General features: G+C 39.2%; 3 protein-coding genes across 8 annotated transcripts; 1 reads left to right on the top strand and 2 right to left on the bottom strand.

The window, feature by feature from the left end:
- Positions 1–13191: 13191 nt before the first annotated feature.
- Positions 13192–110691, top strand: dscaml1 (Down syndrome cell adhesion molecule like 1). Of its 5 annotated transcripts, none has more exons than XM_072690708.1 (33): positions 13200–13385; positions 26715–27035; positions 32014–32160; positions 72429–72575; positions 72717–72995; positions 76945–77220; positions 77446–77742; positions 79900–80172; positions 84126–84407; positions 85074–85193; positions 85301–85477; positions 87760–87965; positions 88379–88475; positions 88733–88861; positions 89076–89243; positions 89348–89418; positions 89523–89763; positions 91897–92043; positions 94818–94973; positions 96646–96785; positions 99000–99153; positions 99978–100095; positions 100348–100511; positions 100626–100724; positions 101380–101568; positions 101748–102035; positions 102271–102426; positions 102583–102613; positions 102771–102889; positions 102999–103151; positions 103262–103456; positions 103618–103929; positions 106232–110691. In XM_072690708.1, the coding sequence occupies exons 1-33, from the start codon at positions 13343–13345 to the stop codon at positions 106771–106773; spliced, it is 6237 nt and encodes a 2078-aa protein (XP_072546809.1). In that variant the 5' UTR covers positions 13200–13342; the 3' UTR covers positions 106774–110691. The 5 variants fall into 5 exon arrangements, with proteins under 5 accessions (XP_072546810.1, XP_072546809.1, XP_072546808.1 ...); XM_072690707.1 differs by having other exon boundaries at positions 102768–102889; XM_072690705.1 differs by having other exon boundaries at positions 91897–92082.
- A 360-nt stretch (positions 110692–111051) lies between these two features.
- On the bottom strand, positions 111052–128314 carry LOC140565417 (uncharacterized). Of its 2 annotated transcripts, XM_072691310.1 has the most exons (4): positions 128248–128271; positions 113707–113820; positions 111818–111860; positions 111052–111710 (listed from the first exon to the last, which is right to left on the bottom strand). In XM_072691310.1, exons 1-4 carry the CDS (start codon positions 128263–128265, stop codon positions 111589–111591), a joined length of 297 nt encoding a protein of 98 aa, XP_072547411.1. In that variant the 5' UTR covers positions 128266–128271; the 3' UTR covers positions 111052–111588. The 2 variants fall into 2 exon arrangements, 1 of the variants encoding a protein (XP_072547411.1); XR_011980591.1 differs by lacking the exons at positions 111052–111710; positions 111818–111860; positions 113707–113820 and adding an exon at positions 124638–124883 and having other exon boundaries at positions 128248–128314.
- gpr184 (G protein-coupled receptor 184) lies at positions 125983–126897 on the bottom strand. Its single transcript, XM_072691478.1, has one exon. It carries the CDS (start codon positions 126895–126897, stop codon positions 125983–125985), a length of 915 nt encoding a protein of 304 aa, XP_072547579.1.
- Positions 128315–131512: the final 3198 nt, after the last annotated feature.

Raw genomic sequence — 131512 nt, 5'->3', positions numbered from 1 at the left:
TATATTGTATAAGTAAAAATATGAATGAATTCTAATGCAAGCAAGGATAAGTATGCATTCTGATTCATTAAAAATGGTAAATAATCACCTAACTCTTTGTCCCAAATACACATACTTGGTCTATAGGTCAATTCCCCTCTATTTACAAAGCTTGTATATTTACTTTGCATTACGCAGTTCAAGGTGACATTGAAGTCCACATATTTAGATCAATAAACTGAGTGCCATCACCCTAAAAAAGAGGCATAGTAGGTCTTCCAATACAATCTCAGGAAACTCACTGAATCTACTATTATTTTGGTCTAAGCCACATACGCAGTCACCCACTTATCAAAAACATAGTAAAGCATCACTCATCTGACCATAGTGCCCCCCCCTCCTTTGACAGTGTATGTGTACACTTGTCTTTGTAATGAGGGGTGTATGCACTGCACCCCTACTGGTATTGCTATCACAGCCATGGACAACCTGACAATATGGTTGTGTTGTTAGTTGCTCTTCTGTTTTGTATGATGTAAATACAGATTTAACTTTAATGGGCCAGTTAGTTCCTATTCAAACAGTGGCTATCTTTTTTCAGCACCTCAGGTGGACTCTGACGCAGATTTTGTGTATGGTGAGGATGAACAGTCTTAAAGATATATTTAATTTATTATTAACCAGATGAGATCTGTATGAGCAAATCATTTTTCTTCATGTTATGTACTGCAGACTATGAAACGCTGCGGATTGCAGGCTTATCCATTGCGGCAATCCTTGTGGTTCTGTCTATTCTCCTTCTGATTGGTGGGTATTATACCTGTTTATGTGTTTGTGCCTGTGTGGGTGTATGCCACTTACTCACAAATCTACTCACAAATGAATAATAACTCTTTCAGGTAACCGCATTCGCCGTTGTGGCAAATCCAGGGTAAGTGTTGTTGATAGGTCTCATTTTGTCAAATTATTGGATGTAAAGATAATCCTTAAAGATGTGTTACTAAGTTTCATGCTTTTCTATTAAAAAATGTCGAATTTTTCACACAGCACAATCTCATGCTCTTCTGCAGCTTCCTACTGTGCTTAAATTGAATCAAATTGGACAACATTTTAAGCTTTCTTATGAAAACAGATTTTTTGAGAAACGTTTGAGGGTAAAAAACAGCAACCATATTCTTAGACGTGTGGAATTGATGACACCTAGTGGTACAAGTATACACTACTTAAGAGAAAAGGGTGTGGGTGGGGGTCGTAATTATTACATTCAGCTGTGTACAGCTACCATATATTGTATCAATATAAAATATGCTACTTGTGTTATATTATGTTCATTTGTGTTTCAGCATAGACCAGTTGATGAAGGACACTAGACTTCCACTAGCTCTCTGGAAAACCTGAGCAAACAAGGAACACCACAATTGCAAATAAATTACATACATTGCAGCACCTATGGGTTTTAGTCCACATCATGTAGTCATTTAAAAGTGAATTATCAAATGAAACAAAAAAAAACACTAATTAGTATTTAACTGATTGTACAATAGTCTCAATAAAGAAATATAAACTGAGATTACACTTTTTCTTTTCCAACACAATACCAATATTGAACCAATGTTGCACTCTGGCTTTTACATATGTTCTACTGTGCAGTGACCTCCACAAATATGAGCTTCATGGAAGTGATCAGCAGGACAGTGGCCTTAAACACACCTCAACATCTACCTCAAAAAAAGCATACATTTATTTCCGGCACATTTCATTTTTGGCTATTATTGATATTGCAGAATATAAAAAATAAAATCTTCTTAATATAAGATCATATTTTACTCACATACATCATTTAAATTGTTTTTGGATAAGTGTCTACATCATTTTAAGTTCCCTCCAGCTTACTGAAGCTGCTTAAATATGTATACAGGCTACAATTTCCAAGCCTTATGCTACCTTAGATACCGTAGATTTAAGGTGAATATGGTGACTGGACCAGTACAATGCATTTATGACCCTGTGAAGATGTTTTGGATACTTTTTCTCAACTTCATTAACTTGAAGCTGTCAGAACACAATGGCCTCATTACTTCTCTAATCAATATTATTCAGTTTAAATTAGCACTCGCTTTCTAGAGTCTGAATGGAACATCACTGTTGATGATAATTACTCATGTCAGAAAAAAAATACCCCGGTAATTGTAACCCTGTGGGACTCAGGCTTAAGTTTACTACTAATAGCCTGAGCCAAGTGTGTGTCGGGTGTAATATACAGATTGTGAAGGTTCCATGGGTTTAAATACTTTTTACAGAAGCCTACAGAAGTGACATTACTCAACTCTCTATGTTCAAGAGATACATCCGCTTGGGCACCCTTGGCCTTTAACAAATGCAGTGCATTTCGCAGTTAAATTACACAAATTTAAAAAATTACTTTAGTGTGGTACTGGGTATGAATGAGAACCTATCTAGATTTACAGGAATATTAGCTTCTACTTTTATCTATATTGGTACCTAAAAGTAAGATCTCTGTTTTAGCAGAATTGAGTAAGAAGTCGTATCATTGAGACAATGGCAGCAAATATTAACATTAATAGTAAATCAGGCCTGAGGCTTGTCACCAACTGTAATTAGGAACTGTCAGCCGAATCAAATGTCCAAGTTTCTTAAATCCTTTGAGTCTTCAATCCTTGTACTAATACTCATCAAAACTTGGCTAAAGATCTAAAAAAGAAAGTTATACACAGGGAGGGAGGAAGGAAACTGCAAAAAAAAAATCCTGAATGACTGCCAAGAACCTGCAAGAAACTTTAATCAAATGGTGGTAAACCGTTCGGCTATGAAGCAGTGTTTGAACAAATATAATCTTTATGGAAGTCATGAGAAGGAAACCTTACCTGTCACCTTTTCACAAAATATTTAGAAAAGTCTTGTGGACTAAGCAGGTCAAAATATAACGGCACTTCATAAAAAACCCATTTCCAACTGTAAAGCATGGGGTTGAATGCATCATGTTTTGGGGTTGTGTTGCTATTAGCTTGGCCAATATTGCATGGGTGAAAGGGACTGATTTCCTTATAAAATATACCTCAAAATCAGCCATCACCATGGAACACACGATGAGACACAAATTGAATTGGAAATATTGGAGTGGTACTCAGATTCATCCGACCTAAATGTAAAGAATAAGGTAAGATAAGATAAGATAATCCTTTATTAGTCCCACAGTGGGGAAATTCTCAGTGTCACAGCAGAAAAGGGATAGCAAGACACTCCGATGCAAAACGTAGATAAACCAATATATACACAATATAAATAATAGAAGTAAAAAGCAATAACAATATTATTTACAGATTATTTACAGGTAATTGCAAATGACTCTTAATTGCATATTGTATTTTTACATTGAGGGATCTCTATTCCCTGAACATGTGTGTGTTGTTTAACATGCAAAGATCCTGGTCAAACGTGCTCAAACTCTTTGTACAGGCCATGTTGTTGCATTTTTTGTGTTATGAAAGGCCAGTGGTGCCCAAACTTTTGTGCAAATGAATTAATTATCTATCCTCCTTTTAGCTCACACAAACCATTTTTTATGCATAACACAAATTTATTCATGCAAGACTTCTGTCTAAGCTAAAAAAAATGACTGGTACTTACAGATGCTCCTCATGCACTTCATCACTGTAGATTTGTACACTTTTAATGTACAAAGTTATATATTTGTTATTTGATTTTTTTTTTTTGATATTTCAAACAAAGTAGAGTAAAATAATATTTCAGATGAACAGAGGTAATATTTTCCATCAATCCAACACTTTAAAATCAACCTTTGGCCTCTTCAAGGACGAACCAAAATAATATTTGCACAGAAGCGTCACATAACATGAAACACAAGGTGGCAGCAAAGCACACAGGTCAATCGTACAGCGGCCCTAGGTCGGTTTACCTAAAGGAGAGACATCCTCATGCAGTTTTAGTGAGCTAAAGTAGGAGTTCAACTCATTTAGACTCACATAATAAAACATAAATAAATTAATAATTATTATTATTATTATTATTATTATTATTAATGAATTAATTGTTCTTACAGATTTTGATATTCTGAATGACAGTACATTTCTACTGCCAGATCAATTGCTCACAATGACATGCTTATACAGTGGCTGGCGAAAGGCAGTGAGTCTAACTAGGCCATTTCCGGCAGTCACTTGTACAATATAAGGACAGAAAAGGAGCAGGCAGAGGAGACGGCAGGTCACAGGAAATGGAGGTACTGTTCTACACGCTGACAAAGCACATTCATCATCGCTCAAGGCCTGAGTTTAATTATGTTTGGATAAATAAGTAATTAAACTCAGAGACATGGCCTGTCAGCGCATGTAAGCAGTAGCCATCATGACACCACCTTTCCCCTTCACCCCGTCCCTCTGAGCCGAACTCTAGTTTCTCACTACAGGCGGTAGAATCGTCTTGATGGGGACGACAGAGTGAAAAAGCCGGCTGTTTGAGTTGACGGCGTATTAGTCGTGTTGTGGTCCATCATTTGGCGCATGCGCAAACACATTTGTTTTGTTTAGTATTGATTAAATCTCACTGACTTAATAGCGGTGTATGTGGGTATGAGCTTAACTAAGCACATTTAAATGTCTGACATAGGCCAAAATGTGCATAAGGGTGTGGAATATGGCGTCCCTGGCATTTTCTGCTGATGCTTTTTAGAAGGCCAGTGGGTTTGGGCGGCTGTGGAGTTTCTGCTACGCCAAAATGGCTCCGTTTTCTGCTGCAGTTAAATAAGCTAGTTAGCTACAGCAGACTGTAAGCAACATTCAGCTAACTGAATAATCATTTTCAGTAGCAAAAGGAATGCTTACTACAGAATTGACCCGACAGTAGGGCTATAACTGGCAGACCACATCAGAACATAGGCTATCGGTTCTGGACAGGCACGACAGGTTTAACCCGTTCAAACATATTGCATGTAGCTGGCTAGTGTTCAGAGTGTAAATATAGACGATGTAGCGTGAGAATAAAGATAACATCTTGGCACACGGGTTGCAAGAGAATGGAAAATTCACTCATGACTGTATCGCGCTGATCTTGTAGGTTCAGGCTCTGTTACCTGAAACCTATTGCTCTCTCTCGGCCCATTGCTCTCTCCACACATTAAATCCGTGAGACTGTTGTCGACCCTTAATCTTCCACTACCAGTAAGTGAAAACTGTCGCCCACTCGGTGTTTCTGTGTTTATGGTCTACATCTGGACTGTAGTTCCCAATAGCCTGTATGTTTTGCGACTGACCTGTCAGGATATCCAGCTCCAGATTACAGCGCCAACGTCACAGTTCTCTCTCTCACTACAGGTTACATTTACTTTCATCATGATCATGTGATCACAAAAACATTTATTCATCACATCTGTGTGGTAATAGCTATTTTCACAAGTTACCTTTTTGTTGTTTTTCACATGTAAAATGGTAAACAAGGTTATTTACAATACCCTTTCTCACTATTAAAAACTGTCTGAAGAGGAAAGGGTTTTAAAGTGGTTCTATTAAACTCTACAGTTTCCCCCTGACCAAACATAAACTAGACTAAAGTCCTAAGGCTTGCAGTTGACCTATAAGGCTAATGTAATAGATCTGTTACAGCACATCAGACTACCTTAGATGGGTCTAAAATACCTGCTGAGTGCAGCAGGAATAGAGACCTACACAGTATTCATACACTGGTTTGAACGTAAATAAATGCATACAAACCAAATTTTGCATCTCAGTTTTATAAATACAAATGACTTGAATTGCCATCAGGACACAATAACAGAACCACAGTATGCATATTCAAACCTTTTCCCTTATGGTTTACCTGCTATATTTTGTAGTCTCATAGAGCCTGTGCAAAACCAAAGCACATAGCAAACATGTCTTGGCTCACTGATTGCATTTGAGGGTGAATTCCATAAATTCAACTTTTTCTGTAGCCTATTTCCTAATATATTAAAAAGGCAACCTATAGGTACAATAAATATCTTACTTCTTAGTTCTAGACACTGACTACTGCAAAAGAGAATGTGTTATAACAGAGAGGTGTATGTGGTGTATCTAGGTTGTAGTTTTAGTACATTCAAAATCTGTGAATTACAGTGTTGTTCTTTTTTTGTGATAATGTTTCTGGGTAGTTCAGCCCTGTTTGTCCACATGATTGTTGTAGAATATCCTAAAATGTCTCCTTATTCCTTTAAATGTTGCAGAACAATCTACATTGGCCAGAGCCATTTTAACCCAGCAGAAGCACCACAGCCGCCCAGAGCCACTGGCCTTCTAAAAGAGCGTCAGCAGAAAACAGCAGGTACACCATGCATATTATTCTACACACTTTTGCACATTTTGGCCGATGTCAGACATTTAAATATGCTTATTTAAGCCTGTACACTGTTATGTAGTCAGTAGGAAGGAAAGAAAATCAATAGGTATGAAATAACCTCACATTGTATGAATACTAGGATAATAATCCTGTCCTGTCCCGGTAGTCTGACATGCCTTGACATTTTTGTGTATAATAAACATAATGTTGCAGATTTCTTGTTTTTTCTTCCACATTTGCTGCTCATAAGCTTTGTATTCATCTATATTTCCCTAATCCAAGTCACCATATTAGCTTGCTTCCTCTTACTTCAGGGTCCTCCCTCCTTCACTTCCTCCTTCCCTGTTTTTGCTGTCTGCAATGGCGAGAGATCCTTGTAAGATAAACACAGGGAAAAAAGAGGAAGATGGGAGATCTGCAAAATGAAACACCCTATCTCTCTCACTCTCTCTCCCTCACTCTCTATCTCTCACTCTTGTACTCCCTCCCTCCCCTAGTTATCCTCCCCTTCTCATTTGAATAAATTAACACCCCCCAATGTCTCGCTTCACCACCTTCTCTTCTTTCCTCTGATTTCTCCCCCCTCAATGGACAAGCTGGTGTGAGGAAGAGAGATCCAGAAATATCGTCGTGTTTCTTCACACACACACACACGTTCATCCTCACTTAATCATTCACTCACTCACTCACTCACACACTTATTCACTTTCACTCATGCATACATCTCAAGCACCCTTGACAACAAACAGAAAAAAAACACCCAACCCTGCCTGTGTTTCTTCTTCTACCTCGTTTCCACACACAAAAATACTCACTCACTATTTTTTCTTTCCTGGTGGAGATTGGCACTTACCAACACGCATGCGCATTAGCTCTCGACCCTCCCTCTGCTGCATGATGCTGTTCAGTGACTCATTTGACTAATGCCGGAGAGCTTAACATGGCGTACTGTACCGCATCGGACTGCCTAATTACTGGCGGAGCCGCCGTGGTGGCTAACCCAGCGCCAAGTGAAAGTGGGTGAGGCGGGCACCGCTGCTGCACAGCCAGGCTTCGCTCATAGCAGACCCACCATCTGGGCCCTGTCGATCGGAAGCCATTTTGGATCTGCTTGTCTGTAGTTTGTATAAGCACTTCTAATAGGCAGGCATACTGCAGGGGGAGCTGGGAGACAGGATGCCAGTCAGCCTCCATTACAGGCATCCCATATAGGTTCAGGCTGAAACTGCACTGTGCCCCTTTCTCCCCTTTCACCTGTGAGCTCCTAGAGCGGACGAGTGGAGGCGCATCACTTGCCCTTGCTTTTGCTTTCACTTACACCCTACTCTCACCTCAGTGACTTTGCAGGGGTTGGAGGGTGGGCAGGGGACTGGGCCTCTCTGCATTAATACCAGATACATTAGCGTTAATATGATCCTACTATGTAGCCATGGCCTGAGGGGGTCTCTGATTGTCTGAGTATTAGCATTATTATTCTCATTAGCCCACCCCTTTCAGCCTGCTGTACTCTCTCTCTCTCTCTTTCTCTCTCTCTCTCTCTCTTGCAGTCCTTTCTCTTTCTCGTTTGTGTCTTTCTCCAGGCAAAAAAGAGAGCACAATGATGCAGATGAATTGTACTGTAATGCTGCCTTTCTAGTCTTACTGCCTGCTTGTTTGTAGTATATTTAGATGTCTTGCTGGTCACATCCCTTCCAATACACATCAAGCTTGCAGCACATGTACTGATGCTTAGGGGGTTATATATTTAACAATATATGAGCAGTCATAATTAATGTAATAATACCAATTAATATAAGAGTAATTTGTGCTCATACTAGATTAATTAGTTCTGATGAGGTTATTTTATATACTACCCAATTTTATGGAATTACTGGGAATGTGCAAGGCACATATTGTTACAGACCGAAGACCGAAGTGCTGGTAAAAAGATAATGAGTACATGTATTTTGTATTTGTGTGTGTGTGTATATATATATATATATATATATATATATATATATATATATATAGTGTATATTTTTTGTGCCATGCAAATTTTTGGGCACTGCTGGTAACATATTTTACCAGCAGTGCCCAAACATTTGCATGGCACAAAAAATATACACTATATGTTACTGTGATTAGCTGAGGTTTGCCTCCATTTGAGAGTCCATTTTTTTATTTTAAGCTTCAGGATCATTATTCTATCCTGCTGTAGCAGCCATACTCTTTTTGTCTGTTTTTACAGACAGTATGATGATTGCATCCAGAATTTGCTAGTATTTACTTAAATTGTTACCAGTGATAATATACCTGTATATACCCACTACCTGCAACACAAACCCAAAGCATGACCCATCCACCCCATGCTTAACAGTTAGAGGGGTGTTCTTTTCACAAAATGCTGCACCCTGTTTTTTCTTTTTTTTATTTAAATTCATCAGTACACAGTCCACTTGGTTCACCGTGACTGAGCTGTTCTCTCAAACTTCCAGACCTCAACTTGACCTCCATCATTCTTGTTTCTGTTGACATTTCTTAATTACATTATGAACTGAGAAAATGGTTACATAAAAGCCATTTGATATCTCCTTATAGCCTGTTCCTGCTTTGTCATTGTACAGAATTGTACAAAACAAAAATAATGTCTTAAAGCTTAAAATGTTGAAAAGAATGCCTGATTTTTAACTTTATTCCATTTGGAGATCAGTTTATCCCGTACTCATGTTACTACTCATACCAAATTTAAGTAAATGTACATTTTGAAAGGTTTGTCCAAATTACATATTTTGTCCTTTTTATTCAATTGCGAAGTAGTAAACACAGCTTCTTCTCATTGTAATACTTGTTAACAGTTTGTTTGTTTGTTTGTTTGTTACATGTCATACTTGTGTTGCCCACACCCCAAGTTGCCCAAGTAAACTTCCTTGTATGTGTAACATACTTGGGAAATAAAGAGATTCTGATTCTGATTCTAGAGCTAAACAAATGTAACGTTTTTTCCCCAGTAATCCTAATGTTTCCCAGAACATCAACCTCGAAAGTGACAGTTTTCCAATTTCAAGCCAATCATACACAGTTTCACAATGTTGAAATTACAACACACTATTTTACACAGTCCCCCTTATTTTAGGACCCCATCATGTTTGGGGCATTTGACTTTAGTTCAGATGTGTTCCATAGTTTCATTAGTTCAAGGATGCCTAGACTTGCTTTTAAGCTTTCAAAGACCTTTGGAGTCAAGAGTAAAGTGTAAAGAGCAAAAAAGGAACTGCCCATTATCCAAAGCATACCACTTCATCTGTAAAGCTGTTGGTGGGGGTGTCATGGCTTGGGCATGTATGGCTGCCACATGTCCTGGTGCACTTGTCTTAATTGATGATGTAATTACTGTAAGGCACAATGAAATCTTAGTTGTATAGGACTTTTTTACATTCTGTCTGCTCAGTTTTAAGAAAATGCTTCCAAACTCATTGGGCAGAACTCAATCCTACAGCAAGACAATGATCCCAGAAATACTGCAACACGTGTTTTAAAATAAGATAACATAAAATAAGTTAAGTTAAGATAAGATAAGATAAGATGCGGTAAATTAACAAGTAAAAATGGAACGTTCTGGCTTGACCAAGCCAGTGACCTGATATAAGTTGAGCATGCATTCCATATGCTGAAGAGTATCCCCCCTCAATATCAGGCCTGTGGTGGCTGGGCTTGGTGAGCTGGAAAAGACATCAAAACTCAACTTTTAACCAATTGGCGTAGACAAAATGGCTTTTGTTACCTGTTTGAAACAAATGCTACAAAGAGTATTTGTGTAAGAAAATTAAAAAAGTAGAGTGCTTTGGAAGCTACTTCCAAAGAGTGCTTCGGAAGAAGGCCCCGAAACACCAATATAGATATAAACAGATACCCAGAACATGTTGATGTACCTGCCATTGCCCAAACATTATGATGCCCTAACATGCCTGTGTGGGACTGTAAAATGTTAAATGACCATATTTCAAGCCATTTTGATCAGTATATAGCTCATGAAAATCAGAAATTCAGTATCTCAAATTATTAGAATATGTTGTACGAGCAAACAGAAAATGAGGTATGATTTAGAAATGTCCAACTTCTGACAAGTATGTTCATTTCTACTCTAATGCTTGGTTGGGGCTCCTTCACCACAAATTACTGCATCAGTGGGATGTAGCATGGAGGCAATATGCTTGTGGCACTTCTGGGGGTTGGTTGACCAATTGAGCCATGGACTCCACAAGACCTCTGAAGACGACATGTAGTATCTGGCACCGAGACATTAGCAGGTGATCTTTTTGGTAGGTACTGACCACTAGATACCAGAAATCCCCTAAAATCCCAGAAATTACCTGCCTGATGTTTTGCACATTTTTTCCTGTTTTTAACATACCAACTGATTGTTCACTTGCTGCCTAATATACCAACCCCCTTGACAGATGCCACTGTAGGTAAAGGTAATCAGTCTTCACTATGTGTTATGGCTATGTATTGTTATGAGGTCACTTCTTATGTGCAGTGTAGTAACAGTGGTAGTACTGAAAAAAGGGTTCTTTGACTTGCAACACCTGTGGACAATATCCATTATAGAGGGGAACCACTTAATCATGCAAAGGACCAACTTAGATGTTTTTTTCAGTGGACAGTTGGAAAAAAAAGAATACTTTTAGTGTATTTTTTTCTTCAGATGGTAAGATGTTTTAATTTAATGGCATTACCATACACTCTGGAAAACCATCATGTTAGTGTAGTCATATACAAATACTGACCTGCAGAATGTTAAATACCTCAAATGAAAATGGTCAAACATATTTCAGCTGCTCACCTCAACATGTGTCATGTGTTGCATATGTCCTATGCAGCTTCAAAACTTTTCACAATTCAAACATCCTTCTTTACAGTGTTCCTGTTAAGAAATATATATAGTTCTATCTCGGAGATCTCAAAAAGCTTTAGTTGAACATAACTGAGGCAAAGGTGTAAGTGGTCATTGTCACAAACAAGGACATGAACACTCATGTGTCTTTAGACTGGGGAAAGACTGGGGAGTAAATTTTTACTTCTTCAGTATTTAAATTTGAAGTTACTAGCACATGATTTAAAATGCTGAAATTATTTTATACACTATATGTCCAAATGTTTTTGGACACCTTTTCTAATAAATGCATTCAACCACTTTATGTTACAACCTTTGCTGGCACACACGCACAGCTTGTCTAGCCCCTGTAGAGAGGTATTATCAATGGAATATAGGACTCTCTGACACATTCACCATGCCTAATGCCATGCGTGGACTAGAGGGGTATAAAGCCTCCCAGCACTGAGCTGTGGAGCAGTGAAACTTTGTTTTCTGGAATGATGGTGCTGCATCCAATACTTGTGGGATGAGTTGAAGACGAGGTGGAATGGTTACTCGGGATTTCAACATTATACATACTTTAGATAATTGTGCCGCCTCTCTGGTGTCCTGTAATGGCAGTTTGTGCATTTAGGGAAGAAGACTGAATTGTTAGCTAAATTTGTGTAAGCCTGTGCAAATGTGTAGGTGTAGGTAAGGCCACTGTTCTTTCTACTCGTGTATCTTTCTACTAGTTACATAACTGAGCAGAGAGGCATCTGCTGGCTTCTGTAGGAGTCTTGCAGCTCCTCTGCTCTGTGCTGGAACTTTTCCCCTCTGCAGGATTTCACAGCCAGTACTGTGCTTCACTCCCTCCTTATCACAACTTCCCAGCAAAACATACTTTTATTGGTCATATTACACTATGATGATTAAATGCTATATTTATTGTCAATGATGTCAATCTGACTACACATTTACATTTGTACAGTTGTTGAAGAGGTTTGAAGTATAAAGTCTTTTTTTTTCCAGCATCATCTCTCAGATTATCCAAGTATATTCAAGTCCAATGTAGCCACAGTGTCTGAATGGGTTAAGCTGTAAATTGTTGCAAATCAGAAGTTTTAAATGAATTAAGGTTTAATTGAACTAATATTGTCATTGTTTCCAGTTTGTCATATGTTCCGTATTGCTGTATTGATGTTTAAGATGCAATTACTTCCAGCTCCTGGATAATGGACAACCCAGACTTTATAGTGAATTTTTGCTGCAATTTCTGTCTTTGCCGTTTTTACTTAAAAACGTAATTTGTTCCATTAACATTTTTCTTTATAATTTAACTTAAAACATTACGTTAATGTTACCTTAATATTTTAAAACAGGTACCTCAAACTTGTCAATGCAAGTTAACTAACTTTCATCATATAAGTCATCTGTTTGTTTGGTGTTTTTTTTTTGTTTAGTTTTTTGTTGTTGTTTTTTTGCAGTGTTGCACAGCGCGTGTGTGCTTGTTTGTGGGAAGGGTTGTGAATCAACGCGCGCGCAGCCATCATTACCAGTGCATGGCGAGCACTGCACACCCACACACAAAATGCACACGCGCACGCGGCGACTTCCATACAGACGGACTTCTGCGGATCAGCTCCCAGTAGATGACATGAAAGCAAGTCCCTTCCAACAAAACGCGTCTGTTGTTGTCGGCTGCTCATGTGGCTGTAGCTCCATAAAGGCGTTTATCCGTTGCGCGTAAAACGAAGCCCGAAGTCCACAGGTGATCCAGGCAATCCATTCACTATGACTGAACCCTCGCCCCAGTAAAGTCCGGCTATGGCCAGGCACGTGAGCCGTCCGTTCCTCTCAACAACAGCACACATGTGAAGTGCGTTCAGGCTGCTCCCCACCCCCAACAGCAAAAGTCAAAGCTCCGTGCGCTTTCTCTCTCTCTCTCTCTCTCTCTCTCTCTCTCAGCATCATTAGCCGTGCTGAAGGAGGGGCCGCTCGCGTGACGGTCCCGCGCAGGGAGGAGGGACCAAAGCGCTGGCCGCGTCTCGGCGCTGGCGAGTCTGGGACTAGGGCTGGAGAGATCGCCGGGGAGCATCACCGCCACTCCTGCACGGAGCCTCACCACACCGCCGGGATTGCAACCAATTCCTCAGAAACAAAACTGCTCTTTATGGCATGTGGCTGGTAACATTACTCCTGCTGTATTCCTTTAAAGAAGGTACGTACCTGGTTGCAACCTTTTATTCTCTCTCCCTGGCACCTTCACATTCACACTTATAATTAAGAAGTTTACACTTCTACAAAAAAAACGAATGCCTTGTGCGTTACTGGCTGTGCATATAACCTGTTTGAATCTCTGAAAAACGTATTGAATGGCGACTACGTCTTCTTTAAGGGTGTTGTGAAGTTTCATTCAGTCTAACGCCTAAAAAACTTTGCCCAAATGGGTAGTTTGGCGAATAAAAGTTGAAACGGTCGTTTATTTACCGAATGATGAGAAACAGATGAAGATTTGGGAAGGTGAGGCTGGTTTGCGTGAGCGCGGCGCTGGAGATGGAGGAGATAGCGCGATCTGTATGCGAGATATGGAGATGCAGTTATGAATATGCCCGATGAGGCAGAGAGTAAGAAGGTTTGACGCGTGTGTGTCTTTGACTTTTTTGTGTAGTTAATGTTGCCTTTCCAGGAGGTGTTTGTGGAGAAATTGGACTTGGTTAGAGGGGTGAAAGTGCCAGTGGCCCGAACATTCACTTAAAAAAGCCCTCACAGCGCTGCTGCGCTCCAGCAACGCGCGCACATTTTCTCCCTGTTTTGTCGCATTGGATTTGTTAAGTTGTTCTGCCCTTGTAAAAATATCAGTGGTACGCTTTCTCAAAGCTTCCCAGGGGTTTAATAATGTGTGCCTCTTTCTAAAAGTGCGCATCTTTGTAATGGAGTGCGAATTCATCTGCATATTTTTCCCTATGAAAAACAGCAGCCTCATTTCCAATTAGCGCTGGTGCAATTAGTGGTCCTCCATTTTCTGTGCCAACAGATTCCTGATCTGATAGTGCTGATAATGACTTTGAAAGGGGTTCAGTGTGTGTTTTCGTACTTTTAACACGACCCAAGACTGGGCTGCTGTAAGATAGTTGTTATTTATATGGCCTATATTGAATGTCATAATCAGATTTCCCAACAAATTTTGGTTTTTGACATCGCCCCTCCCCCCACCATCTTCCTCTCCAAAAATGTATGCTTGGGTTGTTTTTTTTCCTGCATTCTTTTAATAAGATGTGGAAATATATGCATTTGAATTGTGCTGCATGTTAATTGCACCTGTTTAATTGCCGTTGGAATGGTAGAGGAGAGGTTTTATTCCGTGCTCTAGATACGTTGTCAAGTGCTGAGATTATTTGCCTAACAACAGCTCAAACTGAACCACTATTCCTGGATCTTGAGTGTGTGGCTTACACAAGTTAGGCTCATGTTTTGAGGAAGGATGTGTGTGTTTATGGTGTTTTAAATATCATTTAAATGTGTTTTTAATATAAGTTGCAATTCTATCGGAATTGATTCTCTCTCTCTTTCTCTCTCTCTCTCTCTCTCTCTCTCTCTCTCCCTCTCCCTCTCCCTCTCCTGAGAAGGGGGTGTATTTGGGCGTAAAGTGTGTGGAAGGGGATTTGGATGCAGAGAATGCAAACAAACTTGTTTTTTCAGTCTTTATTGTTAGAATTATTTATACTTTACCTTTCTAGTGTACTTTATCTGTAAATACTATTTTATCACATCTATCAAATAGCCTTGCATTCGACGGGGTTAAAATGCACATTTCCAATTATCATACATGCATATGCATTAGGACTGCGTATTTTTTGACAGGGCCGCACCTCCATTTTTCCCCTCACTTTCAAGGAACATTACAGTCTCCCCGTTTTAGACTTTTTTACGAGCGAAACTGCGTCTTTTAAGTAAAATTCTTTTTCGATTGTCCTTCATTTTAACACAATCAATCAGATAAACCTGGTCGCTGTGTACTTTGGAGAAAAGATGCACACCTGAAGCCCAGTAGCTCTTTAATGGAAATGAAATGAAATGAAATGAAAAACGCACCTAGGGGTGCTGCGGTATTGCATATGGAAATTTCCATTGTTATTTTTATTTGGGGTGGAAATTGCAGTTCAATAATAATAATAACGAAATTGTTACAATAATAATAATAACATTGTCTAATTGCTGGTACAACATCTTACATTCTAACATCTGTGCAGTAGAGCATATCCCATGTTGTGGATAATTTTAGCACGAAGGCTCCTTGTTGCCAAGCTGTGGTGTGTTCGGCTCAATGCGACAGGCCTCAAGTCTGTCAACACACCCATATACACCCTAAATTATTATATATTTAAATCTGTTCTCTTCTGTATTTTAAATGAAATAAAAAGACTAATTTGACGTCACAGATAAGGTTTTTCTGTGTGCAGTTTTACTTTTCATTTATTTTCTCAACAAACACTGGTTCTTTGAACACATTTTTTATTTCATGGGCTGGAGAGAGAGAGTTCAATATTTATTTTAAGCATCAGCTGTCGTCAGGTCGTCAAATTTGTGTGGCGGCTGGGATATTATCCAGTCTGATCCGATTTTCTGAACATTTGCCTAAATTAAAATGTGATTGAAAGGAGATTTTCACGTCCAACACATCTTCTCATACTATTAAGTTATGATAATATTAATATTATTATTATTATTAATAATAATAGTAATAATGATCATCATCATCATCGTCATAAAAGCGATTATTATTGCAAATATGCAGACCTTGTCTATCAACCCGAGGTCTATTATTATTATTATTTTTTTTTTATAAAAGAAGGAAAAAACAACAGACCAAAATCAAATCAAAATTAGGACCAAATTTATTAAATATTTTTTAACATAACATTTGGCGGCAATCACCTGGCGGCAATGTCACCCCTGCCCAACGAACACCCCTGTTCGCAAACACACGCACGCGCGCTCACACGCACACTCACACACACTCTCACCCACCCGCTCACCCCCTCATCGAAATATGCAAAATTTGTTCTCTTTCTCTTTTTTCCTCTCCAAATCCCCTGCTCTTCCCAGCTGCGCAATTAGTACAGAGCTCTGCAGCATCCCCCACTCCAAAACTAAATCAGGTCATTGGCCATAAGGACTCCATTTATTTCTCTGAAAAAACGCCCCCCCCCCCAACTATCTATCTATCTATCTATCTATATATATATATATATATATATATATATATATATATATATATATAGTTTATATAGTTTGTGCAATTGCGCACAAACACATTATCTGCAATGTCAGGGTCAAAAGTTTTTTTTTTTCCATTAACAACGGAAATCAAGCCGCTCTCTCGTTTTCCTTCTATCTTTGCAGTTTTCTCTCGTACTCCAGCAGCTCTCTGGACTTCTTTCTGCAGTCGTAGGAAAACAGGTCGTGTTCAATTCTGACTAACAATTAATCACATATGGAGCTGACACGGGCGCAGAACTGTTAAAGAGCGTTTATAGATCTGACGTTTTTAAGAGCATACTAGATACATCTAATTGAAGAAGGTTCTGAAATGAGTCTACAGGCTGTGCCCGATTTTTGTGTGGAAAAAAACTTTTACCCTGATCATAAATGGCCTTAAAAAAACTCGACGGGACATTTCCCTGGTATGAGGAGCTAACACTCCACCTGCCTCTGTGGTCAGAGTGAACCTTTATGTGTCCCTCTCACGCTGCGCGGAGTGTGCGTGTTAACAGCAAGCGAATATCCCTCCGGCAGACATACACACCCTTATGGAGCAGCAGCGCACCTGCGCCACGCCTCGATGCCACCTGACTGCCCGAGTGGATATCATACGCGAAGCATCTGATTTTATTGTTAGCCGCTGCAGAAAGTCCGTTTTGACGAATGTCTTGCTGGAAATGTGTCGACTTTGCCAAGATGTGCATTTGGTTTGGAGTTGGTGATGGATAAAATGAACTATTTCAGGACAGTGACACCCCCCCCCCCCCCCCCCCCCCCCAGAGACACACGGTCTATCTGAATAAATACCATTCAATTTGGAAAGTTATTCTAGGAACTCTTGCAGACTGCAGCCTGCTGAACTGAATTGGAATTTATCCGGAATGTAGATATGAACACACCTCCTTTACAAGCAGCAAAAACTAGTGCAAAATATGTGGATGATCTTTGAAAAACACATTCTAAATAGGACAAACCCGACTCTCTTGTCAACTGTGAACATTTTTCCTTTGAAGTATAAGCTAGTGAGGATTGCAAATGCTGAAAATGCTTGCCTTTTCCCTGACACTGCAATATTGGGGGGTGGAGGGTGTTCTTTCTGGGTTAGATGAAAGGTAGAAGAATTACTAGCTTAGCCCCTTAAAGAATATGATGCAGAAAGTAACAGCAAAATGGCTTTTTCCTCATGCACTTGAATCTTTAAAGTGTTTTTACCAGTCAGCTCAGTAGGCTGTATATATGCAATGTACATTCAGAAACATTGATCCCGGAGAATGGATCAATTCATTGCTATGTTTTGCTTACATCATACACTGGGTAGGCGTGAACACTGTCTGAGTGCTGTGATTAACCTCTTAAAGGATATGTATTAGCCTGGACATGGTTTCTACTTCCTCTCTTTTCTTTAGTGAGCTGTTAGTAGAATTTTTTATTTATAGTCCTTTAAGTCAAGATTAAATAGGCAACAGGGACAATCCTAAACTTAAAACATAGACAGAATGGGCCTGTCTCTCTGAATTAGTGAATTTGAAAAATGAAAAATGTTGTATTGCGACCATTGTGTATTCAACACTTACATAAATGTATTCAGATTTTTTTTCAGTATAAGGTGGAGCAAGAGAGGCATAATTTCTTTCCTTGTGTATAGATGTCTTTGGGGGCAGGGTGTGTGTGTCTGTAAGCAAATGTAGATGAGAGACTGAGAGAGCTGCATTATGCATAGTGGTTCACCATAGGCAATATCCTTGCATCTTTGCCATACATATTCATACAGAATTTTCATACTGGCTGCAATATATATATATATATATATATATATATATATATATATATATATATACTCGCACAATAGCATTTCTAAAGCTCAAATGCAGAGGTTGAGGTATTGTGCACCCATTTTGAGTTAGTACTGCTTGTTACAAGTATGTATGAGGGAGTATGAGGGAGAGGGAGAACGGAAAACAGACATCATTAACGGAGGGGTTCAGCATCTCTCCTCATTTGGCGCTTGTGCATATGGCAGGCAAAATGGCGGGAAGCTGCAAGGCTTCGTTAGCCTTTGGACGAAAGTGATCTGAAACAAAAGCAGTGCAGGGAGTCTGGGTTATTCTATTTACCCTTTCTTTCACTCATCTTTAAGAAAAGGAGTGAGGCCCAACCCACCACATTTTCTTTATGTCTATATAAAAGAAGCATACTCAGTTAAAGGAAGATGGTCTAAGTATTTTTGGGGTTCTTCAACATGACCTGTATTCAGGCTTTGTTTGGTCTTAACTTTCATAGAGCCCCAGGCAGTTCAGGAAAGAACCTAATGCATACGAGTTCTGTTACAGTTACATTCTTAAGAATAAAGATTCCTAAATGGTTCTATACTTGGGCACACAGCAGTGTTAAAATTTTAATGAATACGTCTTTTTATGCTTGTTTGTTTTCTGTTTTGTATTGAAAATGATTCCCAAAGAAAAAAGAGATGGCTCATGTATTCTGGTCGTAACTTTGGGTCAGTAATCAAGAGTGACACAGTTCAAGGCCAGACATGTTTGAAGTTGTATTCCTAATATTTCTTTGCTGCACCACCAAAGCAGCTTAGCAACTTTGGCTTGATGATGCTTAGGCAATTTACTACTGACCACTGTCATAGCTTCTATAAACCTTTAAACCATAACTGACCATGAAGTTTAGAACTGGTTTGGAGTTTATTAACAGACAAAACAGTAAATTAAGTCTCTAATGCAGTTCATATGATCTAGTTCAAGAACATGTGTGTGTTGTACTATGTGTATAAAGCTACATTAATGTAGTCATTTTAGTGCAAACCTTCAGTCACAATAAAAAAACCTAGAATAATTCATTTAACAAATAAAGCTTAATCAGATAGAAATACAATGCCTTCTCTCTCTTGAGTGCCAATAGAATGTGGGGAAGTGGAACTGTCCTTCAGTTCAGTGAACTACTTATAGTCAGACAGTGGAAGGATAACATAGTCCCTCTCCTGTGCATGTTTAGACCCTTACCCAGTCCCCCACTGTGAGATTATAGATATTGCAATCTTTATTATGGGGGTTAATGCCATGGGCTATAATCTGTGAAGGCAAAAAGGGTGGGGGTGGTCAGGGGTGAACCAACTGACCTGGTTTCTCACCCAACTCCAGTAGTACAGTCACAATGCCCATATTTCCTTGCATCTGTTTGTTTTGTTAAATCTACTTTGAACTGATGTTTCCGTGGAGACTCTGTTCATTTTTAATGATGTTCTGATTAGTTACATGCTAAACATGCCATTAATAGCAGTCCAGTGTTTACATTTATTATGTGTGTTTTGTGGAGCTGGTTTTGGTGCTGAAGAATGTAAGATGCCCCTCTGTTGCTGTCCATGGTACTGAAAGGTCTCTCTGATTTGAACTTGTGGTGGTAATTGCATTTGATGCAGATCATAAACATCATTAGCCTACAGTTGATTTGAATTTGATAGTAAGGGCTGCTCCACGTGTGTGGCAGCTAACCACTGATGTGGTTTATCTGTAATATTGACTAACTGAGAGCAAATCAGGTGTTACCTTCATGTAGGCCTTAGCTCATGTAGGGCTACACGGATTTATTTTAAACCTACCAAAAAGCATGTGACCCTTTGACCTTATACTTTAACCCAGAACAGTTTTATGAATTGCTTTAAAGATCTACATTGTTTTTTAATTTGCTCACATGTTCAGATAGTTGTTGAGTAACTTCTGGAGTTACTCCTGGTCCTGACCCAATCTGAGCTGTACTATTGCCCCCTAGACCTCAGGGCTTGTGCCCACCTCTGTAATCTTTGTGGCACAGAGAGATGGAGAAAAGGAGAGAGGCCCTCCACCATGCTGCGATTATCAGCCTGGGGAAGCTCTGTGTGTGTTAAATGTGAAAGGAGATTATATGGATTTAACTCTCTGCGTCTGGCATACAAATTCCAATCACATAACATATCCCTTCATGTTCTATGGGAATATAAAAAGAGAGAGAGAGAGAGAGAGAGAGACAGAATTCAGCCCCTCCCTTAAGTGAGTTAGGGCTTTAGCTCTAATCTCAGCCTTTCAATTCTGTCATCCCTTTTTCCATGTTTTCTTTCTATTCTATTTAGGTTTTGCAAAAGGGCATTTTTAAATATTATTAACAGCCTTGGTTTCTTAGTTTTAAGAGTGTGAAATTTATTTTGTCTAATAGTCACTCATAGTTTCATTTTTAAATTAAATGTATTATTAATTAATTATTTTCATTGTCTCTATGAAGATGTTCTTTTAGTCAGTGACAGCTAGCTAAGGGTTTAGTTATCTGTGAAAGCCTGTTGTCTTTTATGTCGTAGTAACATGTCACCACCATTCTTCTGAACACAATGAGCATCACAAGAATGGGGATAATCCAGGCATTGTTGACATAAACCTGGTGGGGGGGCATTAATTAAGTGTAATTGCCTTAGAAGAAAATTCACTTGCCGCAGGCTTGTATCTTCCTTGGCTCACAGCCAGAGCTGAGCTAAGCAATTTTCTGAATACAAAAAGACATGGAGGCATCCCAACAGAGCTTATGGCAAATGAAAGTGCTAAGAGAGTCTGTAGGTAACACAGAGGCTGAAGTGTTATAGTCTTTGTGAGGTATATATTGTAGCTATTCTGACTTGGACAGCGTCATTGTTATGAAATAGCTGTGCCATTTTTTGGATCGATAGCAGTTGGATGGTGTATCATCACATTAGCTGTTAGATAGGTTGCTAAATACATACAGTAGTGGGGGTGCCATGACCTATTTATTCTCCTATCAGATGAGAGCACTCAGAACAGATCTACTACACATGTATTAGATGACTGTTTTCTAAATGCCTGTCCTGTTACTAGGATATTACTGCTACACTTTGGGCTAGAGTTTGACAGCTTTTCCTGTTGTGAGGTCCTACTGTTGTTGGCTTTTGTTTAAAGGTCTTTGTTATCTACTACATTGACTTGTGTTTTACATGGTTTTAAACACTACACCACATAAAAAGGTGCAACAGTAAAAGTGAAGTGTGTTTAATCGTCCCAGACTCTTCTTTAGGTAAAAAATAAACATACATAAGCATTAGCACAAAAACTGTGCCTTTAACTTAATTCACCTCAAATTACTCATTTAGTTTATATAATTTGTTTGATCTAAACAGAATAGCACCGTAGCATCTTGGAAGAACTATCTGCCAACCTATAGTGAACCTATAGTATTCCAATTTCTCAGAACATCAAGTGTAGACCAGTTAAATATGTGAAAACATGCTTTTAGCAACCAGCAGTGTTCAAATGCCAAATTCTTTATTTCATTCTGTGAATCCTAAGCTACTTTCGTATGTCCTCTTGGGCAGTCAATGAAGCGCTGTGCTTTGTTGAGTGATTTGATCAGAACATTGTAGTTCTAGCCGTACCATGTATTTCATTTCACTGTGGTGACATTATGTCACTAAATCAAAACCAGATATCTCCAACATTTCCAAAAACAAAGAAGAAATACAGAAATTAAGACAGATACCTATTATGTACCCATAACTATATTATGTCCATATTGTGCAATTCTAAAAATGTGTATGTTAACTGTAGTATTTTTGTCTAGTCAGCTTTTAGAGCGAACTGAAATCAGTTGCCCGTTAAATTGGAAACTCTTTGCAATTTTGTTTGAATTTTGAGAGGTGTGTAGATCTTTGCTGGTTAATTCACTATATACAGCAATAGACAGAGCACAGCTGCAGCCCAGTTGATAAAGCCGAACAATGACATAGCAAGGGTACTGCTGTTTGAAAAAACAGAAATAAATAATGAACATTAATGATGGAGTAGTAGCAATTGATTTCTAAATTTGGATTGTGTTGGGTTGACCCAAAAGGTTCTCTTGGGGATAATTAAGTCAAGGGAATGGAGGGTCATGCACTTACCAGACACATGTGCCCCCTGCATAAAAACACACACACACACACACACACACACGAGGGGTTTGCTGATGGGACAGAATTGTTAATGGGGTTTCCATGTAATAATTTTACATTTTTAATTGAATTTATAAAATAAAACTTATTATCAAACAAGAAAAATTAAAAAATGTTTTAACATAATGATAAATGAATAACGGTAATTTCACATTTAGTTTAATATAAAAAAACTATAAAAATATATATATATCCTCTGCCTGGCCTGGTTTGCATCCCCCTTCTATGTACATAAAAAGGTTAAGTCCACCCTCAAATAAAGACAGAAGAGAAAAAGTTTTTCACAAAGAATGGTGAGTCTAGTCTGTGAGTAGACTACAGTAGCAAATGAACCTAGCTAAGACCAGCATTAGTTATTTATTATCTTAATATCTTAAGATTAAGATTTACATCTAAATAAGATTTACATTTTTCTCCTCTTTTAGCTGACATTTAATCAATGAAGGCAAAGTTTTTTTAGCAGCTATTAGTGAATGAGCCTGTTTAAAGCCAGGTGTAAATACTCCCAAGACGCATTTTCATTGGATTATGATCAAATCATTCAAACCAACTTCCAAACCAAGTGGTCAAAGACGGATCATGTCCATGTTTAATAAAGGTGTAAATGGGTTGTGTTTTCTATGATTCAGTTCCATCAGGCAATGAAAAGCAAATATGTCTGCCGAAAAAAAACATTAATACAAGTAATTATTCATGTGAATCTGGCTTTTCTCGCCCTCTTGCTGTCTTTATCTCCCTGACGCTGTGTGTTTGTGTTTGTTTGTGTGTGAATGTGTGCACCCATGCTTATTTACAGGTAGTATTACAAGGTAAAATGGATAACAAATCATTGTTTAGCAATGTACGCGTTGCTGTGCATTTTATGATATTTTACACATTACACCCCTAGGCTTCCAGTACAGGTTATCCAGCATAACAGCATCCAAAACATAACATATACTGGTTTTGCTGGTGACCAGCCATGTAGGTCTATGCTGACCAATATAATAGCTTTTCACTGGGCCCAAAATTCCAGGCAGCCCTTGGTTGTAGCCACAACAGTTTAAAGACACAGGTCAAAGTCTGCAGTTGCTGATTTCAAACAGATAATGCAAGAATTAGTTCATGCTCCTGGGCTCCCCTACAGATTGAAAGTGTACATGAGCTTTGAGCTACCCCTCACACCAGACAGAGAGATACAGAAGCGTCACTGAAAGTGAAACACATGGAGTCTTGTGGTAGGATTTTAAACAAATATGACTTGGGCTATGCAGTTCTCATAAGTTTGGTAATACTAATATTGCTACATGTAAGCTAATGCTACTGAGCGTCAGTAATATGTGAGTAAGATGTCAGTAAGCTACACCAAAGTAAGGTGGGTTTAGCAGTCTTATCTCTGTGATTTTGTTATCCTTCTTCAAGGATAACCACAAAAGTATTAAAACAGATGAAAAACAATTTCAGTCATTCAATTTTAGCCATCCATGACTGTATAAAACATGGACCTTCCCTTCCTTTCTATAGCAATGAAAACAAAATTGTCTGCCATGTTGTCAAATTTGCTACCAGAGTTAATAGAGACAAGAGGCGAAGCCAGAAGCGCCTACTCATTTGATAGACCCCTTCTCACAGACCAAGCAACTCAGAACATCTTCCCTGAGTTTATAGTGCAAGCCAGTGTGGCGAATAGCAGAGTACTATGGTCACCTTATTGACTTGTGCTTAGTAATGTCTAAGCTTAGAGGTATCTTTGAACTATTAGTCTATTCTAACTAGCTAAGGTTTTTTCTTGGGTAAATAGCAAAGCACTTTTGTAAGTCACTCTAAATGCCATTTTGCGTCTGCTAAATGCCGTAAATGTAAATGCAGTGTTAAGGGATCAGAAACAAATCAGATTTTTCCGCTTGTCCAGTAAGAATAATGTTTTAACGGTAAAAGTGCAGTTCATGTATGTAGGATTAACTAGCTAATTCACAGTTCATAGCTACTCCACGTGATGAACGGTCTTTTTCATCCAGGGTTGTTAGTCACTTTATTAATTACTTTCTTATGTGTAACCTTGCCTTCTTACAATATGGCAGAAAAAAGTTTTAAACACTGATTTCTAAAATATGTCCCAATATTAGCACAGAGAAAACTGTTGAAATTAGACCCTGGAGATGGAAAGGCAATTTAGAAAAATGGATGGAAAATGGGCTGTTTTGTCAATTTAAACATATTGAGATGTGCAGAACTACACAACCAGCCAGTATAGGTGCTAGACCTAGTGCCTTCACTTTTTGAGAGACGTTGCACTGTCCATGCTTTTCTCAGTCATTGCTAGTCATGTTGAACAGTGTCTGAGCCTGTGTGCCGGTCAACTTATAGTGCTTGTCAAAGCAAGCTAAGGAAAAGCTCTGTTGTGTTTCAGTGAGTATTAGATGACAGATAACTACTCTTTAATGTACATTACTTTCCTGCTGAAAAGTCCATCTCAAAAACAGCTTTTACTGGTAACTGATTTCAGAGTGGTCAACAACTGCTACTCAAATTCAGCTTGCTATTACCACTTAACTACTACACTAGAGAAGAGTGCTGGTTTGTGCAGCTGTTTAAGCTGCTGCAGTCTAGCAGCATCAATCTTCAGATTTTGCATCTAAACAACCCCGTAATTCAGAGGATCCAGTGATGTTCAAGAGAAAAATGTGCACAGAACAAATTAAATAGAACATATTTATTTACCATAGAGCGATCTGTTTTTTTACCATAGAGCGTTTTTTCCTTTTTTTTATATTCCCATTCATTTTAATGCCATTGAAAATCGAGCTTAAACTAGAAGTGCCAATATGGGCATAATGCAGAGTACATAATGATGCATGACTTTAGTGGTCTATTACTGTATTTACCGTAATAGCACATACCATGTATTTTCCATGTGACTGTATGTACTGAAGTGACCCCTGTACTGTGACAGTTCAGTACAAATACACCCCTAGTACAGACTGTTTAAAAAGGGCTGAAGTTGTTGACTGCATCCAAGACCTCATACTAATACACTACTGTGTGGAGTATAGAACTGTGTGGTTTGATACTCGCTGTGACAGTTATTGGTGCAAACAGTTCTGGCAGGACATACAGTTGAATATAAAACTTCGTGCACCCATGTCCAGATGACACATTTTGTCATTTGTTTTATTGAGAAGTAGTAAACACAGCTGACAAATCTTAAATTACAGTTACTCTTACTTTCTGTCTTTTATAATATGAAAATCTAAACAGATTCAAACCAATGTGGCCTGTGCAAATGTATTGGGACACTAGTTCACTAGTACTCTTCAATCCATGTGCCACAAGGCAGGGGAAGACTGTAAGACAATTTTCAGCTCAGTTTTCCATTTTGGTTTCTATAGCATGGAATGTTATTAAGAAATAGTAGTTAAAGGAGGTTTGAAGGTAAAAAAAATATATATATAACTGGTCATGTGAAGAAAGATTTAGCTAGAGTCAACAGTGGTGGTACACCATTCCACTGTGCAGTGTTGCGTCTTTTTAACAAGATTAAGATTTACAACTTACCTCAAAACCAAGATGGACTACTTGAAAAGAGACAAACTGATGCTTGCTTCTTACAGAACCCTGACCTAAACACCATAAAACATTTGGGGATAAGATAAGATAAAATAATCCTTTGTTAGTCCCACAGTGGGGAAATTCTCAAATCCATGAGCAAGCATGCTGGATGATCAAACAATAGTTAGGATGCAAAGAATTTGCAAATAAGAGTCATAAAAAGCATTTGAGAGCCAGTGTGTTTTATGAAGAGTCTCTGAGGTGCCCAAACTTTTGCACAATACACATTGATGATTTAGATTTGAAATTTCCGTATGTTATAAAACATAAAAAATATCTTTGCATTAAGCTTTTCTGAAAATATTGTTTTACGTATTCATTTATGTATGATTAGCTACAGATTTGCCACTTCTTAATTAAAAACCCCACAAAATGGGCCCAAATATTCATAGACAACTGTATTACCAAACACATGACGCATGTGTTTTTTAAACTGATAATGCAGTATGCCGATAGCTTTTCAATGGTTGGTAGCAGCTTAAAAAGATGATTGGATTCAAATGGAATGATGGAAATGTGATAGACCTTATTGTCATAGGTTGGTAGCAATGTCTGAGGTATGGGAAACCTACAGCAGGGTGGGAGCTGACTTACATAGGCAAAAAAATGGATATGAATACCAAAAACAAATCTGTGTATTTCTCGTTCACATGTCTTGGGATAAATGCCAAAGGATGTAAAAGAGTGTAAGTGACTTTTTCTCTTCTTTTGGCCTTCCACCAGTGAACAGCGAGGATGTGGTCTCGACGCGGCTGTACTTTGTGAACGCCTCCCTGCAGAGAGTGACCTTCTCCAGCTCAGTGGGGGTGTCCCTGCCCTGCCCCGCGGGTGGCGCCCCCCATGCAGTCCTCCGTTGGTACCTGGCTACCGGCGACGACATCTACGATGTGCCCCACATTCGCCATGTGCATGCCAACGGCACACTGCAGCTCTACCCCTTCTCCCCCTCTGCCTTCAACAGCTTCATCCATGACAATGACTACTTCTGCACCGCAGAGAACCAGGCCGGCAAGATCCGCAGCCCAAGCATTCGCGTCAAAGCGGGTGAGCATTTGTTCACTTGTCTTTGTATTTCTTCATTTCTCTGTCTTCATTTGTCAGTCTATCAGATCATCTATCTCATCTGAGTTTTTTAAGTAACTGAGCTATTCATACAATCTTTGAATGGTATATCCTAAATAACATAATGATAATAGCATAATAATCACTACACAATATTAAGCTTTCATTTTAAAACCTAGCAAGGTCTGTATAAAGCTTTTTAAAACCTACATAGGTTGAAAAATTATGAATTTGCCACAATAATTAGACGGTTAGACATTAGACAAGTTCAATGTAGTATCTACTTAGGTTAGATGAGATTACATGAGATTCAACATTTAACATTCAGGAAAAACTTGTCTAGTTGAGAACAGTTGAGAATATGGGCAAAGCATGAGTAGCTCAATAATTGGACTGTCCTATTTTATCCATTTAACATTAGTGCTTTGTATTATATTCCACTGCCATTACAAAGCTGTTCAGCTCCCATTTGCATCCTTGGTTCAAGGGCAGAATTTTTTACATTACGGACCATATTGTAACGAGGGAGAAGCAGAGGTAAGACTTAACATTTGTGGCAGAGGAGGAACATGCAACAGTATTCATAGAGCATGAGTTTTGAGTTGAACATCTGCAGTAACAGCAAAACTAGCAGCAGCCATATTGCTAACCTAAATAAGAATGTAAGTGCCACATGGGCGTCCCAGCAGCCGGCCTGTTGACCTGGCTCCTTTAAAAAGCAGCAAGCAGACTGCGCCACAGACAGTTGGCTCAGTGACCCTCCCATTTAGTGCCAAGGTCACTTCTTGTGAGCGGGAGCTGACCGCCCAGCGTCAGCGAGGGATGTCCACACGCGCGCGCACACACAGACACATACACGTATACCAGCCTGTGCACAGAGCCTGTGCCAGTGTCCCTCCTGTCTCCCAGCCTCCATCTGCTAGAGTTCACATCTTACACACACATTCTAAGCTAGACAGTGTGCACATTGTCTACCTTTTGCAGATTTCCCCAAAATAATAAGAGACATGAAAAACTCTGAAACATTTCCTTCTTTTAATATACCAAGGTTGTTTGTTCTTTCTCTTTTTCTGATTTAGCACTGTGTCTCAGAGGACAGAATAATTACCTACTAACCAATGACAAGATGAGGGTGACTTTGGCCTCAAATAATTACACTAATTAATCAATTAAGTGCTGAGACGCAGCAGAAAAGCTGGTGGACCTGGCAGTGCTGGTGAAAACCAGCACTGGGATATAGCAACCGACCAATCAGCTCAGTCATTTATAGGTTGCCATGGGTACGGGAGTGGGGAGGGGCAGGGTGTGGTGCCCAGTGTCTCAGGTGGCAGTGGAGAATGATGAGAGTTGACAGCTCATGGTGTGTCACTACCCCCTTATCCTTGGTTTTCTCTCCATCTCCAGATCGTGCTTTCTTTCTTCCTTCCTCCTTCGTTTCCATCCTTCTTTTTTTTCTCACCCACTCCCTCTGCATGCTGATCCTGTGCCAATAATAGCACAGGCACCTGTGTGGATAACTTAACGTTTATGAAAATCTCAGCATGTGGGATCTGTCTCTCTCTCTCTCTCTCTCTCTCTCTCTTTCAATTTCCCTTTCTCTCACCCTCTCGTATGCTTTCTCTCATTATCTTACCTTAAAAACGTCATTATTTAACCTAAAATAGCATTTAGTGTCAAGATGACTCTCCCTTTTTCCCCCACCAATAAATTAATAAATCATGTAATCTATCAATCAGTCGATCCATAAACTATAGGCTGTAACGGTTAATCAAAAAATGTAGGTGTGCTACATAGGTCAATGAATTGGGTAGCTTTTCCCTTTATCCCTAATGCAAAATATATCCATATGCCATTTGAATATTTTGTCATTTTAGAACTTTGAACTACATGACCACCTGGCCGTGAGCAAATGCCGCAATTCCTTGTTGAGAAATGCTTTCTAAATTGATGAATAGAGGCTGAACTGCACTTGGGTGAGCTGTCACGAATGGCGAACTTCAGGCCACACTGTAAACACAGACTATGGCAGGTGCATTGCGCACGCCTACGCCCTGCTCTCACCCTGCCTTTGTTTCTGTCTTTTCGTTCTGTGCCTCGACTACTCGATAGGTATGTTTACTTTTTTCTCTCCATTCATGTGCCCTGATTTGTTCAGATCCGCCCCTTTCCTCCTGCTTTTTGTGCTCTGCGCTTAATGAATAAGTAAACATGGTATTTGGTTTCACTCACGTTAATTATTTAAATGACAGTGATACGGAATGTGTTCCTACTGGAGCACAGGAAAGGAAAGCTACGTTTTAGACCCGTTTCTAAGCAACGGATGAATACAGTCAGGCATCAGTAACATTCTAATGATATTGGCCACTCAGGCCTGCATATGAATAGCGTTATAATGCTGTTGTTTGCTTCACTGAAGTAGGCTGCGTGACATGGCCTATACATTTCTTAAGTATGAACAGACTTTATGCTTTACCAGGCTTTATGCTGTGCAACTTGTACACTATTTAGTAGAACACATTCTATGGGAGTGGACAAGGTTTTGGTGGAAAACAAATGTAAACATGGGATCATGTCAGTCAGTTCATCTTTGGAAAATCCCAAGGCACACAGTCAATCAACGAGTTAATAAATAATATGTAGGCGGTAGAGGCCAGCACACAAGGGAATTTTATTGATTTGTTGTATTGATTCAAATCCCATTTGCGTCAATGAAAAGGTGGTTACCAATGGGCATAGATCTGTGGAACCTTTTATTATATGGGGCTGTGTTTTGTGCATGGCAATAGCAAGTGTGAGGACTTGGCGATGAGACAAGGACACTGGTCTTGGTCTCTGCGGGTCACACTGTCGCCTCACAGAAACCATTATTAATGGCCGAGGAAATTCGCCCGTAGGCCTGGTGTTAATTATATCAGGGATGGAATTGGGGGTTGCTCAAATTCTTAGGATTTCTGCTGAATTTCTTACTGAAAAGAAAAGGAGTTAGGAATTGAGCATTGACTTTTACAAGAACAATATAAGAACTGTAAGCAGGGAGTTTCCTGAATGCAGACGCCCTTGCACTGCCTCCTGCAAAGAGACAAGGGAGACATTACAGTCTGTAAGTAAATGAATGTTGATGAGGAAGAGGAAACAAATTAAATGTCTGAAATGAAAACGAAATTCAGTGCCATCTCTAATCCACTTCTGGTCCCCTGTCGATCTTTAGCTGGAGGCTGATTTCCTCGCTTGGAAGTTGCAGTGCTTTCAAGTCTTTTTCTTCTGCCCACGTTCATTTCGCATGTCTAGTTTAGCTGTGGTGGCTCCAGAGGGTGTGTGCACCCTGCCTTCCCCATAAATGTGGTGTGTAGGGTTCTTAAAGGGCATTCCCTTTTAAGATGGCACTTCTCTTCTCCACACTGACTCGAGTACCTTCACAGATGTGTAATAGTAAAGGGACAGTAATAGCAAAGGTAATGTAATAGCATCCAAGCAATTCTTTATGAACATAGACCACATAATGGAGTAAGTTGTAAAACTGTAAAAAATATGTTAATTATGTATCTTCTGAATATGGTATATTTTAAATGTTAGCTCACGTTGTCTTTAAGCAATATTTTTCCATTTCTGCTGTAAAGTACAATTGCAGTTGTCAACTTTCTAGTTCTTGAAATCAGCTAGCGTAATGTTCCGAAGTCAGTTGTAAAGCAGAGTAAAGCAGGGTTGTCGACTGTCATGCGTTGGCTGTGGTCTGATCTTATGCTTTCATGCCACACTTGCCATTTCTCACACATTTTTATTGATCCCTCCAAAACAACCTCCAGATGAACAGCAAACCAATGAGCTCCTATGGCAGTCTGAACAGTGCACTTAAGCACACAATGTGTCTGAAAGAGAACTGAGGAAAAGTAAAAGGCTAATAAATAGACTTGATCAGTAAACTAAAAACCTGTACATTTTTTTACAAAGGTATAGTAAAATCAAGACTAAATCATGACTAAGATATATATATACATATAGTTTGTTTGTTTGTTTGTTTTGTTTTTTTAGTACAACATTTTTTTATTTAGTTTAACCTTGCAAAGTAATACATTTCTGTGTTTAACATTGCTGTGTGCTTGAATATATCCAGTAACGACCTGCTGGTGGGTCAAACCTGTGAATTAAAGATACAGCAACTTGGCTATGAATCTGCATGAAACCAATAGAATGACATTTGATAAAAGATCCATTATAATGCTTCTATGGATAGGGGTTGGGTTACCTTTTTGTTTAAGCACTGTTCCTGTACACTATGGGTTGGTATCCCAGACAGGGACTAAGCCTAGTCATAAACCATTTTTCCCTTTTAATGTAAAATCACCTTTCAAAAATAATGATGTAATCCAGGACTAGGCTTAATCAATGCCGGAGAAACTGGACATATTTGTCCAAATGTTTGTGGTCACCCCTGAAACTGAATTCATTCAGCTATTTCAACTTGCACCCATTGCTGACACAGCTGTGCAAATGCACGCACAGCTTGTGTAGTCCCTGTAATCCCTGTAGTCACTGGAGCAGATAAACATGAACCTATTGGCACTGTGCCTATTGCTAGGCGTGGGCTAGATGGGTATAGAGCCCCCCAGCTTTGAGCTGTGAGCAGTGAAGCTCTAGAATGATTGTGCTCCAGCCAATTCTTTTGGGATCTGTTGGGTATGAAGTACAGTGGTGATCATCCAACATCCTGACCTCACTAACCTTCTTGTCACTGAATGCAATCTTATCCTCACAGCAATGCTCCACAATCTAGTGGAAGTCCTTCCCTGTTACTTTAACAAAAGCAGGAACTCTTTTTCAATACTCTTCATTTTAGGAGAATTAATGAATGAGCAGGTGCACCAATACTTTTGTCCATATAGAAATTGCAATATTGTGTCATAAAAGGCTTGTGTAAACTTCATTTATGACTTTTTCCTCACTTTTCCTCACCTTCATACAGTGTTCAGGGAGCCGTACACGGTTCGTGTGGCTGACCAGAGGTCCATGCGGGGCAACGTGGCCGTCTTTAAGTGCCTCATTCCCTCTGCTGTGCAGGAGTATGTCAGTGTCGTCTCTTGGGAAAAGGACACTGTCTCCATCGTTCCAGGTAGGACTTCAACCCCAGGCTGTTTCACTTCATACTAAAGCTTGCCCTTTCTTACTGAAAGTTGACGTGCTTTAGCATGTGGGCTTTTATATAGGCTTTGTGAGAGGGTCAGGATTTGCAACCAAGAGTATTTCTTGGTTATTAATAACAGTTAGTTTCTTTTAAATCTATTTGTAGAGTATTATTGATTATTATTAAAGTCTGCATTTGTGAGGATGGATGAATGTGCATTAATACATTGACAAAGCACTGTACTGATATTTGACACTGAAATTAGTAAAGCAACCAGAGTTTTTATATTTTAAACATTTTAGAGTAGCTATGATAACCTGCAAACCTCTTTAGGGTTTTGGGAGCAATGTCTCCCATTTTTTGTTGGGAGAAGGTGGTAGTCCAATTAAACAAAAAGAAGCCATATGAACCATACAAATGCCTTGTACTGGCAAAACTAGGGATATTACACATACAGATTACACATTCTCTTAGGAGTGTATGTGCCAGTGTGTATGCATGTAGAATGAAAAGATAAAAAGTGTAGTATGTTGGCATTTAGTGTATACTATATTATGTTAAGTGCTGACTGACATATTTTTTTTTCTTACCTCAGGTTAAATATGTTTACCTTCATTTAAATTGACACTTATATGTTTCGTTGTGTTAATGTGTCCTTGTGTACTTGTATTTCTAAACAAATGTAGCTTAGATATCCCACATGCAGCCTCCTGTAAGTATCATCTGAAGGAGGCCTTACAAAGACAATAAAAAGTGTAAAACTTCAATAAATAAGGAGATTTTGTTAGTCACAACACATCATTGTTGTGTCTTATGATATTGAAATATTAAAGTTAGATTTAGGGCTTTGAATTGCCATATTGGCAAGTAGAGTAATACTCTGTGTGTGTGTGTATGTGCGTGTGTGTAAGACAGAAAGAGAGTGTGAAAGATGTCTTTTGGTTGATTGAAAAATCAATAGGTACTGCTGACACAGGCCAGGTCAGATGGTAGGTCTGAGCCTGCTGTGCCTCACTTCACACACACACCCATCCTCTCTCCTCTCACTTCATCTTTCTCAATGGAGGTGCATTTCTTCATGTCCATCATGTGAGAGAGCCCAGAGTGTGTATGTGTGCATGCATGTGTGTGTGATTGTTAGATTAAACTGATAGATTGAGGAGCAACACTTTTTCTATCATTTGGGTGCTTCTGTGGTCAGACTGTTTGTGTACACCCATTTTACAATGGATGTGGATTAGGAGTTAGTGTGGAAGTTGTTTAGTGTGTCTTAAGGGTTCTTGAATGTACCTGAAAGAATTATCGATTTTGCTGCTCTTTATCTCCATTCCTGCTTCAGTTTTGCTGTGGTTTGCTGTTTAATTATTTGGCTGCTTAATAGATGAACTAATGTTCACCCTTGCAACTCTATGACATTCTTTTTTGACATTCTTTCATTGATATTCATTACTGTGGCCAGAGAATGACAATAGGCATGTCTCTGACCTGGTGGGTGATCACAAAGTCTTTTTTCTCACTTTAACAGATACCATAAGTCCTAAGTGAGGACTAGACAATAAGGGGAAAGGACAATCTTCCCATTCACATACTCATTGCCCATTTCTCACAGTATCTGTAGCAGTGAAATGCTTGAAAAAACATGCACTAAACATAAGGACTTCAGAACATTCAGATAAAGTACAATGAATGTTCAAAAATATCACACCTATATGAGAACTTTTGATATCCCATTCCAAAACCATGGGCATTAATATTTTGGTTGGCAGGAAAGGACATTCCACAAATTGCTGCCACAAAGTTGTAAGCGCATAATTTGTGGCTTTCTGACATTATTTCTGACACTGTAATCATTATTCCAATTGACAGTACCCTTCAGTAGAACTAACTTGTGCTTTACCGAACTATAGCTGATCTTTGACATTGCACATTAAAAAGGAGTCAACTTATTATTATTTGTTTTTAATTGGAAGTACATTATTTGTCAAGAAATTAACTGCATTACTGTAAACAGCATTTTTCTAAGAGAGGTGTTTTTGTACAATGTGTCTTAAATTCCAAAAAGTAACTTAAAGGCAACTAACCGGTTTCAACCAAAGCACTAACTAGAAATGTTTTTTTATGTGCAATCGGCACTGGCATTCTCTTCCATGTGTTTGCCTACCGTTGATGACTAACTGGTGTGAACAATGCTAGGAGCAGCCATAGGATTCGCTCTAAATATTCTAACGGACATTTTCCACATTTCATGTGCATTTGTTCTTGTATATTGGATGAGTATTCAGGTTTTAAGATTTCAAAATTATTTTAGGGCAGTGTGTGACCAGTCGGCCATGGAAACCCATGAAGATCCTGAATGTCCAGCTCTGTGAGATTGTGTGGTCTACCATTTTGTGGCAGAACTGTGAATACTCCAAGATGCTTCCATTTCCCAGTAATAGTACTCACAACTTGCAGGTCAGAAACGTGACATCCTATGATGGTGCCACATTCAATGTCACTGAGCTCTTCAGGATGATCCATTTTACTGGCATTGTTTGTCTATAGAAATGCCATGGCTATGTGCTTGATTTAATACACCTGTTTGCAATAAGTGGGGCTAAAACACTTGACGTCAGTAATTAGGAGTGTCCACGTATGTTTGGTCGTATAGCACACATTGCTTTTAATCCAAAATTGAAAAAAACTCCTAGTAACCTTAGTTTTAAAGGGGTTTATTGACACCAGCCTAAGAAAATACAGTTGTGGTGTAGTATATTATTCTTACAAACCCCAAGACATCAAATCTCATCAGACAACGGGAGATTTAATGGACAACCCACAAAAACCTATCGCCATCAACAAAATGATAAAATGCATCCCTCAAAAATAGTGTCGAGATCATGTAGAATCCCACAATAAATGATTTAGCTGTAATGAATAGCCTATGGCTTTTCCTCCATATGTATTGTTTTTTATTGTTGACATTGATATTTTAATGTAATTGTTTTGTCATTAGTCTTTTCTCATCTATTCACTATGTATTTTGTCATCTAGCCACATCACTAATGCTCATTCTATAGCACGTGCATAGAATGCAGTTTGTTACAAATTAGACAGGTCTTACCATAATTCTATACCAGTAAAGTCCAATATTGTACTACTACAACATTCTAGATCATTCCTACGAACTGGAACTGTGAATTGGATTCAATAAGCATGCACGAGCACAAACACTAACACTTTTTCTTATATGACCTTGTGTGTTATCCTATTTTGACCTGTTCTCTCTAAGATGTGTCTAAGCTAGGTATGACAACTTGTCATAAAAAACAAGTAAACAGAAGCATTAAACATGGAAATGACTAATATAGAACTTAAGAGAGTTGACTCTTGTGCCTTGAGAAATTGAGAAATTCTACAGAGTCATTCATGGGTTGGTGGGAAATGCGATTCTAAACTGAGCTTTTTTTGAGAAGGGTGCTGTGGTGCTTTTTACTTGACGTATTTTGACCAAAACATACATTTCATAAATACCTCAGGAAACTCCCATGCTAGTATGAATTATTGAAATTGGATATTGGATCTCAGTTTGCTTGCTAACCCGGGGTTACATTAGGTGTAGACTCTCTGAATATTCTTAGTGTATGGGTCAGTGCCTGGTTTTCTTAAGTATACTACCACAGTGTGTGTGTGTCTGTGTGTGTGTAAATATGACAGTTTGTTAGCATTATTCTCCTCCTCCTGAGCTAAAATCAGTGTGAGTTTTCTCTCATTTCCATGGCAACAAATACAAATGCTCAGTAAGAATGAGAAAGGTGTGAGAATGTCTTGCTGTGCAATTTTGATTAGTGTATCGCTGTGATTCTGTGCATGCACACATTCACACACACACACATCATATTTAAACAGTATTCTCAACATTGTATATTTACCACAGATAGCCTTCATACCTCTACACTGTCCCCTAACCTAAAGATATGTGCAATATGCAGTTTGTAAACTTGCACAAAAGGTGTACTATACATTTATATTTAAGGCATATAGCAGACACTCTTATCCAGAGCGACAAAAGTATTTCGCTATTTACAGAGAAAATATCCTTGTATCCTAGTTTCTCAACATACACCTGAAAATGTAATGTAATGTAATGTGAGCCTAAATAAGTGCAAGACAAGTGCTGATTTAAGTACACTAGAAAAGTGCCAAGGACAGAAAAAATGTCTGGATGGCTTTAGTGCATCTTAAAGAATGTTGTGTCAAGCCGAGTTGTACTTTATCTCAAAGGGCTCTTGGTAAAGTTCAGTTTTTGACCATTGCCTTCATGTACTGAGGGGGTCAATTCTTGGCTTTGTAGGCCAGAGTCAGGGTGTTAAATCTGATGTGGAAGATCAGCCAGACAGGAGTTGCAGTAGTCAAGTCTTAAAATGACAGGAGACTGAACAAGCACTGAACAAGCACCTGGGTGGCCTCTCTAGAGAGGAAAGGTTGAATTCTCTGTATGATGTAAAGGAGAAATCTGCATAAACGAGTCAACATGAGTCGATAACAATAACTGGTGATCCATAACTGCGCCAAGGCTTTGTGCTTTTGCAGATGGTGTCATTAGCAAGTTCTCGAAGGAGTTGGCAAGATCATAGTGAAGTAGTTCCAGGGATGTACAACAGCTTGGTCTTGCTGGGGTTAAGTTTCAGGTAATCAGCTGCCATCCAAGACGAGAAGGCAGCAAGACATGCTAATATGCAAGTTGAAGCCTGGGTGTCAGAAGATGGGAAAGAAAGGATGAGTTGAAGGTCATCAACATAACAGTGGTAAGAGAACTCATGAGAGGATACTACTTCACCAGGAGTGTGAGAAAAAAATAGAACCAAGCATACATTTATACAAGCATATACATTTGTTTATGTTAATATTTTCTCTTCAAGGAATGCAGCTAAATGCACATGCACAGTGTTTACTATTCATACCCTACATGAAGTCTTGCTCTGGAAATTATTGTTTACTAAACCAGTTTTAAATATTGTGAGTGTGGCTTGTGGCTGTGTGTTTGTGGAGGGTTGAATCTCAAAAGTAAAAAACAATTATATGATATATGTGTTAAAGGTATTGTGAAAGGCACAGTGGTTGGTTTTTATTCCAATGTGTCCCAAATATCATGTAACATAGAGGGACATACACATGCTGTCAGACAATTTTACATGTAAATCAAATGTTATATATAAATGTTATATAGTACATCAGCCATTTTCAGTAACTATTTGAGTTTCAATGTAGTCTATTCAAACCACATTGTCAATCAAATTGTTTATTTGTTTAATATATATATTATTTATTTATGGTCTGTATGTGTTTGAAGGCTTGTTTTATGAAAAGTAAAGACCCGGAAAAGCACCCTAAGGCACATACATGCTCTGGTGCATCTCAGCTGATCAAGCCCAGGCATCCCCATCTCTGCGCTGCAGCCATTTTCTCTAAATTTGCATGTTAAGCCACAGCATTCATAGAATAGAGAAGGAGGGAGGGAGGGAGAGAGGGAGAGGAAGGGAGGGAGGAGGGAGGAGGGAGGGAGAGAGAGAGAAAGAGAGAGAAGGAGAGGGAGAGGGAGAAAGAGAGGTGAGGATGGAGGGTGCTCTGTGAGCGTTAGTAATCAGCGCTCTCTTTAGTGGAGCGTGCTGCCACTCCAGCTGCTGCTTCAGCTCCCGTCACCATTTTGTCACATCTCTCCTTTTTTTCTCAAAAAGGGTCACAGAGAGAGAAAGTCACAATACTCAGCATCATACAAACAGCAACACAAAAAAAAAAACATAGGGAGGCAAAAAAAAAATGGAGATGGCAAGAAAGTGTTCTGGCTGTTGAATTATGCAGAGAAGGAAAAAGGGGGATGAAAGCAGGAGGTGTGGACAGACAGATGGACAGAGCGAGTGAGTGAGTGAGAGGGAGAGAGCACACTAGAGAATCTAAAGCCCTGATGTGACCAGACCTCTGGGGAAAGAAGAGATGATGGCTGCGTGTCCTATTAAAGATGCATGCCCTGCCCATCGCCCCGCCCTTATTTATTTATGTTTTTTAATTTATTTATTTTGACCTCTGCTTTCCCATTAATGGCTGAGGCGTGAAAGGGAACGATTTAACTGAACGCCTGTATGTTTGTGTGTGTAGAGTGTGTGTGTCCGTGATTGTACTTTATTTTCGAGTGAACATGTTTTGTTTTATACTCTAGTGTGTGTACTGTGTGTGTTTGTTTGTAAGTGAGAGAGAGAGGAGGGAAACCGAGGCATTTACTTATTGATGTGTGTTTATGGGCTGTGGTGATGGTGGCAGTGGTGGCAGCGGCGGGATACAGGATTGAGCTTGTTTATTCACGGCCGTGTTTGGATGTTTTACAGAGAGAGCAGGTGCAAGGCATCACTGCCTGTTTGAGAAAAGCCACTGCCGTCTGCCCAGAACGAGAGTGAGAGAGTCAGCTGCACATTAAAACATGCATATCAGGCTTTATTCTGGCTCTGTGACATAGATAGATAGATAGATAGATAGATAGATAGATAGATAGATAGATAGATAGATAGATAGATAGATAGATAGATAGATAGATAGATAGATAGATAGATAGATAGATAGATAGATAGATAGATAGATAGATAGATAGATAGATAGATAGATAGATAGATAGATGCTTATATTAAAATGTGATATTGCTGAGGCAAAGATGATGAGAGAAAGATGGATAGAAAGATGGGGGGAGCAAGATAGGAAGCAAGGGAGGAGGGCTGTGCGAGAGGAGAATTTCAATGGCACTCCAATCATCCAGCCAGGCTCGTTAGCCTAGGGAACATTTGCATAGAGGCTCAGCGCATTCGTTTTCTGCTACCCAGAGAAGATGGCTTCCGCTCAGTGCTTCTAGTTAGTTATGCATTAATCCTACAGACTGTGTTACTTGCGTACTGTTTGTAAATTTTCTGTAATATGTATGTACTGTATCACTGTAGTTTTTTATTTGCTTTGAGAAACTGAAATGTGTCTGTCCAACCTTATTATGCTCATTTTTGCATAGTAATATGTCAGCACACATGCAGCTAAAGAAGGGTGTAAACTTTTAACCAAATCTTAAAAGTATGCAAGTGATGTTGTCATAGATAATGAGCAATACAGCAAGCATTATTTCACTTAAACCATAACAGAAAATAATGCTGTTTGACAGCAGGCTTTTGTGTGTGTGTGTGTGTGTGGGTGTGAAGGTATCGTGTTTTGAGCATCTGCATGATGCGAAGAACTGACAGTGACAGGGTGTGACAGACTTGCCTGGAGTGAGAGAATGATTCCATGAAAGTGTGGGTGTGCATTCAGTGGTTTAAAAACTGTAAGATTGAAATGGAACTCAATAAAGTGGCAATCGCCTGTATTGTGTTTTGACACAAACATTGCAAAAAATGTAATGTGCTGCATTATGTTGCAGTCTGTAATATTTTATATTAGGTACTTGTTTTCTGAAATTTTGTTTTCATTTCTCGTGAGGGTGTTTCTGAATACACAAACACACAGATACAGAGATTCACTCAGTTTAACATGTGTATGTGATTATTAATAACTACATGAGCCTTAGGACTCCATCCTTAGGACTCTCTCGCTCTCTCTTGCTCTCTCTCTCTCTCTCTCTCTCTCTCTCTCTCTCTCTCTCTCTGTCTCAGTCTCTCTGTCTTTCGAGAGAGAGGTTGGAGGTTTTGAAGGTATGATTGGCTTCTCAATGCATCATTAATGACTAATCAATGACCTTGGTGTAATATAGTGAGTGAGTGGGTGTCCAGGGGCTCTGAGAAGCCTTTTATCTGGGCATAAACACTGTCCCCTATTACACACACACACACAGGCATCCGATCAATGAAGCCAAGGTAAGTGGAGTGTCGCTTATGTGTTTCTTGCTCTTAAACAGTATAGCATGTTGCTATAGATCTAAAATTAGTCAAGGGCCTTTATTTAGCTAATTATGAATATAGAGACAAATTTGTTCATTTGTCCTGCTTAGTATTTTACTTCGTTTGGTTTGTTGTATGTAGATTTTTGGATTTTTACAAATTATTACTATGAAGTGTGTAAAGTAATGTAACACAAGACATGGAAAGGGAATAGCCATATATCCATTAACATCCTGAGGAGTTTGTCTGTGTATGAAGTAAAAAAATTAAAACATGCCCTTCACTTTAAGTATATCTGATGCTGTTGCTGCTGCAGTATGACTGCAGAATGCAAATGTAGCAGCAGAATGATGCCAATCCATAGGAAACACAAGAAAAACTCCAGTAGTTTAACTTGTGCTGGTGTGTGCAGTAAATTGTACACAGGGGCACAACATGATTCTAGGGAAGAACACTGTTCACTAAAATAACAAAATAGATGAATTAATAAACACTCAAAACATTTCTGAATCGATTTTAGGTTTCATGACTGTTATTTTGTCCATGTTCTCTGCATTGTAGAAATGATAGAGCCTTACATGGGTACAGAAGTTTAAGGGCATGGTGATTTTGTTTCTTCTGTTCTTACTTTAGCTGTGGTTATGTTTTTGTGCTGGTGTGTTTGGTCCTCCCTTCCACTACCCCAGGCTCTTTTTTCCTTCGCTCAATATTTATCCCTCCATAAGGCTTTTTCTAGCTTACCTGACCCCCCCACCTCCCAAACACCTTTGGATCATTATTTTCCTTGACTTTTATAGTATACACTAACTAGGCCCCTGTACCCATGCCCTTTCCCTTTTCCCCTGTGTGCTTTTCACTCTACTCTCTTTTCCTGTTGTCCTGCTGGACTGTTTGCCATCTCAGTCTTGTGTTGGACTGTTTTGGTCCAACATCCACATTCTGCACTGCTCTAGGCCTTTAAGGAGACTTTTTGCATTTCCTAAATTTTGTACAGTCAGTTTTGGAAATCCATATTTGACTCCACAACACTTTGGGACCTAATTTTCTCTTGTTATCAAAAGCACTCTGGCTTTTCTGTGCAAAAGCACTCTGTGCATTCTAAGCATATATACTAGACAAAGCTTGGAATGCAGGATGGTTAAAATGCATCTTTTTAGATTTGTGGAAATGGAAAACTAGGTTATATTTTTAATACTATGTGGCAATACAGTATTTACTGTAGTATATACCAATATCCAGAATATGCAAAATCTTCATTTATACAAGATATGCATGATGCTGCTAGGCTAAAAATGATGATGTTAATTATTTATATTTATTTGTTATCTGTTGCTTTTGATCTTCCTTACAAAACACCTATTACTCTTCATAGTGACACTTTTATGTGCCTTTTCTCAGCACTTTTCTCAACAATAAAAGCACTTTTAAGAGCACTCAATATGCCCAACAAAGTCAAAAGCCCTTCTCTCTAGGTGATATTCTCTCAGCATACATCTTCTGCTCAGCTAGGTTTATTTTTGCTTTTATCTTTTATCTTTGCATTCTTATCTCTTCTGTCAATCCTTTCCCCTCTCTCTCTTCTCCACTTGTGTTGACTGCTTGTGTTCCCTTTGCTGTGTCTATTTATGCTGAAAAACCTCAAGGTCAAACACTGAGACCATATCTAGCGCTTGTGTGAATATATGTACAGATTACTGTATTTAGGTATTACCATATTATTATAATTTACTGTGTTCTACTTGGAGTAGGTGTCTTTTTTCTGTGTTTGTGTAACTGTGCTGTTTTGTTGGGAAAGTGAGTGTGTGCAATGCACACGTGTACAACCTATAGAACTTGCACTCTTATACAAAGGTTTAGGCAGATGACACGTTACCATAATTTTTTTAATACAGGGTCAACATGCATACATACAGCACAGCTGCTCTTGGTTAAATGTCCCTTAGCTATTTGCATCTCTACAAGAGGCCTTTGGTAGCCATCAACAAGCTCCAGGCAGAATTCTGGTTGGATATTTGACCACTCTTCTTGTCAGAATTGGTCCAATTAAATTTGTTGGCCTCACCTTTACTCTTCAAAACATATCTCTGGTCTCAAGTTTAAAAAAAAAAAAGATATTTTAGGTTCAGAAGGCTTTTTCTTTGTCTGTATTGTTAGCTGCAAACTGAAGGTGCAGATTTAGAAATGGGGGTCTTCTTTCTCTTGTACATCGCAATATAAAGCTGACTTGGCACTTGACAGTAAACCTGTTGTTCCGACAGCTTCCAGTTCATGGTAGGCTTGTGCCTTGGTGGCAGAGGTGGAAGTGAGGCACGCAATACTCTATGCTCTAACTACAATTTCAATGTTTGTCAGCTAAACGACAATGGTCATGGAGAGCCGAATTTTATTTTCAACATTAACAAATACTGTTGCATTTCCTCTTGACCTTTTAATGCATCTGTTGAATGTGAGTCTCATATGACACACATATTTTCATTGTTTTATTTCAGTACATAAAAAAGAGTCAAATGTGAAAAAAATAGGACACCCCATGAAAACCTTTGTTTTTTAACATATTTAAACATATGGACATTTGATCTTCATTCGAACAATATTAATGGACAGAGATAATATTATAATACATGCACCTCATCAGCTGGAGATGATTAGAACATGTTTGGAGCCATGGTTTGATTTGTTTTCTAGAGAAACATTGTAGGTCACATCAATTGAATGTGGACCAAAGTGCATTGTAAGTCAGTAACAGACAACGATAGTGAAACTTCACACTCTCCTCTCTGGTAAAACAACAGCTCTGTACAGTTAAAAAATTATAATACCATAATGCATATCTTGCTGCTCGGAAATGCTACCTATAGGTCATTCTTGCACTTTTCAACTTTACAGTGTGTTCTTATGTCTTGCTCAAACATGAATGCTGGTGTGTTAACAAGGCTAGTGAACACTCACACATGCTTAGGTTAGTTTTTCTTGCTATGGTTATCAAGCCAATAAGTTTGCTTTAAACACACAGTATGTTGTGGTGATGGATGTTGGATATGGTTGGATGTGGCTGTGTCACTGATTTTTTATCTGCAGACCTAGTATATTCCTCTTCTATTTTTACTACTATCATCTTCATCATAATTCTTGAATCAAGTTTTGTGAGTCTAGTCCCTCACCTCTGCCGGGTAGTTCTAGGGTTGAACCTGACCATATAATCCTGTTTCCTAGCCGCTGAAGGTCAAAGTTTGGGTCTTCCGCCAGCCCTTGGTAAAGTGCCTACAGTTGTTTGACCTGTTAATCTGCAGTTGTTTAGAAATCACTCCTAGAGACATTCCTGATTTGTTTAAATTTATGGTCATCCTTCTTAGATCTGCACAGAGCTTCTTAGACTTTCCCATCGTACTGTGTGTTGGTTAATCCAATGAGTGCATGTTCACTATGAGTGCATTTAAACGTCCAACCACAACTGTAAATCTTGACACTGTAAATTGCACAGAATACACTGATTTTGATTTAGCATTTTTTTTAGAGTTTTTTAGAGTGCATTATGATGTGCTATAACACCGAAATGTTGAAAACATTTTGTGTTTTATGTTTAAATAACAGAAGCTGTTTACTACTTCTCAAAAAATGTCATTTTGCCAGGGATGGCCAACATTTGGAATAAAAAGCTATATCAAATTGTTGATTTATCAGGATCAGTAAAAACGTCACAAATTAAGATTGTTGGCTTGTTGTTTGTTGTGAGCGACACACAACAAATATAAGGTAATATCACTCAATTCTATAGTCTACAGTGTTACAGATAATCGACAGTGCATCAGTTGGTGAAACACAGTTTACCTATTGTAACAGATAAGATTCGCTGCTGTTATTGGCTTTGCTAAATTGTACTGCCTCAGATTGATATTTGTTACAAAACTTTGCAGTTGAGTCATGTGCATGCATGTATATGTGTGTATGTGTGTGTGTGTGTGTGTGTGTGTGTGTGTATAAAAACCTGCCAGTGCATGTGTGAGGTGTCCTGCAGCGGAGCTACATGTGTATATTTATCCAGCAGAGTAGGTGCAATGCTCTGTTCTGTTTTATTTCCTGACCTGACTCATGTCTGCTCACTGATGTGGATCAGTTCTCTCCCCTAACACCACCCCCACCCCCACCCCCCATCGATCTCTTCGTCTCCAGTGTGCAGTGCTTGGCTCAGATTGGGAAAGAGCTTTATTGATGTAAAAGAAGTTCTGTTTCCTATTTGGAGCTCATTTGTCTTTACCTCCTTCTGTTTCAGCGTTTTGCATTCCCTTGTCTGTCTGTCTGTCTCTATCTCTCTCTTTCACTAATGCTCTTTCTTTCTCTCATCCTCTCAGCCCCTCTGGCCAGGGGGCCAGGGGAGCAGTGAGAGGAATGGTGTGTGTGGTCTGTGTCAGCTGCAGCTAAATTATAATTCATCACCATTAACCTAATTTGGGATCTTTGTGAAGGAGTATGCTCTGATTATATGTACAGATGCATATTTTGATCTTGATCCTGTTCTAAATTCTGTGTTATTATTATTTTTTTTTTGCTTATAACATAATCTATTGTTATGTGTTGTATTTCTAAGCAAAGTGAAATTAGGTGAATATTTATGGGTGGGGGTGGGGAGTGATAGAGAGAGAGAGACAGACAGAGAGAGAGGCAGTGGGGCAAGAACAGCCCCAGGTTCTGGCAGATGGCGACCAATATTTTTCTCTTCCCTCTTCTTTTCTGGAGATGGGTCAGAAGGATTCAGGGGGCATATATGCATGTCCACATGTATAATGGGTCTGTGTTTTTAAGATATAACTTCTGAATCAACCATAATTATTTGGCAGCATGTAATTCTCTCTTACAGAAGAAAGAGAGGTTTAAGTTTTTCAATGTCCTAGAACCTGGTACTGATATACAGATATACTGACATATGTTTGCGGTTTTTACAGCCCTTCTCGATCTACCCAGATGAAATTAGTGACAGCCTAAGTTCAGTGTTTGTTAGTAACTTTAGCCTGTTATCCCTCATTGTAAACTAAAGAAGATACCAAACCTGTCTTGGATAAACAACTGCATCTGCAGTACTTGATACTAGAGTAGAATAAAATAGAAGTCCTTTATTGATCCCAGAGGAAATTGAAGCATTACAGAAGCGATAAATGTTACTGCACATAAACAGACATAGAAAATTCATGATGGTTGGATTATTCACCAAACTGTTCTTTTTAAATAGATACAATTGAGTTGGACAAGTTTCCCACATCACTTAATTTTGTGATTTGGTTTAACTGTACGTGTGTGAGGGGCTGTGCTCCACCTTTCTCACTTTGAGAGGACTAAATGTCGCCATAAAAACAATAAAGTGTCAGTGTATATGCATGTGTGCATCCATTGGCGTGTTTGCATGTGTGCTTGTGTGTATGTCTCTGTATGCATTTACAGCTATGCTGAACAGTACATGATGGCAACAAGCTTTGTCAACATCTGCATATGATAGCCGTGGCACCTCCTAACTCCTAAATGCTAAATCTTTCATAGTCAGAATTGTTGAAAATGGTGCTGACAAGTGATAGTTTAAATTCTAAATACTCTCTTTATTACACAAACTGATTATGAATATGTGATGCTGCTGTTTTAATAGTTTTGAGAAGGTTTTGTCCTAAAACATTTTTTAGAACATGTTCATGGTGGAGCAGTAGATTAGGTATTGTGAGGTTAGAAATGCATTTAAATAGATACAGTTGAGTTAGATGAGTTTCTATATGCATGTGCCTGTTTACATGTGTGTTTGTGTGAATGTCTCTGTACACATTTACAGCTATGCTAAACAGTACAGGGTTGCAACAGGCCTTGTCACTAGCTCAGAGCTATAATCTGCATATGATATGTCATCTTCCTGATACCAGCACATCTGCCATTAAAATCAATAATCCTCTGCTGGCAGCCGTGTGTTACAGCCCAAGCATTAATGCACAGAGCAGCACACAGGATACGTATGTATGCAAACACACAAGAACAAAATATGTATAAAACATTGACTGAAATACTCAGAATCAGAGCTGCTGTATGCTTAATGTGGGCTGCTGAATCCTGGCTTTCTCTCTTTCTGTCTCTCATTCTCAGTCACACATTCTCTCTTCGTGTTCTCTTACTGTCTGTCTCTGTCTGTCTGTCTGTCTTTCTGTCTCTCTCTCTCTCTCTCTCTCTCTCTCTCCCTCTCTCTCTCTCTCTCTCTCTCTCTCTCTCTCTCTCTAAATCCTCCTCGTGCCCTTATTTTTGCATTACATAAAGGATCTAACCCATTAAACCTGCATTAAACCTGACATAACCCAAAACCCAGACAGCAAGAACACTGTTGTCTTTTTGTGAATGTGCCTATGTATGATGTCTGTAGTGTGTCTTTGCCTAGCCCTACCACTGCCTAATGAAGAATGAAGACCCGCCATTGGTATTCAGATCATTGAAATGAACACATATCAAAATGTTTATGTGTGTTCATTGATTTGATTGTGCAAAAATATTTCTATTGTTTCTTTACATGAAAACTATACAAGCCTTGGGTGTAAAATATCTGAGCCATGGCACTTCCTAACATACTCAAAGGCTAAATCTTACATAATCATAATTGTTGATAGTGGTGCTGACAAGTGATTTCTCTGAAACTCTTTAAAAAAAACCTTATTGCACAAAATTATTATGTATATTTGATGCCATAATGCTAATAGTGTTATCCTGTTGTTTCAATAGATTTACCCATTGCTTTTATTTAGCTATTGAACAAGATATCACAGCAAAACTAAGAAAAACTAATACTCTTATATTACAGCTGCTGACCCATATTGTGTGTATGCAGATCAAAAGACTAGGAGAAATGTGCCAAAAGTACTTGATGTTAGATCTCCAACATGAAAAATAGAATAGACACAAATCTATGTTGAGATACAAACAAATCTTATTATCCTAATTCAGATCATTCAAAGTTTGTGAGATAAGTTAAAATAAAGTAAGTAGGGTAAGTAGGCCATATAGCTAAACAGTCTAGATATACAACTAAAAATAGAAACAGAAAACACACTTCCAAACTTCAATGAAACATTTTGTAAAAGCAGAAATTTAGAGAATGTGTCAAGGTTGAAAAGAAAGAAGTGTCATTATACAGAACAATCACAGAGAACAGCATTAACAAAAGCATGGTGTAATTTGATACTAATAATTTCTCACAGCTCTCTGAAATCAGGGTGCTGCTAACAGGGTGGATTCTACACTTCTAAACTACAAACAATGTCATGTTTGTGTTTGTAAAAAAGAGGAGATATGTTGTCAGGTTTCATCATTTTCTTACACCAAAACAAATGGACAATAAGTTAAACATGTAGACTCAAATTTGTCAATACAGAATTAATTAGTGTTAGTAAGTGTTAAACGTGCAGAATATGGTTTGTAAAAGGTGAAAAAAGAACTGTAAATATGATAGATGGCCACATGTACTGTATGCCCAAGGCATATTTACATTTATGTTCAGTGGCACACAGATATGAAGAGAGGCCAAGGTAATTTCACACACACTCACAAATACTTAGTGCTTGCTGGGGGTGGGGTTTGTAATTTAAGCATCAGTGTGTAACGCCAGGGAGATGTGGTCTTTTTTCCCCTCCTCTTGATAAGTCAACAGTGCATAACACTCATCCTCTAATAGGAAGAGTGTCTTCACTTACATGAACCATGTTGCTAAGCAGATATTGCTTCTGTATGTTCACCCATGCCTACATAATTATCTACTATGGATGCACAATTTTACCAGAGTTATGTCATTATTGGCTTAAAAAAGGATCATAGATTTAGTTTAGATTTGACTACTATATGATGACGTATTCTTGTGTGAGAAAATGTCTGCATTTAGTTATTTTACTAAATTTGTAACCCTCTAGTGAATTTCTGTAATGCCAATCCATGTGTATGTGATCATACATGATTTTTTTATTTTTCTTTAAACATTACATATGGGGATCGTTATCAGTATCAACAGCTATATCTGTGAAAAATATTGGCTATTAGCATTGGCTCAGATTTCCCCTTAGCAGTGCCACCCCCCACTCCCCCCCCCCCCCGGTTTTGTACTTTTATATTGTTAGTACTGGAATTCAGTTATTGTCATGTCTACAATGTGCCAACAAGGAGTTCAGTAGCATATCAGAATAGATGAAAAGGGAAGCGGAGAAAGGACATGGTAAACAGTAGTAAAGGGGACAGAAAGGGGGCTTGGGACCAGCGAAAGCATGTTTAAATTTTGAGCAGGCACTTAAGTGGAACAGAAGAAAAATGCATATTTGTAGGGAAAAATAGCAGCTTTAAGTGAACGTGTGGCCAGTGCACCAGATTCAAATGGCGGTGTGCAAGGTGTGCAGAAGAGAGGAAGAGAGGATGGAACCCTTAATGGAGGCATTTTTGCTTCACTAATTTTAGGGCCTTTTAACAATGTGTGCCCCCCTTCCTCCTCCCTTCCTCTCTCCCTCCCTTCTCTGCAGCTCCAGTTAATTTAATGAAGGGTTGCCCGATTGCTTTTAGCATTAATATTCCAATACAGAGTGATGTAAATAATAAATGCACCTCTCTCTCTTTCTCTCTCTCTCTCTACCTCTTCTCTTCTCTCTCTCTCTCCTCCCCTCCCATGAACGATGTTGAGCCCCATCTGTTGTGTCTTTGGTGCCACTGACAGAGCACTCCCTCTGGATACAGAGACAGAGAGGGAAAAATAAAAATGCATGTGTGTAAGCCGGCCTATGGGCACATACTGGATGTTTACAATTTACCATACTAAAGAAAACAGAATATGGATTTAACTGTAACCAAGTCAGTGAAACACAATGAAACACAACTGAAAACACATGCAATTGTATTCAAATATGGAATATATGTGGTATGTGGTAAGGAAGAGATGGAGGGAGCAAAGAAAAGAAGAGAAGGAAAGAGTGAGAGTTCTGGGGTTGCATCTGCACTGCACTGTTTCATTAAGGCTGGGGGCCTCTTGCAAAATTGTAATGAGTTCAGCTAATTAATTTAGACCATGTCAACAGATGGCTAAAGCCACATGGCTATAGCAACTAAAGGTTGCTCTCTGTCTCTCTCTCTTCTCTCTCTCTCTCTCTCTCTCTCTCTCTCTCTCTCTTTCTCTTTTTTCTCGTAAGAGGATCATCCACCATTTTGTCATCAATATGCTGATCCTGATGTACTTTAGAGAGTGATAGTAGCTGTGACTGTGTGTGTGTGTGTGTGTTTGTGAGGGTGTCAGTTATGGGTGGTGTAGCTGATCGATTTTCTCTGCTCTCGGCCTTCAAGAGTGAGCCCCAGGGGTACATCTGTGTGTTCTCAGCCTATTAAACAATTAAACACACACACAGGGTACTCACCTCCGCTCTCTTTCTCGCTCTCTCTCTCTCTCTGTCATGCACTCTCTCTTTCTTTCTCTCTCTCTCTCTGTCTCACTGACTCATGCACACACACATGCACTTTCTTCTGTCCCATCAATACCAATAATGCATTGACTAAACAGTGTTTTAGAGGGATAGTGTTGTTTGCTTTGTGGAAACAGGCCATGCGTGTGAATGTTCACATACGGTTTATGTATGTTTGGAAACACTGCAGGTTGACACCATATATTGATTATATTGTAATAGTGATTCATTTACATAATGCAACCTTTTATAATATCAGAATTGCAGGGGGCATTGCAATATATGGTGCATCTCTGGTTGCATGTTAGGCAATAGCACACGCAGGCTGTGCCTTTGAGGGAAATTAAGAAATTAACAATACAGGGATACACCTTGAGAGTGACTTCAGATTTTTTTCTGTTATGTGTATGTGCGTGTGTGTGTGTGTGTCTGTCTGTCTGCCTAGAGTGAGGAGGCAGCAAGTGGGAGAGAGAAAGAGAGAGCGAGACTGAAACCCAACATTAATGGCCACATTTGTCTGTGGTCACTTGTGGTCATGTAAACACAGGCTCAGACACCATTCTTCCACTTAACCCCACCCCACCGTCTCCTCCCCTCCTGACACACACACACACACACACACACACACACACACACACACATACATACATACAGCTAGTTTCTGTGCATGGTCCAGCCACTTCTGCTACCGAAGCTTTTTCACTGTGACTAGCACTAGCTTGAGCGACTTCTGCCATCAAAGCTATTTCACTGCAGCTTGAGTACCTGAGCAGGACCAACACATAAAAGTTTAACAGGGAGGGAAGACGTCCCAGCCTGGACTGCCACTTACAGCTGCCCCCATCATCTTTAAAGAGGTCTCTGAAAGGGGTGGTTGTGGGTGCTGTTTCTGAAAGCAATTCATCACTGGGCAAAAAAAAACAAAAACATTTTGAACAGTCAGCAGTCTTACTGTCAGAAAAACACTCACTTCTCTGGGTTATCTGGGTTAATGCTGTGAAAAAGGGTATGAGGGCACAAGGTCTTGGTGGACTTTATCAAACTGACCTCTGGAGTAGAGCTGGGCAATATGATCTTATTTTATCGCATTGTAAAAATTTTGTTATCGTGATACACAAAATGCTTTAATGAGTGTATTGTGGATATCGTCAGTGCACTAATTAACTGCATGTTTCATTACAAATAGTGAAATCAGTCTTATTTAATTAAATGGAGTGAAGCATATTTTGAGTAAAAATCACAGTACTCAGTCAGAGTATTTGGAAAGCAGTTTTTTTAATTACACTGTTGGTGTGTTTTGTCTACTTGACAGAGATTTCGATAAACATTGTATATCGTAAAACATGTATTTAAATATTGTGATATAAATATTTTCCATATGGCCCAGCTCTACTCTGGATGCTAAAGGCTTAAAACAGATGTGTGCACATGGTTGTTTAGAATCTGATAGGATAGTGATGGCACATCTATTTTTTTAACTCCTTAAACACCATACTTAGGTTTCAGACACTTCAGTACCACATTTCAGTTCTTCACCCTCATAACTACATTACTCTTGTAATTTGGCACACAAAAAACACAGCGTTCAAAAGGTTAAAGGTCAAATAGGCCAACATTGTATTTTCTGTGAAGTTTTTGTGTTTCAACAACCATTTTCCAAGCTCTCTGTATCCCTTAGAATTAAACAGGCTATTTCTGTTACTGCACAGATTTAAGATAAATCAGCGGAAACACACCTGGGAAAATAGGCAGAAAATAGGGAGATTCTCTTCATATCTACACGTTTCTACATATTGACTGGGAGAGTAAACAGTATATTTTATACATTGCTTTAAATGTCTTTATTTTAATAAAGTGAGAGAATTCCTCATGTCCATAAAAGAAGGGGGCCTTTTTTGTGACCAATATAAAGTATATAAAGGAAGTAGCTAAATGTTCTGATAACAGATGACATTAAAATGATCAGAACTAAAATGCTATCAATTTTAGTTGTCCCATTTCTTAAACTTAAATAAATAACATACAAAGTCTTCAGAGATGACGCTGTGTTGGTTTATGTTTTAGTTTATATAACATCATTCTAATATTTGGAATTTTACATGCAGTTAGCGACCATGCAGTTAGCAAAATGCATAAACATTGGTTCAGGACTGTTTAACTAATAAATGAGAATTCAGTTGATTTGTTTTTTTTTGTATTGCGTGTCTGCATAATTCAGCTGAATTCAGAGAATTCAAAGATCCATTAAATTCATTTTTTTAAATGTCTACATAATTAAGATGTAAACAATGTCATTCATAGTGGTTTCTATTGTAAAAAAAATAAACTGGCAATTCATTTAGTATTTGTTACCATTTTATGCAGTAATATTAAGTGAGGTAGATTTTAGAGGTATATAACATTTTGGGCATCTGTTTCCACTGCTGCATTTTTTTACACCAGAGCTCCCTTGAATAACTTTGTGTATATCTGAATGAGTTGATTTTGCAGAAACGTTAATATATCAGTTTAAAATATCAGTTTAATTTCTTTTTTAAATTGTCTACCTGACAATTTTCTTACATCAAAGGTGTCTGTTCATTACAGTAGCTACTAAATAATAGTGGTTTATTAGTGTGGGGTTTGTCAATACTGATAAACCATTGTGAACACAATATTGGCCAATATTATTGCCCCACTTATAACCTGATTGGGAGAAGGGTAGAAATACATACACAAAACATAACCCAGAATGTTCCCTTCGTCTTTGTCAGCATAGCTTAGGTTGTAGGTTTTGGGGGTTGGGAGTAGTCTGGGTTTGGGTGGAGTCCAAATGGGGAGCTGGCAGTCCTGCTTCAGATACATTGAGACTTTTGAGTTAAATAATGAAAAATACAATTACCGTTAACAGGCAATTTCTGTTTAAAGAGGATGTTTGGTTTGATATTTAGTTTGATATTTTTATCTATTTAATGTATGTGTGTGTGTGTGTGTGTGTGTGTGTGTGTGTGTGTGTGTATGCTTTGGAGCTGCCAGCTTGTCTGGTAATGCCCGTTGCTTGAGTCTGGGTCTTTGTCAAGGCCTCAAGTGTTATATCTGTGTGTGTGTGTGTGTCAGAGCACGTGTGCCTTTGTGGGCCTGTCAGTGTGTGTGTGTGTCAGGCACAATAGTGGTAATTATGTTAGTTCTGGGGGGGTGAATGTGTGCGCGTGTGTTTGTGTGAGTGTGTGTGAGTGGGAGGGGCAGCAGTCAAACAATAATAGAATCACAGGCCTTTGTGTGTGTAAAGTAGGGGGCAGGACAGTGTCAGCTGTTATTGAGTACTTATCCCTCTAACAGAACATTCAACACACACAGGCACAAGCACACACAAAGTAACATACACATGGTTTATATCAATGAGACTGTGCTGTGCTGAGGTTAGCCTGGGCAGAAACATTTTACTTGCACACAGTCTCATCATCCACGCTCACAGACATTTTGTCACTCCGTTTTTGGCCCTTGTTCTTGGACAACAGTTTTATCATAGCTTGCTTAGGACTAATTGTATTGCATCAAATTTAAAAAGCAGGTTAATAGTTATTTGTCATTACCTTAGTTAATGTCAAAGTGTCTACATTGAGGGTCACATATTTCTTTAGAAGTGAAGAGATGGCAGTCCAGTGGCAATCGTCAGTATGACCTAATGGCCTTAGTTTCAACACCTATTCCCCCTTTTAAGGTGTCACATTATCCGAAGGATTGGGTGATGATGTGGAGTGCCTTTAGTTTGGAATATTTGGTTAGCTTTTAGCTTTGTTTCTCTCTGGGCTATATCCTGGATAATAAATAAATGTTTCACTTTGTCGTGTCATCAATAATGCAGCTTACCTTTAAGTGCTGCTGGGGGCTTCCATTCTCTTTTCTCAGTTTATTCTCTTCACTCTTTCCCCCTTGTCCTCCCTCTCTCCCAGATTGAGGGTAAACGGCAGGAGGGAGAGAAACAGAGGAAATCACTTAAAGCTCATTGTTGCGGGTAAAGGCATCACCTGTGGATGGTGATGTGTGGGTGTGTGTTCTTTTTTTCCCCAGAGAGAATTCAACAGGAGATCACAATCATAATCATATCAACTGTTGCTGCGGGGTAGTTTGAACGCAACATTTCGAAATCTGCTCTGATTGTGATGTCATTAATTACTAATATACTATTGGGATGTTCTATGTATAGCAGAAAGTAGCATTCTAATAATATACATATCTAGGAAACACTAGAAGCTCTGGTTGAGGTAATGGCTCTAAAGGAGAAGTCCTTAAGGAAGTAAAAACTACAGCCTGACAGAATCAGATATAAGGCAAATTCCAAATTTTGGTGGTCCAGGTCACTAGTGTAAGAACTGCAAGACAGGCCAGATGGACAGAGCGGTGGTAGAGAGATGAGGTGGGCAAAGAGGACCTAAGAGATATAGAGAGATCAAGAGAGTTATAAGATATGGAGCAGAGAGGAAGGGAGGGAGGTGACCTAATTATGGAAGGGCAGGGCATGGTGACTGACAGTAATCAGCTTAGTGTCACACTGTCTTTCTCAATCTGGGGCAGTACCTTTGTGTGTGCGTTTGTGTTTGTTGATCTTCGTACATTTGATCTGTATGAGATTTGTAAACAAGGTGCCATGCAAAATGCACCAGCAAAACAGTAATTTCACATTTTAAAAAGGCTTTGAAAAACTATGATTGCAGTAAGTTCTAAAATAATTTTGTGAGCATTGTGGTGCCTGCTTCACCAGAGTTACATAGTCCAGCAGATGGTGTGCCTAGCCTGAAGTAGCAATAGAGATGCTAATCTGCTTTTTATGTCAGTACAGCATAAAAATAATTCAAGCTGTTATTTTAGGGTAAAATGCTACATAATGTTGCTTTAAAACTGGAGAAGGTGATTTCCTAGAAATCAGTGTGGAAAAAAAACAAACTGACAAAAATCCCCACCTCTACTTTCAGCCCTCCTTTAGAAGCACCTTCCCCAGAACACTCGAATGTGCACTGCCTGGCATGTGAGCATGCCAGCCCAGCAGAGGACAGTACCTCAAAACCACAGCAGTATCACACACAAACCCCAGTTCAAAGCCCAATCTATATAAAAAAAAAACATAATATAAAAAAAATACTTTGGATTCCTGATTTAGGAAAATAATAAGCACTTAGCACTTTTGTGGAAGCTTTTACTGCGCTTGCACAATAGACCTCTGGTTAGCATCAACTGAACCATGCCCATTTGTGGTTGCTGTCAAGCAGAGGACCATTGAGCCAATGATGTCAAAGCTTCCACCCAATTTGGAAAGGGCAAAGCAAATTACAAACTCTTTTGCAACTTTATTGATAAGGATTTGCTTCTGTTTTCAGTCGAGGCATATAATGTATTTTTTTGTTGGTTGTGTTCCCATAATATTTGGTTTTAAATGTGAAGGGCGTCTCTGGATTTCTCTCTGTTATGTGTGCACTACTTCCAAGTTCCATCTTTTGCGATCTGCCAACATTACGTTAGAATCATCAACATTATCTGAGAATCAATTTTCCCAACCCCTAACAGATAATGATTTTTGAAAATAATTTCCAAAGTTTCTTAGAATACTTAGAATACTCATGAAGAGTATGTCATTTTATAATGCTTGGATGTTTTCTTTTCCCCAACAGTGCGTTTGTGTCCACGTGTCCCTGTGAAGCATATGCTTTGTGTCAGTGTAAAGTGCAGTGATAGTGGAGGGCTGTAGGCAGCATGAGACACACTCCTCTGTATCACTGTCACTCACAGACACACACATGGACACTGACGTACATCAGCCTGACACATATCTGGCCCTCTGTCCTCTTCTCTTAGCCTTACCCTGTGTGTATGTGTGTCTGTGCCTGGCCTGTGTGTGTACTGTCCTCTCTCACATCAAATCAAAGGATGACACATAAAATTTAGCCTCCAGCCTGGCCTGGCCTGGCCCCACCCTTCTCTCTCTGTCTCTCTCTCTCTCTCTCTTTCTCTGGGTTGATGTGTGCCTGGTAGTGGCTGCTGCCATGCTGCCTAATTGGGTCTGTCAGTGGTTGTTACATCCAGGGTCGAGCGAGGGAGAGAAATGGGGGTCGTGGTGTGTCTCTCTCTCCTGCCCACTTCAGAAACAGCAAGCTGTACTTTGGTCAAGTTAAGGGGCAAATAGAAAATGGAGCATGTCAACTAGGGCTGTGACCTTTGGGTTGGTGCATTGTCCATGCCGGTGTTTATGCATCTTGGTTTGGAATGGACACACACAGACACAACACTCTGCCACACTCAAACAAATGTAGAAACTTAAAAAAAAAAACTAAAGCTAAATACAATACACACAGCTCAAAACATACATGTGTACCAAGAGGTCCCACTCATCAGCCAATCAGCATTGTATTTAAACCATGCATCTTTGCTAAACCCACACACACACTTACTCAGACACACACACACACACAGCAGCCTGTGAGTTCTGCCAGTTCTCTGTGTAATCCTTCAGACAAATTACAAGCTCTTCTCCTCCTGCTTCTCCTCCCTCCTTTCGCTCACTTGCTCTCTCCTTCCAGCAGCAATTGGATTTGGATAAAGATGGCTTTCCCCTTTCTCCTCTATTCTTTTTTCGTTTGGCTAAAGACGGATTTGCCCAGGGAGATTACAGTCAGCAGTGGAGAGAAATCGCATTTGAGGAAAAACGTCTTCACTAACCCATAGACAACAATCCCCCCTCTTCCTCTCTCTCTCTCTCTCTCTCTCTCTCACACACACACATACACACACACAGGCACACACTCTTTAAGAATGAAGAGAATGATAATGAGTATAAAATCCTCTCATGATGATTAAGTATATAGCCAAAGCAAGGCAAAGGGCGAGAATCATAGGTCTCTTTTTCCCTTCGTACACCCCTCACCCCTTCCACCTTTAACCCATCCGTGCAGTGAACACACATACACACATTAATCTGATCCTCAATATTTGTGCATAGTAGCACAAAAATGATTTGGTGTTAATGATTTGGAATATGATCTAGCAGGTCTTTATTGAACACACTCATTCAACATTCAAAGTGGTAGTGGAAAAAGTAGGTGAACTCTTGGAATAGACAGCAATAACTTCAACTAGGTGCTTCCTGTAGCTGTGGATCAGACCTGCACATCTTCCTGTGGCAGAACAGCTTTTAATCTGTCATGTTTCTTGGACACCTCATTGGTATGGCTCTCTTCAAGTCAATACATTGCAGATCTGAGCTCTGGCTTAGCCACTTCAAAAGGCGAATTTTGTTTTTCACAAGCCATTCTGTTGTGGACTTGCTCCGGTGTTTTGGTCATTGTCCTGTTGCTTCAGGACTTCTACAGAGTTTTAGCTGACGTACAGACGCTCACATTACACAATGATTGTAAGCTGGCCAGGCCCTGATGCAGCAAAGCAGGCCCAAATCATGATGTTCCCTCCCCCATACTTTATGGTTGGGAGGATATTTTCATTGCAATTTGCAGTGCCTTTTTTATGCCAGATGTGCAGCAATGTTCTTTTTAGTAAGCAGCAGCTTCCTTTGTGGTGTCCTGCCATAGAAACCCAGCTTGTTCAAGGTTTTACGGACTGTAGACTCACGACCACAGATGATAGCCTGTACTAATGACGCCTTAAAATCTTTGGCTGTCACTCGAGGTTGTTTCTTTACCTCATTGATGAATCTCTGTTGTGCTCTTGGGGTCATTTTGACTGGGCACACACTTCTTGGCAGAGTAGACAAGAATGTTTGAGTAGCAAAATGAATTTTTGATCGTAGATCCTCTGAATGCTACTTTTGGCGAGGCATGGCTCAGATATGTTTATCCTTCTTGTGCGGAGTGAGTTTGAGTGTTTTTTTTATCAGTCAAAGTATCTCTAGTCCACACCTAATATTCTTAAGAAGACTCCAGGTAGGCTTACACCTTACCCCAATTAACTTTTTTGAGATCATTAACTTAAGGATTCACATATTTTATCCACTAGCACTTTGATTTTTATGGTTGTTCTTGACGAAGACATGAATGATCAGAATTTTTGTGAGTTATTATTTTAGGCACATTATATTTGTCAATGCACTTGACTCAGACAAGGATCAGGTCACATTTTATGACAAATTAATGCCAAAAACTATAAAATTCCTGGAAAAGTATAAAATGCCCGAAGCGGTGGGCAGCCATCGCTGCTGCGCTTGGGGAGCATAGAGGGTGAAGGCCCTGGCTCAAGCCTCTTTAGGGCAGCTTTAGCATAATGTATTTGTATTTAACTTGGTGTTTAGATGTACGCACTGTTGTTTTTTTTGTCATTTTCTGTGTGTACAACATATGTATTTATTTGAAAAAAAAACACAACAAGAATTATGTGCAAGTTGAATTTTTGGGAGTTTTGTGAAAATCAACAGGGCCAAAATTATACCTCCAGGGTCAAAATACCCACTTAGTTATTACTTCTCTGGTGCTGAAAGTTCTGAAATGTCTTTCAATTTGCCAAATCACATCTTGATCATGATTGACTGACTGGGGCTCTTGAAGCCATTTTAAATCAACTTCAGATCCCAAGAGTACAGTAGTTGTTGGGAAGTGTAGCAACGATGTCAAAGTTTGTAAGACCCAAACTGTCGACCTTAGCTAAATGGAAATTGGTTTGTATGGTTCAGAACCAACGCAGGAACCACCAAAGAATCAGAAACTGGAAGCTCCTGAAAGACAAGTTTTACTGTCTACAATCTAGTTAGTTTTACACTGCAATGTATAGAGAGCCTATCTTCGAATAAAGAAGACCTTCGATACCTTCAGACTCTGACCACATGGACAAAGAAAAAGTCTTTTGGAGGAATGTTTTATTATCAGATTAGACAAATAATAAGTTGTTTGGCCACAATAAGGTAATTTTAGAGGTAAGCATTCAACCTCAAACACACATCTGGGGCTGTTGTGCTGCTGGTGGAACTGGTACATGATAAAGTAATGAAGAAGATAAAGAATAAAGAAGGATTCTTGGAATTCTTCAGCATAACCTCAAACCATCATCTAGATAGTTAAAACTTGGACACACTGAGGTGTTCCCATTGGACAGTGTTGGTTGAATGGGTAAACCATACTAACATCAAGCTTTTGAAACATTCCAGGAAACATTCCAGGAAACATTCCAGGAGTGGTCAAATATCCAACCAGAATTCTGCCTGAAGCTTGCTGATGGTTACAAAACACACCTGGTCAATGTGCAACCTTATGTATGAGGGACACATCAGGACACCTATCATCTCTTTGTTTCAGAAAAAAAACATATTTAAAATGTATACACCAACAGTAACTTATTTTCTATTAAAGATGCATGTTCTGCACTCAGGAACAGGAAAGGAACAGTTTTTCATTTTTAATAATTTTTTGAAAGCACAATATTGCCATGATATTTATGTCCATGATATGTTTATTATGTTTATTTATTATGTGTATGCCACAACAGTAGGTGACTTTGGTCAGAGTGAAAACACCCCAATATACAAATACCCAGATTTACAACCCTATGATTTGGCCATAGAATGAACAGGTGTGAGGCTGTTTTGCCTTTTTTAGGTGTGCAAATGAATAATTTGATGACCTCTGCTCTGATTGGCCGGGTTTAGTCAAGCGCCATGATAGTATATATCACAGAAAAAAAGCATTACATTGGTGTGTACAAATGTAATGGCACATAAAATAAATACATGCATATACATTTATATGATTTCTATGATAAATTTGGAAAATAAAAGGGAATTGTTATAATTGTCAGGAATGTAAAACGTTTTACATTTATATTTATATTTGGTCTTTTATTTTCACTTAGTAAATCAACAAAATGTTTCATATGACCTAGAGTAGGGCTGGGCAGTTGAAAACAGAAAAAAATTAAAACAGAAATTTAGAACTTCTGATCAACATAATCTTGCGCATGACGATTATAATATATATATATTTTTTTATTTTGTAAGCACTTTCCTTACTGTGTTTGTGTACTGTCCCCTTAAAAACTTAAAAACCACTATGTGTGTAGTCACATAACTTTGCATTGTCCAGTCCAATTATTGGTATTTCTTTGATCAATGGGTGACTTTTTAATGCTGAAGAATCTCAGAAATTAAACCTTCTTTTTGGTTGAACATTAATAACAAGTCTTGTTATCTTGTTATCTTTGGAATTTGCATATCTGATCTCTGTCTCTTTTCTCTCTCTCTCTCTCTCTCTCTCTCTCTCTCTCTCTCTTTCTCTCTCTCTCTCTCTCTCTCTCTCTCTTTCTCTCTGTCTCTCTGTCTCTCTCTCTCTCGTGGTTGTGTCTGTGTCTGTGGGAGTAGGTGGTTGTTGGCCAGGGTGAATAATTGAAGGGAGTGGGCAGCAGAGGGTCTTTAACCCTGAACCCCAGACAAGACACCAATCAATAATGCAGCAGCAGGCCATGATACTAATCACACACATAGACACACATATGCACCCACACACACTGATAAAATTTTACTTATCTTTTACTTATCTAACAAACAAACAAACTGTGATGTAGAACTGCATTCTGCATTTGAGTATCTCAGAATGCTGTTTTAATTGAGTGTAAAACTCTTTAGCTTCACATATATATATATATATATATATATATATATATATATATATATATATATATATTGCAAGAAATGGAATGTGCCTGTGTATGTAACCCTCATAAGTGTCAGGCTCAGTTGTCAAGTAAAGACAGGCTGCTGTGTGCTTGTGCTGAGTTTCTGTGGTGTGTGTGTGGTTGTCAGTGTGCTATGTGCAGTGTATGCCACCAGGCTGGGTAATGGGGAGGGACCTGTCAGCTCACTTAATGCAGCTAATGTGTGCTAGAGCCGGGGGACATGAATCCAACCCATCAGCGTGCGTGTGCTCACTCACACACACACACACACACACACACACACACACAGAAACGGTGCTTCCCTCTCCTCCACTCTGTCACTGTACTGTCATATTTTTCCTCTCTCCCTACCTCCCTCTCTGCCTACTCATTTCTCTCTTCCTCCCTATCCTTTCTCTTTCTGTCTTATCCTATTATTTTGCTCCCACACCATTAAATGCTTGTACTGGATGAATATGAGTTTTGGGCAAATTCTATGGAGATGTCCATGCTCCGATGATCACTGTAAGTTCAAATATATGATGAGGGCCTGATGCGTGAGCCAAAAAAGAGAGCAGGAAGGAGAAGGGGTGAGATGGAGGAGGGAGCATAGACTAGGGAAGGGGAGAGAGGGAGGGAGAGATGGAGGGAGGGAGTGGCATATGGAGATGAAGAAATACCCCCTGCCTCAATCTATTTCTCCTCCCTCCCTTAGCCCTGCCTTTTCACACTGATGAATATTCTGATACCCTGAACATTTTCTTTCTCTCATCCCTTTTATTATATATTCCTTCTTAATGTCATTTCCTTGTTCTTTATTATCTCTTTTTTTTGTCTGTGTATATTAGTGTGTGCCTGGTAGTTGTCAGTGTAACGTGGTCAGGTGGTCGTACACCACAAACAATACTCAGCGTCCTTTTCAGTTTTGTGATTTGGGGCAGGGGGGCAGGTCTGATTATTTTGATTTATGGCAATGTTAATGTCTGTCATTTTAGAGGAATCAGCTTAACTGCCTTGCTCACCCACCCCCTCTTACACACACCCATTAACACACCAGATTTGACCTCGTGTGATTGTGCATGCATCTTGAATGTCATAGGTGCTTATATCGTTGTTGAACACAAAGAGCATGTGAGTCGGCCTCATTTGCGTAGTGAGTGTGTGTGTTTGTGTGGTTTTGTGTATCTCAGGAGAGGGATGGGAAACACACATTAGCCGTGCCACAGCAGATGTCACCAGGCACATGGTGCATGGTTCATAAATTATGAAGCCGAACTCTCCCTCCCCCTTCCTCTTTTTCCTTTCCTCTTTTCATCACCTTTTTCCATCTCTGTCTTTTCTCCAGTCTCGTCCCCCTTTTATCCCCTCACTCTGTCCTCACTTCCATAGTTGAAGCGACATGATATGGCACATTCAACTATATTATTTATAATGGGCATTCTACTGGATCATGTATTGAACATTATAGCAACACAGGTCAAGCAGGTCAATACCTGTCTGATGCCATCTGAGACAGTGGCACTACTCCTATAATCCTAACAGTCAATTTGTGTTTGTACTCCCACTCCCTCTCTCGCTCTTTCCCTCTCTCACACACGCACTCACATGTCTGAAAGATCTATGGTATGGAAGAGTGACCTAGTGCAAACACTCCTCCTTGAGATTCCAGGTTTAACACAAACTGATTGGCTTTCACAGCTCACAGTGGAAATTCAGAAATAAATCTTATTGATTGTCCTGTGTTTATATTCTGTGTTTTAAGGAGAAATATACAAATGATTTTCCAGACATGAATGAATTATATAAGGAACACAAGAAAGCAGGTCATATGCATGTAATATTGTAACATCTTAGATAATTTTAGTTATTACTTCTTTTTGCACTTGTATTCCTAATAAACCATATGATCAGTATTCATAATTTTTCTTTTCTTTCCTCTCTTTGCCACTCCTCTCTCCCACTCTCTCTTTCTCCCCTCCCCCTGTTTTCCCTCGGCTGTTTACTGATTATAGTGACATTGGGTAAATTGGGGCAGAGCATAGGGCACTGATGCAGAAGAGACAGTGATGCAGAGAGGATCTCTCTCTCTCATGCGCGCTCTCGCTCGGTCTCGTTCTCACTTATTCTCTCTCTTGGCCCCTGGGTCCTGGATGAGGGGACCCCGAGTGCCACATGGCAACATCTGTCTTTATAGTTCCTATCACATTTTTCCCCTCATGTATTATCTTACATATTATGTTCCATCATTTAAATGCTACTACACTGTACAGAAAAATGCAGAAATAGCAAAGTTTGTTTAAAAAACTAAAAACACTTTCTGTTTCTTTTAAAACTGAAATGTTATATGACATTCTAGGTGTTAAAACATCCTGCACATTGCAGATTCAGGTCTTAAATATAAAGATGGCAAGAAGTATCTTAACTGCTCTGGTGGTGTGTTCAAGGTACTTGTAGTCCTCTATGAGTAACGTTTTGGCGCTCTTTCTAAAGTGTGGGAGTAGACCATGCCAGACTCTCCTTGGCGAGACTCAGCATTGATTAGTGTGGGAATGACCTCTGTGTGTGTGTGTGTGTGTCCGTGCGCATGTGCAAGTGTGTGTGTATGTGTGTGCGTGCATACACATGTACGCACATGAATGCACTCTACACACGTAGCCTGCAGACGCCTGTCAAATTCACCAGCCAAGCCTACATCAATCACTGCCTGCCAAATCCCACACAACCTAGCACACACACACACACAGACAAACAAATCTACTGCTCCATCACTTTTCAGTTAAATCATTGATAATAAATCAATTAATGGATTAATCTGAAATCAGAGAAAAAAATTTATTGTTCTTCCTAGCTGCGGATAATAAGCTCACACTGGCTTATGTTGTTTTTGCTCACTGCGGAGACTTGTTAGATAGTATTTCCATATTTCTGCTTCTTAAGGGTCATGTCTACATCAATTATCTATGAGCTTTTATTATTTAACAGAGGAAGAGTCACAAAAGGGCTGCAAATGCTTTTGGATGTTGACAACCTCTTTTGTGTGTGTTTGTGAGAAGTGATAACAGAATTGAACTACAGTGCTTTTCATAGGGTCATAGTCTATGAATGTAGCCTCATGGTCGTTCTGACACCAGACAACAACACAGTTACATGAGTCTGGTTTAGCAGTAGTTAAGGAGTCAGTCTGACAGTAGTGCACTTTTATTATAATGAAAATGACATAACACTAAGCTACAGCTATATATCTAATAAAGTTAAATATTTGGTGGAATTTGCAGAACTGTATAAATAAATTATTCATAGTAAGCCCTGAGTCATTGTAGACCACATCCTTCATAAAGATTTTATTGTAGAACTGTTTTGACAGTTGCCTACTATAGATGTTGAGCTACAGTGAGTGATGAAACCCGCTGGACTCTTTTCTGATATTGAAACTGTTCTGTCCAGTAAGCCATCTCAATATCAGCCTTAAGACCGTGTGCATTCCAAATAAGCTACCTCTCTAATATGCTAACAAACCTCAGTTCTGTTTTTCTTGTATAAGGCTGATTTTAAATAGTAAATAGAAAAAAAAACTATTACATAGAATCTGAAGCATCTTTACAAAAAGAGTCCACAACAAAAAGGTTGTTTTAATGTTTTGGCATTGTATGCCAGTTAGTATAGTAGTATCAGTAAATTTAGTTACATTACGATTCAGAGGGCTGCAATGCGATTTTAGAACGATTATCAGTATAGGATTAGTTTTTTTTCACTGTGATTACTCTGAACTTTTAAAGAAAAAATATTGTAATGATCCATAATAAATTTACTTCCAATACCTTTTATTCTAAACAAAATGGAAATGGTATTGCAAAGTCAACTGGACGGTAACCTTGGGCAACCTGAGCGCGAGCTTGCTAAGAGGCCAAAATTATCAGATAAATATGGTCACGCACTCAACATTACATCAACATTTACATCAACTTTATTAGTTCTGTCTGGAGATATTTCATTCATGCTTCAGATTACTTGGTGAAGTACTTACTACTGAAGATTTACTTTGCTAGATTTAACAAAATAAATATCAGTGCCTAGTCTACTTGTTGAAATATAACAAAAACAGAACACAACTGTTAACCAAGTTAGCTGAAACATCACAAAATGACAGGATTGCCAGCATTTGTGCAACGGGTTGACTTGTACAAAAAGACGAACATTGTTAAACGTTCAGCAGAAAAAAACACACACGTAAAGGGAGCAAGAGTAATGGTTATTTCTTACTGTGGGTTCACAAACATTTTTCTAACAAAATGATTTACGTTTTCATCAAATTACAGTCCTGAAGCTACTACAGCTTGAGTGTCTGTTACACAACATGACTGTCAATGTCTAAAATGTAGCAGAAATTAACAGTTAACTTTAACTTACTTGCCTAACAGCTCAACTAGAACTCATGTTCTGCAGGCGGTCTCTTCTAGCCAAGGCTGTCAATCACTTAATTCCTAAGTATAACCTGTCTTCTTACAATATAGCAATAATAACATTTTTAAAAATGGGGAATTTCTGGGGGAAAATAAAAAAACAAATGTTAGACTTCAACACTGGAGATGGAAAGACAGTTTAGAGGAGAAAAATGAGATTGAAAATGGGCTGTTTTGGCATTGAAACATATGGTGATGGGCGGAGCTACACATCATATTTCAACCAGCCAGCAGAGGCATTAGACCTGTGGTGGCTACACTTTTTCGTTGTCCATGTTTTTCTACAGTCGTGGATGCAGACCAGTCGTCGTCTGGCTTGGTTCATTGCACAGTTCGTTTTTTTGCCCGACGTGCATCCCATGTAGAAAAGACGTTAACCTCGCAGCTAGGCAGTGAAAGCCAGTAGACAGAATACAAGCCTCCTGGCTAAATAACGATTGCTAGTGGATAGGATGTTAGCCTCCCAAATAAGCAGTGAAAGCAGTAGAGAAGGCACAAGCCTCTCGGCAAAGTAGCAAGAGCCAGTAAAGAGGACATTAGCCCCCCGGCTAAGAAATGAAAACCAGTAGATAGCCTCTCGGCCATGGAGCAGGAGCCACCACAGAGACTCACTCTAGAGACTCAGGTATAGAAAAGTAGTGTTTTGGGTTTGATTTGTGCACTTGTGTGCACTTACAATAAACACATTGACCCTACTCTCAAGATCTTCATCAATCTATGACATGCTGCCCTTGGACAGACAAGCATAGAGCCTATTATTTGGTGGTGGATTATTCAGTACTGCAAAGACACTGACATGGTGGTGGTGTGTTAGTTTGTGTTGGGCTGGTATAAGTGAATCAGAAACAGTGGTCCTGCTGGAGTGTTTAAACACTGTGTCCACTCACTATCTATTATATTAGACAAGTGTATCTCAGTTTACCTTCAAAATGTCGACTCTACCTGAGAAGGATTGTAAGTTATTGGAAAACAATTTATTCCACATTCCACATTTACATTAGTATTTCATTCAGAAGCATTTACACAGTGTACAGGGTTTAAACAATGGAGAAAACTAAAAACGGACAAAAATGGAGATATATGTTGTCATTGGACACCAGCGATATACATATTTAAAACCCAAACACCAACTACTGGTTTGCTGGGGTGTCCCATTCCAGATGATGAGAAAAATTCAGAAAAAACAAGATATTGTGATGTGTATCTTTCGTTGTGACAATGTCTTGTTGCATACAATTTTGGATGAACCACAGTTTCTGAATACCTCGTTTATTTCTCTTTAGTCCAACTCTTTCTATTTACGTTCCCTTCATCTTTCCCTCCAATCTTTTGCTTCCTGTACTTGTGTTTTCTTTTTTTCAGCCCTTGTTCTCCCTTCCTCTTTGCACTCCCACCGTCCACATTGCTTTCCCTTGAATATTTATGGCCGGTCTAATTAGGGTAGCTGGAAGTGGGAGAAGCCTTTAACCATCACTGGGCTGGAGTACGAAAAGGCAGGATAGAAACCGAGGCACAGCGAATTTCTCCTTTGCCTCCTGGCTATTTTCACCCGCACACTTCCATTTTTATACACTCTGGTGTGTTTCCTGTTTTTTGTTGTTTTTGGTGGTTCTCAAAAGAGAAGGGAGAATATTAGGGTGGTACCTTCACATTGTAGGGGATGAGGAAAAGGAGTGAGAGAGAGAGAAGGAGAGAGAGAGAGAGAAGGAGAGAGACAGGGTAAGAGAGAAAAGAGCGGCAGCTGGCATTTGACGGTGAAGCATGCTTTTTTAATGAGCACATTAGTCCTCCGCAAACCCACTCTCCTCCAACCAGTGCTTTGCACGAATGAGAGAGAGAGAGAGAAAGAGAGAGAGTGTAGAGGAAGGGGATACATTGGTTGAGGGAGTGCTGGATGGGTAATGAGGATAAAGGGAGGGGAAGCAAGGGGTCAAAGGGGAGAGGAATAAGAGAAAAAAAATTGAGAAGAAGACAAGATGAGAAAAAGAGGGAGACCGCTTTAAACAGAGAAAATAGATTAAGTGGCTTGAAGCACCAAATACCTCAAATGTTTGGTGTACTAGGCTCTGATTTGATCATTCTGTTGTCACACTATTGAAGGCAAAAGGTATCTTTTATTTGCGGTATTAGGTCTCTCGCTCTCTCTTAGTCACACTTATGGTAAGCAAAGGGTAGCAGAAATACTTTTCTTTGGTGTTTGTAATTGTGTTGTGTACTAAATGTAGCACACAATAAAGCAGTGGTAACAGCCTTTTTAAATTATCTAAATGTTCCAAATGTTGTTTTGTTTACAGAATCCTTATCCAGTGCCATTTGGGAAGGCTACTGCTATAGTTTTTATGTAACACCATCAGCTACAAGGAAATTTATAAGGAATATAGTCCCAAACTATAAAATAGTCCTGATTACATAGAAGTGTCAATTCCTTGTATTCTAAAGAAATGTAGTTCCTTTTTATACTCTTAATCCATATACTTACTCAGTATTTAGGTCACTGTTGTTAGATTATGTTACTGCACAGTGAAATGTCACAGTAAAATGTAAAATATTACTTTTGCATATTAATTCTGCCCATGTCCACACTTGTTTGTTGGTGTGACATGGACAGGTTTGCATGTCTGCGTGTCAGAGATCTTAGCTTCCATTAACACCAACTTTGTTAAATCTTGGATCTGTGAGACTTTTTCAAGTAGGAACAATTCAACCATGTAAACAGTGGAACACCAAAAACTGTGGTTTAGTTTACTGCTTGTGGTAGCACATTTTTACAGTGGTCTATGCCAAATAAGGAAAAATGAGGACTGCTTTTCGCAGTGTACCTTTGACTCAATTCAGATACTCACACTGATGCTAATAACATCAGATGCAATGAAAAGAAATTAGTGAGCAACCTGATTAGGTTTTGAACTGAACAATCAAATCAATTTATAATAAAGAATTATAGCACTTTTATAGCACTTTATAGCACTTTTTATAGCACATCAGATTTTACTGATCATGAATCGTAGTATAGGCATTTGGGAGGTATGTCATTATTTGTGGGGCACCAAAATGCAATTATGTGGGCTGACACCTTTTACCTAGATCCACATGCAAGTATGGTTGAATCATCTGCCAGCCATGATTGATATTCATACATATTTTACTCTCTTACTTTCCCTCTTTCTCTGTCTTTCTTGCCATCTGTAGTGTATAGAGGAAGTGTGATTATTTATGTATGTCAGTAGAATTAGAAGCAGATTAATAAGGGCACTAATTGACTGGGCACTAAAATTCTGATGCTATGCCACACATTTGTCTTTGTCCATGTTAGCACTTGTTTGCATTGTTTTCCTCTTGCCCCCTATGCCCTGTCATTAGTCCAGTCTGGGTGCAGAGCTGGAAGGTGAATACTAACATGTTTGCATGTACACTGTTGTAGAAGTACATATGTACAGTGGGTGTGTAGACTCTTCACTATAGAAAGGTGGTTAAGAGACAGAGACAAATTCAATTCAAGAGAAGGTGAGAGAGAAAGAGAGTAAGTGCGAGTAAGAAAGAGAGAGAAAGCATTTTCTTTAACTGAATGAGTGAAAATAGCATTTCCCGAGTGGGTAAATGGTGTCCTAATGAGAGGTAGTATTAATAGCATACTTTACACTGAGGTCACCTAGCACACAGACCTTCACATTAGCATCCGCCTTTGTTCCATAGTTAAACAGCCTTCCCTATTAAGCCAAGAGAATTAGTGCTGAGTAAAACTACATTGAACGCTGCTTATGTAAAGCTAGTCTAGGTCTTTCTGTGTTGCTTCAGTGGTAGAGGCCGTTTTCTGTCTTTCACTTCTATGTCTTGCTGGAAGCATGTTTTTATTTAATATTATCCATCTGTCTCTTGCTCTCTCTCTCTCTCTCTCTCTCTCTCTCTCTCTCTCTCTCTCTCTCTTTCTTTCTCTCTCTCTCTCTCTCTCTCTCTCTCTCTCTCTCTCTCTCTCTCTCTCTCTCTCTCTCTCTCTCTACATCTCCGTCCTTTGACTGGCACAGCTCTGTTGTTTTTGTCACCTCTCCTTCGTTACTATACTATATTTCACCCTGAAATGGCGCACACTCCTATGCTCAACCAATCAGAGTCATTGCCCAGACGCCTCTGTGTGCCAGCCTCTTTACGCTCACCCTGTGAGCTTGATTGTGCGTTAATGAACAAATGAGTATTAAGAAGTCGCTCTGTTTAATGTGCAAGCTTTTCAGCCACCCCTCTATTGCGCTCTATTTCGCTCTCTCTCTCTTTCTCTCTCTCTCTCTCTCTCTCTCTCTTTCTCTCTCTCTCTCTCTCTCTCTCTCTCTCTCTCTCTCTCTTTCCATCTGTGTGCATGCCACTGCAGCGCCCCCTAACCCACGTCACGTGAGTGCAGGGGCCCTAGCAACAGCGAGTGAGCGAGAGAAAAGTGGAGCGAGACTGGAAAGGAAGCAGGGGGAGGAGAGACGCAGAACATTAATAAGTAATGGGCCGAACAGTTTGAAATGCCACCCTCGTTAACATTGCGGCGGCGGCGTCATTTGCATGGGAGCTCCAAGAACAAATCCGAGCTCCAGCAGCCCTGAAATGCCAGCCCACACCCACACCCATCTTTTTCCACTACCCACAACCTTCCCCGCGCTCTCTCGCTCTCTACATCTCGAACACCCTCTACCACTCTTTCCACGCTTTCCCCTTCTTTATCTTTTAGTTCTTTCTCATCTTGTCTGTTCCCTCTCTCTCTGTCTTTCTGCTTTTTATCCCAGTCTGTCAGATATTTGTAATTTTTGTGCCTCCGTGTCTCTCTCTCTCTCTCTCTTTCTCTCTCTATCTCTATCTCTCTCTCCCTCCTTCTCCTCCAAGCCACCCTAACACCCCCTCAAACCCTAGCATGTTGGCATTTTTGCATCAACCCCTCCCATTCTTGTATTATTCCCTTATTTTGTTTTTCCTGCATATTCATTTGTTGTTGTTTTTTGTCTTGACTGATACTACTAAAATGGCAGTGTGTGTTTGTGTGTGTGTGTGTGTGTGTGTGTGAGAGAGAGAGAGAAAGAGATAGAGGGAGAAAAAAAAGAGAAAAAGATTGGCCTTCTGTCATTCTAGCACACCCAAACCACACTCATATACACTTCCCACTCTTTTCTATACTTTTTATAGTGTTCTTGTTGTGTGTGTGTGTGTCTGTGTGTGAGGTTCTCTGACCATCCGATGTATTTGCCGAGTGAGATGTGACTAGAAGGCTGCAATGCTGAACACATAAGTCCCAATTGCAGCTTTTCTTCCTTTTTTGTCTGACATGGTGCCCCAGGCTGCCCACTTCACAGATTGTTGGACTAACATAGCTCTGTTTGTGTGTGTGTGTGTGTGTGTGTGTGTGTGTGTGTGTGTGTGTGTGTGTGTGTGTGTGTGTTTTGTGTGTTTAAAAGGGCAGACCTCACATGCCCCCCTCCTAATCCTTACACGCACACATACACAAATACCCTCACACACCTCAAGGCAAAGGCAGACCAGACAAGAATTGATCTGCAATCCCAAATGGAGCTTTCTGCAAGGAGATGTGGGAATTGTCTGGGCATGGTCTCTTGCTCTCTTATGCTTGCTCTCTCTCTCCCCCTTTCACTCTCTCCCACTCTACCTCTCTGCTGCCCCTTCCACTCTACTTGCCCTTAACATTCGGCTCAAAATCAACATCTCCATAGTGTTACAGCCAAATAAAGGATAAGACACTTTAAAACAAGCTTCAGTAGCGTAGTACATGGGCCGGTGTTGTCACAATATTGCCTTTTGCAGTGTCAACCACAGTTCCAGGTGAATATTGTCTGTGACTGATGTACTGTATGAATTAAGAGCCAATTTGTTTAATCCTGCAAAGCTAAATGATCTGTAAGTATTTTTCAATGCCTTCCACTGCATTTTTAATGTTATGTGCTGATGTAATTGTGGTACTAGTATTTTGTGCAGCCATACCACAAACTACAAAGTTCAATTTAGAGCACAAAGTACAAAAAATTGTCTTCACCACTTTTACATTATAGTGAAATCATTGTCAACATACACACGTTCACGCACACACGCACACAGTGTGAAAGTTTATGCATCTGATTCCTGATACAAGTTTATAAAAACCATCCTAGAGGAAATGGTAGAAGTCATTGAAGAAGGAAAGGGCAAGATTTGTCAACTCATTAATTTCACCTCTAAGTGTTTTCTTTGTCCTTGAAGCTGCTGTCTGTCTTCAAGAAAATCAGATCTCAATTTGTATACCACATGTCCACCTCTTTGTAGCAGCATCTTTTAATTTGTCCCTTCCATTCTCTCCCTCCGTTCCTCGACTCCTCCTTTCCCTCCATTGCTTGCTTTCCTAACCCCCCTGCCCCCCCTTCCCCTGTCTCTATCGCTGAGTGAAGTATTGTGACAGCTTTGCGCTGATGTTGTCGAGGGTTAACGTCGCCAAGTGCACATTATCCTGTAAGACTTAATACGCAGGTTGGAGCGAGGGCCGACTCTCAAATTACAGTTTGCCAGGCCTAACACTCAGCATGACAACAATACCCATGCTTAGGCAGCACACACACACACAGTACACAGTTATGCTTACTCATTTATGCATACACCTCCCACCCATTTTTTATACATATATATATATATATATATATATATATATATACTATTTTTTGAGACACTTGTGTGCATAGCCAACAACTATACATCTTGCGTGTAGGAGTTTGTGTGAGCCGCTTGTTATAGTGATGGAGTGTCTGTGTGTGTGTTGGGGAGCAAAGCCTGTCCTCTCTGCTTTAATAAATCTGCTTTGGATGGAGCAGTAGAGCCATAAAGCGTATCGATTGCAATCCTTCACATACCAGCACAGTGAGAGAACACACACACACACACACACCACCTTACTTGTCCCACAGCTTACAGGTTCTTTCTTCTCATGGATTAAAGATTGTAATATCTATTTAGTTTACTTCTGTGTTTCAGCATTAAAAGACCACTGGATTCCCTGGCAGCACAGAATTACATACATATTCTCCTATGTGTCAGGGAGCTTTATTTGTGTGTGTGTGTGTGTGTGTGTGTGTGTGTGTGTGTATGCTTAGTGGTGACGTTACACACATGTTACACACACCTGAGATACTTCCATCCAGGGTTTATCCTGATAACTGCAAAGCAAGACCAGTTCACATGTCCAGCCAGAAGAAACTGGGACACACTGACACATAGTATGCCTTACTACTCTCACACACTGACATACTTTGCTGTTGTTGTTATTGTCCTCTGTGGTGCATACTCTCTTTCCTCTGTAACACTCATTTACAAACTTCACTTTTTAAGTGCCATCTCTCTCCTTATTGACAGTGATAGACTTTGCATTATTAAATAGAAAAACCTTATCAATTTGTTTAAGCATCTAAAAATCTTACATTTAGATGCAAATAAGCCAACATGCATGTACCCTTGTATTCACATAAGGACTTTTTCCACTCTTCTAAAGCAACTAAAGCAAAATAAATGTACACCTCTGTTTTTTTGCTGTTGTGAATTACAGCTTTTATTGACATACATATAAATCACAGTAGAGCTAGCACTCACAGATGTAAAATGCACCTGACAGTAATATGCTGGTACAATAGCATGCACATTAAATATTGACTCTCTTTGTCTTTTCTGACACATAGAGTTCAATATGCGGTTAATTCTAGTTCTCAAAGACCCATATGCTACTATCTGGCAATGCTCTTTGAGAATGTGTGTCTCCAAGTATGTGAATCTGTGTGTGGTTCCTGTTCGAATGCCTGCTTGCACGTACTGGTGTGACTCTTGACCTCTTTCTGCTTTGTGCACAGGTAACAGGTTTTTCCTGACATTGTACGGGGCCCTCTACATATCAGATGTGCAAAAAGAGGATGCCCTTTCTACCTACCGCTGCATCACTAAGCACAAATACAGTGGAGAGACCAGACAGAGTAATGGAGCTCGCCTGTCTGTGCTAGGTGTGTATTATGTTAAGACACTTTTTTTTTTTTTTAGAATAATGCGTATGTGTAGGTGAACCCCCACCCCCCACCCCCACAATCTAAACAAACAGTATGTCTCACTCTTTTTCTCACTTTCTCCTTTTCTTTTATCTCCAGACCCTACAGAGTCCCCACCTTCAGTAATGGACAGCTTTCAGTCAGGTGAGGTGCAGGTGGGCCGCAGCATTGAGCTCCCCTGCATTGCTTCTGGCTACCCCAATCCCACCATACGCTGGCTAAAGGATGGAAGGCCGCTGCCAGCAGATTCCCGCTGGACCAGGCGTCTCACAGGACTCACCATCAGTGACCTGCGCCTTGAGGACTCCGGCAACTACGTCTGCGAGGTCACCAACAGCTTTGGCTCTAAAGAGGTCACAGGCCACCTCAATGTGATCGGTGAGGAGAGGAGACTTGTTGACCTGTTATTGATATTGTCATGAAATAACGACTTAAGTCACCAAAACCAAATGTGAGAACTCAAACACTTTAGTAAATGAGCTGCAGCTAAAATGCTGAAATACGTTCTAGTCTAGATTTCTAGTCTGTTTCCCATCCAATTCAATTAGTTTACTTCTATCTGTAGGTTAGAACCTCTCCATCATATGACGTCCCCAGACTAGGAGATTGAGCATTGAGCCTTCACAGTCAGGCCAGCACTTCTCATACACCAGAGAAGTTCTTTCAGTGCTGTCACATATACATACCACGAAGCAATATGCACTAATGTCAGGTCTCAGGAATGTCTACAGTGTTCAGCCCTGTGATATGCTTTCTCACCACACCTGTAACATATACTTACATAATGTTAATTTATTTGAAAGGCATTATGATTCACATACTCTACAAGTATGTATCATGTAAGCAGGATGTACTGGGTGGTCAGTGTCCCATGCTTTTCTGTGAAAATATTCTGATCAGCTCACTAGGTTCAGCTCACTGTCATGCACATCAGTGTCCTGTGGTTTGCCTATGCTAGCTCTTAAAGAGATCTTAAACATCTACAGCTTCAGAACATGCAAGTTGGTAAAAAAAAGAAATGAAGACTGAACAAAATCAAAAAGAAAACAGTACATATTGTACATCTGGGGAAAAAACATTGTGTAGTGTACACAGAGAGATAGAGAGAGAGAGAGAGAGAGAGAGAGAGAGAAATGTAGCATAGTGTCTAACTAGTGCTGGCAGACTGGTCAGCCAGTGTCACCTCCCTGCTGCCCATGAAAGAAAGGGATTTAAGGGGACAGAAAAGCTGTGCTGTAGCCCTCTGCTCAGCCCCCACCACCCCACTTCTAACCATGTCTGTGTGTTGAGTTCGAGGGGTGCAGTTTCCAGGAGATCCCATGAAAAAAAAACAAAAAAAACAAAAACAAAGGGAAGGCAGTGGAGAGGGGGAGGTGGGGTGGACATTTGGACGTTTAGCCAATGGGCACATCATGCCAGTTTGCCCACACACACTCTGACAGGGCAAGTAGGAAGGGTGGCACACACATACACATACGCACACACATACACATAAATACATACACACAGTGAGCCCCCAGTACATAACACCAGCTGCCTTATTGCTCACTGACATTTTCTCTCTCCTTTTCTTTCATTCTTCTGTCTGTCTCTTTCTAAATCAGATACAGATACTCTTGATTTTTCCTTTTGATGTGTACTACATAGACAGGGCTAGTGTAACATAACTAGGCAATGTCCAACTCACTTACAGTGGGGAAAAAAAGTATTTAGTCAGTCACCAATAGTGCAAGTTCTCCCACTTAAAAAGATGAGAGAGGCCTGTAATTGACATCATAGGTGGACCTCAACTATGAGAGACAAAATGAGAAAAAAAAAAATCACATTGTCTGATTTTTAAAGAATGTATTTGCAAATAATGGTGGAAAATAAGTATTTGGTCAATAACAAAAGTTCATCTCAATACTTCGTTATATATCCTTTTTTGACAATGACAGAGGTCAAACGTTTTCTGTAAGTCTTCACAAGGTTGGCACACACCGTTGCTGGTATGTTGGCCCATTCCTCCATGCAGATCTCCTCTAGAGCAGTGATGTTTTGGGGCTGTCGGCGGGCAACATGGACTTTCAACTCCCTCCAAAGGTTTTCAATGGGGTGGAGATCTGGAGACTGGCTAGGCCACTCCAGGACCTTGAAATGCTTCTTACAAAGCCTTTGTTGCCCTGGCAGTGTGCTTGGGATCATTGTCATGCTGAAAGACCCAGCCACGTTTCATCTTCAATGCCCTTGCTGATGGAAGGAGGTTTGCACTCAAAATCTCACAATACATGGCCCCATTCATTCTTTCATGTACACGGACCAGTTGTCCTAATCCCTTTGCAGAGAATCAGCCCCAAAGCATGATGTTGCCACCCCCATGTTTCACAGTTGGTATGGTGTTGTTTGGATGCAACTCAGCATACACTTTCCTCCAAACACAACGAGTTGTGTTTGTACCAAACCGTTCTACTTTGGTTTCATCTGACCATAAGACATTCTCCCAATACTCTTCTGGAACATCCAAATGCTCTCTAGCAAACTTCAGACGCGCCCGGATATGTACTGGCTTAAGCAGGGGAACACGTCTGGCACTGCAAGATCTGAGTCCCTGGCGGCGTAGTGTGTTACTGACGGTAGCCTTTGTAACGTTGGTCCCAGCTTTCTGCAGGTCATTCACTAGGTCCCCCCTGTGTGGTTCTGGGATTTTTGCTCACCGTTCTTGTGATCATTTTGACCCCACGGGCTGAGATCTTGCGTGGAGCCCCTAAACGAGGGAGATTAGCAGTGGTCTTGTAGGTCTCCCATTTTCTGATTATTGCTCCCACAGTAGATTTCTTCACACCAAGCTGCTTGCCTATTGCAGATTCAGTCTTCCCAGCCTGGTGCAGGTCTACAATTTTGTTTCTGGTGTCCTTCGACAGCTCTTTGGTCTTCACCATAGTGGAGTTTGGAGTGTGACTGTTTGAGGTTGTGGGCAGGTGTCTTTTATACTGTTAACGAGTTCAAACAGGTGCCATTAATACAGGTAATGAGTGGAGGACAGATAAGCCTCTTAAAGAAGAAGTTACAGGTCTGTGACAGCCAGAAATCTTGCTTGTTTGTAGGTGAACAAATACTTATTTTCCACCATTATTTGCAAATAAATTCTTTAAAAATCAGCCAATGTGATTTTCAGAATTTCTTTTACTCATTTTGTCTCTCATAGCTGAGGCTATGATGTCAATTACAGGCCTCTCTCATTTTTTTAAGTGGGAGAACTTTTGACAATTGGTGACTGACTGAATACTTTTTTCCCCACTGTAACTTATTTCTTTGATTGTTTGATTAATTGAATATTTGTTTTGATTGAAAAGTGGGAATACATGTATTATTTAAGTCACAAAACAATATTTATAGTTGATAATTCCCTGGTTAAAAAACTGCATAGCCAGATCAGGCAAGCTCCTCATTGACTGGCATTCCGCATTAGCTAGTTTCTTTTGGAAACTTGTTAAACAGTACTGGCAAGTAAGATAAGGGCGGCCAGTAGTATTTGTCTTTATTTTTTTACTTTCTATACTGTAACTTCTTCGTACCACACCCTCTCTGTTTAGTTACTTTGATTCCATTTTCTTCACTTCCCATTAACTTCTTTTTCCTTTTGTTGTTTCCTTTTATTGCCAAATGATCACATCATTCTCTTCTTATCTCTTTTCTTCTTCTCTTCATTCTCTTCTTATCTATTCTCTTCCCTTCTGCTTCTCCAGATCCATTGTCATAGCTTTTGTTAGTACAGTAAAAAAAAACTGGTTGTTCCATATTTGACATGAGAGTTAATTTAGAGCTGCATCTGCATTTTACAGAAAATTACAAAACTTTGAACATCAACATGGTGTATATATATATATATATATATATATATATATACATCAAATATAAACATACAGCACACCTAATATTTTGTTAAATGTACCTTAGCAAGTTGCGCCCTGACTAGCATGTTGCACATTGTCCTGTTGGAACAACTGAAAAATCCAAGGAACAGTCTTGCTGAAGAATTCTAGATAGTCATCCTTCACCATTCTTTCATGCATTTTATGCAGTGTACCAGTTCCACTGTCAGCAAGACTACCACCACCATGCTTAACAGAATCAATATGATGTTCCTGGGGTTGAATGCTCTTATACTGTGTTGGCCAAACTAATTAGTGCCTATCAAACAAGTTTTTATCTGGGCACAGAGGAGCTATGCATTGTGTTTTACTGACTCATGCTGTAATTGTGAGAAAAAATTATAAAATATTGGAATAAATTTTAGGATTTATAAATCACTGACTTGTCCACTTTCTTTCTCTCACTGTCTCTTTAGAGCCTCTGAGGGTTACACTCTCCCCTAAGAACTTGAAGACGGGTATCAGCAGCACAGTGATCCTGTCCTGTGCTGTGCAGGGTTCTCCTCACTTCATAGTGTCCTGGTTCCGCAACACAGAGCCTGTGCTTCCTGACCAGCACTTTTCCATCCAGGGCGCCCACAACGAGACACTGTTTATTACTGCGGCCCAAAAGAGGCACTCAGGAGCTTACCAGTGCTTTGCCACCCGCAAAGGCCAAACCGCACAGGACTTCTCTATTATACTATTGGAAGGTGAGTCCCCAGGGATTATAAAAAGGGATGGATGTGGGTATTGCAACACAGATATATTGCTGTTTTTATATATACAGATATATTGCTGTTTTTGTCAGATGTTAGTATAAAAAAATACTTATCTCTATTATGGAACAATTTTTTTAACATAGATTTTAGTATAAAGTACACCTCTGTTTAAATGCTCACTCTTCTTCACTTGCCTTTTTTTGTGTCACCTCCCAGATGGCACACCACGGATTGTCTCTTCCTTCAGCGAGCGTGTGGTGGCCCCAGGCGAGCCCTTCTCCCTCATGTGTGCAGCCAAAGGCGCCCCTCCCCCTACCATCACCTGGACCTTGGACGATGAGCCAATCGCTCGGGACTCGGCGCACCGGGCCAGTCAGTACACGCTCTCAGACGGCTCTACCGTCTCTCATGTTAATGTCAGCAACCCGCAGATCCGCGACGGGGGCGTGTACCGCTGCGCTGCACGCAACTCGGCCGGTAGCGCCGAGTACCAAGCGCGCATAAACGTAAGAGGTGCCTGTCTACTTTTCAATCTCAGCCGTTATAGGGTGACTTAAAACCCACCCACCCCCCCCCACCCCCAATCCCTGGCCACATCCACTCATCGTTTTTAAAAAGGGATGTAAGAGAGTGTGGGGTGGGGGTTGATGTGCGTGGAAGGAGTGTGTCTTGTTTGTTTCACATTATACAATCAGTCATCTTTTTTGTTGTCTCTTATGAGTCTGTTATCTTTTGTCTAAACACTTATTCGTTCTCTAACTCTTTCTCTTCTTTACTCATACAGAGGTACTCTTTTCAAGGTCGTTTGCCTCTTCATTCTGACCTCTTCAGGTCTTCACATAAACAGAGTGTATCTGTCTCATTCGCTGGATGGTGGACAAACATGAGGTGTTATAGCTTTTCTTTGAGAGGGTAGAGCTAGCAGAGAGAGAGGCTTTTTCTCCAGCTAGACATTCAAGGACAGGAGGGAAGCCACATCAGAGTGGAGAGGACTCACCTTTCGAGAGCAATGATACTGAGCCATGTTGACAGACTTACTGATATCTCTGTGCTTTCATATTCTCTGTCTCTTTATTTATGTGCAGTTATGACATATCTGTCTGATTTAAGGAGACATGCCAGAACAATTACTGTAATGAGAATGAGATCTGGTACCAGAGTCACAGTCATTTACATACACATGTACACAGTCAGTGATGCACAATGCTTCACTGATTCAACCACACCATTACATGCTCATACAAACTGACATTCTTTACTTACTCTCGCCCGCATGCATACACAAGTGACACACACTATGAGGGCATGAAACAGTCTTTTTACCTCTGAATAACACACACACACAAGTCTGCTTTTCCCAAAAACAGCATAGTTACTGCATAGACCCTTTTGTTTTTGGCTTCCTAAGTTCATACATTCTTATTGTGTAAGAGAAACAAAGGCAGTAGGGGAGAGCAAAGAGAGAGAGAGAGAGAGAGAGAGAGAGAGAGAGAGAGAGGATACTGTGCGACAGTCTTGTTGAATAATACATCAGGGGTTCACTTGTCAGAGTGGAGACTTCAATGCTCAACACACTGAGCAAAGAAGAAGAGAAAAGATGGCTAGAGAAGACAAAAAAATCTGTGTACACAAACTCTCCATATGCTACAACACAACTCTCAAAATTAAACATTCAGTCCTCCATTTTGTTTTTCGTTTTTTTTTTTTTTAGTTGTCTCACCATTTTCTGTTTACTCGATCATCTTTAACCCCCCCTCCCCCACTCTGTATGTGTTTTCTGAGAACAGAGTCTTTTAGAGGGTCAACCTTCAGCCACAAAAAGAACAATAGAGGACCCTTTATTAACCTTTTAAAGCAAACCCTGACACAGCCAGTCTTCTTGTGGAGCTAATGACACCTGCAGGCCAACTGCCGTTGGGGTAATCAGGCTAGTGACCTTCACATTACCTCTGGCCTCCAAAATCAAATCCTGAAACCAGCTAACACAAGTCTAAACTATGTGGAAGTGGCAGGTTAGGAGTGAATACATAGGTGAACCCTCAAATCCTCTGTTCTCTTCCAATCCTAAATCTTATAAATGTGTGTTTGGGGTTGATGTATTGAAATGTGATGTTGTATTGACATGTAAAGGAAATTTGGACTCACAGTGTATTTTAATTAATTTATTATGGCTGATACAATTTATGGTAAGTAACATAGCACAAGAAGTTGCTTGCCAGTTTGTATATGCAAAATGTTTTCTATTGTTATTTCATTTTAAGTACTGTTTAATTATAGTATCCTACACAGTTATAAACTTAATTGGCACAGACCCAGAGAGAGCACACGCACACACATATAATGTTCTGAAAGTAAAAGAGCATTCTAACCCCTTCTCCCTTTCCATTATTCCATTATCCGCTCATCCATCCTCTGCTCATCTTTCTTGCCCTCTCTGTTTTCTCTCTTTTGTGTCATCTTCTACCTCCTTTATCATTCTTTCCATTTGACAACTTGTCACCTTTCCAATTTCTCAATCCAACCTTTCTCTACATGTCTCAATGCCCCTTTTTCTGCACCTTCACACTCCTCCTTCTCTCAATTTCTCTGCCTCTTTTACTTTGCCCTCCTCCCTTTTGCCACACCTTTTCCCTCTCTTCCTCTCTCCGTCTTCTTCTCTCTCCCTCTTAGGCCCACCAAGTATACGGGCCATGCGCAACATCACGGCTGTGGCAGGCCGCAATACCTTCATCAATTGCCGCGTGATCGGCTATCCTTACTATTCCATCAAGTGGTACAAGGATAGCATGCTGCTGCCGGACAACCATCGGCAGGTGGTGTACGAGAATGGCACGCTGAAGCTGAGTGATGTGCAGAAGGGAATGGATGAGGGGGCGTACTTGTGCAGTGTGCTCATCCAACCACAGCTGTCCATCAGCCAGACCGTCTATGTCACTGTGAAAGGTTAGCATGTATTCCAGCAAACAGTGTATCACAAAAGTGAGTACACCCCTCACATTTCTGCAGATATTTAAGTATATCTTTTCATGGGACAACACTGGCAAAATGACACTTTGACACAATGAAAAGTAGTCTGTGTGCAGCTTATATAACAGTGTAAATTTATTCTTCCCTCAAAATAACTCAATATACAGCCATTCATGTCTAAACCACCAGCAACGAAAGTGAGTACACCCCTAAATGTCCAAATTGAGCACTGCTTGTCATTTTCCCTCCAAAATGTCATGTAACTCGTTAGTGTTACTAGGTCTCAGATGTGTATAGGGAGCAGGTGTGTTCAATTTTGTAGTACAGCTTTCACACTGGTCACTGAAAGTTCCAACATGGCACCTCATGGCAAAGAATCTCTGAGGATCTTAAAAGACGAATTGTTGCGCTACATGATTGCCAACACCCTGAAACTGAGCTGCAGCACAGTGGCCAAGATCATCCAGCATTTAGAAAGAGCAGGGTCCACTCAGAACAGATCTCGCGTTGGTCGTCCAAAGAATCTGAGTGCACATGCTCAACATCACATCCAAATGCTGTTTTTGAAAGATAGGTGCAGAAGTGCTGTCAGCATTGCTGCAGAGATTGAAGAGGTGGGGGGGTCAGCCTGTCAGTGCTCAGACCATATGCCGCACACTACATCAAATTGGTCTGCATGGCTGTCACCCCAGAAGTGACAGAAGCCTCTTCTGAAGTCTGTACACAAGAAAGCCCACAAACAGTTTGCTGAAGACATGTCAACAAAGGACATGGATTACTGGAACCATGTCCTATGGTTGAGACCAAGATCAATTTGTTTGGTTCAGATGGTCTCAAGCATGTGTGGCGGCAATTAGGTGAGGAGTACAAAGATAAGTGTGTCATGCCTACAGTCAAGCATGGTGGTGGGAATGCCATGGACTGGGGCTGCATGAGTGCAGCAGGTGTTGGGGAGTTACATTTCATTGAGGGACACATGAACTCCAATATGTACTGTGAAATACTGAAGCAGAGCATGATCCCCTCCCTCCGGAAACTGGGTCGCAGAACAGTGTTCCAGCATGATAATGACCCCAAACACACCTCTAAGATGACCACTGCTTTATTGAAGGGGCTGAGGGTAAAGGTGATGGACTGGCCAAGCATGTCAAGCTCCGTGATGTCGTCATGGAAGAGTGGAAAAGCATTCCAGTGGCAACCTGTGAAGCTCTGGTAAACTTCAGGTACTTTCACTAAGGGGTGTACTCACTTTCGTTGCCAGTGGTTTAGACATTAATGGCTGTATATTGAGTTATTTTGAGGGAAGAATAAATTTACACTGTTATATAAGCTGCACACAGACTACTTTTCATTGTGTCAAAGTGTCATTTTGTCAGTGTTGTCCCATGAAAAGATATACTTAAATATCTGCAGAAATGTCAGGGGTGTACTCACTTTTGTGATACACTGTAATTCCTAAACAGACCCTTAATCACATAAGAGTCCTGTGCCATCTTTGTATGCCACTGTGGAAGCATGTGATAGTGATTATAGATTTAAATTGTGTAATTTAATTGTGAAAAATGTATAGGATTTTCCAGCCAAGACTTGTTTGGTGACTGAAATTTGGTACAGGGACCAAAGTCTTTCACCCAGAATACATTTTGGAAATGCATGAGCACATACTAATTCAGTATTAAATTGTTCCACTGTCATATACCTCACTGTGAGACCTGGATTTCATATTGAACACAAAGAGAATCTTAATGCAACATAGTGATTTCACACCCACACAGTATATTCCAGTAGTCTCAACTTCTCTTACAATTGTGACACCACTTGGGTTTGAGTGGTTAATGATTATTCCACAGATGAATAAGAATACAAAACATTGCATACTGTGTAGCTCAAACAGAAGCTTAATAGATTTTTAGTTGTGAAAAAAAGTCAGAAGTCAGTCAGTTACTGCACAGAAATTGAATCATTGTCAATATAATTTGACTTTTTTATTTCTTTATGTAAATTATATAAAAGTATATAATGTAAAATAAGCGCATAAATATTCACCCCCTTCAAAGTGGCTGACCTAATTTAACAGATGTCCAGGCAATTGGTGCTAGTAGTCTTACAATTAGTGAACTGGAGATCACCTGAGTGCAGTGAATGTGTCTTAAGTCATTGTAGTAGAAAGCTTTCACTGGTGAAGAACCCGGGCAACAGTCATATGTAAAGTTTTTCCCATCTCCTTCTTGCATAGTCACTCAGTTTGTCAGGCATATTTACATAAGCCATATTCCTTCCATTTCTTAACGATTGATTTAACTCAATTCCAGTTCAGTTCTTTATCCATACCCTGACTTATACATTTTAATAACCTTTTATAAAAAGCAATAACTTTAGCATAAGTGTTTTTTCTATTCCACTTAGTTCTGTTAACAGTATACCACCTTTACCTCAGAAAAATGTCTTCTTGTGTTTGCGCATTGCTGCTTCTTTACTTGTGGTTTTAAAAGACTGGCATAATGCTTCTTCCCCAGAAAAAAATATTGCTGCGCTTTTTTGTAACTACACTAATATAACTACAGATGCCAAGTGTAAGGTTTTCCTGCCTTTATTAATATTTGTCTGCAAGACTGTAAACAGAATCCCTAATTATTGCTCGACTACGATGACCATCAGTAGAACTCCCTTTACCCATTTTAAGCAGGATGCTTTCTCAAGTCATTGACTTGCTGGCAAGCCAGATTAAGGTGTGATCTGTAACATAATTGGAAGAATATGTTTGACGCTTCATAAAAAATTATCATAGCTAAATATTATTTAGAAGCACATAGATTCACTACATTATTTTTATCATCTGAATATTTTGGAACTATAGTGTATTCACAGCAAAACAAGAAATAACATCACACTACAAAAAGGCCTATCCTGGTTACTTTGTGGTCACACAATAGTCACCACAAAAGTACATTTCAGATTTGTGGAATATTTTTGCAGTTTCTATTAGAACTTTGCATACTAGAAGATTGCATACTGTATCTTAAAAAAGTCCTTTAAAGCAAGTACATGAGGATTCAGCTATGCCTCTATGGAGAAGCTTTTGGGTGACATAGACCTCTGTTGTTTAGGATCCACATTGCCGTGCTAAACTAAAGACCTTAAATTTGAGGCACCAAACACGTCAAGCTAAGTAAATGCATCTGGGTTTAGATTGAAATTGTGTAAATTTGATTTGTCATGTATATTTAGATTTGTGTTTTGTAATTCAGTTTTAAAACTAGATGGAAAAGCTAAAATATTCTGGAGAATATGTGATGATGTTTAGAGTGCAGAGAAATTTTAGCCTTAGTGTATGTGCTAAAGACTAATCATGGTCTCATAATTGCCACATATCAGGAAGACCAAGAACATTCTTAATAGGCTTTGATTAATTAAAATTAGTGGTCTTTATAATCACTCAATGGGTGTGTGTACAAAAATGCTTTTTAGCCATTTCAGTTTCTGATGCAAAGACAGTAGGCTTTATATTGTCTGTCAGTCTGTCTGTCTGTCTGTCTGTCTGTGTGTGCGTGCGTGCATGTGCATGGGAGTACAAGAGAACACTGACTCCAGTGTGAAGGCAGTATAGTGTGCTACTTGTCTTGTCATGTCTCTGATTTAATTAGCTGAATTTTAACGAGCCCCAGATTAAATCCCCCAGATGTCTCCAATGTAGCCCCCCACCTCCGTTTCCATGGCAGCACCATTATTCCCCATGCCAATTGGGCTCTAATTAGAGCAGCTATTATGGTCTGGAGGGACAGAGAGGTGGTGCGCGTGTGGGACAGAGGGAGGAGGAGATTACACTGCAGATCATAGCGAGGTGTATATATGAACCTTCAGCATTGAAAACTAAATATCTCTCTATCTCTCTCTTCCTCGCCCCCTCTCTATTACTATCCCTCTCTCAGTCCCTCCTCTCATCCAGCCCTTTGACTTCCCCCCTACCTCCATTGGTAAGCTGATGTACATAGCATGTGTAGTGTCATCTGGAGACATGCCCATTCGGATCACCTGGCGCAAAGATGGCCAGGAGATTGTGTCAGGCACCTCTGGCGTCACCATTGAGACTAAAGAGTTCATGAGCTCACTGCAGATCTCCAAAGTGTCCCTCAAGCACAACGGCAACTATACCTGCATTGCCAGCAACGATGCCGCAACTGTCAGCTCCGAGAGACAGCTCATAGTCACTGGTAAGAGATTTACAGACTAATGCATGTGATGATATGCCAAGCATACTGGCATATAGCAAGCATTTTAGTTTATTGTTATCTGCAAAAATCTTGCTGATTAAGCACTAGCATTTATTTACATATTGTATATTGTAATGAACAGATTCTCTGTAGACTGCTAAACTGGCAGTCATCACCTGCTCCACCTCCCCCTCAACACTCTTGCCATACTATTCCAAGCATTTGCAGTACTGTAAGTCATGATAAGTTATTTTGAGCATTGGACATACCTTTATTCAAATTAACTTATATTCAGTGATTCAGTGAGTCGATTGTTTAAGTTTATAACTGATCATGAGTTCAGACGCAAAGAAAAGCATCTCTTTTGGTCACATCAGAGAATTGTGCTGTTACACCAGTTAAAAAGACTGCTGAGCTGGCAAGAACTTCAGTTGACTTCAGTATAGAGACTAAAACCCAATGGTTGGAATGTTGTCAATGTAAAATAATAATTGAAAAAATAATAATAAATAAAACATAAACATAAAAAAATAAACATACTTAGTTAAAGGTGAAGGGAGTTTTATAAAACTGAAAACCTTTTAAATGTATACTACAAACAATACCCACATTGTGTGTAAAAGAATGTGAAAGAATTTTCATCAAAATCAAACTGTGTTTTCCTAGTTCCCCCTCGCTTCCGGGTACAGCCTAACAACCAGGATGGGATTTATGGCAAGTCCGGGGTTCTAAACTGCTCAGTGGATGGTTATCCTCCTCCCAAAGTTATGTGGAAACATGCCAAAGGTGCAAAGTGACCCAGTGGGAATAACTTCATATGTCTCGATATTTTGAAATTCATCTCAAAATGTATGATTTTGTTTCACTGTTTTTACATTTTTACATTTTTCCAGGTATCGGAAACCCACAGCAGTACCACCCAGTTCCTCTTACTGGCCGTATCCAGATCATGCCCAATGGATCTCTCCTCATCAGGCATGTTTTGGAGGAGGACCGTGGCTACTACCTATGCCAGGCCAGCAATGGAGTGGGATCTGACATCAGCAAAAGCATGTTGCTTACTGTCAAAAGTGAGTCAAATTGCACAAACATTATACAGTGGGGACAATAAGTATTTGAATAGTGACATGTTTTTTGTAACCATGCCTTTGTACACCACAACAATGAATATGAAATAAAGCAAGCTATCACTCAATGGCATGGATATTGCTTTAACCATTTAGGAAATACAGTCATTTATTTTACATAGGTAACATGTAAAAGGTAACATGGTACTATTTTACATAGGTAACATATGTGGAATTAGGTCACTTATGTTTATGGATTATGCGGCTGCTGATAGAAGCAGCAGGATTAATTCTGGTATACTGTTTTCCCAGATTCACATGCTGATTGGACAGCATTTTACACTACAGATAGATAATGACCCAGTACATACTGAGAAAGCAACATGCTTTTTGAGGCAAAGAAAGCTTCTTGAGGCAAAGAAATAGAATTTTCCTAAATGGCCATGATTTAAAACTGAAAATCTACATGTTTCAATCTTCAGACATCTTGTTTGTTTCATTTTAAATCCATTGAGGTGGTGTATAGAGTAAAAAATTGTGTCATTGTTAAAAATACTTGTTGACAAAACTACCTTAGACTGGACAATGTATAATAACAATATCATATTATTATGTTATGTGCAGATCATGTTTACAACTTATAATTGTGGGAAGAGTTATACCGTTTGTAAATTTTGTTGTAAAAATAGCAGAATCCTCAGTCTGAGGCTTAGAAAACATTGACAATAAAATAAACATACTCCAATCTATGTGCTGATATAATTAGAATACTTAGGAATAGTTCTTAATCTATATATGTGTATAAGGAAATGTAATTCAGTCGGGTTTAAGAATTTATGTATGCATTTTGTGTATGTTGTAGTGGATGTAATACCACCTTTGTCTAAGCTTTCTTTAAAGCTTACAAAGGCTCTCACCTCTGTAGGTGAGCCTGGGGGAAACTTTGAGATGGTCCAGCACTCACACAGAACCACACATCATGTGACTGTATGTCACTCAAACCAGTGACCCTGTTCATGATATTTTCTACACTCTGAGTATAGGTACATTGGTAGAGGGAAAATACTTTCTAAAAGAGGATTTAATTATTGAAAAGGAGAGAGACAGAAAGTGAGAGTAAGAAAGTTAATCTTCACTCTATGCACTGCTGGTTGAAAAAACAAAATGCATATGTGTCAGGCAGCATTATTTCTACAGAAACATGCTTTCTTTTATCAGTACTGAAACATATAAACTGTTCCTGGCCTCTTGTAGATTTAAAGGGTACGTTTGAGCATGAGTGTGGATTTAATTTCTGACTGCAAGGCCACAGCCACAGACAAAACGGATTTTAACTTTGCATTTACTTTGCTCAGTTGTTTTTGTACTCCAACAGTGCATACAGTGAAGTAGACTTACTTTCTCTCATTCTCTCTTGCTCTCTCTTTCTCTGAAGCCATGTTGGTATTATTGATTGAATCGTTCCTCTCCTCTGCCTTCCTCAGTTCTGTCTGTTTCACTCAGTGGAGGGAGGGAAGAATGAATAAGTGATGAAAACAAAACAGTGGAACCCTCTTCAAATCAATAATGTGTGTGCATGTGTGTGTAAGTGAGAGTTTGGGTCAGAAGAATGAGCGAGTATGGTGAAAAGCAGTCTTAAGCAAAATTTAGATTGTGGTTGTACAAACTTTGTGAATCAGGTACAAGGCGTTCTTATATCCTTAGTTCAGTTTGCTTTGACAATTTTACATTTGTATTGTCATATGTTGCAATCATACAGTGTATATATATAATTATTAAATATGCCTATGTGATTTAAAACAAACACATAAATAGATATATAGAAGAGTGTTATTTATTAAATATACCAAATTTATGGAAAAGCAAAAACAGTCTAGTATCTATAAAGTATACATTATGAAGAGAAAAAAAAATTGTAATTATGAAGTGCATGTTTGTGTGTGGTTTGGTGTTCACTCACTGGCACATATCTGGCTGCAGTGGATTTCTGCTGTGTTTAATCATTTGGTTTACTCTGAATGGTGTTCGGACCAGTTGACACAGGGGACTCTTTTCAGGGGTCAGCTCTTGGGATTGAAGTGCCTGAAATTGCAGTCTTGTTTTAGGATTTGATTCCAAATGCATCCAGAATTATTAATTATTATTGATATTATTATTAAGCTCTTTTTTAATGTTGATCACTGAGAATCAGCCTAGCCTCTCTCTCTCTCTCTCTCTCTCTCTCTCTCTCTCTCTCTCTCTCTCTCTCTCTCTCTCTCTCTCTCTCTCTCTCTCGCTCTCTCTAGTCCCAGCCATGATCACCTCCCATCCCAACACCACCATGGCTATAAAGGGCCAGAATAAGGAGCTGAACTGCACTGCCCGGGGCGAGTACCCTATCATCATCCGGTGGGAGCGGGGTGACACAGTCATTGACCCTGACCGAAACCCTCGCTACTCCATCACCACTAGCCCCAATGAGAAGAGCGATGAGGTGATCTCCACACTGAAAGTAAGGCACTTAATCCCACCTAAATCCACATCTTGAAATCAAAAATACTGAATAAAGACCCATAGGAATTGATCAGTGAAGTTAATAGTGCCATTGTAAATCAGTTGAAACTTGTGGAGTAGAATTTGGAGAAGAATTGGACTATATGCTGCTCTACCACATGGGAATGACTTATCAATTACAGTACAAAGGATAGAGTGAATGATTAAGTGAACAACGTAAACTTAACACTCACAGACAAAGAGAAAAGAATACTGCTTTGCATACAAAACTAAATAAATAATATGATGAATAACAGCTAGCTGTTCATTCTCTGTCTATAAATCTTGAGTTTTCTTAGTTTTCTTGTCATTTAATTTTTTACTTGCCTCTGCCTCTTTCTCATTCTTTACTTACTTTCTGTCTCTCTGTAGCTTAAGCCAGCTGAGCGTGGGGATTCCGTATTCTTTTCCTGTCATGCCATCAACTCGTTCGGCGAAGGCCGTGGCCTCATTCAGCTGACTGTGCAAGGCAAGACAATCAGCCATGAAGACCGCACTTATGTCTGACATGATACACCTTATCTAGAGACACAAAATCAATAATTTATCCCTTTACTCTCCGCTCCTTCTCTCTTCTCTCATTATCCTCATCACTCTCTTATTTGGTTTCTCTCTCTCTATCTATCTCTCTCTCTCTCTCTCTCTCTCTCTCTGTTTCTCCCTCTCTCTCTCAAATTGCAGTCATCACAAATGGCAGTTTTTTTAATTAAATTCTTTGTCCTGCAGAGCCTCCTGATCCCCCAGAGTTGGAAGTCCGCGAGGTAAAGGATCGCAGCATGAACTTAAGATGGACCCAGAGGTTTGACGGCAACAGCATAATAACTAGTTACGACATCGAATACAAAAACAAATCTGGTGCGTAAATCTTGGGCAGATCTTTGAGATTAGTCTACATTACTTTTTGAGGCACAGAAAGATAGCTTTCTCAATTTAGAATGCCTCTGTGTGTTTCTGAAATTAACTAATTGATTTTTATCACTTTCATAGTTTTACTTCACTTCACTTATTATGCAAAAACATAATTTGCTGCAGTGTTATTATTATTGAAGTTCTGATCACCTCTCCGTAGATCCATGGGAACTTAAGCATGCCACACGCAAAATCTCGCCCACCAATAACCAGGCCAACATAGTAGAGCTGCATCCTGCATCTGTCTACAGCATCCGCATGTACTCATACAACAAGATCGGACGTAGTCAGGCCAGCAAAGAACTGACCATCAGCACTGAGGAAGCACGTAGGTCTATGCACAGCACACGTACACACTAAGAAACAAAAAGATCATCTTTACAAATCTCGTTTCATAGCTCGTCTTGAAATTTCTTTTTCTGCTCTTCACAGCTCCAGATGGGCCACCCATGGACGTTATTTTGCAGCCTATGACATCACAGAGCATTCGTGTCACTTGGAAGGTATACAACCTGGGACCAAATATATTTGCAGGATCACTTCAGTGGTAGTAAGCCTAAGGGACTGAACTATTATTCTGACCAATCTATCTCTCTCTTCTTCCCAGGCTCCTAAAAAGGAGCTCCAGAATGGAGTGATACGTGGCTATCAGATTGGTTACAGGGAGAATGGGCCAGGCAGTAATGGCCAGTACAGTATAGTGGAAATGAAAGCAACAGGAGACAGTGAGGTGTACACGCTGGACAATTTAAAGAAATTTGCCCAGTATGGTGTGGTGGTGCAGGCCTTCAACCGAGCTGGAACAGGACCATCCAGCTCGGAGATCAATGCAACCACTTTGGAAGATGGTAAATGTTGTTCCGTTCTTTATGTTCATTCAACCCATACACAAACACACTCACACGCGTATGTTCTTTGAAAGAAAAAAAAAGTTTTTGTGTCTGCCTGTGGGATGTGTGTATACAGACAGCGCCTCTAGTTTAGGCACTTCAAACACTAGCATATCACTATCGCTGTGACAGTGATTTTGATGGTGTTATAGATAATAGTAATAACATACAAAAAATAATTATAATTAGCTTGTCTGCAGGCCTCTCTCATCTTTTCACTGCTTTTCCTCCCAGTGTAATTATGTGCAGCTGAGTGCATTGTCTCTCTTCTCCCTTTTACATCCTTCACTCTGACTTTTAACTCCCTCAGTCTTCCCTCACTGTCTTACACATAAAATATTGTTCTTTGTCTAGTACAACTTGTCTCCAAAAAAGCTGTGTAGATACATATTAACAATATGTGCAGTAGTTGATCACACTAGGACAGTGTAAGTGCACATGTAATTGAGAGTTGTAATAGTGTATTCTCTCTCCTTTAATTACACATGTTTAATACTAGTAGTCTCATTACATTTGAATAAACTGCTGTTGTTTTCTGCACTGGTTTAAAGCCATTTTGTTTCTTTTAGGTTACTACATACATAACACAATCACTTTTTACAGTGATTTTAGAATACTGGCTGCCCTGTGCAAATGCAGTGTAATTAGTCAAAATGTTGGTAATTACTGTAAAAAAAAAAATATGTAAGAGACACTCTGGAATTACACAAGTCAAAATTAAAGTTGATAAACGTGCATTTATACAAGCTGTTCTGCTGTACTCCATCTGTAACAGAGGTTACATCACCACTAATTACATTGTTGTTGAAAAAAATGTTAATGTGTAACTACACAGTAATTGGAAACCTTTAATTTAAGTTTGATTTATTTAGCTTATTTCTATTTATTGTATACTTCATTCTTTTATCAATATCCTCAAAGCTGCCAGGTTGTGAGAGCCGTTTGTAAGAGAAAAAGAAAAAGGCAGTGAACATGAGGACAAGTTAGAGCTGAACTTGTAAATAGACTTAAAATGCAGTCCTCTAAATGTTGAAGGGGCTAAGCCCAGTCAGGCAACAAGACCTCTTCAAACAAACACAGCGATTTCTCTTCACCCTTCTCCACCCCTTTTTTCGCTCTCTTTCCCTTCTCTTGCACCCTCTCTTCCTGTGCCAGCTGCAGCTGCTCCTGCATAGAGGCAGGCCAGCTTTATCTCTCCTCTGTCTCACCCCCTCCTTTCATCCTGCCCTTCATGCACACGCGTTCTCACCCAGCAAAAAGCACAGAGACACGCTCTGTCTTACCTCAATAGTGGCCTTCTTAATTCAGGAGCACTGTTTGGCTCCTCACCATGGTCACATTCACCACGTATCCGGGAAGAAGAGAACGTGTTGGTGAATGCTACAACAAATCAACATTTCATTGCCCTATGCACTGATAACTAATGCACCTTTTACTTTTTAGGGATAGGGACAACACTTTTATAGGTGGAAAGTCTATATTTTACACTAAGCAGCGGTGAGAACCACCACAGGGTTTCTATGAAAAGAGGCAAAAACTGTTGAAACATATCAGTCTAAATGGTTTAGAACATTAAAACATTTAGAAACATAAATACATTTCCAAAAAAGTAATTTAATTTGACTTCTCTCTAATCTGTTGTGAGAATGTGTAAATAGACTGTCTGTTGATGTGTCCACAAGATAAAGCTGAAACACAATTGGTTTATGAGGCAAGACAATGATCCAAAAAAGAAAAGCAACTTTTGATTAAAAATGCATTGTATATTTTGACATGCATTGAATGTTTTGATCAAATTCTTTTTTTGTGTCATATTATATTTTGTTTGCAGATCTAACAACATATAACTTACATATAACATATTTGCATATTTGCTGTTACATATAACAGCAAATATGCTGTCTGAAACTTTTCATGGCACTGTAAATATCATAGATAAATTTGTTTACTGTGAAGATACCTACTATTAGCATTATTATAATAGGACTTATTTTCTACTTGTTTTCTGTCTCATAAATCTATATTCCCCCTTATAATAACATTACAGTCCCACAGTCTTATGCATGTTTTTTTTTTTTTTTTCCCTCCTAGTGCCCAGCCAACCACCTCAGAATGTTCGGGCCATTACAGTGACATCAGATGAAGCAGTTATAACGTGGTCTGAACCTCCACGGATGACCCTGAATGGGGTCCTTAAAGGCTACCGTGTGGTCTTCTGGTCCCTCTTCCCCGATGGAGGTGGGTGCTGTGGGAGCCAGGCACTGGGGCTGAACCAGAGTAATTATATACTACTACTGCTACTTCCACTCTTTCTCTTTTCCCTTAACCTTTCTCACTACAGTGTTTGTGTGTGTGAGTGTCTGTCTTGTGATTAGGGCTTTGTATTGTAGGACAGTGGGTTTGTCTTATTTGTTTTTTGGAACCAAAAATAACTATGACAAACAGCAATGAAAAAATACTAAATGTTTTGTATGCTGTCAGAAAGCTCAGTGGGGTAAAATATAAACAAAAGAAAGGTCTATCCTTTCAGAAGGTTTTTGATATCAGAATTCAAGTTTGCCCTTTGTAATTTTAACAGCCACATGACATTACAGATCAGCTACCATACAACCACTGCACCTCCATGACATCAGCATCGCAAAAGCTTTGCATGAAGATGCCATTTAATTGCAGTTTTGGAGATGTGGAGACCCTGGAAAGTAACCAAATCAAATGTAAAATGTAACAAACATAGTCAAAATTGTCAAATGTCAAAAACTTGACTGATGTACCTACCAGTCTGACCAGCAGGTCCCGTCCCCACCACCACCCATGCCAGACCAGCGCCACACCCACCTACCACTGCCGCCTGTCTAATGGCCATGTTAAAACCCAAATGGACTCTTAAGGATCTGCCAATCTACACAGGATATTACCCCTATTAACTATCATTGCTCTGACCATCACTGCCATGACTATATTAAGTTCTACTACACAATGATTAGTATATTATGATTATGATCAGAGCAGTTCAACAGTCTAGATGGTTTGGTAACTTTTCCTTGCCACTGTCGCCGTTGGCTTGCTCACTGGGGGTCTTGGATCCTTCATGTCTTTTTATGTTATTTCTTTTTTTGTCTTTTACTAATTACTAATTATGTAAAGCTGCTTTGTGACAACAACAGTTTTAAAAAGCGCTATACAAATAAATTTGACTTGACTTGACTTGACTGTACTCAAGCCTTAAAGCTTCATGTATTAAAGCTTCTCTGTATCACATCAACTATGTATCAAAGATGTAGCGGCAGCTTAACATTTAGTAGATTCTACTGAATATTTTCTAGTTGAAATATTTAACTTATTTCTAGGTTAGAAATTGTAGCTTGGGTTTTACAATCACTTTCTTTTCTACTCACACATTACATTAGTGCAATTCGCTGCACAGGACTTGTGAATTTGAGTCTTTTGTAAACATAGAAATATTACATTGCTCCCTGTTCTGCTTCTGCCAGCATATTCCAGAGCTGTAGTTTGTAACATTTTCTCACAGTGCACAGACAAATACGCCATTGCTTGACTAAACACTGCTGCACAATGCTTCCAAAGACTTCCTATAATGAGTCAGATTTTGTGGTATTGTTAATGTAATAGGTTTAATTAAAAATCATTCTCAATGTATTAGCACCAGTTGGAGAATACTGGTTTGTTACACCATGAGCTTTTATAAAACTATGAGGAAGTATTTATATGTAATGTTAAGTGCCCTCTTGTGGATGAAGGAAACTTAACAGTGAGAAATCTGGGGCCATATTTGTTAAGATATGTGTAGAATCTAATGAACCACCAGTGCAACATACAAATTTTAAGTACATTACTGCAATATGTCACTTTACGTCTGATGTCAATGTCAGGGACCTCTATTTATTTATACAAGCACTGAAACTCTTACATTCCTACAAACTTTAAATAATTGATGTTTATTGTTGCACCAATGCAATTTCAATTCTGTGTATGTCCTGTACATAACACAGTTTTGACCTTAAAGCTGACTTTGACTTTGACATTTATCAAATTTAATTCAATTCATTTAATGAATGATGATGAATCTACCTGATTCTGTAATGCTGAAGTCAGTTATTTCTTGCTTTATTGTTAAAATCAATAAATCGTAACCACTAAACCTTTAATGGGTATATTACACACTACCCACTTTAACAAGTAAACGTGCCATTCAGTAATTACATTTGAACAGGATTAGGTTTTGGTTAACCAAAAAATGCTGGTCAGGGTTAGGATTAGGGCCAGGATGAGTGTATGGATTAATTTCAAAACACTGAAACATAAGAAAACACTGCAATAAAAACTCAAATCAAGCAGCCGAGGCCCCGGAATGGGATGGGAAGATGATGCTCTCTCCCCACATTGCTTTGCTGCAGCGCTGGCCGTTGCTGGCATCTGCTAGATGGTGCATCTAAACCGGGTATGCAGGGCTTTCCTCCAGGCTCATTGGTGGCCCAATGACGTTTCATCTGCAGCAGTTTGGAAAAGGAACAGCTTAACTGTGCATGGTCCGCCCTCAATAGTGTCGGGGGGGGAGAGAGTACGGGTTGGGTAATTGGCCATCCATATTGGGGAGAAAATAGATAAAGTTCTTGTTCCCAACTGATAGCCCAGTTACCCACATCGTCTTTAATGGGACAGCTATAGTTGTTTGAAGCTACAGTAATATTAATTGTGCTTATATTGGACATGCATATTGGGTTTTACAATCACTTTCTTATATATATAAGATGTTATAATCATTTCTTAATTTATGAAAGTCAGCAACCTTTTGTGTCATTTCATTTGTGTATTGTCTGACTCTTTCCCTGTTGATAAATTAATAGACATGACCTGTGTGTATGTGTGTGTATTACTTAAGAGAATAATGTTGTTTTTTTATTTTATTCATTTGTTTCCATCAAGAAGCTATATGGCTGTGGTTGAGTTGTTAAAACTTACTTGTTAACCCACCCCCTATTGCTACTTCTCAGAATGGGGTGAGATGCAGAACATCACTACTACACGAGAGCAAGTAGAGCTGAAGGGCTTGGAGAAATTCACCAACTACAGTGTCCAAGTGCTGGCTTATACACAGGCAGGGGACGGGGTTCGCAGCAATGTCCTGTACATACAGACCCGAGAGGACCGTGAGTAAAAACTTGAAGAACCATCTTCCAGACCTTGACTTTCACTCTTGTTATGAGATGATCAGTGATATTTGCTTGCTCCATTATGTTTAACTTGTCTGTGTACATTCTCTTTAACAGACACAATTGTTTAGGCACACTCAAACACTTTTTCACAGTGTCCCCTTTACTGTGTCTTCATGTTTAAGAATGTATGTTTAAAGGAGAGATGGGAAGGGATTGGAAGCATGGAAATGGGAGTGGAGTAAGCTAGATGCTGGATTCTGGATCCCATCACCCTGGCAATTACAACACATTTAAGCTCTGATTACCACTGCTAATGAGAATTAAAACGGCAAAGGGCAAGAGGCTTGAAGTGTGAGTGCATGTGTCTGTGTCAAAGCCCAGCCCAACCTATCACCCAACACAAGGAGAGGGATTAATTCTTTGTGGATTAGTAGGCATTAGGTTTTGTGCTTACATTGGTGGGCATAGGATTAGACCCTATCTGTCTCTTCCCTTTTCTTGGGGAGGGGGCTTTCAGGGGAGTCTGAAAAAGTGATATCTAGTTAACAAGGGAGAGACAGGGGAGAAGTGGAAAAGTATAAGCACCCAAGCCTCTTCCTTTCCAGTGTGTGTGAGGGAGAAAGAGAGAGGGGGAGAGAATGAAAGATAAAGAGAGAAGTATTGGGTTTGTATGCATAGTTTGTGTCATTCATTTTCCCAAAGAAATTTATATTTCTGTTACATTATTTTCTCTGTATAAAAAGTAATTAACCATTTACTCATTCAATTTAAACATGCATTCTACACCTGACCGAAGAATTAGGTGTGCAAGTACAGGGAGAACGTAAAGCAGTAGAGCAGTAAGGCCTTATAAAAGGCCTTATAAAATGATTGCACTTTAAATCAGTTGAATGTTCATGCTGCTCTTGGGTTATAGCCCTGCCCCCCAGCTTTAACATGCTGAGGTGCATAACGACTCTGAGCAACTGCCCTTTATGCTACACCTGAAGTCCATCAGAGTTTAAAGGATAACATTTTCATTGCAAAAAAAAATTTATATATGTTGCTATTTTTTTGTGGTGCGTATAAGTTTAACACACCACAGAATGCTAAAACTCTAATTTTTATTAGCCTATATATAGGAACATGGATTGCCTGATATGGTTGTGGAAAAAAGTATTCAAGGCTTAAATGTTTACTGTATACAGTTACAGTACATAGGGTTGCTGTTTGCCTGTGCTTAAATGTGCATAGACCCACCCACATAAAACATGAGACAGACAGTAAGGGACAGTTAGTCTCTGGAAAAAAAACAGATCTGCACACTATGTGTCAAGATGAACATATGTTACCATGCCAACATCTGTCCCTCCAGCTCTCTCTCTCTTTCTCTCTCTTCTTTTTTTCTTTTTCTTTTGCTCTTTTTTCCGGGTACTTACTTGGCAGAGCTTCTTAAAATTAAAGGCTAAGTCTAGCAAAGCCACAAACAGTCCAGCCCACTTGGACTACACACACCCACAAATGCTATACAAACAGGCCCTCGCATACACACCTTCCTGTGTACACACATTAACAATGCAGAGCATGCAGTGTACTTATATATACCAGAAATGTATGTAAAGCTTTCTCAGTGATGTGATAAATCACTTAATGTATTTCATTTTTTTTTTTCCTCTTGCCATGTTAGACCCGGGCCCTCCAGCAGGCATCAAAGCGGTCCCCTCATCTGCCACCAGTGTGGTGGTATCCTGGCTTCCCCCTAATAAGCCTAATGGCATCATCCGTAAATACACCATTTACTGCTCTAGCCCTGGTTCTGGCCAACCGGTAAGACACAAAATGGGGCGCATATATGACATCTGTGTTTTCTGTGCTTTGTTTTGTGTGTGTATTATGTAAGTTCTGTAGCTCTGTATCTTTTTCCTGTCCGCATTATCTGCAATTTTAATTTGCCTGTGATGAGTGTTTCTGATTGTACAGGCCAGTGCTGCAGTATCAGCAGGATGTGTGTGTGTGAAAGAGAGAGAGAGAGTGAAAATGAGAGCCTCATGCTGCAGTGTGTGCGTGCAAGCTCACTCTCCCCCTCTCATTTGCATATCTGTGTCTCATCACGTTGCCTAGACAACCTCATCTGTTCATCAGCGAGGGCAGAAAACAAGCTGACAATACACACACACACATATACACACACACACACCCCTCAGAGGCTCTATCACATTTATAACCTACTCCTTTGCAAACACACTCATACCCACAGACATACACATGCACATGCACAATTTGTGTACTTTCACACTGAATTAATGTACCTGTCCAGACATACACACACACACACACTCTTCCTACTCGTTTTTCCTCATTCACAAATCTCTTACTCTCTCTCTCTTTCTCTCTCTCTCTCTTTCTCACTCTTCCTCCCTCTCTGGCCTCTTGCAGAGCATGTGGTGATTACTATGTAAATGAGTGTGAGAGGAGAAAGAGAGGGAGGGAGAGAGGGAGGGGGGGTCAGACACACCATGCAGGGAGTACTTTTGTTCCTCTTTTCATTATCTCCCTCTATCGCTCCCTGGATCACTGCTATCTCCATGCCGGAGGAATATTTCAATATCCGTTACACCACTCCACCTCCCTCTCTCTATACCTCCCTGCTTGCATTGCATGAGATAGAAGGAACGGAAAGGAGAAAATAGAAGAAGAGAGAGAAAGATAGAAGGATGTGAGAATGAGTCAGGGGTAGATGTACTCTATGCTGAAATGCGTGGTTCACTCCAGAGAGTTGATGAATAGGCTAAAGAAATGTGTTTACAAAATAGATTAGCCCACACAAAGGTGCAAAATACCTGCAAAGGAATGGAACACATCATTGAGCGTGGGATGAAGGCGTATTACTGGGTGTATTTTTGACCAGAGGTAGTGTTAAGAGTTAGTGTCAATGTCATGGCTCCTGGTTGTGTGAGGGAGGATGGAGGGGTGAGCTTATGAGCATGTGTTTGTGTGTTTCTTCGGGCTGTAGACAGAAACAGTGATGAACACAGATCTGGACAGCGGACGCATGGCTCTCTTAAACATGCAGCAATTACCAAAGGAGCTTGCAGCAAAGCCTCATAACCCTGTTTTTTTCTGTGTGTGTGTGTGTGTTAATGTGTGCAATTGTGTCCTGTGATATTTATATACTTGTGTATACACAAGCATATGTGTACGGTTGTGTGTGCGGTGTGTTTAATTACCTTATTGTATTTATGTGCCTGTGTGTGTGTGTGTAAAATATATATATATATATATATATTACACGCGTGTGCGTTTGTGTTTCAGCCCCTCCCTCTCCCATGCTGATGTGAACAGCAGATATGTACCTCTCATTAGACTAGCTCTATTGTCGGAGATGTGGGAGTCTGAGCAATTGCTGTGTCTGGGGGCATTGTCTTTCCCCTCTCATCTTAGAGTGTGAGCCCCCCTGGGTCTTCTCTGTTGCTCCCCTGGGGTGCACCACACACACACACACACTTATACGAACATACACACACACAGCTCCACATTTCCTTTTTTCAGAGATGAAAGAAACAATATGTATTGCTTGGTGGGTTATTGGAAGGATGGCATTCACTGTGAAAGACAGGGTGATACAATTTTGGTGATACAAGTAAAGATACTAGTAAGATAAGTCTTACTATCAGCATACATGGTTTTCATCAAGCGTAATAACAAGTTGCATTAAATTGTCACGATCACTTTGATTGGACTGCTTTTAGCATTCAAGCAGAGGTTGCAGAAGACTGCAATGTTTTTTCTCTTTGTTGTGGAAAAAACAATATATCCTCAGTCTGTATAATTTGCTAAGCAGTGGAAAAGTACTGGTTTTCCAGTAATGAAATTACTATATATAGTGACACCTGATTATATTATCTTACACACAACTCCACAGTTTGAATTAGCAGTTTGAATAGAAGGTTATCATCCCTGTGATCTATACAAATCCATATAAAGTGAGGCATCTAGAATTGGTCAATTATTTATAGTTTTATATTTTTTTCTGTCTGTCAGGCTCCCAGTGAATATGAGGCGAACCCAGAAGTGCTTTTCTACCGCATCACCCACCTGACCCGCGGCCAGCAGTACCTGATCTGGGCGGCGGCCGTCACCACAGCTGGTCGGGGCAACATCAGTGAAAAGGTCACGGTGGAGCCAGCTGGCAAAGGTGAGTCCCACAGGTGGCAAGCAATAGAAAAACAGATCTAAACCTAAAGATCAGCATACACTTATTTTTTTGTATGTAACACATTACTGGTTCACTTTTATTCATTCTGCATTAAAGGAAGTGAATGCTGAGAAAAAGGCAATGATGGGAAGGACCTTAAGATCATTCTAGGTCATTCCATGTCAGTGTGATATTCTTTTCCCTTCTATCTGTCATGCTCCTTCTTTATCTGTCTATTCTTCCTTGACTGATGAAGGAATACTGTGTTGGTAATTATGTGATGAGGAGCAAAGGGCACTAAACGAAGGAGGACAAGATGGATGGAGAAATGGCAGCTCATGACCTGGCCAGTATAGTGGACAATAGGGAGAATAGAGAGGAAGAAAATTAAGGCAGCAGTTTAATCAATACTTCCTGGATTAGTGTGTAAAAGAGAGGGAATGCATGCCTTTGTATTCTTGTGTGTGAATGTGTGTATACGGTGTGTTGAGTTCTTCCATTGTCTTTGGTCTGGATACTAACAGTGTAGTGTCTGCAAGGCTGCTGCTCTCAAACTGTATTAAACCACCCAAAGAGAACAAACCTTAAGATGCATGTGCAAAAGGTAGTGAGGTAAATAAGTAAAGCAATGTATTGCATGTGTAGCATATGTGTTACTGTGAGGGCATGTTGTTTTTCTGTTGTTTTGTTTCTTTTTTATAGCAGGCTGTATTATAGGTGTGACTGATATTCCTTTTTTCTTAATTTTGGAACATTACTGTTCATTTTGCAATAGCAATTTTCTTTCTAGTGGTTACATCCTTTTCCCTCTTTCTCTCTTTCAGCTCCTGCAAAGATACTGTCTTTTGGGGGTACAGTTACAACTCCCTGGATGAAGGAGGTGCGGCTTCCATGCAGTTCAGTGGGAGAGCCAACTCCTACCATTAAATGGACCAAAGACAGGTCTGGGTCACGTTCATTTAACATCTCAATTCAATGTCTCAGTCAGACAGATTATATGTTCACAGGTTAGTCTGTGTTATAACTGTTATATAACCATTTTTCAAACTAAACATTAACACTAATCTTAGCATATCTCACTTCTTATTTTTTCTTACTCTGGGAACCCCTGGCTTTACTTTCAAATACTTAACAGATGTTAATTGCTCAACAGTGCATCATGATGGTATGTGTGTTTAATATTAAATCCTGCAGCGAGGACTCTGCTATACCAGTCACTCAGGATGGCCACCGAAACATTCTGGCAAATGGGACACTGGTGCTGCGCTCAGTGAAAGCAGAAGACTCTGGGTACTACACCTGCACAGCCACAAACACGTTGGGGTTCGATACTATTATCATTAACCTGGTAGTGCAAGGTAAGTTCTCAACACTCTTTAACAGCCTTGAATTTTTATATTGAAATAGAACTGTGTGGCAATTTGTGAAACTAAATATGTAACTTTCTATGTATGTGTGTATGTGTATCTCAGTTCCCCCAGACCAGCCACGTTTGACAGTCTCCACTACCTCAACCTCTTCTATTACTCTGGCCTGGATTCCAGGAGATAATGGAGGAAGTTCTATTAGAGGTAGACCTCCAGTTTCTTTTTTTTCTTTTACTCCCTGTCCTTATTTGTCTCTCTCCTGATGCTGTCTCCTTTGGTCTCTCTCTCTACTTTTGTTAGCTCTTTCTTTTAATTATAATAATTTAATGTGCATATACTGTATACATATTCACATCTGATGTTTGTCTGCTTATTAATTAGTTCCTCAGTTATTTGTGATCCCTTGATAAGTATTTATAAGGTCTATAAACCTTGTATTCCCTTGTTCGAAAAGTGAGGAAAACATGAACATCATTTTAATGTGGTGCATTTGTTTTGCCATCTGCCACAGTTTAAGAAATATACCAAATCCTGCCCACTGATAATGGCCGTGAATCAATTCCATATTGTGCTGCCATTTGCATACCTGCTCATTCAGCATCTTTCAGTCTCTCTGTGTATATCTATATTTTAGTGAGGGTCATCTGTAGTATCTCTGCACCCTCTAGTGGTCAAAAGGCAATACTACTATGCCACAGATTTTATCCATTTTACCTTAAGAACGACATAGTCCATTTTACAACAAATTATATTTTTTACTGATATTTCATAATAAATTCTCAGAAATAGCCTTGCTCGTCCTGAACCCATGTAGACATTATGTTTGTATGTGTGTTCGCGTCTGTGTATTGGTTTGTAGGCTTTGTACTGCAGTATTCTGTGGATAACACAGAGGAGTGGAGAGATGTGTTTATTAGCTCCAGTGAGCGCTCCTTTAAGTTGGATAACCTCCGCTGTGGCACCTGGTATAAAGTCAAGCTAGCAGCCAAGAATAGCGTGGGCGCTGGACGGATAAGTGAGATCATTGAAGCAAAGACTCATGGCAGAGGTATGGAAGCCAACTTTATTATGTTTTTTATACTTTTAATATCTGTAAGAGGCTCATGTAAGTCCTTTAATATGTAGGTTCTCTACACAGGACCTATATCAATTAAGTATGACTAAGTCTTAAAGGCCAATCCAAAATACTCGTTTATATTCAGTTTATATACTTTCCCCCCTTTACAGAGCCACAATTCAACAAGGACCAGCCCCTTTTCACCCACATCAACTCCACCCATGCCCGGCTCAATCTGCAGGGGTGGACGAGTGGTGGATGCCCCATCAACGCTGTACTTCTGGATTTCCGACCTAAAGGGACCTGGGCATGGCAGAGTGTACGCACTAACGCCACAGCAGACATATTTCTGGCTGAACTACGGGAGGCCACCTGGTATGAGCTGAAGATGAAGGCCTGCAACAGTGCAGGCTGTGGCAACCAGACGTCCCAGTTCGCAACGCTAGACTATGATGGCAGTGAGTCGGTCAATCAGAATAAAATTGTTGTGTTATTGCATAGTCATAGTATATATTTTAGTCTATTAGAAATGATGCATGCAGCAGTATGTTACTGATTTGTATGGATCATGGATCTTTTACCATAGCTAAAAAGACACTTTGTTTAATTTAGATAGGAGAGAAGGTAGTGTATCAAAACACAAACATGTATATGTTCTCTTATCACTGATTCTTCTGTTTGCCAATTCTATAGGCACAATTCCACCGATCAAATCTGCACGGGGGGAGGGCGATGATGTGAAGAAGCTATTTTCCATAGGCTCTCCTGTCATTCTGGTTACACTGGGCATGGCGCTCCTGTTCATCATTCGAAAGAAGCGCAAAGAAAAGAGGCTGAAGAGACTAAGAGGTGAGAGAGAGAGATTGCTAAAGAGATGAATTGTGATATGAAAGGAGAAAAAATGGCAGATGAAGAGAAAGACAGAAAACACATTGAAAATGCCACTTAATATCCAAAATAAATATCCTAAATAAGTAATTCTCTGTTTCTGATGCTCTTGTTCAGATGCTAAAAGTTTGGCAGAGATGCTAATCAGGTAAGAATACACTGAACCTGCACAATTTTGTATAATTAGTGTTCAAGTGGGACTGAGTATGTAGTTTTTTTTGTGTGAGAACAGTAGCAATACTTTTTTTTTCTTGCTTGTGTTTGTGTGTGTGTCTGTCTGTCTGTCTGTTTTGCATCTGGAGCAGTAAGAACAATCGCAGCTTTGACACCCCAGTAAAGGGCCCACCGCAAGGGCCACGGCTTCACATAGATATCCCACGCGTACAGCTTCTCATTGAGGACAAGGAGGGAATCAAACAAATTGGTCAGTTATGTCAGCTGTGTGTTTGTGTGTGATTTATAATATCTCTTTCTCTGTTTGCATGACTTGGCAAAATTATCTTATTTGATTTTCCTCTTTGGTATCTCTTTAGGTGAAGACAAAGCCACAATTCCTGTGACAGATACAGAGTTCAGTCAATCTGTGAACCCTCAGAGCTTCTGCACAGGCGTGTCCGTGCATCACCCTGCCCTCATTCAGAACACTGGCCCCTTGATTGACATGTCCGACATTAGACCTGGAACCAGTAAGTTATTAGTCAGATTTTATTACTCAAAAAAGAACAGTGTTTTTTAAAAGTAAATGCAAGTGCAATCTTCTTTTCTCTGTGGTAATATATCCCTGGTCATTTTTCAGACCCAGTGTCAAGGAAAAGTGTCAAGTCAGCTCACAGTACAAGAAACCGCTACTCAAGCCAGTGGACACTGACAAAATGCCAGGCATCCACGCCTGCCCGTACCCTGACATCCGATTGGCGTACCGTAGGCTCCCAGCATGGCATCACTGTCACAGAAAGTGACAGTTACAGTGCCAGCCTGTCCCAAGACACGGGTACATACACCTTTGTCCAATAAGACATTTGTCATTTAGACTTTAAAGTTCACTTGACAAACTGTATGAAATTTAAGTGCTCATTTTGTAAACTAATAGAACATTTTCCTAATCATCTGTTGTATTCACCTCACTCCCTGGGACTCTGATTTATGTTTCAGACAAAGGCCGTAACAGCATGGTATCCACAGAGAGCGCTTCTTCCACATACGAGGAACTGGCCCGTGCATACGAGCATGCAAAGCTGGAGGAGCATCTACAGCATGCTAAATTTGAGATCACAGAGTGCTTTATTTCAGACAGTTCTTCCGACCAGATGACCACAGGCACAAATGACAATGCCGACAGCATGACATCCATGAGCACACCATCTGAGCCAGGCATCTGCCGCTTTACGGCATCACCACCAAAACCACAGGATTACGACCGTGGCAAAAACGTAGCGGTGCCCATCCCACACCGTGCCAACAAGAGTGAGTTTTAACCATAATGTCTTCTTAAGGTGTTTGCTCTCAAACGTTGACATTACTAACAACAAACGACAAAATCCTGTTCATTGTTAGTAATTGTTAGTAGAACAGTTCTGATAAACTTTGTAATCAGTCAATTTGAGCTGTGTTATGCCAATTCAACAATATTCGTAATGTTACTCCGTACTTAGTAACCAACCAACCTCCAAAGATTGTAAATCAGCCCAATAGAAAAACAAAACAAAGTGTTCTGAGCAGACTTTCTGCAGCCACAAATTCACTGATGTAACTTTTTTTGAATGGTCCTTTTTATATGAAATAAACTCATTTTGTAACGAAACAACAATATATTATATATACTGTTGTGGACAGATAGAAGAAAACTAAAATATGGTGCAGACATTTTATTTCTTTTTTTCTAGTATCAGCACTGTTAAAATGATACATTATTAGTGAAGCAGTAGGGACACATCTGAATACTTTCAGTTGATGTTGTTGTTGATGGCATTCTTTTACTGGATTTTAATTGGATTAGGTTTTGGTTAGACCAGGGTTAGAAAGTATTAAAATGCATTCATCTTACTAATGAAAGTAACTTTGATAGCAACACAATACGATAACAACACAATAGCCATGTCAGTGCTGAGAATGACCTACCACCCAAATAATGCTCTGTGGTGGCCCTGTGGGGTCCTGAGGGGGTATGCAGATAAACAGATGGCCTACAGTTTGTAATAAATTCCTACAGTTTGTAACTACAAAGTGTTTCTATAAGGTAAGTGAAGCTGATAAAATGAGTATAGAAACTCAGCTCAGCCTGCTTCTTCCGCAAGTAGGCTGAGCTACATGACCCTTGCCCTGTGGTGCCACCACGCGAGGCCTTACTGATGTTCATGTTGCTATCAAATAATGTATATAATAAGCTCATATACAGGAATAATGCACTTTACTCCTGAATGACTACTTAAAAATAAAGTTTAATGTAGTACTTTCTTGAATCTAATACAATTGGACAAGTGTTGTTCTCACATATGTCCGTGGTCAGTCATGGCAGTCTTAGTGTTATTTATAGTGATCATCCTACTACTGAATGGCAAAGTATGCAGCACTGGAAGTGCTTAATGGTGTTAAATCAGGTGAGCTGGGGGCATCTAGTAGAAATCAAGGAGCCAAGCTTTGTTCTTCAATCTAGCTCACAAGATCTCACCTACTTTCTTCAAAATGAGAAATTCTTGTTACTAATAGAGTGTTTAGGTTTGCTTGCCTCTGTTCTAATGTGATATTGTGTTTTCACTAGCAAGCAGGAACACTCATATTGTGAAGATGTTTTTAACAAATGTTCTTACCAACCAGCTACTTCATTCAAACAACCTTTTTGTTTCTATACTCATTGCCCATTTTATCAGCTTCACTTACCTTATAGAAACACTTTGTAGTTACAAACTGTATGGATTTACAAAATGTAGGCCATCTGTTTATCTGCATACTTTGTTAGCCTCCCTTCAGTGGTCAGGACCCCACAGGACCACCACCACAGAGCTGGCATTATTTGGGTGGTAGGTCATTCTCTGACATGGCAGTGGTGTGTTAATGTTGCACTGGTACGGGTGAATACAGTGGTGCTGCTGGAGCACTGGACAATCACTGTGTCCACTCACTGTCGTAATGTAATGATATAAGTAATACCTGGTCTGCGGTGGGCCTCTGGGGTCCTGATAATTGAAAAGAGGGTGACAAAGTATGCAGAGAGACAGTAGAAATATAGACAGAAAGTGGAGCTGATAAAATGAATAGTGAATATAGAAACATTTTTAAATGGAGCATTTTTGCATTTTCCTACTGAAATTAGGCAGATTTTTTTTTTACTGTATTTATGTTTAAGCTGTTGGACAAAGGGGCAAAAGTTTAAGTAAAATGATATGCACAGATTATGTGCTGGTGCTTCACTTACCTTATCGAAACACTGGAGCATCGATGTGGTCAGAAGTATATTTTTCTGGGCAAAGAGTTTTGCATCCTGTAGGTTAATTACACTTAAAGCTTATGATGTTTTGACTGTTTGTAGTCTGTTACTGTTGGTTTGTTAGTTTAGTCAAGTGAAATTCATGTGTATGGTGCTATTTAACAACAGGTATTATTTATTGTTACACAGCAGCTTTACAGTGATGCAAGCTCTCAGGGAACAAGTCAATATAATTAGTTTGTGATAGTAGTAATAGCTTCAGTAAAGGACACTGCAGGTTAATGTTATGTCCATGTCAGTAGTTCTTTCCTTTGAAATTGATTATTTTTCTCTCTGCCCCAGGCGAGTACTGTAACCTACCCCTATACATGAAGACAGATCCTTTCTTCCGCAAGCAGGCTGAGCTACATGACCCTTGCCCTGTGGTGCCACCACGTGAGGCCTCCATTCGAGGATTGGCAGCACGAGCCTACCACACACAGGGCCGCCACATGACATTAGACCCGTCCAAACAGCCATCCTTGACGCTGGGCCATGGTGGCCTGAGTAGCCTGACCAGTTCAGGGGCTTCAGGGGCTTCAGGCCCAGCCTCAAGCACCACCACAGGTGGATCAAGCATTAGCTCGGGCACTGCCACATTGCCCCAGAGGACTCTCACCATGCCTAGCTCTTCATCCACCTCCTCGGCTGGTCAAAGCACCAGTGCAGCCGCTGCTGCAGCAAGTGCTGTTGCCGGCACAGGCTCCACAGTGGGAAGTGGTGTGGCTGGCAGCTCCAAGGTTGGGGGCTCGAGGGACTCTCTGCTGGAGAGCAGCTCATCTGGCTTGGGAAGACTGCAGAAGCAGAGTGCCGGGGCATATTCAAAGTCCTACACGCTGGTGTAGTTTCTTTCTTTCCCTTCACACAAAAGTTACATATATAAACACACCATCACATACATCTGGAGCTTGCCTAGCACAGGGTGGGACTGCACTGGCTGGGCTTGTCCACCACAGGGGTCTTTCTTTGTCTGTCTGTGTGTCTGTCTCTCTCTCTTACACTCTCATCTCTCTCGTTCTCTATCTCTCTGTCTCTAACTCTCTCTTTCTATCTCCATCTCTTTGCCTTTTGCATTCTTTTAAACCTTTCCCTACTGACCTATTTTCTTTTTTTATTTCTTTTCTTATTTTTCTTCCATTACTTGTCCCTTCTTTTAGCCTTTTATTCTTCGTTTTAAACTTTGAAATCTCTGCTTACTAATTAATCATTTCTCTCTCTCTCTCTCTCTCTCTTGCCCTCTTTCTTCCTCAGTTTCACCTTTTCTTTGTCTGTCAAAGACACCTTGGACCTTATGCACGAAATACTTTCCATGTGCACTTGCTAATTTGACTTTTTGACAGTAGGAAAGCTCAAACTTTTGAGAGATATATTGTTTCACATTAAACAGTCTAGATGTTTTTAGGCTGTTGGACGTGTTTCTTTTTACATCTTTTGAAAGAGCAAAACCACGCTGCGACACATTGCCTCGGAAAGTGCTTATGCATAAAAGAATCAACCCTGGTGTCAACATATTTGCCCCTTCCTTGCCAGACTGGTCTGGACTCAGTGACTGTGGCCTAAGCCAATAGAAAATTGAGTCTTTGAGATTTTTTTTTCATGCAATTAATGACACAACATAAGTGTTATTGACTATTTTATAAACAAACAAAAAAAAGTAAAAAAAAAAAAAAAAAAATGACTGGAGCTATTTCACAGAGGATGAATGGAAACTGTTTTTTTTTTCTTCTCCATGGTTTTATTTGGATTTTTTTACCCCAAATTTCTGAATGTGTGCACTAAGGAGGAGAGCGTGGATTCTCAGAGTTTTCTCAAGCCTGTGTGTGTGTGCCTGTGTGTGCATGTGTGTTTATATATGTAAATATATATGTACACATGTGGTCAGCACACACCAGAAAACTGTCATATATGAGCCAGATCTTTGTTTTTATTGATGTAGAGAGAAGAAGGAAGAAGTCACTATTCAATAGTGTCAAAGGTGTGGCATGTGAAGGGCCTGTATTCTGTATTCTGCCCTGTTTCAATAGTGAGTTACACTATTTCCAAGCTGTAGAGAAAAAAAGAGGAAATTGTTTAAGAGAGAATGAAAATTATTGTGTGTGTGTTTAAGAGGTGAACAGACCTTCCATCTCCTACTCCTGGTCTCCTCCTTCATATGCTCTCTTTTTGATGTTTGTAAGTTTAACCTGTCTGTGATAGATGCCATACAACCCACATTTCCCCTCAACCCAACCTTCCTCATCCTCACTGTGAACACCTTAAAGCCTCTCCTGAATGGACAAAGTGTGGGTCTGTCAAAAAAATGAGACAGAGAGAGGATATGCTCACACAAAATAAAGACAGGTAAGAACAGAGGCAGATGGAGAGAATGAACATGGGAACAGAGCAGGAGAGATATATGCTGTTGCTGAGTAGCTTTTCTGCATTTGTTAATCATTTTTTTCTTTAAACGTTACTTTCTTTTCCCACCAGAGGGCTGTATTGGCCCTTGTTATTCTGCAGCGATATAGACACTAGATTTAGGTAGTATAGTGGGGTGACAAAGGGTAGAGCAGGAGGATGAGGGTGGATAGAGGTACGAGAATAAGGGATAACGCTGGTCTCACTCATATCCTTCAAATCTTAAAATGCCTCCCTACCCCATACAAGTAATTAACATATTTAATGTATATCTTTTTCATCTGGTATCCCTTCCCTACACCTACTTGACTCCCAAAGCAAAGCCCCACTCTGAAACATCTAAAAATGAACTACTCACTGACTTCAACGGACAAAACACTACATCAGGGCTCCTGCAATACAAAATAGAAAAAAGAAAATATATTACCATGTTTCTTGCCAAAATATATATAAATATATATATATTTCTATCTAAAGATATAGTGAATATTTAAGTGGTGAGAACAGAGATATAATGCCATATCTAATTGAGTAAAGAAAAATTATATTTTAAAAAAGATCTGAAGACAATCGCTCAGTGGGAGGAGCAGCAGAATGAGAGGAAGGGTAGATCACGAGATGTGTTGGAGAGATAAACGGGTAACAAACATTAAACCCAAACAGAGAAGTATGTGAAATAGACAGAGATGTGTTTCAAGACACTGGATTCAGGATTCAGAACAAGTGTTTCAGAAAGACTGTATAGTCCAAGAAATAATTTTCATACTTTGGATAGTTTTCCCAGTGTAAACTGGATTAGAAATTAGAAGTTTAAAATTCATAAACTATGGACTATAGGAGACCTTGTGCCCCCAACTAGCTGAAACCATAAACTTCATACCCGCATTCTTTCCTATTGACTATTGAGAAATATGATTCACAATCAGTTTCACCAGAGAGCAAAACTAAATATATATTGACATTTTGCAGTGCGTTTTCACATTGAAATGATTTCCAAACACTAGTGAACTATTAGAATTACAACCACAAAGTCATTGCAAAAACAGTTGCTTTAAAGAATTCCAGATTAGATGGGTGCATAAAACATGCTTTACAAATATCAAACAGGAAACGCGAGTTGAAATCGAGTCAGAATCAGAACAACACTTTCCCTAGTGCTATGCAGCCAGTGTTGTCTAAGCAACGCTGAACTCCAGAATTGTCCCATTTGGTACCCCAAAAACCTCAAAAAGTTGTCATTCTGCTTAAAGTGTTCCTCTCATTGTTGCAAAAGCACAGAAGTCAGAAGTAAGCCCAGTGCATAGTTTTATGAACTGGTTTCATTAAGACTTTGCCGTTGTCTCTGCGGCCATACAATATTCATACTCCTTTGGATATGTCATACACATTTTGAAATATTCACTCAACCACTATAAAGCCCCCATGTGTCGTGTTTAATAAACATCCAATAAAATGATATAAAATGTTTCTTTTCTTTTAATTATTTATAGATGTAGCTGTACCCCGTTTGGTTTGTTTTGCTTTTCTTTAAATTATCGTTTATATGTTGAGAAATGCAGTTGTTACGCAACGGGGCAGGCCTGTTTAATCAGTCAAAATCAGGGACTCCTTAGCTCCAACCAATCACAGGACAAGCTGTGTTGACATTGGGCGGAGTCAGGAATCAAACTCCATCCCCACACACCCTGTTTGCCACCCACATTTATCCAGTTTGCCCAACTTCCTCAACCAATCAGATACCCTGTTTTACCCAGGCCCCTCCCATCAACATAATTTCTAATCTGCAAATAATGACTCTTGTATATAACAAAGTGTTTTGTATAAATAATTACTATTTTCGACATCTCCAGAAGAAACAAGGGCACAAAATGTCCATTAAAGGTATAACTTTAAATGTGAGGGGATTAAAAATAATAAAATATATAAAATCTAACAAAAATAACTTACACACATGATTTTTTTTTGAGGGGGGTACAATATCCCAGAAGAAAAATGTCTCGTATTTGAGTTTTTTTCCCTTCTTTAAACTGTTTTGTTTAGTTTTTTTTTTTTGCGGTCCTGTTAATTTATGTTGTTTGTTGTTTTATTTTCTTTTTTGATTTTGTTATTTCTTTGTTTTTCTGACAAAAATGGCATTGCATGCTCTGAATATTTTGCTGGTTATTAAAAGATATGGGAAAAGGAAATACAAATAATTAGGGGAAAAAAGTTTTAAAAAATGCAGAGGGGATTCATAAACTTTTATGGAAAAGTTGCTTCAATTTGCAATTGCTTGTGTTTAACTATACAGTTTTTTTCTATGAAACAAAACAAAAACAGAAAAAGAGTACTCCGACACCTTGTGCAATAAAGCTATCTTTCTATGACTGGGGGTTTTGCCTTTTGTTATTGTATTCAATTTTAATTCTAATGAAGCTGTGTTCTAGATAAATGTAGGGCATTTTCACTGTCAGTCATATTGAGTCACCTTCTTAAGAAAAAAGGTATATTTCTTAAACATTCTTGCACTATATTGTAACAATGTTAGAAATGATGGTAATCTAAGGATGTGCTTTTCTCACTTTCTAGTCCAATTTAGGTCACAAAATTCTATTTCTATTACCAGTCAGGTGCATTGATTAAATTTAAAGTCCTGTTAACCACGTAAGTTCTTTCTCGAACAGGCAATAGGTGAAAGAGTGTAGCTGTGCTGTTACTCAGAAAGTGAGCCTTAGACAGTGGTGAAACATTTATTGAAGCCGATTGCTTGCTGCCATGTGTTTTTTGTTTTTTTTTAAGGTTATTTACTCAGGACACACATACAAACATGCCAGGCACATATCTGCAGGACATCTAAAGACAGCATGACATATAAAAAGTCCTAATTGTAGTATTTATGAACATAAACAGAACTGTGTGTTCTGTATTTGTTGTTTGTCCTGCCTTCATCTGGCTGACTTCTTGTTTATCTTATTATCAACCAATGGACATGTCTGCTGTCTCTGTGGAATCTGTCTCACTGTTATCATGACAAATGGCAAACATTTTTCACCAGCTATAACACTGAATTCTCACATGTATTTGTGTGTAAGCCTACGTGACAAGTATATAGATCAGAAAATGTTGGTGTCAGTAGAAGTTACTCATTGCTTCTGTTCTAGGATCAGTTTGTACTTCCTTTTACAAATCATAAAGAGGGAATATAGGTAATATATACCAGTACACAAGGATGACTTCTAGCTGAAGGAAGCATGCCTCTGGTGTTTGCTTAAGCTCATGCGCCTTCATTTTGCCTCCTTGTGCTTCTTCTGCTGGTACTTCCTGTACTGGTGCTGAATGGTCGCAGCTGCCTTGTCTGCATATGCGGGGCTAATTGGGACTGGTTGTCCGTTACTGGACGTTGAATCTGCAGGTTACATATAGAAAAGAAATACATTAACAAAGCTCACTTTCAGATCATATTATTCATATCCATCTTTCATTTTCTTTCAAAATTGCACACTCAACACTTACTTTTTCTATACACACCCATACTGTTCCTTCTTTGGCCTTCGAACTGCAGCACAACAAACACAAAAAATATTGTCACTTGAATATCTGACTCAGAGCGTGATTAAATAAAAAACAAAGCAGATTTTATGATTTGAACAAAATATTTGTTTACATTTTTTGTACTTTCTCAGTGTAATAGAATCTTTTGGCACCCACATTTTAATTTCAGGTTTATTTAGTTTAGTACTGTTCTAGAACAGTTACATTTTTATCTAAAAAAAGAACTGTTTCTACACCTAGTTCAGTGTTCTGGAGATTCTTTAGTCTGTTTCTGTTCTACCTGGTCAATAATTTAGAACACAAGGAAGCACTACCAGACTTGAAATGTGTAATCTCAAATTGTTTTCTTTAAGTAAGTATTTACATCAAGATGACCAGATGGTCTCTTTTGAACTACACAGACTTACAAATAACGCAGTTTTGGTTAATCTTTTTTTTTTTTTTTTTTTTTTTTTTTAAAACAAGTAGTTTGTGTACATTCAAAATGTAACTATGCATTTAAACAGCTCAACAACAGTTAAGGACTGCCCGTTATCGCATGTCTATCTCACTTATCTTATTTGGCTTAGAACAAACTGTGCTCTAGACAAGGTTATGCATGATGATCGTGAATGATGTCAGAAATTCTTTAAATTGTTTTAAACTACTTGTAACACAGACCTCACATGTGTTTTGCCTAGGACTACGTGACAAAGATATAGATCAGAAAATGTGGATCTGCAGAATTTGCAGGTTTCAAGAATGCAGCACAGAATGCTCTAGAGGGGGTTATGCAGGTAAATGACCAGGATGGTCAAAAATTCTTAAAATGCCACTGACATTGACATCAGAACTGTGTAATTGCATTTTTGTTCAGATTCACATCTTTGCCAATCTTTACTGTTATCATGGCTCTGTGCTTTAAACCCCTATAGCCTACTGAACTTCAAACTAAAAGTCTAGACATGCTAAAAGTGCTACTAAATACAATTTAAATAGTTAATAATAATTGTCTGGTTGATTATCTTTCAGCTCATATTACTATGTATAGGAAGTTTAAAATTGTGTACAAATTCACTCATATGCATCTTGCTCATGTGCTGTGTAGGAACATTTTTACACAACGCAATGAAGAAGAAGGAACTTTCTTCTTTTCTTCATTAAGAATTAAATCCCTTCACCAGATTACAGAATTGAGCACTGTCCTGTGAGCTGAGTTTAATCTGAGCTAGAGACAGACAGGGGGAGGGTGTGTCTGTGTGTGTGTGTGTGTGTGAGAGAGAGAGAGAGAGAGAGAGAGAGAGAGAGAGAGAGAGAGAGAGAGAGAGAGAGTTAGAGATTAGGTGCTTAAATGTCGCATCTGACAACCCATGGTATTTGCGCAAGTGAGGAGTAGACATAGGATAACAAAGTAACACAAAGGTTGATCACAAAGTGGCGATATGAGAACGGTCTTAAGGCATTATAACTAAAATAAATAAAAAAAACATGATTTAAATTGTTAATTGAATTGCTGAATTGTTGTATTGTTTAATTGAATTGTTGATGTTAATCATTCATGTACACCAATCCTAGTTTTTCCATACAAATTGCATTTTAGAAAACAATCTCCTATTTTCTAATTATAACATACTGGGGAAAAAAATATACATAACATATTTACACATAGTATTTTATATATACATCTCCTTGACCTTTAAGCAGTAAAAAAAAACACTTTTAATGAATATATATTGGTTAGAAGAATTCAGTTAGAAGAACACAGGATTAATTCCTTCCTCCTGCAAACTTGACAGTGTGTGGGGCCGATTGGGGGCAGGCTGTTATTAGCAAAGATGGTGCAAGTTGCTTAAGGTTACACTGGCTCTGACCTCTTCTGCTTTGCTTCCTCTTCGGCTGTGGGAGACATAATGAACCTGCCAAGGAAGTGGCTGAGACACCATGTAAGGCAGAGCATCCTGCTGTCGAACCCACCTGACACCCAGCTGAAAGACACATATATTTAGGGTAGAACACTTTTATTGTGCATATTTGTGTGTGTGTTTGTGTGTGCATGCATGCACATACATATGTTTAAAAATGTCCATGAGCTCAGTTTTAGCCTCTTTTGGCCAATTCCACCTCCTTCTTTGGTTAGGTTGTTTCATGTGCAAGCATGCTAAACTATAATTAGCAAGCCTCCATTTTGTCCTTCTTGAAACTCTCTCTGGAATAAACAATCTGGACATTCATGCCCAAACCCATCCTATAGTAACTGATCTGGCTTAATTCCTGTTGATTATTTAGAGCATAAATAATCACGTACCCTCATTTCTATATTAGTTGAAGGTAAATTTTCACTGTGTATTCAGCATGTAATTCAAGACAATAAACCAATGGACTCATTGTGAGATTTTCTGATGAGTCTCTTTGATTTCCATTAAGCCCATGTCTAACAAGCAATGTTAATATTCTAAAGAACAGGAAAGCTAAATGTTTCTGTTGTAAGTTGTACGTTTCTGTAATACAGATAATAAGTAATCTTACCTGTTCAGCTAGACTCATCATCATGTAGAGGGCTGTTAACATTGAAACCAACATCTTCAAGACCTTTCTTTAATTGTGGTAGTCCAGGTAATCGAGGTAATCCAGTCACAAAATAGAGCAAGGTAGATCTGAATATCTTTGAAGCTTCTTACAAACACTGGATTTAAAACTGCATTTCTCTGACCGCCTTTACACTCTCTTTCCACACACACAAATGCCTGCTCACCTCACTCACACACAAGGCTGCCTTGTAAGTCAATTAAAGAGCTTTGCAGTACCAAAATAGGAAGCATGTAATCTTTTCCCCTACACATTTATCCCTCCAAGTAATGTTTTGACCTTCCGAGCACCCAGGCAAGCACCACTCTTTCAATTTTACCACTTTCCCAATTCTATAACTTTGTGTTTATTCATTTTTCATTTGAGCACTATGCCTTTGTTGTGTGAAAGATATGCATGGTCATGCAAGCTAGATATGGTTTGAAGAGTTAGGTATGATTTAAAGAACTTCAATATAATGTTAAGACTCTAGGACAATCCTTTAAACTGCTATATGACATATGTGAAGATTCTTCACATTTACAAGAATGTATGTGAATGTAAATTTACTTTTTCTATACATGGTCTTTAGTTTTATGTGGCTTTGTAGCAGAGCTACAGCAAAGCTTTCTCCTTCTAGAAAAAACACAACAGATGTTATCAGTTTGGCAGAGGTATGTTTGGAATCCTCACTTTTCTGACTTTACGAGTTACATGATGTCACTGAAGTTAGAGTTTGTAACTGTTGTAACATTTATTTTTTCACATTTTCCCCCAGACATTTAATGACAATGCTTTTCCACAGATATCCCAAACGTGTCATAATATCTCCTCGTTTAAGCAAAGCTTATTTATTTCAATGGTACTTTCTGATGACATATGGGTTGTGTCCACATGCTTTTATGCATGTGACTAGGAGTTGAACAAGTATGCATGCATAATGAATGAGGCAGACAGACAGGCTTTGCAGATATATAAGAACATGCATTTTCATTGTAATTTCATTTGACTCCAGTACAGACAAGGCATTCAACAGACAGCACTACAAAAATTGCCAGAGAGGTAAGAAGCTGAAAAACATATTGCTAATTTACGCCTACGTTTTGCACAGCCTATCTGAATGTCAGTGTGTGAGGATTTGCCAAGGAATTAACTTCATAAGCTAATCAACTTTAGCATGTCAGAAACCTAATTAATTATTTAAGGGAGAGTAACAAAAAGGTGCTACATTTCATTTTCAGGACACTTTTTGTTGTTTTTTTTTTGTTTAATTATGTTTGTTTTTCCTGTTTTGGCTGGGAGCCTTTGTTTGTTCAAGGGAAAGTTGACAATTGCACAAATAAGTAGTAGTAGTAGTAGTATATTTTGGATGCTTGCATTGGTTTTACTCTGGCTAGGCATTTAGCTAGGCTGTTAGACAAATAGTGATTTATAAAAGGTAGCGTTTTTCATACCTTAAATTTCTGTAAAACTGTAACTGGCAAACTGTGAAATGTTCCCTACTTTTGTCTCTGAAATACCTAGGAACAAATTGAAGATGTGGGCAATCTTTGAAATGTAACATTTAGAGGGAAGCAAACACATCATCATGTCACTGCATCGCCAAAGGCCCCCTGAAAAGGGGACCAAGACTACAGAGATAGGTAAGCGACATACAGATATAGAGATTATTTGACACCATAGAATGACAGTACACTGTCAGTTTGCGTGTGGATTCACCTACTTGAAAATGTTCAACACACTGATTCTAACATTCTAATTACATCACTATTAAAAATAAAAGTGCAAATAATTCTTTGCACAATTTCCTAAAAGAACAAGCTTCAGGAGCATTTTAATAGGTATGAGGTGAGATAAGTGGAAATGAGTATAAAGAGTATGAAAAAAAGTTTAATCCCTGTTCATTAAACTTCTAGTTTAATGTTCTAGTAAGATCCCTTTAATTGCTATAGAAAATGAAAAAGGTTTTATACATTTAAAGAGGTTCTTCAAAATCACAAATCATCAGAGTCTTTAGGGAAACATAAGTGGTTCTTTCTATTCCGAAAACACAAAGAACACCTGAGGCACCATTTTGAAGAGTAGTCACTATACTCTTCTAATTCTTTTTAGAATCTCAAATACTAAATCATAACAAAAAGAATGTATTTTTATAGACAAATTTGAAACATGCTGGTTTCAAAAGTATTGAAACTCTTGTGGTCTAGAAACAAAAGCATTACTGAGACAACAAGAAGACGGTTGCTTTGTATTTGGACATGAATATTATTTAGTACATTGTGTGGATAAAATCAGTCCTATATTGTAACACACCATTATATATTAATCCACATTTTATTTTTAAGCACAACCATCCTCCATCCATAACATCATAACATTATATCAACTGTAAAGTCAAAATTTTATGTGTTTAACAAGATCCTTTTGTGGCTCTGATAAGACTTTTTTTCATTAGGTTCTTAAATATTTTCTATAGTTTTTTTCCAGACAGCATATTTTGCCATTTTCAGTAAGATAGTGTGTTAAATGAATAAATGTAATTAGACTGAAGAGTAGAGATAATGTAATGCTCAATCAATACATCAATGTTTGGTGGATTCACCAAAACAGGGGTGCAACCATTTCTTTGAACTTTCAGATTTTGAACTTGGAGCCAGTGTGAACTGTCTACAATTTTATGGAAGAGTAATCGAAGAGTAACCTTACAATTACTCAGAAACTAGGCTTTGGTCCTTGCATGTCACAGCACAGAGTATGACACGCTAACAAAAACACACAGCACACAAAGTTAAATGGTAAGGTGTAAGGTGGACAGAGGGCATTTTGAAGAAGAATGATAGTATAGTCTGATTTATAGTCTGATTTAAAGTAAAGAAAAGCATAACCTTATTTAGAATCTAGCACTATTTAAAAACTGCAGATCCACAAAAAACATCCAAAAAACCTGAATAATCTGTTACATAGCTTCCAAGACAAATGTGAAAAATCACTCATGAATAATGACAGCAAAAATATGAATACATTATGTTGTTTTTATAATAATGCAAATAATTTTGTTTGTTTTGTTGAACATTTAAATGTCAAAAATTCTTATTTAAATTCAAAAATTCTCATTTAACCAATAATGTAAGACGTTACATTGCGTGTATATGCTTTTATTTCAGTGTCTGAGACTGACCGGGACAAACAAATTCTTCTTCAAATGCTGGATCTGCACAGGCAAAAAGTGGAACCAGTTGACCTCACATCAATGATGTACCTCAACTGTTCCTGCCTTGAAGACAAGTTACCCCAAAACCCAACACAGCTTTCCAATGCATTCTTGAGGCGACTCTGGCTTTATCATCCACAGGCTCGCAACTCTTCATGTGAGGTAGTGGCAGGAGCCTATACTGTGGCAAGACCACCTGATATGAATGAGAACTCACAATGTGCCATCAACCCTTTGGACTTGGTGGCTGCTGTTTACATGACTACAAACAGTTTTCTACAGCAGGAAATCACTTACAAAATGGTGCTCTGCAACTTTGCAGTACCTCTCTATCTGCCACCAGTTTATCCAGAGAAAAAAGGAACTTTCCTCCTGTGTCCTTTTAGAGGTGTTTTGGGTAGGTGGAAGTCAACCTCTTTGGAGGAGTCCAGAAGTAGTATCATGAAGAACATGGCCAGTTCCAGAATGCCCCTTCTTTCAGCTGTGAGATTAGGTCACTGCAGTGTTTCAAAGTCACGAGTATTGAACAAAGTGCTTGGAGGCTCACACAAGTCAAATGAATGCTTCATAAATCGTGACACAGATGGAGGGCAGCTACCACGGGTTCTCTCAGATGGTTTGGTCGAGGTTGGTTGGAATTTGTCCATGGCAGATCAAGACAACAGGGTCTTCGCCCAACCTTTACTAATGGCCAATCTCAGAGGAGATGCAGCTGACTGTGACAAACAGGTTAGTCTTTTGTGCTATGCCTCTGCAGTTCTTGTGGTATTCTGTGGGAATTTAGGGATGAAGGAAAGAAAGCTGCTTTCTTCATGGAGGGACAATGCAAGTCATTTGATTCTAATTGACTGCTCAGTGGCAATGCATGAAGATAGTGAAGAAAACAGACATGAAAAGATGAAAAACATTCTGGTGAAAGATTTAGAGATACCTGAAGAATCTATAATTAATGGACATGGTGGCAATGAAGATAATCTTGCTAGGAAGTTAAGCCAGGCACTGAATATGCTGGTTCCACATCTGCATACTACAAACCTTGTTGCAGCTGCTGGTATGGCCAGTGACCTCAACATGAAGGTTGATGAAGATGAAATCTCCCAAATGGCATTTAGTGAGGTTGAAGAGGTTCTAAATGGAATTGAAAATGGAGTAAGCCAGTTCATGGAAGAGCAATTGCCTCTACAGGGTCCTTTGTGGAAAAGATTGTGTGATATTGAAAAGGATCAGGGCATGCTTAAGGAAGACTTTCATATGCAACAAATAAACCAGGAGTCGAGTGGGGGAAAGGAAGGCCTTGTTGAAGAATTTATGAGTTACAAGTTAACTGCAGCTATGAAAACCTTCATTGATGCTCTCTTTACATATGATATGACCAAGCGAGCTTTCTTCCTTTCTTGGATGAGGGTCAAACTTCAAGTAATGCAGCTGGATAAATTGTCTGTGACAGGAGATGAGCACAAGCAGGACCCATGCATTGGCCTAGAGCACTTCTTACGTGAGATGGGACTGGTCTATGAGAGGTATTTCCGTGGTCCTAACTATGAGTTGTATGAGATGTTCCGCTTACCATATTTGGCTGCAGAGCTACTCCTCTATGGAGTTCCACTGGAGCTCTTTGATGGAGATGCTTCAGTATTTCCACTGAACTGGGTCTACAGTGTTCTATATGAGGTGTACAAACAATTGCCACAGTACAGTCGAATGAGAGTTTTGACAACATTAGGATTTCATGACTCAAAAAATGCAGAAATGCTTTCTGCTTTGTTTGGAGTGAACTTCCCAAAGTGGGGCCAAAGGCACATAAAGGGAGCATACATGCTTCTTCTTACTTTACCTGACAACATTAGAAAAGAAATGGACTGTGAATTTCTGATACTAATTGGCACAGAAGGATTGAACTCCCCGCATGCAAGACAGAATGAGGGAAGTCTTGTGCATGATAATAAAATGGCAACCTTTGTCAGTGGATTAAGTGATGTTACACTGGTAAATTTACCAGACGAGGGCCAGACTGAAACAGGAAACAATCTTCAGATTGCAGTAAATGCATTTCTTCGCACTAAGGATTGTCCAAGAAGACCCACATTTAAAGTAGTTTCCGAAGGACCTGCAAAAGATGCCAAAATCATGAGTTGCATAACTGACATACTGAATCAAGAGAAGTCCTTGGGTGAAGCACAAACAGAGCTGTATAACCCTGAAGAAGGAAGCACCAACCACAACTTTGTTGGTCCGTGGACCAACCACTATCTATCTGATCAAATATATAGTGATGCAATTCTAGAACTGAAGCAGAGCCTGTTGGCTCTATTTCATGAGAAGGCAACCACATGCCAACCAACATGCATGGGTGCATTTATGGAGCATATGTGCAATTTATGGGGATCAGTACAAAATCAAAATTTTGCAGTTGGATTTGAAGACACATATTTAGCTGATGCACTTATTGGTCTCTGCACAAAACTTGTAGATGGTGAGGAGCAATGTGAGCATCTCATGGATTGTTGGGTTCAAGGGATGGATAACCGGATACGTGAATTAAAAGAAACATCTTTACAAAGTGGAGGTCATGGTGATTATTTAGAAGACATCCTCAGAATCTTAAGTGAAGAGGCAGCAATGCTAATACATTCAGAGAGTGAAAAACTCAAATCAAGTCTCTGGGATCACTTCAGACAGGAGGATATTGATATGGTCCTTGTGGAAACCTATAAAACACATTTACTCCGAAGAGTGAGTTTCACTGAACAGCAATCAGTCCTTGGCATTAATCCAAAGATTAAGTCTGCCATAGTCAGACATGACTTGTCAACAAAGATGCAAGCCTTGCTGACTGCTCTAGAAGCAGCCTTAGAGGTCAGGTTACGAGCTCTTTTGGAGAGCTGCAAGAGCAATGACAATCTTATTGATGACAAACAACTTGAAGAAGAGTTTATTAAAGTTTGGAATGATATACCATCCAACCTTGAGATAATGTCTCTTGAGACACAGGAGATCCATGCAAGAATAGTTGAAAAACTGAGAGAGAATCTACACAGCCGTGGCCTGAAGAAGCAAAAGATAAAACTCAAAAATCTGAGTGGTTTCACTGTGAAGAATGGGCATTTTGCTTTGCAAAGCAAGATGAAGCGAACACTGAAACATAACAAGGAGGTTGCACAGAGGTTCACTGACAATTTGATTGAAGACTGTGACAGAAGAGTCTCTGAGAAACTAAAGCATAAAGAGGACTACACTGACAGCTACATGAAAGAGATACTTGGAATTGTAGACAAGGGTTTAGAGGTCCTAAAAATGGAGCCATTCAGGATGAAACCCAAATTTGAGGTAGATCTTAAATGCTATATCTGCAGCAAAGCAACACAATCATTCCAAAAAACACAGGATCTGCTCAAAAAAGAAAGACAGACAAAGGAAACATTTCTTAATGAGACAAAGGAAAGACACTTACTGGATTTCCTTTGCAATTTCCGAAAGAGGGAACAATGCCAGAAAGCTGCCCAGAAATTTACTGTTCTATGCCTCAGACCTGCAGCCCTAGACTTTATGTACAGAAGCTTGGAAAGACAGATTTTAGATGACATCTTTGCAGGGGGGAATGCACAAGAATATACATCACCCAAGAATTTTCACTACAATCTTCTCAAAGAACTCTTGCTGGAGGACACCTTTGAGAATTTCCTTGAGTACTTGCAGTCCAATGAGAGCTTCTGTCGCAAGAGGATAGAAGACATTATTGTGGAACATCTGTCTGGATCAGTGATGATCGAGGATCGGAGAGAGCAGCGCATGCAGCAAATTTGTCAACGAATGGAAAGATCTATTAACCTCACATCTGAAGATAGTAGTGCAGGTCAGACCAATGCCAGGCTGCTCCTGAAGAGTGTTTGTGCCATTCTTGAGATTCCTGGAGATATTACTGTGCCATCAGATTCCTTGGAAATGCCTCTGTTTGAAATTACCCCTCATCGAGAGCACTTTGTGACCCAGCTAAAAGAATGTGTAGCTGAGCTGTCATTATCACTTGTCCAAGAGTTTGGTGAGAATGAAGAGGTCATTGAAGTCCCAGAAGACCTAGCTTATAAGCTCCAGGGCCTGCTGTATGATCATATAAAGGGATGTGATAAGCAGTGCCCATTCTGCAAAGCTCCATGTGATTTGGGGGGGACAGAACATGCAGTGCATGAAGCCCTCATGCATCGACCTAAAGGTCTTGTATGTTATACAAATGCAGATTCTACGTCACTGTCCCACTTAACCTGCTCTGCTGACATAGTAGGAGACAACCAGTTTCAGAATAGGCACACTGGTGGTCAGACCTTACCCTACAAGAATTACCAGTCCATCTACCCTGACTGGAACATTCCACCTGAATGGCCTAAACAAGATGAGACTGGAACATATTGGAAGTATGTGTTCATGAGATATAACACAAGGTTTGCTCAAGTGTACCAGTGTGAATCAGGTACAATTCCTGAAGAATGGGAGACAATCACACAAGAAGATGCCCTGAGAAATCTAAAGGAAGCCTTTTCTATTACAGAGTGAAATCAGTCAATCATTGACCTTTGCCGATAATATGCCTAAAGCAACGTACACACAGTATATATTTTACTTTGTTTAGTTAAGACTGCATATCCAGTGACTACACTAATATCTTAACTCAAATCACTTTGTAATTATTCAAATATTTTTTTAGCATCAACATTAATGCAGAATTGAAAAAACGATTATGGTGGCCATCAGATAAACTTGTAATAAAACATTTAATCTATGAACCGTGTTGGACCATTATATGTATTTTGAAGGCAACAGAAGGTGTTTGCAAAAACTCTTTTTCACTGTTTTTTTCACTCAACTCTTTTTTTTTGCTTGCAAAAAATTGCATTGCTTCATTAATTATGATGAGCTTTTAGGAATTTTAATTTAATTATGATGAGGAATTTGGCATTTTGTCTTCAGTGATCATGAAGCTACAACTGACCCTCATGGAGTGTAGTTCTTTCTACACTATGAGAGGAAAAAACACATTTCTATTGTCATGCCTTTTGGTTTCTTGATTAATCATTATATCAAATCGTTTACTGTTGTTACAATCTGTCAGTATATTGAGATCAACAAACAAAGTACTTCACAACTGTTTCAGGAATGTATGAGATTTCAAGTAAGTGTCCTGAATCATTTTGTTTTGTACCTTAAGCTCTTAAAGCTTAATAGGACTGAAACATTACACCAACATAACACACCAACAAAACATAATTACTTAAATTACTAGTTACTACTTTCCAACTGCAATAAAGTATCTTTACTTAACACCCTCATCATTTTTACAATTTGAAATGGCATTGTTTGCCTTTTTTTTTTTGGAAAGTGTGCTTCTGAAACGTGCTGCTCGGTTTTACCACCTTGATCAATCAAATGTAACTTTGTCCAAGTTTGCTGCTGTCTCTTCTCTACTTATTTGTTTTTCATTTAAAAATATATGTTTAGCAACATGCATATGTTGTATATGTTGTATGTGTTGTATGCAAATATATGTATGCACACGCATACATTACGCATACAAACATGATTTAAGTGAATGCTTAAAGTAAATGAACTGGATTTCTCATTTTTATGTTTTATGCATAAAGCAATATTGCTCGTCTCGCTAACGTAAATGAGAAAAACTGATTTAACAACTGCAGGTTGACGACCTTTACACATCAGGCACAATGCAATTTATGCATATGTATTGACCTATTTTAAATATGTGGCCCTGATGGCACCTTGAGACTGCAAAAAATCATTATTGCCTTTGATTATTTGCAAACTTTTGCAGATGACTATATTTTCATGTTGTTTCTATCGTGGCACATTTGTTGTATGATAGCCATACATACGTATGATGTCTTTGTCACATTCATGGGCAAGTTATGTATAACAGAGGCTACCTGCATTCACAAAACATTTACAAAACATAGTACTCAGCCATCTTCAACAGTGTACAACACGGGGGCTTAGGAGAGTTTGTTGTCCTTAGTTGAATCTAAATTAATTAAGGACATATTGTGTGGCTTTAACTTTTGAACCTTTCAGGTCTGCAGCATACATGTGAAAGGAGACATGATATATTTCTAAAACATCAGGAAATTTTAGGAAGGGGCGTAAGAAAGGATCCAATTAAGAATATCTCAGAATCAGAATATCTGCATGTCATGATGTCTCCCTCTGTTGGGGAAATTCTGTATTGACTTTTCCAATTCTGACTCCATCACCTCCTTGTCTCCACACAGTTGTACACAGAACATATCAACTTAGTTTACCAGATTGCTGTACCGGCATGCAAGAGAGAAACATGCAGAAAGGAACTCAATCTGTCTAGCTGGGTTTGGGGAACAATTGGGGTTGAAGGAGTCAAATTTTGAGACAATTTTGACATGCAAAGTTATATGTAAATGAAAATCGATCAAGATCAAGATCAACACACACTGCAAACTGACTGAAAAAAGTTGTTAATAAACTAGGAAAGTGATCTGGAGTTTCACTGATCACTGGAGTTTAGTGATATAATATTAAGTAGATGGAGCTTTGAGTCTGAGGTGGTGCTGTTGCCGTTTGAGTGTGACAATTTAGCACTAATTCTGTTATTAAAACGAGCTGATTTAGTTGCTCTATGTTTGGATTTAAGTCAGGGCCCAAACACAGTTGTTGCCAGAGGACGTACCACGATGACGCCTCAAAGCAGCTAGTTTTTATTTTAACATAAAAATATTTAAGTGTCTGTGTTTAATATTAATCATTTCCTATTAAAGAACATCAAATCCAATGCGTTTAGTTTAATTCTCGGCGTCTCGACTCTTAACACCTTCTGTGCAAAAATCATTTTTACAATTTGAAATGGCATTGTTTGCCTTTTTTTTGGAAAGTGTGCTTCTGAAACGTGCTGCTCGGATTTACTTTTTTATTTCCAATTTCCAATTTATGAGTCAATTTCTCCAGTAATATCTTATTAAAGGACATTACTATGTAATCCATATTTGCCATTGTCAGGTCCGCGTCGCAGCGCCCGCCCCGGGGGCGGTCCCGAGCCGCGGCCCGCAGGTTCACCTAAGGACTTTTGTTTTGATTCAGCTCATGTTATGTATCGGTTCAGTGTTCAGTTCAAGTTCATTCACGTCACGTGTGTTTGATTCAGTTCCTTTGTGTTCGTAGTTTTGATTGTTTTGTACCGCTTCATGCATTTCACCTGAAGCTGGGGGTTCTTAAGGGGCTCCCACAATCCGGTTCCAGCTACATGAAAAACACAAATAAATATAAATTATAATTGCTACATTTGCATCAACAAAAGGATTTGCACCTGCAAAAGGAAGATATTCATACCAAAATATTTCTATATTCATACCAAAATCATGCATCCATTTGTAACATTAATACAAAATTCTGGATATAAAGAGATTTTAATTTGATTTATTCATTGCAGGATTTGCTTATTATATTGCAACTGGTATTCATACTTATAGAATGTACATGCTTGTGCATGGAATGGCGTATTGTGTAACACTGGCCTGGGACCACAGACACCAGTGCAATCAACGTTATTGCACATATCGTTGGATATGTGCAATGAAGTGCAATCAACTTTCAGCAAACATAACTAAGTCCTTTGCTCAGTGGTCAGTGTCTCACCCCTAAGCATATCTGTTATGACAGAAAGCTTTAACCTTTAGCAGGTACCACCGTAGTGAGGAACTTCTCGGGTGCTAACAAACTGTTTAGTGTGGAAATATTTTACAGTGGAACTGTAAGCAATTAAAGCAATATCTGGGTTACTGGGGTACTGTTTTGTTTAAAACTACTCTAGCATTCTTTTGTGACATTATTTGGTAAAAAAAAAAAAAAAAAAAAAAAAAGAACCTTTACTTGACGTGTGGAGATGTTACCAGGTAAAACTTGGCTTCTAATTCATAAGCAGTAACGTTGTGTACATTTTAACAGGAAAACATAATTGATGCATTTTAGGAACAAAGAGAGAGTAGAGAACTTTGGCTTAGCTCAGAAGCATGTTGGTAAATATGATGCAACGATAAATAGGACACAAACAACAGTTAGTTATTTTGTCAGAAAAGGGTGATTGTAATGCTTGTAAAGGTAATTTTTTTTTGCTTTTAGTGCTGGTTTAGACTAAAGAATAAGAGAATAAAATCTCAAGGAGAATTCCTTGATTAATTAAAATGGGTTTTTCAAAACAGCATCATAAAAATCAGTTTTGACCTATTCAGACAGACATCTTGACCACAGCTGCTAAAATGCCAACAGGTTTTATTTAATTGTCCATTTTGAAATGGTTAGCACACACCCCCCTCATCTCTTCAGCACTTTGCCTGTTTCTTCAGCAACAATGCCACATATCTTTCCTTATTCCATTACTCACAAGGACATAGAGCAGTGGGTCCACTACACTGTTGAGACTAGACAGGGCTAAGGTGCAGGAGAACTTAAGGTGGTGTGCTTGCTCAAAATTGCAGTAGCTCTCCTTGTCCATCCTATTAAAGGCAATGGACCGTGCCAGGAGGAGAATATGGTAGGGAGCGAAGCAGATGGAAAAGATGGAAATGACTCCTATTGACAGCAGCTTGATTTTGTATTTGCCCTGCTCAGCCACACCTGTACTTTTCTGTACCTTGCTAAAGATCTGCAAATAGCAGACAATTAGGACCAGCAATGGTAGCAGGAAACCAATACCTACTCGCAAAAAATTAAAAAAAGCTATATGCTCGGTTATTGGATAGGTTTCATAGCAGTGCCTCTGGGAATCCAGCAGTCCTGTCCGCTTATTCACATTTAAGACCAGAGTGTGTATTAACATGACCAAGACGTAAATGAGTACACAGATAAGCCAAGCATATCTGTTATGACGGAAAGCTTTAACCTTTAGCGGGAATGTGACCACCAGGCAACGGTCAATGGAGATGCTGCACAGAAGATAGATGCTGATGTACATGTTGGAGTAATAGATGAAACCAGTGAGCTGACACATGCCCTGACCCAGAGTCCATTCATGGTCATTGTGGTAGTAATAGATCCACAAAGGCATGGTGAGTATGTAGAGCAGATCAGACATAGATAGGCAGAAGAGGTAGACCGCTAACACATTCTTGCTGCGGATCTGCTGAACAATAGGCCAAGCAGTAAGCAAATGAAAAATAAGGCCCAATATCAGTGCAATAATGTAGATGGCCATAAGCAGATCACTTATTGGACTGATTTCAATGTTCACACAAGTCACATTGTCCGTCTGATTCATGGTTGGAAAAAATCCTTTGCCTTTGAAAACAAGAAATAATTAGTTTGCATTAGTTTTTTAAGTGACTCAAAAGGTGTTTCAATAAATATGTACTGATATATATATATATATATATATATATATATATATATATATATATATATACATACATACATACATACATACATACATACACACACTGCTCAAAAAAAATAAAGGGAACACTTAAACAACACAACAAGTAAACCAAACTTCTGTGAAATCAAACTGTCCACTTAGTAAGCAACCCTGATTGATCTGTTTCACATGCTGTTGTGCAAATGGAATAGACAACAGGTGGAAATTATTGGCAATTAGCAAGACACACTCAATAAAGGAGTTGTTCTGCAGGTGGGGACCACAGACCACTTCTCCAGTACTTTAATTCATTCAGATCTAGGATGTGTTATTTGAGCAGTACACACATTATATATATATATATATATATATATATATATATACATACATACATACACACACACTGAATGTATTAGAAATGTACTTAACAATAAATATTTTTACACTGACAGTCAATCCAGTTTCCAGTTTGTTCTAGCTACTGCACAATTTTATCTTATGGATAAGAAAGCAAAGTAAAATCTAGCCAAAGTTCAGTTAAAAACTATTCACAAAGTAACACTGTGCTTAATCAGATTTAAACTGAAACAACTAAGAGTTGTTCTTACAGTTACTTAACTGATAAAATGGAACAACTCTCAGTATGGTTTAAATCTGATTAAGCACAGTATGGTTTAAATCTGATTAAGCACATGCTACCCTTTTCACTAGGGAAGCATGTTGCCATTGACAAATGGACTACCATAACTCAAGAACGTTAACCTAATTTTAATTTTAATTTTCCATTGCTTGTTTAGAACATGGAGGTCTACAAATCTGGCCCTTGTAATCATTGGTAGTGTAATATTACAAGATTAATCAACCATACAAACTGGTTCCTTCCAAACAAAATCCAGGACTGGAGACTGGATTGCTCAAATCCAGTCTTGATGAACAACTTAACTGAACTGACCTTTTAATTTATGTTACTCAAAATATACAATACTCAAACATACACATACACTCATTACCGATGAAAACCTTGCCAGTCAATAAGAAAATAGTCTTACCTGCTTTTCAATATCAAGCTAAATTCAAAACAATAATACTGAAATTCTAAATTAATTCTAGAAGTACATGAGCAGGTCTGGTACTATGCTCAAAGCCAGCTTTCTTCTTCGCAATCTTCTTCACAATCATAGAGTGCCACAGATGCTCGATACAACTAGACAAACAAAATAAACACTTCAGTATAATTTTTTAGCCATGTCTGACCTGAGGAAGATGAAACATTTTCTCATAAAAGCATCTTGTAAATGACGACAGCCACCCTCTCTCTCCATCTGTGGTGTGTGCTATAGATAGCAAAGAGTTTTCCACCCAGCAAGTAATGCAAAAAAAAAAAAGGTTTGCAACGTAACCACAACTTCCTCTCGAGTGAGACAGAAACTATTATCTGTGAAAACAGTACTACAGGCATTTGTACTGCATGTTCCTTTATGATAGAAAAAACATTTTTACTATCAGTTGTTTAAATTCAAATAAATTACGCTTGTTGTAAGTAAACTCTATGTTCCCACACACAAATCAACTATTTTGAGGTAGATGAACATATGAACACATACTACAAAAATAGTATGCTCATATTACACTCAATGTATACATGTTTGATTTATAATATTTTTGCATACTATTTTTATAGTAGTCTTTAGGTGTAATGATCCCTAGTGTGGCAACGTGTGCACTGTTTAGTGTACTTTTTTCCCCACTATGGTCAACATCAAATCTGACTGTCAATGGAAAACTATTTATTGTTTAGTACATTTCTACATTCCACTGGAAACGTTAAGTTGACTGTAGTGGAAAAAAAGACAATACAAAAAGACACAAACAAATGTGTGTTAAAATAAACTTACATTAGACATACTGGGTGGGCCATTTATATGGATACACCTAAATAAAATGGGAATGGTTGGTGATATTAACTTCCTGTTTGTGGCACATGTATGGCAACCTGTATATGGGAGGGGGAAAACTTTTCGAGATGGGTGGTGACCATGGTGGCCATTTTGGATCCAATTTTAGTTTTTTCAATGGGAAGAGGGTCATGTGACACATCAAACTTATTGAGAATTTCACAAAAAAACAATGGTGTGCTTGGTTTTAACTTTATTCTTTCATGAGTTATTTACAAGTTTCTGACCACTTATAAAATGTGTTCAAAGTGCTGCCTATTGTTGCCTATTGTGTTGGATTGTCAATGCAACCCTCTTCTCCCACTCTTCACACACTGATAGCAACACTGCAGAAGAAATGCTAGCACAGGCTTCCAATATCCGTAGTTTCAGGTGCTGCACATCCCGTATCTTGACAGCATAGACAATTGCCTTCAGATGACCCCAAAGATAAAAGTCTAAGGGGGTCAGATCGAGAGACCTTGGGGGCCCACGATGACCAATCCACTTTCCAGGAAACTGTTCATCTAGGAATGCTCTGACCTTACACCCATAATGTGGTGGTGTTCCATGCCAGCTTCAGTGCATAAAGAGGGAAACACATCATCATGTAGCAATTTCAAATATCCAGTGGCCTTGAGGTTTCCATTGATGAAGAATGACCCCACTATCTTTGTACCCCATATACCACACCATACCATCAATTTTTGTGTTCCAACAGACTTGGAGGGATCTATCCAATGTGGGTTAGTGTCAGACCAATAGCGGTGGTTTTGTTTGTTGACTTCACCATTCACATAAGTTTGCCTCATCACTGAACAAAATGTTCTGTGTAAACCGAGGGTCCTGTTCCAATTTTTGTTTTGCCCATTCTGCAAATTCAGTGCGCCGATCTGGGTAATCCTCGTTGAGATGCAGCAGCAGCTGGAGTTTGTAAGGGTGCCATTTGTGAGTAGCTAATATCTGCTGAAGGTATGTTTGACTGATGCCACTCTCCAGTGACATGCAGCGAGTGTTACGCTGTGAGCTCTTGCTGAATGAAGCTAGGACAGCCACTGATGTTTCTTCATTAGTGACAGTTTTCATGCGTCCACATTTTGGCAAATCCAACACTGAACCAGTTTCATGAAACTTGGCAAGCAGTTTGCTAACTGTAGCATGGGAGATGTGTGGTCTCGTAGGGTGTCTTGCATTAAAAATCTGCTGCAATGACCCAGGTACTGCGTTCACCAGACATCAACACAATTTCCTCACGTGTTAACCTCTGCGACATGTCAATGGCTGTAAACAAAGAGAAGCTTATATAACTAAAATAATAATAAATAATAATAAATGAATAATAATAAATATTCTTTCATAATAACTCATGAAAGAATAAAGTTACGTTAAAACCAAGCACACCATTGTTTTTCTTGTGAAATTCTCAATAAGTTTGATGTGTCACATGAGAGAATATCTTCAGCTAGTTTGTATAGGCTAGGATCCAAAAGATACCCCAAGCTATATACACTACACTGTAGCCATTATACCATTTGCTATTTATTATTACTACCATTTACCTTCATCATTACATTCATGATTCCTAAAGTCACCATACCATCACATACTAGCATTATGATAAAATCAGTACACCAGAGCAGAAGAAAAGTCTTAAGTGGTGACATAGTGACTTTTTTATATTAATAACTGTATTGTAAGTTTATTGTTAATAAATAAAATAAATTAGTCATTTTGACCAGAGGTCCTGATTTTGGAGTCTGCAGGGTCTCCCTATGGAACTCAGGACCAAAGTCCAGCACAGTTTGGTGATTCCTTCTCTAACACACCAAATAAATTTGGCAATTAAGATGTGAGTTGAATCATCTGTGCAAGCAAACCACAAAACGGTGCAGGAGTTCCCCACCCACTTATTACTGCATTACTGTAAGGCTACTTACTAACTAACTTACTTACTAATAGCATATGAGCCTATGAGGAGGCCAGCTGGCCACTGACACATTAGCGTTATATAATGGGCATCACTTTTTACTGAAGCATGCATACAAATTAAAGACAGAATATATATACACACACACACACACACACACACACACACACACACACACACACACACACACACACATATAGCAGGGATTTTGGCCCATTCCTCCACACAGATCTTTTCCAGATCAGCCAGGTTTCTGGGCTGTCGCTGAGAAACACAGAGTTTGAACTCCCTCCAAAGATTTTAACTCCCTACAAAGATTTCAGGTCTGGAGACTGGCTAGGCCACTCCAGAAGCTTGATATGCTTCTTACAGAGCCACTCCATGGTTATCCTGGCTGTGTGCTTTGGGTCATTGTCATGTTGAAAGACCCAGCCACGACCCATCTTCAGTGCTCTAACTGAGGGAAGGAGGTTGTTCCCCAAAATCTTGCAATATATGTTGTCCTGTCCCATGTGCAGAAAAACACCCCCATACTTCACAGTAGGGATGGTGTTTTTGGGATGGTACTCATCATTCTTCGTCCTCCAAACACGGTGAGTGGAATTAAGACCAAAAAGTTCTATTTTGGTCTCATCTGACCACAGAACTTTCTCCCATG

The sequence above is a fragment of the Salminus brasiliensis genome, chromosome 11 (genome assembly GCF_030463535.1).
Source record: "Salminus brasiliensis chromosome 11, fSalBra1.hap2, whole genome shotgun sequence".
NCBI classification, from domain to species: Eukaryota; Metazoa; Chordata; class Actinopteri; order Characiformes; family Bryconidae; genus Salminus; species Salminus brasiliensis.
This window is presented reverse-complemented; position numbering and strand designations above follow the sequence as displayed.

Bases quoted from the DNA above. Each gene is read 5' to 3' on its own strand.
- dscaml1 (XM_072690704.1), top strand. From the start codon at position 13,343: ATGTGGCTGGTAACATTACTCCTGCTGTATTCCTTTAAAGAAG. The intron at 27,036-32,013 runs GTGAGCATTTGT...ACCTTCATACAG, and splicing joins AAGCATTCGCGTCAAAGCGG to TGTTCAGGGAGCCGTACACG. The intron at 96,786-98,999 runs GTAAGACACAAA...TCTGTCTGTCAG, and splicing joins GCCCTGGTTCTGGCCAACCG to GCTCCCAGTGAATATGAGGC.
- gpr184 (XM_072691478.1), bottom strand. From the start codon at position 126,897: ATGAATCAGACGGACAATGTGACTTGTGTGAACATTGAAATCAGTCCA.
- LOC140565417 (XM_072691310.1), bottom strand. The intron at 111,861-113,706 runs GTCAGAGCCAGT...GTTGTGCTGCAG, and splicing joins GAGGAAGCAAAGCAGAAGAG to TTCGAAGGCCAAAGAAGGAA. The intron at 111,711-111,817 runs GTAAGTGTTGAG...TGTAACCTGCAG, and splicing joins TATGGGTGTGTATAGAAAAA to ATTCAACGTCCAGTAACGGA.